General features: G+C 40.0%; 6 protein-coding genes across 7 annotated transcripts in view; 2 read left to right on the top strand and 4 right to left on the bottom strand.

The window, feature by feature from the left end:
* Positions 1-17,966: 17,966 nt before the first annotated feature.
* LOC113064662 (GTPase IMAP family member 8-like) lies at positions 17,967-26,722 on the bottom strand. The gene is made up of 4 exons (XM_026235527.1): positions 26,427-26,722; positions 24,400-25,045; positions 20,950-21,582; positions 17,967-20,845 (listed from the first exon to the last, which is right to left on the bottom strand). Exons 2-4 carry the CDS (start codon positions 24,692-24,694, stop codon positions 19,593-19,595), a joined length of 2,181 nt encoding a protein of 726 aa, XP_026091312.1. The 5' UTR covers positions 24,695-25,045; positions 26,427-26,722; the 3' UTR covers positions 17,967-19,592.
* A 4,234-nt stretch (positions 26,723-30,956) lies between these two features.
* Positions 30,957-54,123, bottom strand: LOC113064656 (trichohyalin-like). Of its 2 annotated transcripts, XM_026235519.1 has the most exons (6): positions 54,024-54,123; positions 49,350-50,051; positions 47,303-47,971; positions 43,229-43,861; positions 41,436-43,103; positions 30,957-33,353 (listed from the first exon to the last, which is right to left on the bottom strand). In XM_026235519.1, exons 1-6 carry the CDS (start codon positions 54,037-54,039, stop codon positions 31,444-31,446), a joined length of 5,598 nt encoding a protein of 1,865 aa, XP_026091304.1. In that variant the 5' UTR covers positions 54,040-54,123; the 3' UTR covers positions 30,957-31,443. The 2 variants fall into 2 exon arrangements, with proteins under 2 accessions (XP_026091304.1, XP_026091303.1); XM_026235518.1 differs by lacking the exon at positions 54,024-54,123 and having other exon boundaries at positions 49,350-51,435.
* Positions 54,124-66,464: 12,341 nt separating this feature from the next.
* On the bottom strand, positions 66,465-137,229 carry LOC113064655 (trichohyalin-like). The gene is made up of 6 exons (XM_026235517.1): positions 136,991-137,229; positions 96,511-97,203; positions 93,430-94,104; positions 72,329-72,961; positions 70,264-72,108; positions 66,465-68,832 (listed from the first exon to the last, which is right to left on the bottom strand). Exons 1-6 carry the CDS (start codon positions 137,004-137,006, stop codon positions 66,893-66,895), a joined length of 5,802 nt encoding a protein of 1,933 aa, XP_026091302.1. The 5' UTR covers positions 137,007-137,229; the 3' UTR covers positions 66,465-66,892.
* On the bottom strand, positions 124,078-128,407 carry LOC113064658 (uncharacterized). Its single transcript, XM_026235521.1, has 2 exons — positions 125,028-128,407; positions 124,078-124,657 (listed from the first exon to the last, which is right to left on the bottom strand). Exon 1 carries the CDS (start codon positions 128,347-128,349, stop codon positions 125,233-125,235), a length of 3,117 nt encoding a protein of 1,038 aa, XP_026091306.1. The 5' UTR covers positions 128,350-128,407; the 3' UTR covers positions 124,078-124,657; positions 125,028-125,232.
* Positions 131,271-135,033, top strand: LOC113064674 (uncharacterized). The gene is made up of 2 exons (XM_026235548.1): positions 131,271-134,472; positions 134,686-135,033. The coding sequence occupies exon 1, from the start codon at positions 132,434-132,436 to the stop codon at positions 133,442-133,444; it is 1,011 nt and encodes a 336-aa protein (XP_026091333.1). The 5' UTR covers positions 131,271-132,433; the 3' UTR covers positions 133,445-134,472; positions 134,686-135,033.
* Positions 137,230-144,012: 6,783 nt separating the features above from the next.
* Positions 144,013-144,179, top strand: part of LOC113064678 (guanylyl cyclase-activating protein 1-like) — a 3,198-nt gene continuing 3,031 nt past the window's right edge. The window contains exon 1 of the mRNA XM_026235554.1: positions 144,013-144,179. This exon is cut by the window's right edge and continues 155 nt beyond it. Coding sequence (XP_026091339.1) covers positions 144,137-144,179 — 43 coding nt within the window. The 5' untranslated portion in view covers positions 144,013-144,136.

Raw genomic sequence — 144,179 nt, 5'->3', positions numbered from 1 at the left:
GGCATCGGCCTCCGCCTCGGCATCGGCCTCCGCATCGGCCTCTGGAACAGCATCGGGCACCGCCTCGGGAACAGCATCGGCCTCGGGAACAGCATCGGTCTCGGCCTCTGGAACAGCATCGGGCTCCGCCTCGGCATCGGGCACCGCATCGGCCTCTGGAACAGCATCGGGCACCGCCTCGGCCACCACTTCGGTCTCGGCCTCTGGAACAGCATCGGGCACCGCCTCGGCATCGGCCTCTGGAACAGCCTCGGGCACCGCCTCGGGAACAGCATCGGCCTCGGGAACAGCATCGGCCTCGGGAACAGCATCGGGCACCGCATCGGCCTCTGGAACAGCATCAGCCTTGGGAACAGCATCAGCCTCGGGCACCGCCTCGGCATCGGGTACCGCATCGGCCTCGGGAACAGCATCGGCCTCGGGAACAGCATCGGCCTCGGGAACAGCATCGGGCTCCGCCTCGGCATCGGGCACCGCATCGGCCTCTGGAACAGCATCGGCAACAGCATCGGCCTCGGGAACAGCATCGGCCTCGGGAACAGCATCGGCCTCCGCCTCGGCATCGGGCACCGCATCGGCCTCTGGAACAGCATCGGCCTCGGGAACAGCATCGGCCTCGGGAACAGCATCGGCCTCGGGCACCGCCTCGGCATCGGGTACCGCCTCGGCATCGGGCACCGCCTCGGCATCGGGCACCCCCTCGGCATCGGGCACCGCCTCGGGAACAGCCTCGGGCACCGCGTCGGCCTCTGGAACAGCATCGGCCTCGGGAACAGCATCGGCCTCGGCCTCTGGAACAGCATCGGGCTCCGCCTCGGCATAGGGCACCGCATCGGCCTCTGGAACAGCATCGGCAACAGCATCGGCCTCGGGAACAGCATCGGCCTCGGGAACAGCATCGGCCTCCGCCTCGGCATCGGGCACCGCATCGGCCTCTGGAACAGCATCGGCAACAGCATCGGCCTCGGGAACAGCATCGGCCTCGGGCACCGCCTCGGCATCGGGCACCGCCTCGGCATCGGGCACCCCCTCGGCATCGGGCACCCCCTCGGCATCGGGCACCCCCTCGGCATCGGGCACCGCCTCGGGAACAGCATCGGGCACCGCCTCTGCATCGGCCTCTGGAACAGCATCGGCAACAGCATCGGCCTCGGGAACAGCATCGGCCTCGGGCACCGCCTCGGCATCGGGCACCGCCTCGGCATCGGGCACCGCCTCGGCATCGGGTACCGCCTCGGCATCGGGCACCGCCTCGGGAACAGCCTCGGGCACCGCGTCGGCCTCTGGAACAGCATCGGGCACCGCCTCTGCATCAGCCTCTGGAACGGCATCGGGCACCGCCTCTGCATCGGCCTCTGGAACAGCATCGGGCACCGCCTCGGCATCGGGCACCCCCTCGGCATCGGGCACAGCATCGAGCACCGCCTCGGCATCGGGCACCGCCTCGGCATCGGGCACCGCCTCGGGAACTGCATCGGGCACCGCCTCGGGAACCGCATCGGGAACAGCCTCGGGCACCGCCTCGGCATCGGGCACCGCCTCGGCATCGGGCACCGCCTCGGGAACTGCATCGGGCACCGCCTCGGCATTGGGCACCACCTCGGGCACCGCCTCGGCATCGGGAACAGCCTCGGGAACTGCATCGGGCACCGCCTCGGGAACTGCATCGGGCACCGCCTCGGGAACTGCATCGGGCACCGCCTCGGCATTGGGCACCACCTCGGGCACCGCCTCGGCATCGGGAACAGCCTCGGGCACCGCCTCGGGAACAGCAACCGCGTCGGCCTCTGGAACAGCATCGGGCACCGCCTCGGCATCGGGCACCGCCTCGGCATCGGGAACAGCATCGGCAACTGCCTCTGGAACAGCATCGGGCACCGCATCGGGAACAGCCTCGGCCTCTGGGACTTTCTCCAGGCCTTGAGGGACGGTCGACGCCCGTCTCCTCCTCCTCCGTCCTCCACGATGGCGAGTCGGCGGCACCTTGTCTGGAGACTCAGGCGTTGAGTCGTCCATCTTAAGCTGTGGCTCTGGGCTGGTGACCATCCTGTGCTGTGGTGCTAGGCTGGTGGCCATCTTGTGCTGTGGCGCTGGGCAGGTGGCAGTCTTGTCTGGAAACTCAGGTGTGGTTGTTGCATCCCACTGAGCACGATGGTGCAGGTATTTGGTAAACCCCCAAAAGTCCAGGATCTCTAACCCCTTCATCTCCCATTGAGGTAAAGGATCATCCAGGCAATTATTAAACAAATCTTTTAGTGCTGCATCATTGTAACCTAACCCGACTGCCAAAGTCCAAAACACTTGCGCCAGGCCACCCACCTCGCTTCCCTTTTGATGAAGGGTGGTTAAGTTCCGGAATCTCCCCCTCCGTTCCTCCATGGTGGCTGGGGAACAGATTCGAAATCTCACACCGCTGGATCTAGGCATGATGGAGTCCTTCTGTGACGGTTGGGTTATGGGAAAAACACAAGGAGAAGGTAGGATCCAATTGCAGGTGAGGTTTATTGCACAAACAGGTAAATACAAAATAAAACTGTCTAGAGAGACAAACCAAACAAAAGGGAACCGGATGAAACGGATAAGAATGCGGATGAACAAGAAGGTAACGAGAAGACTCACAAGACAAGCACAACTCACACATAGGGTAAGGACTCCATAAAGACAACAGAGAAAGACAGCTCTATATAGGGAGACTAATGACTAAGGATAGTCAACACCTGTGCGATTTAATTGGAGTGCAATTACTGTGACGACATGACCAGACAAGCGGAATTAAAGTGCCTATGGTGAAGTGCCTAAGGAGAAGTGCGCTCACTAGGGGACACCCAGGAAACAGAGACTGATAGCGTGACAGGTATTGCCTACATTAGGATGACAAAGATTGCGATATCCAAAATTCCTGTCTTTGTGGGGACATTGTTTGGTCCCCATGAGGTAACAAGCTTATCAATCATACAGAATAGTTTTTTTCTGTGCGGGTTAGGGTTAGGGACTAGGGTTATGTTAAAGAGAGAAAATACAATAGAAAACTGGTTGCACTTTATTTTACAGTATGTGTACTTACATTACATGTACTTACAGTGTATTTATCTGGGAAAGTTCTGGTAATACAAGGTAACGACATTGGGTAGGGTTAGGTTTAGGGGTAGGTTCAGGGTTAGTACCTAGTTATTACATAGTTATTGTAATTACTATAATAAGTACATACAATAAAATGTACATGAGAAACAGGGCTGTAAACTAAAGTGCTACCGAAAAACCATTACATCTATGGAAGGAATCCAAAAAACATGGAAACCAGTGTGTGTGTGTCCTTTGTGCTCTTTTTTCAGTGAGTGATCTGAGGATTGTTCTGCTAGGAAAAAATGGATCAGAAAACAGCCAAGTGGCAAACACTTTACTTGGTACAACATCGTTTAACAGAGAACCTGCAACTTATACACAGCAGCACAGTGTGAGAATCAGTGGAGCTGTGGAGGAGAGACACATCACAGTTATAAACACTCCTCTCCTGCTCCAGCCGAATCTCCCACACCATCGGATAATAGAGAGAGTGAGAGAGTGTGTGTTTCTGTCTGCTCCAGGACCTCATGGGTTCATACTCATACTGCAGTATAAGGACTTCAATAAAGAGGACAGACAGAAAGTGAAAACTGTGCTGAACCTCTTCAGTGAGCAGGCCATGAAACACACTATAGTGCTGACTACTGATGAAGAGACACGTGGATCAATATTTACTTCTAGGAATAATGCCATTCGTAATTTAATAAGAGAGTGTGGAGGAGGACATTTTAGGTTTAATACAATAAACTCAAGATGGTGCTCTGAGATCTTCAGAAGGATAGAGAAGCAGCTCAAGGAAGAACATGAAGAATTTCTCCTCTGTAACATTTCTGATGATGGAGGTGATGATTTTTGTCCTGTAATCGGTACAGTGCTGTTGAAACAGGAAATGATAGATAAACACTATGGATAAAGCACTACTGTGTGAAATGTAAAAAATTTAATAAAAAACAACTTCTTTTTTTAATAGAGAATTAAGACATTGACAAGGTAGCCTTTAGTTAATAAAAAATATTGTAATCTACTCATATTGTACAATATCTGTAATATCTTTTGTTGTTGTTTAAGGAAGTACCAAAGCACCATTTGGTACCAAACCTGAATTAAGTCCGCTGTCTCTAAATCTTGTTTCAGTGACGACTACTGGAAAAGAAAAGCTAAACATTGTGCTGTGTGGAAATAATTCAACACTCAAAAGCTCAGTGTCTAAAATATTTAGAGGGATAATAAATGAACCAATGAATAACCTTTCACCTCAGAAAGAGATGAGCAAACTTTGTCAAAAGAAAGATGGAATGATTCATGGACGGCAGATCAGTGTAATAGAGCTTCCGGTTCTCATTCGTCTCTCAGAAGAGGAAGTGATGCGGGAGACTCACCGCTGTGTGTCTCTCTGTCATCCTGGAGTTCATCATTTCATCCTCGTTACTCCTGTCACTCAACTTACTGATGAAGACAGAGCAGAAATGGAGAAGATTAAAAATATATTTTACTCAAAAGTGCATTCCATGGTGCTTTTCATTACTGAACTCACTGTTGACAAAAATGTAACTGATTTTGTAGCATCCACAGAATCTCAGAAGGCTGTGAGACTCTGTGGGAGTTGGTGTGATGTGATGGGGTTAAAGGACCAGAGAAACTCAGAACAGATCTCAGACCTGTTTGACTGTATAGACTGTATGAAGACTGAACCCTATTCTCTTCGGATGTATATGAGAGCTCCAGAGAGGAGAGTCAGACATGAACTAGAGGAGAAACTGAGAGTGAGAGACAATGAAATCGACGAGTTACAGGAAAAGATAAAGACACTGGGTAAGTGGCAGTTCGTGAAAACATTGTAATAAGCTTACAGTTTGTTTACAGTATAGTACATCTTTACTGGGTCAACCACACATAAAAAAATACTCTTTTTTTTTTTACACATAACTATTTTAAAGAGAGGAAAAAAGGAATCCAAAATATAATCTTAAATCCAGATTTTCACCCAGTGTTTTAAAGTCTGTTTAGATTTAGAAGTTGAGTAGTGTATTCCAGCCTTTAGCAACTTCCCTTGTTTTGATGTTCGGCTACCTCTACTGCCATTTTATTGAACAAGGAATCCAGGACCAGGCAGTTCTAGCAATGTGGTCTGTAAAATTCAGCTGATTATCAATCATAACTGAAAGGTTTCTGGCTGTTCTTGAAGGAATTATGGTTGATGCATCTACCTGGACTGATAAATTGTGATGAAGTGCTGGGTTCGCTGAAACCACAAGCAGTTCTGTCTTAAGGTTAAGGTAAGGTTAAGCTGAAGGTGATGTTTTTTCATTCAGCAAGAAAAGTCTGTAAGACATTCTGAGTTACAAGCAGCTATCATCAGATCATCAGGATGGAATGAGAGGTAGAGTTGAGTATCATCAGCATAGCATTGATATGAAAAGATCTGTTTCTGAATAAGACATCGTAGTGATGCAATGTAGACAGATAAGAGAATTGGTCCAAGAACTGAGCCCTGAAGCACCCCAGTAGCTAGATGTTGTGACTTGGACAACTCACCTCTCCAAGACACCATGAGGGTCGAACCACTGGAATGCAGCTCCTGATATGCCATTTGCAAATAGGGTTGACAGGAGGATTTGGTGGTTAACCATGCCAAAAGCAGTGGACAGTTGGTACCAATAGCTTAATAGGCAGTGTGCCAACATATAGTGCCCAACCCATTGGGTGTTCAGAGTTTGAGTCCCGGCTCGCCAGCCTTTCCCGATCCAGTCCCCCCTCTCTCCCACTTTTCACTTCATGTCTCATCACTGTCCTGTCATAATAAAAGCAAAAACACCCCAAAAAAGACCAGTGGACAGATCCAGCAAGAAAAGTATGAAGTATTGAAGTACCATGTGCCAGGATTCAACCCTTGGGCGACAATAGCTCCTCTTGCACTCAGCTGCAAACAGTTGAGCTGCCAATGGAGTGTGCTGGGCCCCCTACAAAGAGCGTACCAGAAGTATCCCTTGGCGCTTCTCCAGGTGACCGGATGTTGATCACTGCATATGAGGGTGAGCCAGAGCTTTCTGGAGAGGAAGATTCGGCTGCGCAGCTGTCCTCCGGGACGGTAGCAATGCCTGAATCAGATCCGGAAATAACAGTTATGCTTACCCAGGTCACTGTGAGGGTAGGGCTCGAGTGGAGACCTTCACCTCAAGGTTGGATGATTGGTTATTTACGGGGTTCACACTTGTTTTCAGTGCCCCACACTAGTGCCATTCCTCCCAGAGGTGCATGAGGGACTTAACAGGTTGTGGATGGCACCTTTTTATCCCAGAAACCGACCTGCTAACTCCTATATATACGGGGTCTATGGGGGTCCCCCCTGTGGAGCAGTCATTTGTGATGCAGTTGTGTCCTAATACCACCTCCACCTGGCAGGGCGACCATACCTCACCTTCTTGGTCAGTAGGTACTCTCAAGGTCCCTGTGTCCCGGACCGGCTACGTGCCCAAAGGTTCCCACTACTTCCTTCAGGGATCAGGTGGTGGGCCTGCAAGTGCTGCCCGGGAGGAAGCAGACCCAGCCCTAGCCCTTCTCCTCGCCTGCGGATTTCCCTTGCACTCGCACAAAACGGGGGTGTGCACTCAGATATATGCTGCCCTCGCCCAGAGAGAGTGCACGCACTTAAAACGTGTCTCTCCTGTGTTCTGTGCATGCTCAGATCTCTCTGTGCTCATGTGCCATATATATTAATTATTTTCGCACCTGAATTAAAAGTTGTCATAGGTTTTATGCACTTTTTTGAAAAGTAGTCTCAAAACAGATTTGTGCAGGGCTTTTCCTTGATTTTTTTTTATTGTTGTATTTTTGTTTTTACATAAACTGGTTATTGTAGTTACTTTGTTTTACTACATCTCTTTTTTGTTTATATTTAGGTTTTCCTTGGGAAGCATTTCCATGCCTCGCGCATCTGGTTTTGTGCGAGAGCAAAGAAAATCTGTGCTTGAGTGAAGAGATTTGCGCTCGTGCATTGTATTAATGTGTTTTTGCACCACAATAATGTGCTATCGACATTTATCAGTAAAATAACACCATAAGAAATACTTTATCACAGCATGTGAGTACCGCATTGAGATGTCTTAGGCTTAAATTTATTTTAGTGTTTAAACTGACAAGACTCAAAACAAGTGAGAATGAAAAACTTTCTTGAGGAAGCAGCACTGGCCTGATCATTAAGATAGTTTTTGGGGGGTAAGGTGACAGATGGGGGCTGAAACCCACCTAAAAAGGGTTTAGAACTGCCCCTGGTATAGTGTGCGTAATTATACTGAAACATAAATATATAACCAGTTTACCTGATTCAATGTGATGGCTGAGCATGTTTCTGAAATAACAGCAATCCATGGTTGGATTACTGACATGGCTAACCGTAAATCATCTTACACTGTCAATAAGCATGATTTATACTCGAGCCAACTCTGTTCTGTCGAATAGCAGCGGGAGTCAGATTGCCCCCTAGTGGATGGCTAAAAATGGTGTAACTTATATATTTATGAATCCTCAAGGGAATGTCTGAATTAACTGACGCACCCTCCACCCCCAGGTTGAAAACCCTTGCTCTAAGCAGAGAATGGCCCACTGCATAGTTGATGCAATCACCCTGGCTCATGAGCCATGAGGTGTGCCCTGCCTGTTCAGGTTGTGGGCTCACTCTACTAGAATTTATGCATCCTCTTGGGCACTGGCTCTTGGTGCCTCGCTTGCAGATGTTTGTAGAGCTGTGGGCTGGGCGACCCCCAACAAGTTTGCTAGATTCTATAGCCTTCGTGTGGAGCTGGTATCCTCCTGTGTTCTTGCCTCAAATGGGTAGAAGCACTGAGGGGCCCTGGCTTCAGGTAGGCTTGCTAAAACCACTCTATAGAATCCATATCAAAGACCCTATTGAGTAGAGGGCTGGGTTCCATAGTATAGACTCGGAGCCTGTGTTTCCCCAGCAGACTTCCTGCTAGTTTCCAAGAGGGTTACAATCACCTCTAATCTTCCATATGCTTCTTGATGGTTGTTCACATGTGTAAGTGCTTCCAAAACCTCCTTCGGGAAGGATGAGCTTCTGCAATGTTCTTGTTCCTAGTGGAATGACTGGTCTTTTTGTGGTAAGCCCACTGCACTACATTTTCAAAATTCACAGATTCAAAATTGGTCAACAGACAAATCAAAGAAATGTTACTAATTGCGTTCTGTGCTAACACTCACAGTAGCATACAAAAGTTTGGACACACTGCATGGCCAGCTTGTAAACACTTTTTGTAGCCAGACAAGTGTATTTCAGACATGATGTGAATGCAGTATTATTTAAACACGTTTATTCCTTTGCCAAGATCCAGATGGTGTGAAGCTGAATCTGCTTGTGTGTGGGAGTAACAGAGAATTAAAATCCTTCATATCAAACCTGATCCTGAAGCAGAGCGAGAGAAGATCAGAGCTGATCTCAGAGTGTGTGAGGAGAGACGTGGAGCTTGATGGACGTTTGATAAGTCTGGTGGAGCTTCCAGTTCTGTTTAACACTGAGCTCTCAGAGGAGGAAGTGATGCGTCAGACTCACCGCTGTGTGTCTCTCTGTCATCCTGGAGTTCATGTGTTCATCCTCATCATTCCTGATGCTCCACTTAATAATGAAGACAGAGCAGAAATAGAGGAGATCCAGAAGATCTTCAGCTCAAGAGTCAACAAACACATCATGATCCTCATAAAGCAGAATTCAGAGCATCAGACAGAAGAACTCTATGAAGAAACACAGTCTGTCATTGAGAGATTTGGAGGACGACATCATTTCATCGACCTGAACACACAAGTGTCTGAGTTGATGGAGAAACTGGAGCAGATGGTTGAGGAAAATAGTGGTGTTCGTTTCTCCACAGAGACATTGATGGAGACACAGATGGAGAAACTGCAGAAATTAGAAGAAATGAAGAAGAGAGTCCATTCATTAGAGACGTGGTTTCAGTCACAAGGTAATGATCAGAAAACATGCATCGATTAATCACTTTTCATGATTGCTGAAGTCTACACAGACTTGTAAAACAATACATTTATATACTGAGTTCAAAAGAAATAATATAATCAGCACATGATGCTTCAGAATAAAATATATAAAATATTCTCTGACGATCTGGATAATTTAAAATATTCACTTAAATATGTACACTTTTATTTGATCTATCTTTAGATTCAAGTGAAAGAGAAGATGTTCTGAGGATTGTGCTGCTTGGGAAAACTGGAGTTGGGAAAAGTTCAACAGGAAACACAATTTTAGGAAGAAACACATTTATTTCAGATATTTCTCAAACATCTGTTACTAAAGAGTGTCAGAGAGAAACAGCTGAAATCAACGGTAGACACATCACTGTGATCGACACTCCAAAACTATTTGATACTGAACTCAGTAATGAAGGAATCCAGAGAGAAATCAGAAACTGCATCTCCATGATCCTGCCTGGACCACATGTGTTTCTCTTACTGATTCCACTCGGACGATTCACTCAAGAAGAGGAAAAATCATTTAAAATCATCCAAGAGATGTTTGGTGAAAACTCTTTAAAGTACACCATGGTGCTCTTCACCAGAGGAGATTTTCTGAAGAACAAAATCATTGAACAGTTTTTGGGAGAACCTGGATCTGCTTTAAATGAACTGATTGAAGCGTGTGGAAACAGATTCCATGTGTTCAATAATGAGACTAGAGACCGAACACAGGTGACTGATCTACTGCAGAAGATAGACAACATGGTGAAAGAAAACGGAGAGAGTTACTACTCATGTAAGATGTTCAGAGAGATGGAGAGAGAAATACAAGAACAACAGAAGAACATACTGATGGAGAAAGTGGAGCAAGTGAACAGAGAAAAAGAAGAACTGATGACGAAACATGAAGAAGAGATAAAGAGAATGAGGATGAAGATGGAGGAAGAACAACAGAATCATGAGAAAGGGAGAAAGAGAAGAGAAGAATTTATTGAGAGAGAAGAACGTTATAGAAGAGTAATTAAAGATGTTGAGGATCAAGAGAGAAAGATACGAGAGGAGCTAAAGAGAGACCGAGAGGAATTGGAGAAAGAAAAACAACAGGAAAGACTAAGAAGAGAAGAAGAGGATGAGAAATGGAGAAAAAGAGAACAGGCAATGTGGGATTATAATCAGAGACTTAAAGAAGAAATAGAAAGAATGAACATGAAGATGGAGGAAGAAAGGCAGAATCACGATAAAGACAGAAAGAGAAGAGAAGAAGAGGAAGAGAGAAGGAGAAAGAAAGAACAGGAAACATGGGATGAATATTACCAGAATCTTCAACAAGAGATAAAGAGAATGAACATGAAAATGGAGGAAGAAAGAGATAATCATGATCAAGAAAGAAAGAGAACAGGATTTTAGGGAGCATACCGTAATTCCTCAAATAAAAACCGGTAGTCAAATAAACTCCGGGCCTCTTATGGTGGCCGGGGGCGTGGTCAACATGGACAAATAAATTTAGATTTTTTTTTTTTTAAATAGGCGCTGTGTGTTTAGAAATAAACAACAAATTTGAGTTTTAAATAACTACATTCTCGCCTGAAATACTTATAAAATTACATTTCATGACACAATAACAGTAATATTTTGAAAATGATCAGAATAAATGGTGGTTGCACTCAAACAATGCTGCGTGAACTCAACCAATCAGGATGTTTAGCGTCCAAGTCCCGCCCCCGAAAGTTCCGGAACTTTATATATAAGACAAATAGGAGAAGAAATGGAGAAAGAAATGGCAATTTGGGATAAATATACTAAGAGACTTAATGCTGTTAATTAACACAGGCATTTGCACTGTGTTCAATCAAGGGAGTGTTTTTTTTTTTTTTTTTTTTGCACAGCCAGTGAAAGAACATACCTAGGCTAAGTATCTGAAATGGATGTGCACATTCACATACAAATGTAGATGTGTGTGAAAGTTGTGTTTGTTATTACAGCAACAGGTTCTATCTATCAATCTATCTATCTCAGAGCAAATAAAGCAGACAAGTACAGAGTGGGAAAGCTTAATTACAAAATAAATAAATTGCTGTCATATTTTTCACACTCCAAATCTGTTTTTTCATTCTGTAAAAAATAGACCTCAGATCAAAAAGGACACTGACAATGTGATGCCAGACAAAATTCCAGCTTTTAAATGATGTCAATTTTATTATATTCAAACAATAAAAAGCAGTTTTAGTACTGTTTTATGTAGCATTATGGATTGCTGTAGCGACTCAGTTCAAATGGCACTTGAAGTGATCATCTCTTCCTTTTTACTACTAGTTACAGCACTAAATAAGCTTGAATCACCATCAGAAGGTATGTTGAAAAAATACAGTACAATTTATTGAAATCTGTATCTGTCAGACTCTGTCCCATGTTTTGTGTGTTTATTGATCTCTTTCTAGGTGTTCCCAATTTTTATCAATATGATTCCAGTTGTTTTCTATGTTTAATTGATACCAGGTGTGTCTAGTGTGTTATCGCATTTGTCTGTGTATAATTAGTGTTTCCTGTTTTGAGTTCGCTGTCGGCTGTTAAATGTCTTTTTGAGATTCCCCGTTATGATTATATTAAAATTCCATGTTGAAGAAATCTCCAGCGTCTCCTGCATCCCCTCAGCCCCGTTTAGCATGACAGAAAACCCAACTGAAACAGTAAGTGGAACAGCTTTTATTCTGGGTTTTTGTTTTGTTTGAAAAGTCTTTAGTTTTCCTCTTTGTGTCCCATGTCTCATGGATGAACGATTGGCGAGCCGGGACCCTATCAGTTATGCAAGGGCGTTTGTGCCTCTTGCCTTGCCAGCTCCCTTGAGGGGGAACCCTGGTGAAGCTGTTCTGGATCGGACTTACCATCGCCCCGCGGAGCTCCAAGACACCACCAACCTCGGATGGAAGAAGGCATTCATCCGGTGTCTGGAGAGTCTCCGATCCGGGACCCATTCGCCGGCTGTCCTCAAGACAAGTAGTAAGGCTCCAGCCGTAGAGGCCGAGGTGGGGGCTGGGGCTTCCATGGCCTCCTGAGTCCTCAGATGTGCCATAGCCTTGATCCACCATGGCATCCTGAACGAGTTTTGCTCTGGACCTCCAGAGAACCCACCCCCCCTCCCCTTTGGATGCTATGTGGCGTGAGGTCACACCTTCCAGATGGGGGGATTATGTCAGACTCTGTCCCATATTTTTTGTGTTTATTGATTTCTTTCCAGGTGTTTCCCATTTGTATTAATTTGATTCCAGGTATTTTATATGTTTTATCGATCCCAGGTGTGTCGGCTGTTAAACATCTTCTTAAATGTCTTCTAGAGAGCCTGTATTTCCCCATCATGATTATATTTAAATTCCATTCAAATGTTGAAGATTAAATTTAAATTCAAATGTTGAAGAAATCTCCTGCATCTCCTCGTCCCCATGTAGTGTGACAGTATCATGTCTCAGCCCAGTTCCCATTCCTCAATTCTCTACACTCCTTTTTAATATTAAAGGAACACTCCACCGTTTTTTGAAATAGGGCTTATTCACATTATTTCCTACATTTAGATAGGTGGGCAAATGCATTTTTGTGTCAGTGCATGCATTGTTTTAGTTTGACTGGGTCGGCGTTAGCTTAGCTTAGCACAATGAATGGAATCCTTTGTTGCCAGCTAGCATGGCCTGAGTAAAAGTGATCAAAAAATAAAAAAACCCCACCTAATTACTTCTTGTGGCCTGCGTATTCACAACGAGTACAAATAGCGATCCAGATTAACACTAGGCGATTTCCTAAGCAGATATTGGCTTGGGACTATATTATGGGGAAGCACAGAAGAAAGCACTGCTACTTCGGCGCAGAGATATCACGCAACACATGAAAACATCAACTCTATGTGGATACAGGTATAATATGGGTCGATCTATACATGCGTCATGATTAAAATAATCACTTACTCTGTGGACAGCTGTCCATTTGGTCCATTCGGCGTGGGGCGTTTTTTCCAGTTCACTTTGTCACACCAGAAAAAAAAATCGAGTACTGCAGAATGGATCAGCGCCGTGAAATCCTCTGTAGATGTGACACAACTTCGGGCACGCTCATGTTGATCTGACGTGTTGAGCCTGGTCATCAATAGCAAAAACATGTCCCACTCTCTACAGCAAAGACACTCTATTTCCGTCGGCATAGATTGGCATATTCCCCCACATTCACACCACCAGTTCATGTTGGCTCTCATCCTCACGTCCTCAGGCTGTTGAGCGATCGCAACTAATACACGCGCATATAAATTTCACTCGCGGCTGGCTTGACGGTGTTTTTCTGAAGTGCGGCTGGCTTGACCGCAGTCTCCTACTGTCGTTCTATTTCCAAAGCACGCAGCTCGTCTTCTGTAAACTCTGGTTCAAACAGGTATGGTTCTGGTTCTTGACTGTCTGAGAAGTCACCCTCTTCGTCTCTCTCAAAACCAGCCATGTTCATCGCCATTCGTGTACTGTAAGGAAAATAGCCAGGCAGCTGCTATTCACGCCGGTATGTTGACGGAAGTCGTGGGATTCCATGTGTTGCGTGATATCTCTGCGCCGAAGTAGCAGTGCTTCGCCTAAGCAGCAGTGCTTCGCCTGTGCTTCCCCATAATATAGTCCCAAGCCAATATCTGCCTAGGAAATCGCCTAGTGTTAATCTGGATCGCTATTTGTACTCGTTGTGAATACGCAGTCCACAAGAAGTAATTAGGTGGGGTTTTTTTATTTTTTTGATCACTTTTACTCAGGCCATGCTAGCTGGCAACAAAGGATTCCATTCATTGTGCTAAGCTAAGCTAACGCCGACCCAGTCAAACTAAAACAATGCATGCACTGACACAAAAATGCATTTGCCCACCTATCTAAATGTAGGAAATAATGTGAATAAGCCCTATTTCAAAAAACGGTGGAGTGTTCCTTTAAACACATATAACCAATGGTTATTTTTTCTACCCACTTTCAATTAAAGTAGAATGATAAAAATTAAACAGCATTAAAATAAAACATGAAATTGTGTACATGAAGATGTATCTGTAAAGCACATTTCAGAATAAATATATAATTCTGAAGCAACATATTGAAATTAGTCATATAGAACTATAAAGCAGTTAACAGAACTGGAACTACTTCAGCCATACAGTACACTACTTTTAATTTTAGAATCAACTGTATTTATTTGTTTTAAATAAAATGAAGGTAGACACTGATTTTCACCCTCAATCTCCAAAAATGACAAAAAGCCTCTAAAAGTACAAACCAGATTCCAAAACAAATTGTGAATAAAAACAGAATGCAATGATGTGGAAGTTTCAGATTTCAATATTAATACAAAATACAACATAGATGCCATATCATATGTTTAAACTGAGAAAATGTATAATTTTAAGGGAAACATAAGTGATTTTAAATTTCAAGGCATCAACACATCTCAAAAAAGTTTGGGACAAGGCCATGTTTACCACTGTGTGGCATCCCCTCTTCTTTTATAACAGTCTGCAAACGTCTGGGGACTGAGGAGATAAGTTGCTCAAGTTTGGGAATAGGAATGTTGTCCCATTCTTGTCTAATACAGGCTTCTAGTTGCTCAACTGTCTTAGGTCTTCTTTGTCGCATCTTCCTCTTTATGATGCACCAAATGTTTTTATGGGTGAAAGATCTGAACTGCAGGCTGCTCATTTCAGTACACGGATCCTTCTTCTACGCAGCCATGATGTTGTAATTGATGTAGTATGTGGTCTGGCATTGTCTTGTTGGAAAATGCAAGGTCTTCCCTGCTTCTCTTTCTCCACATCATCCTTATGACTGTGCCATATATCTAGTGCCAGGTACTTCTCTGCCTTGGGGCAGGATATATTAACTTTATGTTCCTGAGAGGGAGGCCATGGAGAAATATATTTCTGACTCTTTGTCAGCCGGGCTCATTTGTCCCTCTTCTTTTCCAGCAGGGGCAAGGGGTTTTTTTGTCGCGAAGAAGGATGGTCCCCTGCGAACTTGCATTGATTACTGGGGCTTGAATAACATCACAGTAAAGAATACTTATTCTTTGCTGTTGATGTCTTCAGCTTTCGAGCGGATTCAGGGGACATCCGTTGTCACGCTGTCTGGTCTCTGTTTCCCTGGGTGTCCACTAGTGGTCTCACTTCCCCATAAGCACCTCACCGTAGGCACTACAATTCCCACTAGCCTTGTCCCTTCATCACAGTAATTGCACTCATGTTAATTGCACTCAGGTGTCTTCACTTTAGGTCATTATCCTCCCTATATTAACCAGTCCTTTTCTGTTAGTCGGCATGGAGTCCTTACTTTCCGTTATCTGGTTTCCTAGTGTTCCTAGTTTTCGAGTTCCTGTTTCCTGATCCTGTTTGTTTGTTTGTTTCTGTTTGGACTGATGTTTGGTTACGACCCCGGCTTGTTTTGACTCTGATTTTGGATTGCCCAATAAATCTCACACTGCGATTGGATCTCCTGTCTCCTGTGTACCCAAACGTGACAGAAGGACTCCATCTATCAAGATCCAGCGGTGTGGGATTTCGTATACGTTCCCCAGCCACCATAGAGGAGCGGATGGGGAGACTTTCTAACCTAACCACCTTCCGTCAAAAGGGGAGTGAGATGGGGGGCTTAGCGCAAATGTTCTGGACAATGGCAGTGGGGATGGGGTATAACGATGAGGCCCTGAAGGACCTTTTCAACAACTGCCTGGATGACCATTTGCCTGGGTGGGAGATGAAGGGGCTGGAGATACTGGACTTTGTTACCGATCTCATTGATCTCGGTGGGATGACTCAGCCACACCTGTCTCTCTCGGTGGGATGGCCGACTCTAAACCAACTCTAAACTAGCCCAGCACCACCGCGCAAGATGGCCGCCAGCCCAGCGCCACAGCAAAAGGTGGTCGCCAGCCCAGCGCCATGGCCCAAGATGGCCACCAGCCCAGCGCCACTGCCCAAGATGGCCGCCGGCCCAGCGCCACAGCACAAGGTGGCCGCTGGCCCAGCACCACTTCCCAAGGTAGTCGCCAGCCCAGCGCCACTGCCCAAGATGGCCACCGGTCCAGCGCCACTGCCCAAGATGGCCGCCACAGTTGACCCTCCAAAGTCGAGTTACGTTCCCGTTGACCCTCCAGAGTCGAGTCAGGTTCCCGTTGACCCTCCAGGGTCGAGTCAGGTTCCCGTTGACCCTCCAGGGTCGGGTCAGGTTCCAGTTGACCCTCCAGAGTCAGGTGAAGTCACCATTGACACTCCAGAGGCAGGTCAAGTCACCGTTGACACTCCAGAGTCAGGTCAAGTCACAGTTGACACTCCAGAGTCAGTTCAAGTCACCGTTCACACTCCAGAGTCAGGTCAAGTCACCGTTGACACTCATGAGTTAAGCACTACCACAGTTAGACCTCAGGAGTCAAGTCAAGTCACTGATGATCTTCAAGGACAGAGTCAAGTCACCGGTGTTCTTCATGGTAAGATTCAAGTCACCATTGATCTGCATGTGCAAAGGCAAGTCACCAGTGATCTTCATGAGCAAATACAAGTCACCATTGATCTTCATGAGCAGAGTCAGGTCACCAATGATCCTCATGAGCAGAGTCAGGTCACCAATGATCTGCATTAGCAGAGTCAAGTCACCATTGATCTTCCTGAATCCAGTCTAAACTCTGCAGAACTACCAGAGATTCTCCACGTCTCTGCTGAACTACCAAAGCCTCTTCACGTCTCTGCTGTCTCGACCGCACGGTTGTGGTGGTCCTCTGCGCCGCCCTGGTGGGCTTCGGTCTCTACCACACGGATGTGGTGGTCCTCTGTGCCGCCCTGGTGGGTTTCTGACTCCCCCGGACTTGTGTTTTGTTGTTGTTGTTTTTGTTTTTTGGCACTTCCTGTCCCTGTTACCCTCTAACCGTCACCTGGTTTCCTAGTGTTCCTAGTTTTCGAGTTCCTGTTTCCTGATCCTGTTTGTTTGTTTGTTTGTTTCTGTTTGGACTGATGTTAGGTTACGAACCTGGCTTGTTTTGACTCTGATTTTGGATTGCCCAATAAATCTCACACTGCGATTGGATCTCTTGTCTCCTGTGTACCCGAAACGTGACATCCGTCTTCACCAAATTTGATTTTTGTAACACTTACCATTTGGTCCACATAAGAAAGGGGGATGAGTGGAAGACCGCATTTAATTATGCGCTTCAGGTTATCAAATTTCCCTGCGTTTTTCAAGCACTTGTTAATGATGTGTTGAGCTGATGTAAACTCAAGAGCCACTTCGTTTTGGCTCCCATTCTTTTGGCCCCTGATTCCACATCGTCAGTTGTGTGTGGCTTTCTACCATGACTCCACTCCGTTTGTTATAAGTTGGCTCCCAAATTCATTGGCCCATTTCCTGTCACTACGATTATTAGTCCAGTGGCAGTCCACATTAAACTTTCTCCTGCGTGGAGAATTCACCCTGTGTTTCATGTTTCAAAAATTAAGCCCATCTTTCAATCTCCCCTTAATACGCCTTCCCTTGTTCCTCCACCGCCGTGTCTATGTTGTTCTACACAAAACAATATAAACCTATTAAATGCCATGCTCCACGTGCCCCTTTTATACTTTGAGCACCTGCCCCTTCAAAGGTCTCTGCATGGCCCTGAGTGTAACCATGAGAATGGGAAACGGGGAACTGTCGTCTCCAGGTCCCATAGCAGACATAATGGGACCAGAAGATGGTAGCGTCTCTCAAAGAGGAAGGCCTCTGTCTCTCACTCGACTGTGTTCTCTGTACTCCACAAGCTGGGACAAGTTATATGTGTTTCATATATGGAATTACAAATAAATGATCAAATGTACACTGTGCATGGGAGAGGACTGTAAACGGGTGAAATCACATGTTTTATTATGTCAAATTAAATGAAGAGTGAATCAGCAGTTGATGTTCATCTATTTATTTCACCAACAACACAACACTGATAACAGCAGTTAGACAGCAGGAGAAGAAAGAGCAACACAGAAGAACACACAGAAAAATCAGGATCAGGTTCAGGTGTTGAAGCTTTTAATTGTCAGGATGTTGCTGGCCGTTCCGCTCAACTGGCTTCCCTCTTTCCTTCTGTAATTGTGTGTGTATATGTCGATGTGAATATATTGGCTGTACACTGAAATAAACTTGGTTAAACACACTACAGAGACATTTTAGCTTTGTCAGCATCACTGAGCGGAGATGTATTGCTGTATCAGACAATTCACATTAGATTAAACAACAAAAGCAAGCAAGGAAAATGATGAGTTATATAATAAATTATTAAATACATGAACAAAGATTATACGGTTCAATTATTAGCATTGTTCTTAAAAACACACACACATGCTATAAAGAATCATTATATCCTGCATCAGCATCTCATGTTTCATTCACTGGAGCGATAGATTTTACAGTTCTTGTGTGTAAAAGTGTGTAAAAGTGGGCAAACCCAGCTCAGATTCCCTGACTCTCAGCACTGGAGCACAGCAGGCCTTATATACCAACAACTGCATTTACAAACATGCCTCTGTAAAGCTCCTAAATGTTTCAAATGATTCTGCAGATGTCCCGCATGAGTCTGCACACAGACTGGAGGAGGATCATCTGGTGTCCCGGGGCAGATCTAACAACCTGAAGCTGAAGACTTAAAGACTGAGGACTTCAGGAGATCCTCCACAACACACCGTGCAGAAAGAGTAATCAAAGCAAGTCCAGACACTTTACCTGTCCATTGCATCTTCCAGCAGGAGGGACATTCAGGACTAATCTGAATAAAACTGATCTTCATTCTCTCTCTTCATCTCCTCTCTTTGTTTATATTCATCTCTTTTCTGTTTCTCTTCTTCTGATTGTTTCTGATTCCTCTTGTTCTCTGAACTACTCTCTCCCTTTCCTCATCTATCTTGTGCTTTGTTCTTTTTCCCTCTGTCTCATTCTCATGATTTTATATTCCATTTCATATCCCTTCTCTCTTTTTTTCATAATCGGCTTGTTTTTTTAAAACTTGAGCTTGATTTATTAAAGAAGCAAAAAATGCCAAATCTGCTGCTTTCAGATCATCTGGTGAAGAGAACAATTCTGAAATCTGCGGCATCTGGGCTCAAGATCTTTGTTATCATTTCTAAAGTGTATCTGAATCTGAATCTGACAACGAGTTTACAGACTAACAACAACTGATTAAATTCTGCTTTCAGCTGATCCTAAACTGCTTGAGTAACTGATGATCATAAACCAGTGAAATATTTCCTAAGTAATACAGCAGTCATATAAACTGTTGAAAAGCACAGTGTAGTGCGATAAAAGCTTTGTTCACTCCCAAATACTACATTTTTGTCAAATTAATTTAAAATGAGATGGTTTTTATTCTGACTTGTTTGTCTGCTGAACCTCAGGAGTTCCTGTATGAAGTTGAATAGAGTTGGGTGTTTCTTCTTCTCTTTGTCTTTACTGTTGATTCTGTTTCTCCGATTCCTCTCGTTCTCTATTCAGTGCTTCTAGCCTCTTTTTCTCTTTGTCATTATTCTTTCTTTCTTCCTACATCTTCTTCATCATCATCATTCTCATCTGTGCTTCATAATCGGACTGAAGTTGTTGTCTTTCTCTTTCTCGTTTAAGTTTCTCATAATATTCATCTTCTGTTTCCTGTTGTTTCCTTCTCCATCTTCTCAACTCTTCATCTCTTCTTTCTCTTTCTTGTCGTTCCTGTGACTCCCATTTCTCCCGTTCTTTTTTCATCTCCATTTTATATCGCTGTTCCATCTCATCGAATTCCTCTTCTCTTCTCTTTCTCTCTTTGTTACGCTTCCGTTTTTCTCCCTCCATCATTTCCTGTTCTCTCTTTATCCATTTCTCCTCCTCTTCTTCTCTTCTTTGTCTTTCTTGTTGTGTCTGTTTCATCCATTCCTCTCGTTCTCTCTTCAGTTCCTCTCGTATCTTTCTCTCTTGTTCTTCTCTTTCTTTTATCTCTGTTTTATATTGTTCTTCTCTCTCTCTAAATTCTTCTTCTCTTCTCTTTCTCTCTTTCTCGTGAATCTGTTGTTCTTCCTCCATCTTCATCCTCATTCTCTTTTTCTCTTCTTCATGTTTTGTCATCAGTTCTTCTTTTTCTCTGTTCACTTGCTCCACTTTCTCCATCAGTATGTTCTTCTGTTGTTCTTGTATTTCTCTCTCCATCTCTCTGAACATCTTACATGAGTAGTAACTCTCTCCGTTTTCTTTCACCATGTTGTCTATCTTCTGCAGTAGATCGGTCACTTGTGTTCGGTCTCTAGTCTCATTATTATTGAACACATGGAATCTGTTTCCACACGCTTTAATCAGTTCATTTAAAGCAGATCCAGGTTTTCCCAAACACTGATCAATGGTTTTATCATTCAGATCATCTCCTCTGGTGAAGAGCACCATGGTGTACATTAATGAGTGTTCACCAAACGTCTCTTGGATGATCTTCACTGCTGTTGCTTCTTCTTGAGTGAATCGTTGTCCTAAATTGAGCACGATGATGAACACATGTGGTCCAGGCAGGATCATTGGGATGCAGTTGCTGATTTCTCTCTGGATTTCTTCGTTACTGAGTTCAGTATCAAACAGTCCTGGAGTGTCGATCACAGTGATGTGTCTGTTGTTGATTTCAGCTTTCTCTCGATGACACACTTCAGTAACAGACTCTTGAGATGTTTCAGCTTTAAACATGACTCTTCCTAAGATGGTGTTTCCTGTTGAACTTTTCCCAACTCCAGTTTTTCCCAGCAGCACAATCCTCAGATCATTTTCTCTGTCTCTTGAATCTAAAGATAGATAAAAAAACACAATATATTGAATTTCAAATGAAGACTGTAGACTTCAGCAATCATGAAAAGTGATTAATCAATGCATGTTTTCTGATCATTACCTTGTGACTGAAACCACGTCTCGAATGAATGGACTCTCGTCTTCATTTCTTCTAATTTCTGCAGTTTATCCATCTGTGCCTCCATCAATGTCTCTGTGGAGAAACGAACTCCACTATTTTCCTCAACCATCTGCTCCAGTTTCTCCATCAGCTCAGACACTTGTGTGTTCAGGCCGATGAAATGATGTCGTCCTCCAAATCTCTCAATGACAGACTGTGTTTCTTCATTGAGTTCTTCTGTCTGATGCTCTGATTTCTGCTTTATGAGGACCATGATGTGTTTGTTGACTCTTGAGCTGAAGATCTTCTGGATCTCCTCTATTTCTGCTCTGTCTTCATTATTAAGTGGAGCATCAGGAATGATGAGGATGAACACATGAACTCCAGGATGACAGAGAGACACACAGCGGTGAGTCTGACACATCACTTCCTCCTCTGAGAGCTCAGTGTTGAACAGAACTGGAAGCTCCACCAGACTGATCAGACGTCCATCAAGCTCCACGTCTCTCCTCACACACTCTGAGATCAGCTCTGATCTTCTCTCGCTCTGCTTCAGGATCAGGTTTGATGTGAAGGATTTTAATTCTCTGTTACCCCCACACACAAGCAGATTCAACTTCACATCCTCTGAATCTGTGTCAAAGAAATAAACTAGTTTAACAATGTGATTTGAACTTAAGTTAAATGAATGTTTCATTCACATAATGTCAGAATTACTGTAATCATGACTGCACTGTAGTTGAAAACTTTACCACTAGTAAACAACCATTGATGTCCTGAACACATACTAATTTGGAAACAACAAAGATAAAACTCTGATTCTACATCACTGCAAATTTAGCCCTGTCCAATGATTCTGTATCACTGCCTGTTAATCCCCATCCAACGATTCTGCCACATTTTCGGTTTAGCCTTACCAACCATTTCTAACTCACTGCCTGTTTAGCTCCGCCTACTAATTCTGCATCACTCCCCATTTAGACCCACTGACTACATCGTTCCCTTTTTAGCCCCTCCCACGATTATGCATCACTCCATGTTTAGCACTGCCCAACAATTCTACATCACTGCCTGTTTAGCCCTGCTGGCCATTTGTACATCACACCCTGTTTAGCTCCACCTACCGATTGTACTTCAGTCCCTGTTTACCTTTGCACACCCATTCTGCATACCTACAGATTCTGCATCACTCCCCGTTTAGCCCTGCTGACTACATCGTTCCCTGTTTAGCCCCGCCCACGATTCTGCATCACTCCCTGTTTAGTCCTGCCCAACGATTCTACATCACTGCCTGTTTAGCCCCGCCCACCGATTCTGCATCACTTCCTGTTTAGCACTGCCCAATAATTCTGCTCCATCAGGAGTGGCTACAGCTGCGGCAGTAGGGAAAGACAGAAAGGGCTCCTGCGGGAGCGGTTAATGCTGCGGCATTAGGAAAGACAGAAAGGGCTCCTGCAGGAGCAGAGACTGCAGCGGCAGTGGAGAAAATAGAGAAAAGCTCCTGTGGTAGTAGATACTGCTGTGGCTGTGGAGAGATATAGATAGAAGCTCCCGCGAAAGCGAGAACTGCTGCGGCAGTAGGGAAACACAGAAAAGGCCCCTGCGAGAGCAGACACTGCTGTGGCAGTGGAGAAATATAGATAGAGGTTCCTCTGGGAGCAGCCACCGCTGCGGCAGTTGGGAAAGACAGAAATGGCTCCTACTGCTACTGCTTCAGCAGTGGGAGAGGGATATAAAGGCTCCTGTGGGAGAAGACACTGCTGCGGCAGTGTGGGAATTAAGATAATGCTCCAGGGGGAGCTGGATGCTGCTGGTATGGCTGGAGTGAGGATGGGCCGTTATAGATGGATAAGTGGATGTTATAAGGGGAGGGTTAGCTATGGTGGGTCAGGAGTTTGAGTGAACAGGGATGGACTGGCATTAAAGGGGTTGGCTGATGAGGGTTCGGTGAGCTTCTGTGATATGGAATCGGTCTGACCGCTAATATGTCTTGGAGCACTCTGCCTTGACAAAATCTGATGGTTCTGAGATGGTTCCAATGTGAGAGTGTTTGGAGGGATGGTTAGGGTGTGGCAGAACAGAGAAGGATGGGGGAGCATGAGAGGAGGAGGAAAGATAGCTGCTGGAACTGCCTGCGGAGACGTGCTCACGCTTGCGGAGGTGTGCTCATGCTTGGTACGGCTCTGGAAGTGGAAGAAAGAGAGGGAAATAGAGGGTGAATGGCGGGAATCGGGACCTGCACCATTAGCCGAGGCAGCCTCACACTGGGGTTAGACTGTGGGGCAGCAGGCCATAAGTAGGGAAGGGGGTTGTATGAAAAGGGGTATGGATGGATCTGCAACGCTATCGGAGACATGTTCATGCTAGCATCTGCTACGGAAAATGGAGGTCACTGAAAAGGAAAAAGGGGTAAGTCTGAGATGTGAGGGTCTGTGTTGCAAGCAGAAGCAGCTTTGCACTTGTTTCACATGCTGTAGGCCACAGGAAGACCCTGAAGACCCTGTGTGCAGCCTGCACTGCTAGAGGAGGCAGCCTCACGCTAGCGTTTACTACGGGAGCTGGAGGCCACTGAACAGAAACAAATTGTTATTAGTAGCATGAGGGAGTGGAAGAGTTGTGGGCATGTTTACAAATGGAGGCAGCCTCACGTTTGCTTCAGCTGCTGTAGCTGTAGGCCGTGGGAAGGGGATGGGGTGTGTGATGTCCTGAAGAACCTGTGTAGCCACACTGTTTCTAAAGATATTTACCGTGCATGCTTTTCATATCACAGTCCTAAAAAGACAACAGAAAATTTACTCACAATTGCCTTCCTGCGGCATAACAGGTAGGGCAGTTGCATTTTAGATAAATCCTGAGTAAGCGTGGCAGTAAATGGTGAGGTGAGGTTTATACATGCACAGTAAGGCAAATGTAATGCCTTTAGACATTTCAGAGTGGATGACAACTCTGGAAAAAATGCCTTGTTGGTTTCATGGTTAAAAATGGCATCAACATCCGACATAATTATGTCATAACGTTGTTTAACAAACTTTAGCCACGAAACCTTGAGCGGGACTATGGTATTGTGAAGCGAGGCGAGCTCGGGGCTTTGTACGGTCTATTGGCCACAGCGTGTGCTGGTCAAGAAGAGCAGCAGCCGTGACAATGCCTGGTGCTCAGTGGCCTTGTTTGGCAGGGTAGTAGTGATCATGAGGCCGGCAAATTGCAGCAGATCTGAAAAAGTCCCCGGTATAGATCTCTTCGTTGGATGGAAAATTGGGTCTGTGATAAGATGGCAAACAGAGAGAACCGAATGCTGAAAGACTACAATAATGAAGGTAGGACTGCTTTGATTAATTATAGGGGTTCTCTCTTGCGCTGATTTTGCACTTCACAACCTCTTTAAAGAAGACAAAAACATTCAACTCATATTCTTAGAAGGAAAATAATGAAAAAAAAACTTTGACAAACCTCCTCCATCACGATCAGAATCCTCCTCTTCATCTTCTGCTCTGACTGAAGCTCCAGATCTGCTCAGATCTACATCCACTGATGCTCCATCACCTCCATCCTCATACATGTTACAGAGGAGAAATTCTTCTTGATCTTTCTTGAGTATCTCTTCTGTTCTTCTGATCAGCTCAGAGCGCCATCTTGTGTTTACTGTATCAAACTGTAGATGTCCTCCTCCACACTCCTTTATTAAATCATGAATAGCATTATTTGTGCTCTCTTCATCAGTAGTCAGCACTATAGTGTGTTTCATGGCATGCTCACTGAAGAGGCTCAGCAGATATTTCACTCTGTGTCTGTTGTTCTCATTGAAGTCATTATACTGCAGTACGAGTATGATCACATGAGGTCCTGGAGCAGACAGAGACACACACTCTCTCACTCTCTCTGTTATCTGATGGTGTGAGCGATTCTTCTGGAGGCAGGAGAGGAGTGTTTATAACTGTGATGTGTCTCTCCTCCACAGCTCCACTGATTCTCACACTGTGCTGCTGTGAATAAGACCCAGCTCCACTGTGAAACACTTCTGATCCCAGTAAAGTGTTCCCCACTCGGCTGTTTTCTGATCCATTCTTTCCTATCAGCACAATCCTCAGATCACTCACTGAAAAAGAGCACACACACACACACAAACACATGTTGGGTTTATACTGTATAAACTGTACATACCCCTAAACACAACTCTCACAGAAAATTTTCTCCAATGTACAAATGAACACACACGCACACACACACACACACACACACACACACACACACACACACACACACACACACACACACACACACACACACACACACACTCCAAATAGATTTCTCCCTTCACTTAGCCTGTATATACTGTATATCCCTCATTCAGTTGTTTCCAGGTGTGTTCTTGCTGTTTAGTGTTCTTTTGTGAATGTATTTGTTGTTATTGTTATGTTCCCCATTCTTGTTTTTTCTGGACTCTTATTCTGAAGTTTCCTTGCTCCTCATTGTTTCTGTGTTCCCTTGTACAGTTCTACAGCATCAGGTGTTGCTGGGTTGTGAGTTATATATCAGTTGTGTTGTGTTGCTGAGTGAGATCACTACTCTGCTGCTTTGGTGGGGATGGGGATTTTTTTTTCTTCTTTCAACTCACTTTCATTTGAGTAGGTTTCATTTCTATATAATGATGCATTATGCATGTGAGGACAGCTGAGAGAGAGGCTGAGAGCAGTTTAATGGTTATGAGGAATAAGAGATGATACAGCATTTAAATGCAGAACCCAGGTTTGTGCCAGGGATCTGTGTTTAACCACCAAATACTGAAGAGGTTTAACTAAAATAAGTGAGGTGAAAAGATGCTGAGGCTCTGCGGTTATTAATACGTTTCGTTAGTTACAGTTGTCACACGAAGAGACTCAGTACGACTGAGTTTATATTTAATGAGAATTTAACATTGAAAGTTAATGTGAATAAAAACATTATAAATTAGGCTACTGATCATAACACTATTATTGTACAGAAAGAGAGAAAATAATATTTACATGATCAAAGAACATTTTCAATGACAGTCTAGAGTTCAACCACTCTCTAAAACTCCCATTAAATCACTGAAGATGTTTACATTGTAAAATTAATATCTTACTCACAGTTTCATACACACATCTGCACTAAAGAATTCGCCAGAAAGAGGTATTCAGTCAGTGATTGTGAAGAAAACAGCGCACTTCAGCGATGACTCATCTGGACACCTCTGATTGGTCATTACAGTCATAAGCGCAACAGGATCGTGTGTGATTGGTTAATGCGCGTCTCTGGCTCAGCGTCATTCAAAGAGAACACAGATCTGAATTTAGCAGCTGATGCTAGATGCACTGAACGATTTAATCACGCGGGGATTATTGTATCAAATATAGAACATATTATTCGACGATTATCTGTCTTTCTCCTCCTCACTTTGAATGGGCATGATGCTCTGTATACAGATATAATATATTTGCATACAGTTAGATTCTTACCTGAATTTGAAGCCATTTCAACGCCAACACTGAAATTAATAGAAAAAGAAAAACGCTGAAAGACAAGAACTATCCTGCACACGTCCGTGGAGGTTTAAAAAATAATTGAGAATGAAACCGTTTTCGTCTAATCACGTTTTTTTTTTTTTTAATAAACAGAAATATGGAAATATTGAAGAAGCGTCTCTTCTGTGATGGTTCTGTTGAGATGAATAAGCAGATGCTCGTAAATGCAGCAGCAGCTTCTCTGAACATGAGTTTAGGTGCGATAGACTCTGAGTGCAGGGCTTTTATAGTTCTATGGTGTGTGTGTGTGTGTGTGTGTGTGTGTGTGTGTGGTGGTGGTGGTGGTGGTGGGGGGGGGGGTGGCTTTAACTTTCGTTCTCGTTTTCGCTGAAGTTCAGCAGGGAGGGGAGGGTGGGATTCACTTCAATATGCACAATTTTGGGATATTGATGAAAGTTGCTCATTTTGTTCAGATCAGCCAGAAAAAATATATATATTTATTTTACTAAATTATTTTTCCGACTACTGTGCTGTTTTTCCTAATGTATATTTTATATCCCATTTTTTATGTTTTTATGCAATCTATTTGGATGTCCTGATTTATCTGTAAATGTGTTTGTGAAGCATTAAAAAAAATAAATCCATGTGAATGAATGTTTTAAAATCAGTTTTATCTGAACTCTTGACTAAGGACATCAACGAGGACATATATATATATATATATATATATATATATATATATATATATATATATATATATATATATAATTTTTTTTTTTTTTTTTTTTTTTTTTTGTGATATTATGCCAACATTTCAGATAGCCATGCTTGCCCTTAAGATCCTTCAGAGCCTCTTCCATCCGGAGTGAAGCTATGTCCTCTCTTTATACAAAACAACATGTCCTTTAAATAGGAAATTAAAATAATAAGAAACAAACCTGAAACATTTTATCCAGACAGCTACTGGTTTCCAGAACAATCGTGTAGTGACTCTCTTCACCAGCAGAGGGCACTGCAGCTGCACTGATCAACGAGCGCTGTTCCTTCACACACGAAGAACTGAATAGGCCTGAAGGAGAGGGTGAGTATAATTATCATCATAACTCATCAGTTATCAAGACAGACACCGCTGATGGTTGCAGTGTAATGCTGTGTTCACACCAGATGCGAATAGAGCGTCTGGTGCGAGTGATTTCAATGTTAATGCAATGCAAAGACGCGAACAGACAACCTGGAAATGACGCGTCGCGAATTGAGCGTTTTCGAGTGTTTTGACGCGCGAAACGCACGAGTTGAAAAATCTGAACTTTGGCTAAATTTCGCGCCGCGTTAATCAATCAGGAGCTTGTTCTAGTAGTGACGTGATTATGACGTAGCGAGCGGAGGGAAAATCCGATACAACAATGGAGGACAAACTTATCATCGCTGTATATGGATAACCAGTGCTGTATGATACTTCTTCATACTTCTACAGAAACAGGAATAAAAATGATCTTGCTGGTATATAATTAAGATTAATTAATTGAATAAAGACCAAAGATTAGATTTACCCCAAACGAGTTATATTTTATCTTGAACCACTAAAGAGACATCAGAGCCAGCGGCTCATGTCAGAAGGTCTAGCCGAGGTAAGGCTACTCTCGGCGGATACATGATTACTGAGCTCCCGCTGATTGCATGGAGCTCGTCTCCAACATCGACGAAAATAGAAATAGACGCTGTCTTTATAAATAAGCCCCATGTTTCAGTTTAAAACAACTACATCCTCTCATGAAATACTTTTAAAACTACATTTCGTGACACGATAACAGTAATATTTTGAAAATTATCCGAATAAAAATGGCGGTTGAAAATGAAGAAGCCCCACTGACACTGGAGAAGAAATGTGAGTTTATGTAGTGTGTGATTGTACCTTTTCTTTGTTAGTTTTAGATTGTTCTGGTATATTACACACACATGTCAGAGATGGATTATATTTCTTCTGGTGAAAAAATCCATCATATCAGCTCTGTATTTTCATGCATAGTTTTAATATTTCACATTATGCAGTGACAAGCACATCACAAACACTTAAAGAGATAGTTCACCCAAAAAAGAAACTTTTGTTATTTACTCTCCCTCATGTTGTTCCAAACCTGTACGAGTTTGTTTTCTTCTGCTGAACACAAACGATGTTTTACTTTCATAGAATTAAAACAGAAGGAATAAAATATAAAAAATACTAAGCAAGTCAATGGCTACCAGCAACATTCTTCAAAATATCTTTGTGTTAAACAGAAGAATTTAACTCGGATTGTTTCAGTCTCTTAGTATGTATTTACTAATTGGTTAAACATTAAAATGGCTTAACATTTATGAATTATGCACTTATATCCATTCTGTCACAGGCTTACAGAGAGGCTCCGCCCACACACTGTTCTGATTGGCTGTAGTTTTTGACTGATTTTCTTGTGTTGTGTAGCAATGTCACATCTGGAGTGGACAGACAATTCACTTTACACTCAAATCTTATCGTGTGTTGTCTGGTTAAGATGTGTTGAAGTGTTTTGACTTAAAGTCTGGAGCAACATTAATTTGTTTAAATTAAATTTTATTTTAAAAAATCCTATGAAAGGATCAACACATGCATTAATCTTCCAGCTGGCACAGCGTCCTTCTGTGTAAATGTCACAATGAAAACTCTCAAGCTTTTTTGTGAAGGTTAATTTGTAGAATTCAGCAGTTTCATTTATGCTAAAAATGACTTTCTGAACAGTCAGTATAATTACTATGTAGAAAGTGTTAAATGTAGTATTTGTGATGGGTTCTCATGCAGGAGCAGCTTGTTTAGTGAGGAACACATTTAATGGTGAACAATATCTCTTTACAAACAGAGCAATAACTAAAAAAATCTGTTTATATTGTTAAATGGTTTGTAAAATGTATTGGTTACTGTTCAGAACCTCAGTGATAAAGAACTGACAGCATCACACAATCTGTTAATGAAGAATTTTATTAATTTTTTGTGTTAATAGACACCATAAAATAACTGAATATGTGAAAATACAGCATGATTTCAGAATAATGTTCAGATGATCATGTTACAAATAATAATTAAGTGAAAAAGAACTCCCTGTATAACTCTCTCTAAACTGTTAGTTATGATTTATAAGTATGATTGTGATCAGTGTTCGATCGAATCCCAAATCAGAAATATTAGAACCATCCCCAGATGTTGGATAATGTGAGAAAATATATTTTCTGTTTTGTCTGATACTCAAAATGTGTTAATCTGTTAGCTGAAGCTCTTATTAATCTCTTTTACATAGCAGAAAGAAAGAGTGCTTAGTTGCATGTTTCAGTGCTCAGTCTGACTTCATCCCTACTTTATATTTAATTCGTCTGACCAGCAACAAATGGTTTAATACCAAAACAATAGAAATGGTAAATTGTCATTTAAACATTGAATGCTTTGCAGTTGTCATAAATGTTCAATATTGCGGTTTGGATGCCTTTATTATGATTAGGCCTATATCTTAACTTTCCTCTTTCCAGCTGTAATCATGAATATTTGATGATTATATTGGCTGTGCACTGAAATAACTCTCATTAAAACTTGTTTAGGGAAGTTTTGTTTCTGTTTTTTACTATCGCCGTTAGATTATACAATAATATCAAGCACTGCAAAAGCACGGAAAATAAGTAAAATAGTAAATGATTAAAATGTATAATAACTGATTATATGATTCAGTGATTATAAATGAATAAAAGTCTGGTTGCTCTCTTGAAGCTACACGCAGTTTGGAAGTAAGAATCGTTGGATCCTGCAGAAACCTCTCAGCTTTTATCTACTGAATGAGAGATTTTACAGTTCATGAACGGCTCACATCAGTTTTCATTGAGGGCCTAATCTGTTGTGAATTTGGGATGCTGTTAACAAGGGTTTTCACTACAGTATATCTAACAGCAGCTGGACTGGACTCGTAATCATATTCTGTATTTATATCAGATGTCAGGATCCTGTCTCTAGACATTAGCTCTGCTTTTAATACAATCAATCCTGAACTCTCAGCTCTACTTTGACAGCATTTACTGTCATTATGAACTGATCACTGAATAAATAGAGAAAATAAAGGGTTAACATCCATTTTAACCCCTTAACTGTCACTCATATTTTTGAACATTGACTTTGTAGTGCACAATCCAAACTTAAATTTTTATTATTCATGAATGAAAACATTTTGTTGCATGATATTGATGTACCATTTACATGGTAATGCAATGTCTGATTTTAAAATGAGTTTTAAAGGATGAATTTTGAGATTTTAAGTTTTCAGTTGATATATAATTTCTCATGATTTCTAAAATGTGATAGAGAAAAAGGCAACAAAGAAGTCTCAAAATTCCTGTTATAATGTAGATTTTTGAGGGTGTCATAAATTAATCTATTACTTTTCCTACATAATTTTTAACAAAAAACATTGATAAAATATATATTTGGGAGTCTTAGACCTTTCCAACAATATATAGATTGTCAAGATTAGATTTGATTGTAATATAGTGAAGTAAATGTATGCGTCCCACAGAGCGGACGGGTGACAGTTAATAGGTTAAAACATCATATTGGATTAAGAAATGTCAGATTATAGATTAAACAATAACTGAATCCATGACATACTCAGTTTCTTAGTTCAGTTCTTAGTTCAATTCGTTCTAGGTTTGTTTTTGTCTGTCATTTATTTATTAATTTATATTTACTTTTAAGGTCTGGTATAATTCTTGTTGTGTTCATATCTATCAAGAGAAAGTGAATGTTGTATAACTGCTTTAGTTCATGTCTCCAGCTCTAATCAAACACTTCAGGATCTCTGAATGAGCGACAACTGTGTAACTGCAGGAACGTGACTAAACTCTTGTTCTTCAGGAGCAGGTTTGAAAACAGAGTGAATACAGATTCAGTAACTCATGCTTGAGAGAAACAGAGATACAGAACTAGTTATTTGCCTCATCATGCATAGTATTTAAAAATATTTCACATGACAAGACAACTGTTTTCCCTTTTTAATTTTTCCTCATCATAGGTTTCGGTTATCTTCTTCTTGAGCTCCTGAACCTGCTGCTCTTTTCTCTTTCTGAAATCATTCAGTTCTTCTCTCTGTTTTCTGGATTCATCTTCATGTTTCTTCTTCATCTTCTCTATTTCTTCTTCATGTTTCTGTTTCATTTCATCACACTCTTTTTCTTCTCTGTCTGTTCTTTCTCTCTCCTCTCTCTCTCTTCTCTTGATCTCCTCTTCTTGCTCTTGTTTCAGATATTCCATCATATTCTCCCATCTATTTCTTTTCTCCACTCTTCTTTCTTCATCCTCTTGTTTTCTTCTCTTCCACTCTTCTTTTCTCTCTTGCTCCAGCTGCTCATAATGTCTTTCCATTTCATTTATCTTCTCTTTATATTCTTTCTCTTTCTGTTCTCTCTCTTTTATCTGTTGTTGTTTCTCCTCATCTCTGTTCTGTTTTTCTTCTTCTCTCTCTCTTTCAGATTTCTCTCTCTTGTTCTCCAGTTCTTCTTGTTTTTCTCTCAACTGTTCCTTGTGTCTCTCTTTTCTCTCTCTTTCCTCTTCCTCTCGTTCTTTCTTCTGTCGTTTCTTCTCTTCCTCCCATTTTCTCATCTGTCGTTTAATTGCCTCTTGAGTCTCTTTGTCATTATCAGCCTCTTTTATTCTTCTCATCCATTCTTCTCTCTCTTTCTCTTCTTGTTTCTTCATCGTTCGTTCCTCTGAATCTCTCTTTTTTATTTCTTCTTCCTGTTCTTTTCTTAACTCTGTCATGATTTGTTCATGATCAGTTTTCATCTTATCTTGATCTCGTTTATATTCTTCCTCTCTCTTTCTCTCTTCTTCTTCTTTTTCTTTTAGTTGTTCTTCATACTGTATTATCTGTTCTTCATTCTCTCTCTTCATCTCCTCTATTCTTTGTTTGTATTCATCTCTTGTCTGTTTCTCTTCTTCCGATCGTCTCTGATCTTCTGTCTCTTGTTTCTTCTGATCTGATTCTTCTTTCTCCTCAAATTCTCTTCTGAGTGTTTCCTCTTGTTCTGTGAACTTTTTCCTCAGTCTCTCTCTTTCCTCATCTATCTTTTGTTTCTTCTTCTCCAGTCTTGTTCTCATGGTTTTAAATTGCACATCATATATGGCTTTTAATTCTTCAACTTGAGCCTGATTTTTCCTTTCTTTCTCTTCTATCTTTTTCATCCTCTGTTCAATGGAGATCGCTGCCTCCTCAAACATCTCATTAGTGAAATATCGGCCCTGATTAGATTTCTTCATCTTGTCTATCATATTGAACAGATGAGTGACTTGTGTCTGATCTTGTGTTTCTGTGTTGTTGAAAGCCAGGAATCTGTTTCCACAATCATTGATCAGTTTCTTGAGTTCAGCATCTTTACTTTTCTCTACATATTGTTCTATTGACTGATCATCCAGTTGGACTCTAAATATGATGTTAAATATGTTGAAATCTGTTTTCAGATCATCTCCTCTAGTGAAGAGAACAATGCAGAAATCTGCTGCTTTTGGGCCAAAGGCCATCTTGATCATGTCTAAAGTATCTTTCTCCTCTGGAGTGATTTTTCCCAAACGCAACACAATAATAAACACATGAGGTCCAGGAGCTGACAGTGAAACACACTTCGTTATTTCTTTCTGCACTTGTTCTTTTGTCAGTGATGGGTCAAGGAGTCCTGGAGTATCAACAACAGCTACTGATCGACCATCAATTTCACCAACTTCCTTCTGACAAGTACTGGTCACCAAGCGTAAACTCTTTTTACTGTGAAACTCATTTTTCCCGAGAATAGTGTTTCCTGTGGCAGACTTTCCACTTCCTGTTCTCCCAAACAGCAAGATTCTCAAACATCCTGAATCTGATGATGAATCTTTATCATCTGAAAATGACAAATAATAGAGATTACAGATTAACAACAATTGATTACATTTGATGACCTGAGCAACAAGTGCGAAACTCAAACCTAAAATGTAAACTGTTTACTTTAGTCTTTGCATGGTTCTCAATGATTTTTGGGAACAGTCCACCCCCTATCCAACAAACGACAATGAGTAGAAACGCTCATTAATACGATAAAAAAAGAAGAAAATTATAACAATAGGACAAATACAATAGAAAAAAATAGCAATTAAATAATTTAGCCTACTATAAATTCTATTACTGTATATAGAAACTGAATAATCAAATGTAAAAATAAAACACTGCATAACTCATAATAATTTAAGTTTATTATAAAAACTGAATGAATTAAAGAGTGTTAAAATATTAAATTAACCAGAAATAATACTAATATAATAGTGTAAGAAATTATAAAATAAAAGTGAAATGTATGTTAGTGTGTTGATTGAAATTTTAATGACTGTCCTATTACGTGAGGTTTATGTTGAAGTCCTGCCCCACCATGTTTTCTTTTCTCTATGAGACTAATGATATAAACAGCGGCATAACTTTAAGCAAGAGCTAAAAAAAGGAGTCAAAGAAGATAAAATACATCTAGTATGTGGTATCTAATCATTTTCCTGTGAATCTACTCTGAAGTAAGATTTCTGAATCGAACCAATTTTTTATGAGTTGAAAGAAGTCTTCTGAATTGAATGTATTGATTCAAACCTTTTTGAATTTTATTTACCAAATTGAATGTACTATACAGAGTTATTGAACGGAATCTACTGAATAAAAATTTTCTGAATTGTTCTCGTAACATTTTGAATTTCAAAGATTTTCTTTTCCTGTTTTGAGTTAACTGAGGTTGTCAAAAGTTATAATTGCAAACTTTTTATATGATTGCAGTCTAACTAAACTCTACAGTTATTGGGTGCACCCAGATTAGTCCATGCATATTTAAAGGGGGGGTGAAATGCTATTTCATGCATACTGAGTTTTTTACACTGTTAAAGAGTTGGATTCCCATGCTAAACATGGACAAAGTTTCAAAAATTAAGTTGCACGTTTGAAGGAGTATTTCTGTTCCAAAAATACTCCTTCAGGTTTGTCACAAGTTTCGGAAAGTTTTTTTTCGAGTATGGCTCTGTGTGACGTTAGATGGAGCGGAATTTCCTTGTATGGGTCCTGAGGCACTTCTGCCGGAAGAGCGCGCGCTCCCGTATAGCAGAGCAGAGAGAGGCTGTGCACAGACAATCACTGATCAGAGCGAGAGCGTCGCCAAATGTCACAAAAAAGGAGAGTGATTTGGTTGCCAGGGCAAGACAACCCTGCACAGATTACCAAAGAAAAAACAGCATTAAGGGACCAGTGGATGGAGTTTATTTTTACAGAGCATCAACGGAGTTGTGCAAGTGTTTGTGTTTGTTCCCTGCATTTCTTAAATGCTTGTTTTACAAACAAAGCCCAGTTTGACGACGGATTTGCATATCGTTTATCATCTTAAGGATGATGCAATCCCAACGAAAAAGGGTCACGATTGTGTGTTGGAACCACAGGCGGTGAGTAAAACTGCTTAAAATATCTCTGCCTCCTTGTTAGTGCGTCCGCCTCCCATCGGAGAGGGGTGGAATTTGGTCGTTTACTATTGTAAAAATATGCTATTTATAGCCTTTTGCATCACTGCACAAGTTAGCATTTCAGATGTACATTTTCGATTTTTTTTTAAAAAATAAAAACGCCCCAGATCTCAAGAAAAACTCATACCAAGCTTTAGTATCGTAATCGTGGGTTTGTTATTTGGATATTTTGTGTGTACAGAGGTGTATCACTGTTGTTTTGGCCAGATAACTACCAAGAAGTGTACAGGAAGCATGTGACACGATGTGGCAGCGTCCGGTTATGACACTCTAAAGATTGAGAAGGCAAAGGACTGAGTCTGTCTGACACGCAGCATGAGCACTGAGGAGCAAACACACAGAGACAGCGCTGGGAGAAACTGTTTATCATCAGATTGCGTAAATCAGTGGAAAATGAATAGAAATTACGATTCTGTCTGAAGAAATGGTAAATGGACTGCATTTACATAGCACTTTTAACAGACCCCATGGCCATCCAAAGCTCTTTACAAGTTGCCTCACATTCACCCATTCACTCACTCATTCACACACCTACAGCGATGTCAGCCATGCAAGGCGCCATCCAGCTGACATGACTGAATATGAATGAGTGGTGAATTTCTATTCAAAATCTGGCATAATACGGATTTATTATTTTGCACTCCTGACATAAATTACTAAATAACTGTCACTGCAGCAATGTTTTAACAAAACATTGGTCAAATATCGAAGCTAGAGTCTTTAAACTTTTTAAATGATGCACAGTTTGTCCAGATCAAGTAAGAGAGTGATGTTTAACATGCTGTAAAAGTGAAACAATAATAAACTGGGGCTGTCGGTGATGCTTGCAAGCAAAGGGTTTAAGCCTTGCCTACCGTCAAATGGAAAGGTAGGTTGCATGGCCAGGAGACTCTTACCGACGTCCGAAGGGAGCACACTCACCAAACGGGTAAGTCTCGCCAACCATAGAATGGAAAGGTAAAGGTTGTCTCACCAGGAGGCTCTCGGCGGCGTCCGAAGGGAGCACACACATCGAATGGGTAAGCCTCGCTGACCATAGAAAAGGAAACTGTAAGGTTGTCTAACCGGGAGGCTCTTGCCGGCGTCCGAATGGAGCATGCGCATTGAACGGGTAAGCCTCTCCGGATGTGAGACAGAACAGGTAAGATTAAGTGGCCAGGAGGCTATCGCCAGCATCCAACGGGGACCAACTGGGGCTCTTGCTGATGTACGATGGGAGGCATACGCATCGAACAGGTAAGCCTCACTGGCCGAAGGATGGAAAAGGTAAGGTTGTCTAGCCAGGAGGCTCTTACCGACGTCCAATAGGAGCTTAGCTCACAGCATCAAACGGGTAAGCCTCTCTGGCTGAAGGATGGAAAAGGTTGTCTAGCCGGGAGGCTCTCACCACCATCTGATAGGAGCTTAGCTCCCGGCATTGAACGGGTAAGCCTCGCTGCCCAAACACGGAAAAGGTAAGGTTGTCTAGCCGGGAGGATCTCACCTTCATCCAATGGGAGCTCCAACTCCATGCATTGAATGGGTAAACCTCTCCGGATATAAGACGGAACAGCAAAGAAGGGTAGCCGGGCGGCTCTCACCTACATCCGAAGGGAGCGCAAGCTCCTGGCAACGAACGGGTAAGCCTTGTTGGCCACAGAATAGATAAGGTAAGGATGGCTAACCGGGAGGCTTTCATCGGCATCCGATGGACATCGAAGAGGGAAGCCTCGCTGACCATAGGATAGAAAAGGTAAGGCATTTGATGGTGCAGTCATTGTATTCGAAAATTAAGCGTACAAAAAATAAAAAGAATTTCCTGTGCCAGTGTACCCCAAATAAGTGCCATGAATCAACGATATGGTCATTGTCAAATCGTCATATTGTCAGCGCGTGAGATCGACGATACATGGGTGGAGTAAGAGAGACTCTTTATTCTTGTCATAGCATAACTATTTGCTGTTTTAAACCATGCAGGTGCATGAAAGAGAGCCTATGGAATCGCCGATAACCTAAAAAAATAAATACTTTTAGACGTATTATTAAATCTAAAAATGCTATATTTAAAACAGCTAGTTCATGTAGTCGGGCACTATTGTCATCTCGCTTTTCCTGTAACAAATTTCCTCTAACATCTGCGCACGGCAGTTATCAGTCTAAATGTTCTGCAAAATCAGTCAATGGTGAAAAACAATAGTAGATTTCATTTAAAGTCCAACAATTTAACCCTTATATGGACATAATCAAATGCGTTAAATATAAGGTATTCAAAAGAGGTAAGTTCATATATTTGGATTAAAGTTCAGTTGAACTGGTGCATTGATCTATTGCGCTCTGGACCACGTGCCTCATGATGAGTAGTAGGTAGTGGGCCGCCTAATAATGATAATAAAATAAGTTAGTAGGAGAATGAGCCTAATATAGTCTTGACTATCGTTGATACGTAATACTATCAACAAAACCTAGGATGCATGGCATAACTTTGAAGCGGAGGTGATGGTCAACCTTTGCTAGGAGAGTACCGAGACCCATGGAATGATGTAAAAGTATTTTTTTTTTTTTTTTTTTTTTTTTTTTTACAATTGTGACTATGTGATTATGTTTGAAAGCGGCGAGTTATGCAGATCTGAAAGATCAGTTAGAAGTTTCTGTCCCCAAAATCAACCAAGCAGCCGCTCCAATAGCTAAAGCAAAACTGAGAATGTGGGACATCGAAAACGGATCATGAACCCTTGTTCCAATTCACGTCGCCTGATGGGGAAAACTGAACAGCTTATTTCAGTGAAATGGCTTAACGTAATGAAAATCCGAAAAGTGGCAACTTTTGATGTCCACATTCAAGGATTTTTTTCTTATTTTTATAATATAATGAGCATGAATATTAGTTTGTTCTATGGAACAGTATAATTAATTGCTTTCAGAGTGTAATGTCACAGTACTGCTTCGGCGGTGGAGAGTTACAGAAAAGGCTCCTGCGGGAGCAGACACTGCTGCGGCAGTGGAGAAATATAGATAGAGGCTCATGCGGGAGCAGACACTGCTTCGGCGGTGGAGAGTTACAGAAAAGGCTCCTGCAGGAACAGACACTGCTGCGGCAGTGAGGAGACACAGAAAAGGCTCCTGTAGGAGCAGACCCTGCTGCGGCAGTGGAGAAATATAGTTAGAGGCTCCTGCGGGAGCAGAGGGTAGTGGTGTTTTAGATAAATTCTAAGTGCTCACGCCAGTAAATGGTGAAATATGTCCCTAAATAAATTGGTCCTGCCAGAATAATTGCATGGAACTTATGTCTGTATAATCTCAGTGAGGTTCAACCTGTTAGCCAGCACCCCCCATTATGGGACTCACAGCGAAAAGTGCTCTACCTAACTTATAATTGTAACAGTTTCCTACTTCAGTGTGTTACAAACATAATTTTGGTGTCTTTGGAAAGAAGACCCTTTGGGCTTTACTTTTCATCAACCAGATTTGATAATGCTCAAAAATATGGAAAGTTTTAGACACTGAAGGGCCTTGAATTTTTTTTTACCACACTTAAATATTTTTTTATTTGATATAAAAATACATTAAATGAGTCTTGGAGCAATCTAGAAAAGTAATGGGTTGAAAGCCACATGTCCCATGAGTTTCTATTTCAAATCTGAATAAGATATCATGAAAAATTAGACTCCTGCAAATATTTTTATGAGACTATGTCTACACCCCCCACCCCCCAAATATAAGAAAATATATTTCCCAATAGTATTGAAGGCTTCTACAAACTATTTAGTCAGTAATAAGTGCTGATGTGAACTGGCTGGTTGAATGCCTGCTGCTGCTGCAATCCAGCGCTCGAGGAGAGCCCGGTCTTCAGCGGAACGATCGTGGTGTCGAGTGAGGCAAGCTATGGGCTTTGCACGGTCTATTGGCCATGACTTGTGGCTTGGCGAGAAGAGCAGCTGTCGAGATGACGCTTGATGGTGCTCAGCGACCGTGTTTGGCTGGGTAGGAATGATCATGGGTATAGGCAAAAGCAGCAGATCTGAAAAATCCCCAGTATGGATCTCCTCGTTGAAAGGAAATTTGGGTCTGTGATAAAATGACAGACAGAGCGAACCAGGATGCTGATAAACACTCAATGGATAGAGGTAAGTTAGCAATATTTATACTATGGTATTGATTACTTGATTGTGGTCCACCTGTGTTGATTAAGCTAAGTATCTGACGCGCTCCTCCCGAATCTTGTTAATAAAACATAATTTTGTAAGTTGTATAAATATATATCTGGGTAACAAAGATACATTAACAAAATAAACTTTTTGAAGTGCCTCATCTAATAATTTTGCACATCATCTTACAAATATTATTTAGTGAGCTGCACGATTCATGTCAAATCCAATATAGACGCACAGCTTTGCTTTTTAATCTCAGGCCCTGTCTACACAAACACGGCTGTCTTTAAACCGCAGCTTTTTTATGCCATTTGGCTGTTCGTCCACATACAAATGCAGCACCAGGTCACTGAAACCGAACATTTTTAAAAACGCCTGCCAGGGTGAAGATTTTCAAAAACTCTGGTGGCAGTGTTATCATATAGACAGCTAAACCAGAGTTTTTAGCTAGTGACATTGGAACCAGTGCTGTTCTCTTTCAAGCATACATTTCGGTCATCTCACTATGGGATACGCCCTTTCCGCGTATTCCTCAGAAGCCCAATTCCATTATGCCAGCCCCAATTGGCTGGCAGACATGATGTTGTGGCATTTAAAAACCTCATTAAAAAAATCTCTTCTCGCTTCACACCAGAAGCCTACCCAACTCTGATATCTATCAAGTAGTCGCCACACTGGTTGCAGGTTTATCATTCTGGTACAGTGCTCATAGTCAATCTGTTGGCCACCAGACTGCTTTCGATTACGCTACAATCAGCATTACAGCTCTTTGTTAGGGTCATTCAGTACCACAATTATGGCTGCAACAATGCAGACTACTGTAGCTAGCGAAGGAGATCCGCGGCTTTGCTCATGCGGGAACAAGATCTCATGCAATGACACAATCCAAGTTTGCTCTACATATCTTGTGCATAAACATGCTCAAAGGCGGTCCATAGTCCTGGATCCTTTGAGCACTGCGTGTGTTTAACCATGAAGGTTAAACCGTCACAGGTTAGCACGCCAAGCTAGCTTGTTTGGTCATGATCCCCTCAGGTCAACTAGTCCTCCTCCTGTTTCTGACCCCTCAGGTACCCATTCCTGTAGAGCTGCCCACCATGGCAACTCATTCATGGGATAACAATAAGATGTATGCACCCCTCTGGTTGGTGTCCTCAGCACAGACGAGGAGGAAGAGGAAGCATTTGAATTTGAGGAAGAGGTGCAATGAGATTTCTTTCTCTCTGAAGAGGAGGAAGATTTAGAGGATTCCCCTTTTCTCCCCCCTACGCAACTGGCACAACCCCTCATTATGACGGGATCCACGGAGGAGGCGGGTGGGCACCTTCCACTCTGCTTCTTAGTGTGGATCTGCAAGATGTGTGCAAACGCGCTGTGGAGAAACTCAATATTCCGTGGCCAACCATAGTAGCTGAGACTGCAAAATCATGCTATGAAGGGAAAAGAGAGCAAAACAGGCTGCAAGACAACTCCTTCCAATCTTTCCAGAGCTTCCTGAAGACGTTTCTGTCACCTGGAAGGACAACCCACTTACTGGTAAAATGCCCTTGCAAGGGCCTTCTTTGCATGCCCCCCATGGAGCCTTTAGTCGCAGCACATCTGCATCCAAAGCATACGGCGGCTACAAACCCAACATTGTCATCAAAAGCGGACTGCTTTCAGTCAAGCATGACGGAGTGCACTTACAAAGCAGCTGCTCTCTCAGACCGGGCCATGAACGCCATCTCTCTGCTCACCGGATACCAGGTGGAGCTACAAGACGAGATCTTTCGCTCCGTCTTCAGAGATGTGCCATTCAGGCTGCAGGCAAGGCCATGGCCACAATGGTCATTCAGGAGAGAGGACTCTGGCAGGACAGTGAATGGGAGATGGGGTCCCCATCAGAGCCACTGTCACATAAACTACTTGGAAATGCTGGCCGTTTAAATAAGTGATATTGTAACAAAAATTTATTGATTTGTGACCGAAAACTGCATCAAAAGAATTCAAAAGAGTTTGGGTGTCACCCAGTGGTTATTTTTGGTATTGTGCCCAAACAAAATCTTTCATACGCAGACATGATTGTCCTCCAATTATTCAATACTGACTTCAGTATTAAGGCGATGAGTCAAAGTTAGCTGAAGTATCTTTGGTAAAAGCATTTATAAATTATTTATCAGTTTTTCAGCTGGTGGATCCTCTGATGATTCTGAACCAGTGAAATATTTCCTCAACAACAAATCCAACCCCATAAACAGCTGAAAGCTTTTTATTTATTTATTTATGTATTTGATATATAAATTTCACAATTAGCTAGTTATTGTTTTGACTTACTGTTTGTGTGCTGAACTTCAGTAGTTCTGTTATAAAGTTGATTGGAATTATGTCTTTCTTTCTCCTCTTCTTCTCTTCGTCTTTCCTGTTGTTTCTGTTTCTCCCATTCCTCTCGTTCTCTCTTCTGCTCCGCTCGTATCTTTCTCACTTGTTCCTCAATGTCTTTAATCTTTATTTTATGTTGTTCTTCTCTCTCTCTAATTTCCTCTTCTCTTCTCTTTTTCTCTTTGTCACACCTCTGTCTTTCTTCCTCCATCATCTTCTTCTTGATTCTTTCTGTCTCTTCTCCATGTTTTGACTGGAGTTCTTCCTTCTCTCGCAGTCTTCTTTCTTTCTCTTGTTTAATTTTCTGATAATATTCATCCCATGTTTCCTTATCTATCTTTTTTCTTCTGTCATCCTCTTCTTCTCTTCTTTGTCTTTCCTGTTGATTCTGTTTCTCCCTTTCCTCTCGTTCTTTTTTCATCTCCTCTCTTATCTTTCTCTTGTGTTCCTCTATTTCTTTGATGTCTATTTTATATCGCTCTTCTTTCTCTCTAAATTCTTCTTCTCTTCTCTTTCTCTCTTTGTCATGCTTCTGTCTTTCTTCCTCCATCAATAACTTTATTCTCTTCATCTCTTCATCATGTTTGAACTGAAGATCTTCTCTCTCTTTCTGACTTCTCTCTTTCTCTTTTTTAAGTCTCTGATCATATTCATCTGTCACTTCCTGTTCTCTTTTTCTCCATTTTTTCTCCTCTTCTTCTCTTCTTTGTCTTTCCTGTTGATTCTGTTTCTTCCATTCCTCTCGTTCTTTCTTCAGTTCCTCTCGTATCTTTCTCTCTTGTTCTTCTCTTTCTTTAATGTCTTTTTTATATCGTTCTTCTCTCTCAATAAATTCTTCTTCTCTTCTCTTTCTCTCTTTTTCGTGATTCTTTTGTTCTTCCTCCATCTTCAGCTTCATCTTCTTTTTCTCTTCTTCGTGTTTGTTCATCAGTTCTTCTTTTTTTCTTTTCACTTGCTCCACTTCCTCCATCAGTATGTTCTTCTGTTGTTCTTGTATTTCTCTCTCCATCTCTCTGAACATCTTACATGAGTAGTAACTCTCTCCGTTTTCTTTCACCATGTTGTCAATCTTCTGCAGTAGATCAGTCACTTGTGTTCGGTCTCTCGTCTCTTTATTATTGAACACATGGAATCTGTTTCCACACGCTTTAATCAGTTCATTTAAAGCAGATCCAGGTTTTCCCAAACACTGATCAATGGTTTTATCGTTCAGATCATCTCCTCTGGTGAAGAGCACCATGGTGTACATTAATGAGTGTTCACCAAACGTCTCTTGGATGATCTTCACTGCTGTTGCTTCTTCTTGAGTGAATCGTTGTCCTAAATTGAGCACGATGATGAACACATGTGGTCCAGGCAGGATCATGGAGATGCAGTTGCTGATTTCTCTCTGGATTTCTTCGTTACTGAGTTCAGTATCAAACAGTCCTGGAGTGTCGATCACAGTGATGTGTCTGCCGTTGATTTCAGCTTTCTCTCGATGACACACTTCAGTAACAGACTCTTGAGATGTTTCAGCTTTAAACATGACTCTTCCTAAGATGGTGTTTCCTGTTGAACTCTTCCCAACTCCAGTTTTTCCCAGCAGCACAATCCTCAGATCATTTTCTCTGTCTCTTGAATCTAAATATAAATCAAAGAAAAATTAGGAACCATATATTGTGTATAATTTATACTGAAGCATCGTGTTTTGATCATATTATTTATTCTTAACACTTTATATAATGTTATTATTTTCTGATCATTACCTTGTGACTGAAACCACGTCTCTAATGAATGGACTCTCTTCTTCATTTCTTCTAATTTCTGCAGTTTCTCCATCTGTGTCTCCATCAATGTCTCTGTGGAGAAACGAACACCACTATTTTCCTCAACCATCTGCTCCAGTTTCTCCATCAACTCAGACACTTGTGTGTTCAGGCCGATGAAATGATGTCGTCCTCCAAATCTCTCAATGACAGACTGTGTTTCTTCATTGAGTTCTTCTGTCTGATGCTCTGATTTCTGCTTTATGAGGATCATGATGTGTTTGTTGACTCTAGAGCTGAAGATCCTCTGGATCTCCTCTATTTCTGCTCTGTCTTCATTATTAAGTGGAGCATCAGGAATGATGAGGATGAACACATGAACTCCAGGATGACAGAGAGACACACAGCGGTGAGTCTGACGCATCACTTCCTCCTCTGAGAGCTGAGTGTTGAACAGAGCTGGAAGCTCCACCAGACTGATCAGACGTCCATCAAGCTCCACGTCTCTCCTCACACACTCTGAGATCAGCTCTGATCTTCTCTCGCTCTGCTTCAGGATCAGGTTTGATATGAAGGATTTTAATTCTCTGTTACTCCCACACACAAGCAGATTCAGCTTCACACACTCTGGATCTGTGTCAAAGAAATAAACTAGATTAACAATGTGATTTTAACTTAAGTTAGATTAATGCTGCAACCTAATCATGTTAGAATTACTATTATAATGACTGCATTGTAATTTACTAGTTTTCCACTAAAATCCATTCACATCTTTGCTGAATGCATCATGTGGAAACACTGACAAGAAAGATGTAATATATAACCTATGATTATAAAATAAGTAAAACTACTGGATACAACTACATACTATTATCATTTTAAGTAGTCATTTCGTTAAGGCCAAATTCTCTGTGGATTTAATCTGAAGATTACTTTATTCATTCCAGACAAATTGTGATCCCAATGCTTTATTGATCATAGTCATACATCTTAATAAAAATGAAGTGACAAAAAAGCCAAGTATAGTGACCCATACTCAGAATTAGTGTTCTGCATTTAAACCATCCAAAGCGCACCCCCCCCCCCCACCCCAAACACACACACAGCAGTAGTCGTCATTTATGCTGCGGCGCCCTGGGAGCAGTTGGGGGGTCGGTGCCTTGCTCAAGGGCACCTCAGTCTTGGTATTGCTAACCCTAGGGTTAGTCAAACTTTCAGCTGTTAATATCTTTTATCTGTTAATATTTTTAAAGGTCCCATTTTTCGTGCTTTTTTGAAGCTTTGATTGTGTTTACAGTGTGCAATATAACATGTGTTCATGTTTCACATGTAAAAAAACAGTATTTTTCACACAATTCACCTCTGTATATCACTGTTTTCACTGTCATAAAAATGGGCTGATGACTTCCTTGTTCTATAAAGTCCCTCCTTCAGAAATACGTAATGAGTCCTGATTGTGTCAGCGGTTCCTGTGTTGTGATTGGACAGCAGCTGAGCGCAGACTGCTCTCTTGGAAACGCGATTGGGCTAGTTTTGAGAAGCAAGTGGGCAGGAGCATGTGCTGGAGATGTACTTATAATCACAGGAGCGTTTTTACTGATGAGATGCGCATGAAAATCGCATTCGATTTTTTTTCACAGCCCTAACATCTAGTTAACAAAGCTAAACAGCGTTGCCCTTTGTGTAATAAGTTACAGAAACTGTTAAACGCACCAACTTAAATAATAAAATACACTTACCAGTTGTGGTCCATAAACAACGCCTTCTCTAGACAAAGAGCGAACTGCTCCATCTTTCAAGAATAATCTTTGTGCGAATCCGACATTAAACTGATTGAGATTGAGAAAGCTGTCCTCAGAAAGCTGTCCTCAGCAAAATGTGCTGCACATAGTTTTACATGTGGACTCTAAATTTCTGGAACCGAGTTAAACATAAATTGTAACCATTAATCTCAAAGTACAGTGTTCCTGGGAAGCCCAAACAAAGATGATTGGACTCCGAGATGAAAATAACAGCGTTTCGACGACATGGCGACAAACACAAATGCAGCTCTTCCTCTTCTCCGTCGGAGCGCAACAAGGCCACGCCCCTGTTTGTGAATTCATGTGGTCGGAGGTTAGTCAAAAAACTGTTTTAGTGACGTCATTACTGCAGGAACTAGAGGGCTGTAGTCCAAACGGGTCATTAGATGTAGGCGAATTCTTTTAAATAAAATATCTCGCTTGGCATTGAACTTTGAGCTTTAGAATTTTACAGATATTATTTATACTCTAACAACAACATTACACACTAACTAAAGTTTAAAACATGGGATCACGAAGAACGGCACCTTTAATCTAAAAAAGTTAATAAAAAAAAAGGATGTCACCAGGGGCGTCGCACCCGTGGGGGAACACCCACACTTTTCACGGTGAGAGGTTTCAACACCCACACGTTTTCTGCAGTTTTTCCGCAGTTTTGCACAAACGCCTTACTACAGTCTCTCCTCCGTTTCTCTGACCGCTCTGTGTCTGCGCTCGCCGCGGCTGACTTCCTCCCCCTCCCTCTCAAACATGACACCGGCTTTGAGTGTGACCGGCTGATGATTGGCTGTTCTGCCTTAAATCCCGTTTCTCTTGGGGTGTTATTGGTGAGGAGGCGGGAACTTAGGCGGGAAGTGTTTGGGACAGTGTTGCAACTTAGCGACTTTTCAGACCCCCATAGCGACTTTTTTTCCAAAAAAGCGACTAGCGACAAATCTAGCGACTTTTTTTTGACAGACCTTATTTAGTCTCTGAGACTCTCCGGTACTGCCGCACGAGCTTTCTCTCTCTCTCTCTCCCAGCGTACACACGCCTATCTCTGCATCTGCTATGTTCAACAAGCAGAGAGGAGCAGCACTTTCAGTTAAAAAAATATATTCTGTTGCTTCTAACTCTATTTTACATACAAGTATAGCCGAAATCACAGTACAATCATTATCTTAATCTTATGTGTATGTGATTTCATTAGAAAATGTCGTAAATAGGATTTTAGTGCAGAGATTAACATCTTTGAGAGCTGGTTATGTATTCTTAATAGACGCGTTTCAGTCATTATAATATTAATTCCGTTGTCGGACAACAGAAACATTCAAATATAATAATAAAAAAACTTTTATTGCGAATTTTGACTGCCTTAAAATGCAGTACATGTGCACATAAAGGGCAAGATAATATGAGGCACTTATGTCATGAATATGCTGATTAGCATATGACGTCATCTAACGACATTTAGCGACTTTTCAGGCAGGGTTTAGCTACTTTCCATTGAAAGAAGTTGGCAACACTGGTTTGGGAAGATGTTCTTTTATCGTTTTGTTGACATGTCGAGTGTTTTCGGTATTATATTTCGTTTTTTAGACTAATGCTAATTGCTATTATTGGGATATTGTTCAGCAGCTAGCTTAATTCGGTTATGTAACGTTATGTGGCCATGCAATGTATAACATAACTGTGATGATGAAGGCAGGGAATTGACGAGGAGGGGGACAAACTGTCATTGTTAAGCAGTGTATTTATGGGTTCATTGCCAGTGCAACAGATTTTGATATTTTGAGCATTGTTGTTGATTAGCTGAATACTTTTGTGGATACTTACCTGTTGTGTTTGATTGTAACGTTACCTGATGAGGAGAATAAAGTGAGAAATGATTGTTTGCGTACCTGATGAAGAACTATGAAAGAAAAGTGTATATTATTTTAATGTTTAAAAACAGTAAATTGTTACCCTACATTATTTATACCACCAGAGAAAAAGCTTTGTGTGGGCGTTTTTTTTTTTCTCCCCTTTTCTGATTTTTTTTTTGTAGGATAATTTTTTTCCCCAGCCAAACGCTGCAAGCCGGAAATCCGGCACGGTGCCGGAGAACTTTAAGCCCTGCATTTTGTACCCCTCTGTCACTGTATTCATTGTTTTTTTACGGTTTATAAACAAACCACATCCATCCCCCACACTTTTGAAAAGCTTGCTACGCCCCTGGATGTCACATCACATCGTTTTTTTTAATTAGTCGCATTTTGATTTCAGATGAGATCCAAAAAGTGATTGCACTCACCCAGTGTCCTGATCTTCTGTAACTCTCTGATTTCACTGTCTCTCACTCTCAGTTTCTCCTCTAGTTCATGTCTAACTCTCCTCTCTGGAGCTCTCATATACATCCGAAGAGAATAGGGTTCAGTCTTCATACAGTCTATAACGTCTAGAATCTTTAAGATCTGTTCTGAGTTTCTCTGGTCCTTTAACCCCATCACGCTGTACCAGCTCCCATAGACTTTCACAACACTCTGAGATTCTGTGGATGCTACAGAATCAGTCACACTTTTCTCCACAGTGAGTTCAGTAAAGAAAATCACCATGAAATGCTCTTGTGAGTTAAATATATTTTTGATCTTCTCCATTTCTGCTCTGTCTTCATCAGTAAGTGGACTGACAGGAGTAACGAGGATGAAATGATGAACTCCAGGATCACAGAGAGACACACAGCGGTGAGTCTCCCGCATCACTTCCTCCTCTGAGAGACGAGTGAGGGCTGGAAGCTTTATTACACTGATCAGCCGTCCATGAATCTTCCCCTCTTTCTTCACACACACATTGCTCATCTCTTTCTGATGTGGACGTTTATTTGGTTTATTTATTGTCCCTCTAAATATTCTAGACACTGAGTTCTTAAGTGTGGAATTATTTCCACACAGCACAATGTTCAGCTTTGTTTTTCCAGTCATCACTGAAACAAGATTACAGACAGGAGACTCAGTTCAGTTTTGATACCAAATCACTTCTTTAGACAACAACAAAAATATATTGTAAAATATAATTATATTGCAATACATTATTTTACATTTACATTTGGTCATTTAGCAGACACTTTTAATCCAAAGTGACCTACAAATGAGGACAATGGAAGCAATCAAATCATCAAGTGATGTATAAGTGCTATAACTAGTCTAAGTTAGCTTAAACGCAGTACAAAGCTTTTAAATAATATAATAAAAAGAAAACAGATACAATAGAAAAAGAATAGAGAAAGCTAGTGTTAGAGGTCTTTTTTTGCTTTTGTTAATTGTATAGTGAATGAAAAGAAAACAGCATCAAGTGTGTCAAGGGATATCCCGAAATCAGTAACAATACCAGGCAGAGGTCGGGAATGCTCGGAAATGCCAGACAGAACTAAACAAGACTTCGCACTATTAGAGAGTCCAAACACAGTTTATATAGGGGAATGGTAATGGGGAACACCTGGTGGTTATTAACCTTAAGCACAGAATTATGGGAAATGGAGTTGGGACTGGATATATATATATATACAGTACAGACCAAAAGTTTGGACACACCTTCTCATTCAAAGAGTTTTCTTTATTTTCATGACTATGATAATTGTAGATTCACACTGAAGGCATCAAAACTATGAATTAACACATGTGGAATTATATATGGAGTTATATACATAACAAAAAAGTGTGAAGCTGAAGATATGTCATATTGTAGGTTCTTCAAAGTAGCCACCTTTTGCTTTGATTACTGCTTTGCACACTCTTGACATTCTCTTGATGAGCTTCAAGAGGTAGTCACCTGAAATGGTCTTCCAACAGTCTTGAAGGAGTTCCCCGAGAGATGCTTAGCACTTGTTGGCCCTTTTGCCTTCTGTCTGCGCTCCAGCTCACCCCTAAACCATCTGGATTGGGTTCAGGTCCGGTGACTGTGGAGGCCAGGTCATCTGGAGCAGCACCCCATCACTCTCCTTCTTGCTCAAATAGCCCTCGATGCCTTCAGTGTGACTCTACAATTTCCATAGTCATGAAAATAAAGAAAACTCTTTGAATGAGAAGGTGTGTCCAAACTTTTGGTCTGTACTGTATATATATATATATATATATATATATATATATATATATATATATATATATATACACATAAATGCTTTTTAAACAAAAGATGATTATTACATGGAATAAATAGTATTCAAGTCATTCAATAGTGCTGCAGGAGACTCAGTTTCCTCATTTTCCTGTCTCTACTACACTGTAACTATTAAATGACAAAAAAATATTTTATGATCCTTGATCCATTGAGGCATTATCCTGAAAAAATAGACTTTGGCAAACCTCCTCCATAACTTGCTGTTTCGGTGCTCTCTTTGAGATCAGAAACCTTCTTCTCCTTCTCGTCGTCTCTGTCTGAAGCTCCAGATCTGCTCAGATCTCCATCCACTGATGATCCATCACCTCCATCTTCATTCATGTTACAGTGGAGAAATTCTTCTTGTTCTTTCTTGAGTATCTCTTCCGTTCTTCTGATCAGCTCAGAGCGCCATCTTGTGTTTACTGTATCAAACTTTAGATGTCCTCCTCCACACTCCTTTATTAAATCATGAATAGCATTATTTGTGCTCTTATAAGACAAAGACATGAATCCGCGTGTCTGTTCATCAGTTGTCAGCACTATAGTGTGTTTCATGGCCTGTTTACTGAAGAGGCTCAGCAGATTTTTCACTCTGTGTCTGTTGTTCTCATTGAAGTCATTATACTGTAGTATGAGTATGATCACATGAGGTCCTGGAGCAGACAGAGACACACACTCTCTCACTCTCTGTGTGATCTGATGGTGTGGGAAATTCTTCTGGAGCAGGAGAGGAGTGTTTATAACTCTGATGTGTCTCTCCTCCACAGCTCCACTGATTCTCACACTGTGCTGCTGTGAATAAGACCCAGCTCCACTGTGAAACGCTTCTGTTCCCAGTAAAGTGTTCCCCACTCGGCTGTTTTCTGATCCATTCTTTCCTATCAGCACAATCCTCAGATCACTCACTGAAAAAGAGCACACACACAAACAAACAAGCACAAACATTGAGTTTCCATGTTTTATGGAGATTAGACAGATTGATAGATTACAATCATTCTACAATCATCACTGAAGAATCTCATATTAAAAGTTATATGAGTAATGATAAAATCAGCAGAATTCACATGACACATTAGTAATGTTAAAATATTCAGATGCTTTACAAACATCTATAAAAGACTACAAAATAATTTTTCTCAGAGACAAATCTCTAGTATACGACTCAGTTGGTCTATTTCTCCTAGAAACCTAAACTAAAACTAAAAAATTTTACAAAACAATTAAATAAAAAACACAATAGGGAAAAAACAGGCAGGCAGACTTGGAGCAACAATACTGATAGACACAATACACTCCAAGAGCACAACTGACATAAAACAACTGATCAGGGGTGCGTTTTCCAAAAGCATTGTTAGCTAACTATGGTTGCAAGTTCCATCGTTAACAACAAAGTCCAACGATTCTGTGTTTCCCGAACCATATTTCAAATGAACATTCACAAACAGTGTTGCAAACTTATGTGGTTGGAACTACAGCTCTCGACCTGTGGTTAGAGGCATAGTTTCATGTTAGCAAGGGATATGGGCATAAATATAAAAAATATGCTCTTGGGCACAACAACCAAGCTAACATGCAGTGCATATATAATCCATTATATAAATATAAATGCATCCTAAATATAAATGCATTTTAATCTATGTATGTTTGCGCATCCTCTAAAAGCACAAAGAGTGCGCAGATGCACAAATACCGAAGGGAACCCCGGAGTATGATGTAAGAGGGAACCCATGGTGAATCAAACATCAAATGAAGCAAAAAGACAAGAAAAAAAAAATTGTCATCAGGTGCAATTTTCCATACAGCACCATCTTAGATATGTTTGTTTGGATTAAATAGCAGAAGTTATTCCTCCACATGCGTGTGACATCATTAACAATGGCCCTATGTTGTTGAACTAATGTGGTTCAAATGACTGAGACGTGACCATGTTCGGGAAACAGTGGTAACTAGCTAGTTCATTTCAACAGTAATGCAGCATACTATGGTGGTTAATCAGCAACTTGCGTCATTGTACAGGAAACACACCCCAGTACAGGACTGCAGACACCAGGAGAATAAATAGGGAAACAAACGAGGAGGGTACAGAGGGAGACACATGTGGAGCAACTTAAACAATAATGACCTAACACGATGGGCGGGGTCAGACAAGAAAGCACATGACATCAAGCCAACACAACACAAGCCATGTACTCATACGCTCATACGAGTCCCAATTCGCCCGCTTATACTACGACCTAAAAGTATCTACTTTTTTTGTGAGGAAAAAGTACATACTTTTGAGTGTGTAGCAAAAGAGTATGCACGTTCTGGGACATACTTCGATGACGTCATGCAGCGTGAACGACAACGTGGTTGCCTAGTTACACACACCACAACTGTTAACATTCATTCTTTATGTCCAATAAAATTGTATTTACTATTCCCATCTTTTTTTCTCATTGTTTTTTTTCACAATACATTTTACAATGTGTTCTTCTACCAAGTTGAGGAGTGAAGAAGCAGGGCGTCGTCGTCGTAGAACCAAACGCAGGTCGTTTGTGAGGCGGCTGGTTCTGACGTTCATGTGCAATGTGTGTAACGAAATAAAATATAACATTAATTAGGGTTTAACATTTGAATTCTTACACTTAAAAGCTGAGGGCGCATCTCCGCTGCTGCACCCGGCTGCCATGTTTACATCACCGCAAAGCTCCTCCCTCCCATACGCAATGGGTTGTGGGCAATATTAGCACTTAGAGTTTGCATTGAGCTGCACTGCGAATTCTAACCGGAAATAGTAGACCATCCGGGTATCTTTGGAATACTCTTTTCAACATACTACGATTTGGGACGTACTAATTCTAGTTTCGCATACTATTTAGGACGGATAGTATGCGAATTGGGACTCAGCAATAGAAAAACATAGTGTCATCTGGTGGCCATCCTGGGCACACCAGCTGAAGACATTTTTGCAATATGAAAAGCAGCAATTTTGTGTGTTCCACAAAAGAAAAAGTCATATACTAGAACCATCATAATTGATTACAGCATTTTCATTTGTTCACTGAAAGCTGCGACTTCATAATGTTTGCAGTTACTATTAGAAATAATTATTGAGTACATAACAGTGTGCTGATGACACAGATCAACACAAATTTTATTGCTGTGATTTTTCATATCTTTTTTACACTTCAACTAATATGTAATGATCTATAGCAGTGGATCTCAATTCCAGTCCTGGCTCCCCCCTGCTTTCCACATTTTGTATGTTTCTTTTATTGCTTCAGACATTTGTTCTATTCGAACATAAGTGCCCTGTGATGTGGATATCAAAGGAAATTCCACCACAATTCCAGTTCCAAGTCAATGTATATGTTCCATTCAAAGTTCATTGAAGTGTGCTAGATGTGAATTTAAATTGTATTTATTTACACAGGTATATGATTTCACACTTGTCCGTGTGTGAAGATGTTGCATAGCACAAATATGTGAATGAATGTTCTGAAGTGAGGTAAACTTCAACAGAGTAGGAAGCAAGGAACACTGTGTAGGGACCATGTTAATGGGAACACAGATCATGCAAGCAGCTCAGTTCTTACGGGCTGATTATCTGAATCAGGTGTGTTAACAAAGAGAGACATGCAAAATATGCAGAGCTGGGGGTGGAGGACTGGAATTGAGAACTGCTGATCTATAGTAGGGTGTCAAACTCCTTCCTGGAGGGTCACAATACTGCAGAGATGAGCTCCATCCAGCTCCAACAGACCTACTTTAGTATTCAAGTAATCAGGAAGACCTTGTTTAGCTGGTTTATGCTGTTCTGTTAGAGTTGGAGAGTGAAAGTAAAAGAGTAAAAGAGTGAACCTGAATCAATGTTATTTTTGAAAAGCGAACAAAGGTGAAAAACAGTTGATCAAAAACTGAAATTAAAAATGTCAAATGAAAAACTAAATTGAAAGGAAAAGGCAATTATTGAAAAACTAACTGAAATAAAATGATAATTATGATCTTGGCAGATATGAGCTGTGTGGCTGTTACGAGGAAGTAAATGGTGCATCATGGCACCTGACGTTAGCGAAGGAAGAAGCTAAAAGCAGTTTTTCAGGATAATCAGGAATAAGAGATGATCAACACATCACTCACTGGACGACGAGAGGGAAGTTTACCCATCTGTAATGTGTATCACCACATACTGTAAGAAGTTTGACTAAAATAAACACGGTGAAAAGACACTGAGACTATGCCGTTTTTAGTTCACTGTTGATGTAAACGCTGTTGTTCGTGGGTAAAATGAACAAGACACTACACTCACAATGTCATGATTATGATTAAATGTGATAAAAGACACATCTATTATAATTACATTTCTTTTTATATTAAATATCACAACATACATTTAGCAATCAGTCTAGCACTTTCAAAAAACAGTTTATATTAAATTCATAATAAATATTATAGCTAAATATACATCAATGAATTATATGTGCATGTATATTTGTGTAATTAAGTTGTCTGTCTGATGTAGTTGTAGAATTATTATTAATTAAAATTAAAGTGATCAATAAAAAAATATATCAAACTAATAAAAACGTATAGACAAAGCATATTTAAAAAATGATATAAAAAAAGTACAACTAGATAATAATCTTGCCTATAACAGATTGTATGTGTATTGAAAAGTTTTATAGGCCTGTGTATAAAATGTACATATGTAACCTTTAACATAGCCTAGGTTATTATTTTCTTCCTGGAGTTCACTTTTAAACAAATGTACGAGTGCAGTTGAATATCATTTAATAAACTAAATGATTGCCTACTGTTAGCTAATATTTCATAAATACTTTATAAATCACTGAGGAAACGTTGCTCTGTATATTTATATCTAAATTGATTCTTACCTGAACCTGACGCCATTTCAACACCAACACCTTGAAATCAAAATGAAAAGTTAAACACTGAAAGTTGAGAACTAACTTGTGCCCCACCTGCGGAGGCTGAAACCCAAGGCAAATGGTTTCAAAAGTCTTGAAATACTTCACATAGTTGTATGTACAAGTTCTGAAAAATAATAAACAAATATTTGAACTGTAACAACACTGAATATTGTGTAAAATGCGTTTCCCGATAACGACTAATCTTAGCACTTAAGAGCGTTTTCTACGAGTCATTTTTGATAGTTCGTTATTGTTTCACATGTGTTTCCCAAAAATGCATTTAACGCAATCGCACATAGCTGTGCTTTAAGTGCTAGGGAGTCGCTATCCGTTTGTCAAGTGCTGAAATGTCACCTTATAGAATGATTCATAATTGTAGTACACAATCATCTATTGAAATGTTAACATAATGCTGTGTTTCAGACAACTGTGATATAATAACAATTATTATATTATATTATATTATATTATATTATATTATATTATATTATATTATACATGTAATAATATTATACTTTACATAATATTATAATAAAATAATATATTAGGCTATAGTATAGGCCTATATTTATATAGAGACATTATTTCCGGGTCCAATATACTGACTTTCATGCACGTCAGAAAGACATTGACAGATTTTTTTTCCTCCCAATCTTTGAAGCATATTTTCTAAATTACTTTTATTCTTTGTTTTTTTTTTTTGGTTAAGTAATTCAATTTATGCATGTATTTCCGTTTTTTTTTTTCTGCCCTTTTAATTATTTTAAAATAAATATTAAAAAAATATTTTAGTGAGAACAATGATCAATGATGTGCACTTACTTCGAAATTATGGGGGACACTGCTGGATTCAGACATCAGAAATACTACAGAGAACTTTTCGAACTGCCGAAAGGATTATTGGTGCTCCCCTGCCCACCCTTCAAGAACTCTATACATCCAGACTGAGGAGAAAAACTCAGAAAATCACTCTGGATCCCTCACATCCAAGTCACCCCATCTTTGAACTTTTGCCATCTGGCCGTCGCCTCAGAGCCGCAAACACCAGAACAGCAAGGCACAAAAACAGTTTCTTCCCCCAGGCAATCTACCTCATGAACAGTTAAATGTTCCCCACTTAAGCAATAAAAATGTTCAATATCCTTTTATTTATTTGTTACCCCTCCATCCTAGTACATCACTGCATCTTATTCAATCATATTCCATTATCATTTATATGTAACCGGAATGAGTATGTTGTGCTGTTAGGTGGTAGGTGGCGTATAAAGTCTCGCGGGCGTCAAGGAAACAGTGTTTTGCTCTCGTTCTACGCTTGGTGAGCGAGTTTGTGTTTCTTCCTCTGCTGGTGCATTGAAAGAACAGCTTGACCCATTGTGTCCGATAATTCGGATAAATGTGTTTTAGGATTGTTCCGGTTTTAATAATCGAGGTGAGAGCAGAGTGCGCTTGTCATTTTGCGCTTTGTTACGGCCACTGGACGATGTCAAAACCTTCTTTGGCAAGTGGCCATCGTTTTTTTTTCCACCGAACTTGGGATTTGGTTGTTTTGTTTTTTTGATTTGTGGCATTCATTTTGCGGGATCTGCCTGTCTTATTTAAATGTTATAGTGTTGTATTGGGAGGTCTTGTTTGATTGTGTGTTTTACGTATAATGGTTTGATTCTGTTTGATTTTTCTTTGGGTTTGATTTTTTATTTTATTTTTTATTTTTTTGATTGGGTTTGACTTTTGTTTTTTGTTTTTTTTTCTTCTTCCTCCCATGTGGTATATTTCCCATTTTATGATTCTAGGTTGATTTGGCGTTATTTTGAGTTTTCTTTTGGTTTAAAGTATGATTTCTCTGTTTAATTAATGTGAATGTTAGTTTAATGATTGGTTTCTCTAATTGTATTATGTTAGATTTCGATTTGTTTGGAGTGTTATTTCTTTTGGAAATTTATTTAGTTTACTTTAAATCCATTCAGAGTGGTGTTTAATTATTGTAATTAGTCTATTTTTATATTGGTTTCTTTTGTGTTATGGATGGTTTTACCAAGCCCTTCTAGTCTTAAGAGAAGATACAATCTTGCTCATTCTAGAAAATAAAGCAACCCTTTTTGTACTCTGGCTTCTAGTTCATTTATTTGAACCACCTGTGTGATTCAAAGAAAAACAAACAAAAAGAGATTAGATCATTGTTAGGGTCCCACGTCCCAGAATTTGTGGGTGGCGTAGTCAATTTGGTCGACTATTTAATAACAACCACCAAGCCTAGGTCACATTTGCCGTAGTCAGCAGGGTCTCATACATTAAAGAAGCCTTAGTGCAAATGGTTGTATTGTTCTAGAGTGTGTATTTTGTGGGGTCAGAGGGGGGTTCTTCTGGCTCTAAAGGGGTAAGATTGGGTCCAACTTATTGGGCAGTGCCCTATAGTGGAAGTTTGTTTTGGGGGGGTGAAAACTCCCTGCTTACTGGACACGGGGTCTATGGTGTCAATGGTCACAGAAAGCTTCTTTTAGTCTGAATTTCCACTGCATATAATGGGAATGTTTGAAACCTTGTAGCTGGTTGCAGATAAAGGCTGCAAATGGGCTGGACATTCCCTATTGTGGCTACTTGGAGCTGGAAGTCGAGGTTTTGGGTAGAATTCTTCCTAAAATGGGGATACTAATTATGAGAGATCCACTAGATCCTCTTATACGGCAACAAAAGCTTGAAGTCCCAGGTCTCTTGGGCATGAATGTTTTGAATTGTTGTTATCAAGAGCTTTTTTGTCAACACAAAGAGCGTTTATTTTCCTCCCCCGCAGTTAAGCAAGCCGGGAAGGAGTGGAAGCAGACCCTTTTGGAGTGCCAAAGTTTAGCTCTTACTGCTGAGTCTGGGTTCTTAGGGAAGGCAGTTGTAAGGGCAGGATCGGCTATACGTGTGCCAGCGGGTTCCCTACAATGGGTTCCTATAAGTGGCTGTCAAGGTATGGCACGTGTTATTACTTCTGTATTCTTGGAGCCTCCAATGGGGGAGGACGGTATACTACCTGCGAATATCCTTATCTCAAAGTGTTTATTACCAGTAGAGCAGGGCGTAGTTCATGTTCCGGTGGTAAACTTGGGAGAAAAGGACCAATGGCTTAGGCCAAAAATTCCTTTTGACCCGGTTTAGTTCTGTCTTTAGTAAAGAAGGGGGTGACTTGGGGTGTACTCACCTAGTCCAACATGAGATTCCAATGCTAGACAATGCTCCTGTTCGGCAGCGTTATCGCCGGTTGCCCCCCTCTCAGTATGAGCAAGTCAAAACTCATATTAGTGAGCTGCTTGAGCAGGGTGTAGTTCGGCCTAGTTCTAGTCCCTACTCATCACCTATTGTGAAGTGCAAAAAAAAGGATGGGAGTATCCGTCTTTGTGTTGATTACCGCCAACTCAATGCAAAAACACGGAAGGATGCTTACCCACTTCCAAGGATTGAGGAATCACTTGATGCGCTAACTGGTGCTAAGTGGTTCTCTAGTCTTGACTTGACGAGTGAGTACAACTAAGTCCCAGTGATCGAACGGGACAAGGAGAAGACTGCTTTCTGCACTCCTTTTGGCCTTTTTGAATACAACAGAATGCATTTTGGTTTGTGCAATGCACCCAGTACTTTCCAAAGGCTTATGCAAAGGATTTTTGGTGATCAACGGTTCCACCCTTACGCAAATTAACCATGGTTTTACTACAAATAAAACCAAAAAACCATAGTTACTGTAGTTAAACCATGGTAACCACAAATTAACCATGGTTTTGCTATATTAACCATAGTTTAACCATGGTATTTGTAGTAAATCTGTGGTTTTACAAATGGCAGTCAATACGCCAAAAAACCATGGGTTACTACAGTTTTACTATAATAAAACCATGGTTATTTTTCATAAGGGCAGTCCCTTTTGTTATATTTGGATGACATAGTCATTTTTTCTGGTTCCTTTGAACAACATCTTCAACGGTTGGAGATGGTTTTGGGGTGTCTTCAACAAAATAACCTGAAATTGAAGTTCCAAAAATGTTAATTTTTTCAAGAAAGGGTTAAGTATCTTGGTCACATAATTTCCTCCCAGGGAGTGTCCACTGACCCAGAGAAAATCAGCGCTGTAGTTAACTGGAAGCGACCCAGTAATCTTTTGGAGTTGCGTTCCTTTTTGGGTTTTGCATCATACTACAGAAGGTTTGTAGAGGGTTTTGCTCAATTAACATCACCTCTTTGGGGTTTGTTTGTTTTTTCTTCTTCCTCCCATGTGGTATATTTCCCATTTTATGATTCTAGGTTGATTTGGCATTATTTTGAGTGCCATTCTTTTGTTTTCTTTTGGTTTAAAGTATGATTTCTCTGTTTAATTAATGTGAATATTAGTTTAATGATTGGTTTTTCTTATTGTATTATGTTAAATTTCAATTAGTTTGGAGTGTTATTTCTTTTGAAAATTAATTTAGTTTACTTTGAATCCATTCAGAGTGGTGTTTAATTGTTGTAATTAGTTTATTTTTTTATTGGTTTCTTTTGTGTTATGGATGGTTTTACCAAGCCCTTCTAGTCTTAAGAGAAGATACAATCTTGCTCATTCTAGAAAATAAAGCAACCCTTTTTGTACTCTGGCTTCTAGTTCATTTATTTGAACCACCTGTGTGATTCAAAGAAAAACAAAAAAAGAGATTAGATCATTGTTAGGGTCCCACGTCCCAGAATTTGTGGGTGGCGTAGTCAATTTGGTCGACTATTTAATAACAACCACCAAGCCTAGGTCACATATAGAACATTGTTTATACACTTTTTGCATTATTGACACACTGTTTTCCAAATGAATGTTGTTCAGTGCTTTGACGCAATGTATTTTGTTTAAAGCACTATATAAATAAAGGTGATTGATTGATTGATTTACTTATTTGCAATTTTTCTTTTAGTTTTTTTGTCTGTTTTTGTCTGGAAGCTTATGTCACTAAAACAAATTCCTAGTCTGTGCAAGCATACTTGGCAATAAAGGTCTTCTCTTTCTGATTCTGATTCTGAGTGTTAACCACCTAGCTCCACCCCTATAGAGTGATGACAGCTGTTGAGCAAATTAACGCAGGACCCTTTCACAGACTGTTGTGATAACAGTTTCAATGGTCAAGTTTTTAACATTTTCATTTTATTTAATGTATGTACTTGTATAACAGTAAAATTTGTATTGTATTACCTTTCCAGCAAATTACAAAAATATAAAAATAAATAAAAATGTTTATAATACAGTGTTTATGGGAGTGATTTTGACATCGTAAATTTGACATGAAGTTTCAATAACAATATACACTATATAATTCATTGCTTGATGTAAATAATATAAATGTAACAAATAAATGTAACTTTGAAAAATGTAAAAAACAATGCTGTTCTTTTAATTTATCCCCAAAAAACTGAAAAAAATATTCTCAGCTGTTTTCAACATTAATGATAATAATGATAATAATAACAATAAATGTTTTTTTTTTTTTTTTTGTAGAAAATCAGATTAAAAGGATTTCTGAAGGATTGTGTGACTGGAGTTATGATTAAAAAAATTCAGCTTTGAAAGTCAGCTTTGATTGTTCCTAATAAATTGTTTAACTGCACTTGCAAGTGAATATTAAATTATTTTGTGGAATAATTAAATATATTCTAAATAAACTACAAACATAAAATTATATACATTTATTTTGTCCTCAAATTCTTTCTTGTAACTCTTCCCTCTCAGTGAATCTGTCAGGGTTTGGGGCTAATCACCTGACTTTTGGGGTTGAGAAGGTGTGTTTGGATGGTTTGACAACTCACTGCGTCTACCTGTTTGATTTGAGTTTTCCCCGCCCTCCTTGTTTCTCTGTTGTTAACCTTAATTGTTTGCCACCTGTTCTCAATGTTCTTCTATTTTTTCCCTTTATAATTCCCTGTGTTTCTCTGTTTGTTGCCAGACTGTTGTAACTCTTACCAATAACTCGAGCTGGTCTGTGTACTCACCTTGTCTTGTCTTGTTTTGTCTTCAGGCTCCAGTGTCTTTTGCTGTTTTGCTCTGTCTATTGTTCTCACGAATGCAGTACTCCAAGAAGATTCCAGCTCTCATATATCTGGTATTCGGCTGTCGAACGAGCTAAACTGTGGAACGATACTCATCTGCCTTGTTCATCTGCTTTCAATAAAGCTCAGGGTAAACCCGCAACTGAATCCAGCCCGTTTCATCTTGATAGACACAGATGACTGAGTGGCTCATTATGCAGCTCATTATGCAGGCCTTTGTCTTCTCAGGTGTAAATCACAATGATATTCATGATAGTTGACGCCTACTCACATATGACTTTTACAAACAAAAAGTATTTTAGCACATTTAAATCAATATATTGTTTTCTGTGCATGAGTAAACAAGATGATTTTCACATCATTCAGAAAGAAAACCAACGTTCTTTATGTGTTTTATTGCCTTATTCAAGTGATTTAAATTTGTAGTTTATTTACTAACCATGCATAAACATTGTTTTCTCAAAAACACAATCACGTAAATACATGCTGCACACATATTATTATAGCCCAGCTTATGCTGATTACAGTGAGATTAGACTTTAGCCATTTAGATGTTTATAAGAAACTGAAAAAAACACAAATGTCAGGGCATGACAAAACTTCTCCAGGCCCCAAAAATAACCTTAGACCTCAGAGGGTTACATTTTTATTTTCTAGATTTATTTTTTTTAAACGAGGGGTTTCCCTGACAAAAACAACAGAGATGGGAAAAAAAAAACGCTTACCTTTTGCCTAATTTTTGGGGGGAATTAACTCCTCCTGGCTGACTAGCCAATGTAAGAAAAGGTGATTAGGAAGTTGAAGATGTTGATGAAGATGTTTATTGCAGCACAGCATTGACAAAGTGCATGTAGTACCTTGGATTCAACGGCATCAGAATGAACCCAAAACATCCTAAGTTCAAACCTTTTATAAATTTTCAGTTTACTACCCTTCTGACACCCCTTCGTCTGAGGTGGTTCTCAGTGTCCCACACCTGTCCCATTCTACAACTGGTCACCATTCAGTCGCTCTGAAATGCATCACAACCATGAAAGTCTCCTTAGGCTTCACAGTCTCTGTTCCCTTTGGAAATTGGTCCATCAGGGGATTGATCGGAAAATCGAGTATCTATATTATCACCTGGATATTCAACAATTTCAATTATTTTCCACAAGCCATGTGTGTACAAATTATGATTAAGTTGCTTGTAGATCAACTTTTAGCATCAATAACTGGAAGTAATAATTTTCAAGAAATTGACTTTAGCAATCTCTCTCATTGTTCTAGAGGAATTTTGGCACACTCTTCTTCACAGCGTTGCTCAGGTTTATTGAAGTTTGTGGGCATTTGTTTCTGCACAACTCTCAACACAGCATTTCAGTCAGGATGAGGTCGGGAGTCCTCTGGAGGACTTTGACTGGACTGATGCAGCATCATGATTTTGTTCTTTCAGCCATTGTGTTTTAGATTTGCGTCTGTGTTTGGGATCACTGTCCTGCTCCATGACCCAGTTTTGGCCAAGCTTTAGCTGTCGGACAGATGTCCTCACATTTGACTCTAGAATACTTTGGTACACAGAGGAGTTCATGGTGGACTCAGTGACTGTGAGGTGCCCAGGTCCTGTGGCTTCAAAACAAGCCCCAAATCATCAGCCCTGCAGCAGCATGTGTGACTTCTGCTATGAGGTGTGTGCTGATGTGCTCTTTAGGTTTTCATCAAATGTGCTGCTTTGCATTATGACTAAACATCTTCACTCTGGTCTCATCTGTTCAAAGTCTCATGGTTTGTTCAGATGCAACTTTGCAAACCTAAACCTTTCTGCCATTATATATTCAGATAGAAGAGGCTTTCTTCTGGCAAGCCTTCTAAACATGCCATCCTTATCTCATTTTTGTTTCCTAATTGTACTGTCATGAACCTTATTATGTACAATTTTAACTGAGGGCTGAGGAGTCTGACATACAGTCTGATCTTGCTGGGACGTCTACTACTGGGAGGATTGGTGTCTGTCTTGAATGTCTTCCACTTGTAAATAATCATCCTCACTGTAGAATGATGGACTTCAGATTGTTTGAAATGGCTGTATTACTCTTCCCAGACTGATGGCAGCAACGATTGCTTCTCTAAGATCATTGCTGATGTCTTGTGTTAACACACACTCGAAGGCCCCAGACCAGCAAACTGCCAAAACATCTGCTTTTATAGAGTTGCACACACTTACTGATGATCAGTTAATCAAAGGTGTGATCAGCAGTGCCTGACCACTTACTCTCTTAATTCCTATGATAACAGTAAGGGTGTCCTAACTTTCACACATGGCTTTTCCACTTTGGCTGTATTTTTACTAAATTAATAATGACAAGGTGTGATATGTAATGTGCTGTTGTTGTTTATCTGGGGTTTTATATTCCCAATTTTAGGACCTGCCAAGGATCAGATAATGTTTTATTATGTCCTGATAAGGAAAATCATGGCATTTAATAGGGTGTCCTAACTTTTTTCACATGACTGTATTATGAATTAAGTAAACCGTGAGGAAAAATAAAGAGACCATTTTTTCAAGTCAAACTTTTGATTTATTTTTAAAGTAGCCTATCGGTAGCCTTGTTTGTAAAACTTTAGTTATGGGATTAGTAGAGTTTCATTTATGTTAAAAATGACTTTCTACATAGTTTAATTTTTCTAATATGTAGAAAGTATATAGTGTTAAATGTAGTATTTGTGATGGTGGTGCTCATTGTCACGGAACGCTCGACAACGCCTCTCTCCTGCGTATTATGACTGCTTTGCCTATTACTCACCTGCTCATTATCTCCTGATTAATCTCCTTAGCATTGCATTATTATCACCTGTGTATCCTCAGCTCCCCTTTATCTGGACTGCTCTGCTGATAGTTCATTTGGGAAGTCTTGATTTACCCTAACTCTGCCTCTAGCTTGTTTCTCGTGTTTGTTCTTGTGATTTTGACTTGGACTCTAATCTCGTTTGTGAACCTAAGCTGCCAGCCCTTTGACCCACGCCTGTTTAAGTTACGATTCTTGGATTGCCCTTACCTGTGTTAATAAAATACTGCAAATGGATCCGACCGCTTCAGCCTCTTCGTCACACTCATGTAGGAGCAGCTTGTTTTGTAATGAACACTTTTAGTGGTGAATATTTCTTTACAAACAAAATGATAACTGTTTAGAATATATTGTTAAATGGTGTGTAAAATGTTGAGAATCTCATCAATGAAGGACTGACAGCAGAACAAGATCTGTGTTAATGAGAAACTTTATTGAATATAACTGAATATGTGAAAATACAGAATAATTTCAGAATAATGTTCAAATGATCAGGTTACAATGAAAACAACATCCAAAGTAAATAAAACCATCCTTTATAACTCTCTCTAAACTATTAGTTATGATTTATCATTATAGAAAGTATCATTGTGATCAGTGTTAGATTGAGACTCCACATCAGAAATACTGGAAAATGAATGCTTCAAATCTTCCTGTCAACATTGTTCTAGATTAAAAACCTTGAAATGGAGACATTCTCAAATATCAATTGAAATGACACAATCACAAGACTAAACATCAATAACAAGGAATATACGTAATTTGATAATAAATGATCACATGGTTAAAATGTATAATAAATGAATCAAATATTGACAAAATTAAATTGTGAAATGTCAGATTACACATAAAATGAATCCCAGAATCAGGCATATTCAGTTTCTTACTTTAGTTCTTTCTTCTTGCATTCATTGAGTTTGCTTCTTTATGTATTTTTGTAGTTTAATGTCTGCTATAATTCATGTTGTTTCGTCATGTTGTTCCAACTCTAATCAAACACTTTGTCAAGGTCTTCACTTTTTTTTTTAATTATCAGTTTTACAGTTAATCTGATGGCACAGTGATGTTTAATGAGGCCAGTGGCTTCTATTTTTCTTCTTTATGAAAGGGAATTACACTCACTAAACTGTAGGAGCTCTACAAACACACAAGACTAGTTCACTGCTGGTTCCTCCAGATTTTCCTCTGGGGTTTTATAATAGAACAACATATGTTCCAATCCAGACGTCGTCTCTTTCAGGGAAGACCTTGCATTTTCCAACAAGACAATGCCAGACCATATACTGCATCAATAACAACATCATGGCTGTGTAGGAGGAGGATCTGGGTACTGAAATGACCAGCCTGCAGTCCAGATCTTTCACCCATAAAACATTTGGTGCATCATAAAGAGGAAGACAAAGAAGACCTAAGACAGTTGAGCAACTAGAAGCCTGTATTAGACAAGAATGGGACAACATTCCTATTCCTAAACTTGAGACACTTGTCTCCTCAGTCCCCAGACGTTTGAAGACTGTTATAAAAAGAAGACGGGATGCACACAGCGGTAAACATGGCCTCGTCCCAACTTTTTTGAGATGTGTTGATGCCATGAAATTTAAAATCAACCTATTTTTCCCTTACATTTTTTCTCAGTTTAACCCTTTAACTGCCTGCTCAACCAAATGGTTGATTTGTCACTTTATGGTAAACGTAGAAAAGCTAAGCTAATGTTTTCAGATAATCCTTTCTGCTGTCAGAATGTACTATTTGCTGAGAAATATAACTTTCTGATCATTCATTATAGTTCATATTTTCTGATTTCCATAGTATGTGTATGAATTCCGGTACTTTTGCCATAAAGTGACATATCAACCATTTGGTAGAGGCCGATATTTTAAAAATTATGGGACGTGTTGAAAAAAAATATATTGAGTGTGGTAACTAATGGCATAAGGAGATAAGAAATGCAAACAAAAAATTTTTCAAATGCTTTTTTCTTGGTGGGGCAGTTAAAGGGTTTAAACATTTGATATATCATCTATGTTGTATGCTGAATAAAATATTGAAATTGGAAACTTCCACATCATTGCATTCTGTTTTTATTCACAATTTGTACAGTGTCCCAACTTTTTTGTAATCCTGTTTGTATGTTTTGAATAAAAACTTATCATGTATGCGGTGTGTGCAGTTAATTTTGTAAAGGCAAAATGATCTTTTATGTTTACAACAGACCTTATTTCACTCACAAATCGAAAATCCTAATATAAAAGCTGGGAAGTCGTGGCCTAATGGTTAGAGGGTTGGACTCCCAATCGAAGGGTTGTGAGTTCTAGTCTCGGGCCGGACGGAATTGTGGGTGGGGGGAGTGCATGAACAGCTCTCTCTCCACCTCCAATACCATGAGCAATGCATCGAACCCCCAACTGCTCCCCGGGCGCTGCAGCATAAATGGCTGCCCACTGCTCCGGGTGTGTGTTCACTGCTCTGTGTGTGTGCATTTTCGGATGGGTTAAATGCAGAGCACAAATTCTGAGTATATATCACTTCACTCACTCACTTAAAAGCCCATATAAAATCTAGAGGGAACCAGCAGTGAAATAGTTTTCTGGGTTTTGACGCTGTGTTTGCAGCACTGTATGACCGACAGATGTTTAAAGGTGTTTACACACTAGCACTTTCTGTTCACTTTCAGTGTTCTTTAGAGCATTTGCTGTACATTTGTAAGACAGACACAAGTGCTGTTATGTACAGAATGTTTGTAAACAAACGTTAATATTAGGGCTGTCAAAAATAGCGCGTTAACGACGTTAATTAGTTGTTTGTCATATATTACGTCAAAATTTTTCACGCATGCGCAGTATGACAAATTATTCAGGTCAGGAAAGTCTCGTCGATCTCTGAATTCTCAAGATAGTAAAAAACAGCGCCGAGCGCCGCGATGAAAACACAGAAGAAGCTTAAGGTTTTACCCCAGTTACTCTCAAATACATTCATGCCAAGCTCGATAAACAGAGACGGTTTTGGTGGTTGATACGCTGGAGCTTCTTCCTGTTATAGCGTCCTGTGTTTCACACTGCGCATGCGCAGAAATCCTACATGCAATGCAGAGTAAAATTACAGCTGTTTGGGAAACCATATGCATTTTTACTTGGTTTTACTGGCACTTGAAGCCTTCAGAACGTGAAAATATTGATCCTAAAGTATTGTGTCAGAGCAAATGAACACCTCCCAAAAACAAGAGTGCCCAGAGTGCAGAGGGCGCATGTTTGTGTTTCTGAGTTCATTCTTTCGAGTTTCTCTATCCATAATTTCATAGATATGTGGCTATATTTAATCACTGGTTCACCTAAAACTCTTACACTATCTGTAGTTAAATGGCATGGTTTGATATACTGCTCAGGTAAATTTGATCTAAGTAAATGTTAAACCTTTGAAATTCAGAAATTCAGATGAATCAATACATGAAAATTATGTATCTGTGTCCTGTTATTTATCTTTTGGTATGCATTTCAGAAAAAAAATGGTTAGGATTCAGGTAGTGATTCAAATAGTGATTAATCCTGATTAATCCACTGAAAATTCTGATTAATTTGATTAAATTTTTTAATCATTTGACAGCCCTAGTTAATATATAAAAGTGCAGAGAGTAATGTTATGCATTAGCCGCCTTCTCCTTCTCCGTCGTTACTAAGCAAAAGGGTAAACAGCTGCTGGCTTGATGAAGCAAGTGAACTGAGGTTCAGCCTAAATTATTATAATATGAACACAGTCCAGCGGGGGCAGGGGGAGAGGGAGCAATCAAACTCGGGTTCGAACCAGGCAAGTGAACCAAGTGTGAAAGCACCCTAAGTGTAAGGAGCAGATGTGAACAGATACAGATACAGTAGCGCACTTACACTAGAGAGAAAGAGAAATAAAGTGGGACCCTTCACATTTACAACTGAAGACCAGCGTTGGTTATTTGGCTCATCAGTAATGTTTAGAAATACTTCACATGACATGACATGACCGTTTATCTTTCAGCTCCTTTTCTAACCTTTTCACTTTATTGGCTTTATCTTCTAGCTCCTCTCTTAACCTTTTCGCTTCATTTAGTTGTTTTTGAAACTCTTCAAGTCTCTCCTTGAGCTCCTGAACCTGCTGCTCTTTTCTCTCTCTGAAATCATTCAGTTCTTCTTTTTGTTTTCTGGATTCATCTTGATGTTTCTTCTTCATCTTCTCTATTTCTTCTTCATGTTTCTGTTTCATTTCATCACACTCTTTTTCTTCTCTGTCTGTTCTTTCTCTCTCCTCTCTCTCTCTTCTCTTGATCTCCTCTTCTTGCTCTTGTTTCAGATCTTCCATCATATTCTCCCATCTATTTCTCTTCTCTACTCGTCTTTCTTCATCCTTTTGTTTTCTTCTCTTCCACTCTTCTTTTCTCTCTTGCTCCAGCTGCTCATAATGTCTTTCCATTTCATTTATCATTTCATCATATTCTCTCTTCCTTTTTTCTCTCTCTGTTTTCTGTCTCTCTCTCTCCTTTTCTATCATCTGTTTTTCTTCTTCTCTCTCTCTTTCAGATTTCTCTCTCTTGTTCTCCAGTTCTTCTTGTTTTTCTCTCAGCTGTTCCTTGTGTCTCTCTTTTCTCTCTCTTTCCTCTTCCTCTCGTTCTCTCATCTGTTGTTTCTTCTCTTCCTCCCATTTTCTCATCTGTCGTTTAATTTCCTCTTGAGTCTCTTTGTCATTATCAGCCTCTTTTATTCTTGTCATCCATTCTTCTCTCTCTTTCTCTTCTTGTTTCTTCATCATTTGTTCCTCTGAATCTCTCTCTTTTATTTCCTTTTCCTGTTCTTTTCTTAACTCTGTCATGATTTGTTCATGATCAGTTTTCATATTTTCTTGATCTCGTTTATATTCTTCCTCTATCTTTCTCTCTTCTTCTTCTTTTTCTTTTATCTCTTCTTCATACTGTATTATCTGTTCTTCGTTCTCTCTCTTCATCTCCTCTATTCTTTGTTTATATTCATCTCTTGTCTGTTTCTCTTCTTCCGATCGTCTCTGATCCTCGGTCTCTTGTTTCTTCTGATCTGATTCTTCTTTCTCCTCAAATTCTCTTCTGAGTGTTTCCTCTTGTTCTGTGAACTTTTTCCTCAGTCTCTCTCTTTCCTCATCTATCTTTTGTTTCTTCTTCTCCAGTCTTGTTCTCATGGTTTTAAATTGCACATCATATTTGGCTTTTAATTCTTCAACTTGAGTCTGATTTTTCCTTTCTTTCTCTTCTATCTTTTTCATCCTCTGTTCAATGGAGATCGCTGCCTCCTTAAACATCTCATTAGTGAAATATCGGCCCTGATTAGATTTCTTCATCTCTTCTATCATATTGAACAGATGAGTGACTTGTGTCTGATCTTGTGTTTCTGTGTTGTTGAAAGCCAGGAATCTGTTTCCACAATCATTGATCAGTTTCTTGAGTTCAGCATCTTTACTTTTCTCTACATATTGTTCTATTGATTGACCTGCCAGATTATCTCCTCTAGTGAAGAGAACAATGCAGAAATCTGCTGCTTTTGGACCAAAGATCATCTTGATCATGTCTAAAGTGTGTATCTCCTCTCGAGTGATTGTTAACCACCTTCCGTATTTCAACACAATAATAAACACATGAGGTCCAGGAGCTGACAGTGAAATACAGTTCATTATTTCTTTCTGCACTTGTTCTTTTGTCAGTGAGGGGTCAAAGAGTCCTGGAGTATCAATAACAGCTACTGATCGACCATCAACTTCACCAGTTACCTTTGTGCAAGTAGTGGTCACCAAATGTGAACTGGCTTCACTGTGAAACACATTGTTTCCAAGGATAGTGTTTCCTGTGGCAAATTTTCCACTTCCTGTCCTCCCAAACAGCAAGATTCTCAAACATCCTGCATCTGATGATGAATGTTCATGATCTAAAAATGACAATAATAGAGTTTATCGATTAACAACTGACCCTAAAGAAAAAGTGTTAAACTCAAACACCCCAAAATGATAATTTTGTCATTAATGTCTGACCACCATGTAGTTCCAAACCCGTAAAAGCTTTGTTTATCTTCGGAACACAATTTAAGATAGTTTGGATGAAAACCTGGATGCCTGTGACTGTCCCATAAACGGCCAAGTAAATAACAGTGTCAAGGTCCATAAAAGCATGGCTGTACCCAGCTATGAGCTCACCGAGGTCCGGACCTTGTTAAATTTTTCATGTTCAAAAATAAAATTTGTTATCTGATAAACTCCTCATAAAATAAAATGCTTTTCTGATGAGATTTGAAAATGGAGGGGGAAAAAAGCAGATTCGAACCCCGGTCGATCACTTCAAAATGTGTACGACACATGTATGTTTGTCAATATGTATGTTTGCATGAATAATAAACAACTGATAAAATTATCCGCACCAAAAATATAGTATTAACAAAATTTGATTCAATTAATAGGATATGATTTAAAAATGAACATCCCTCCAAAAACACCTACATTTCTGTCTCTTTTCAAGTGTTAGAGTATATAATTAGTTGTATTTATAGGGGTTATTATAGCATAATTCTATAATAAGGGGGTTATTATGGAAACCCCCTGGACCTCACTAATTTGCAAAGCCTGGCTACGGCCATGCATAAACGGTGTTAAAGTTGTCATCAGAATACTCCATCTGCTATCAGACCTGCAAATCAGGGTTATCTGAAGCAACAGGAACACTTTTTGTAAGCAAAGAAAACAAAAATAACAACTTTATTCAACAATTCCTTTATCATGGGTCTCCTCTGTGTCTCTCCATATCACCATATCCTGTTCTTTTCTTTATCATCTGTATCATCATAGTTATTTTTGTTTTATTTGCTTACAAAAAGTGTTCCCATCGCTTCATATAACCCAGATAAATGACAAAATTTTCATTTTGGGCTGGAGTAACCCTTTAAATAACTGTTTACCCTGAATATTCCCTGGGATGAAAGATCAAAAGGATAATCTACACAGACATTTACAGATTTATCTTCACAGCCTTCCTTGCTCATATTTACTAGTGAGGTTCATAATTCTGACCTCAACTCTATATCATAAGTGTTTAGTTTGTTTTTAACCACATTGCAACATTTAACCAGAACACAAGACTTGAGACTTGAATACAAAGCCTAGAGACTTACTTGTGACTTACAAAACTTCAACTTAAACCAGAGTCAACTTAAGTCTCTGGTTAAAGTGTAAAGTGTAAAGTTATTTATCTGTCGTTTCTAGACTCCTAAATGCTGCTTGTGTGACTGATGATTATATATTCAGTCATTCTATATTGATGTTTTTGCAAATTTATATTTTAAAATTAACTGGTAATTGTTTTGACTTACTGTTTGTGTGCTGAGCCTCCGGAGTTCCTGTATGAAGTTCATTAAATCTAAAACTTTCTTTCTCCTCTTCTTCTTTTTGTCGTTTCTGTTTCTCCCATTCCTCTCGTTCTTTCTTCAGTTCCTCTCGTATCTTTCTCTCTTGTTCTTCTGTTTCTTTGATGTCTCTTTTATATTGTTCTTCTCTCTCTATATATTCTTCTTCTCTTCTCTTTCTGTCTTTGTTACGCCTTTGTGTTTCTTCCTCCATTGTCTTCTGGATTCTTTCTCTCTCTTTGTCACGCTTCTGTTTTTCTTCCTCCATCATCTTCTTCATTCTCTCTCTCTCTTTTACATGTTTGAACTGAAGTTCTTCTCTCTCTCTCAGTCTTCTTTCTTTCTCTCGTTTTAGTTTCTCGTAATATTCATCCCATGTTTCCTTTTCTATCTTTCTCCTTCTCTCATCCTCTTCTTCTCTTCTCTTTCTCAGTTGATCGTGATTCTGTCTTTCTTCCTCCATCATCATCTTCATTCTCTCTTTCTCTTTTTTAAGTTTCTTATTATATTCATCTGTCATTTCCTTTTCACTATTTCTCCATTTCTCCTCCTCTTTTTCTCTTCTTTGTCTTTCCTGTTGTGTCTGTTTCTCCCTTTCCTCTCGTTCTTTCTTCAGTTCCTCTCGTATCTTTCTCTCTTGTTCTTCTCTTTCTTTAATGTCTCTTTTATATTGCTTTTCTCTCTCAATAAAATCTTCTTCTCTTCTCTTTTCTTCTTTGTCACGCCTCTGTTTTTCTTCCTCCATCAATAACTTTATTCTCTTCATCTCTTCATCATGTTTGAACTGAAGATCTTCTCTCTCTCTCTGACTTCTCTCTTTCTCTTTTTTAAGTCTCTGATCATATTCATCTGTCATTTCCTGTTCTCTCTTTCTCCGTTTCTCCTCCTCTTCTTCTCTTCTTTGACTTTCCTGTTGTTTCTGTTTCTCCCATTCCTCTCGTTCTTTCTTCAGTTCCTCTCGTATCTTTCTCTCTTGTTCTTCTCTTTCTTTAATGTCTTTTTTATATCGTTCTTCTCTCTCAATAAATTCTTCTTCTCTTCTCTTTCTCTCTTTTTCGTGATTCTGTTGTTCTTCCTCCATCTTCAGCTTCATCTTCTTTTTCTCTTCTTTATGTTTGTTCATCACTTCTTCCTTTTCTCTGTTCACTTTCTCCACTTCCTCCATCAGTATGTTCTTCTGTTGTTCTTGTATTTCTCTCTCCATCTCTCTGAACATCTTACATGAGTAGTAACTCTCTCCGTTTGTTTTCACCATGTTGTCTATCTTCTGCAGTAGATCAGTCACCTGTGTTCTGTCTCTAGTCTCATTATTGAACACATGGAATCTGTTTCCACACGCTTCAATCAGTTCATTTAAAGCAGATCCAGCTTTTCCCAGAAACTGTTTGATGGTTTTGTTCTTCAGTTTGTCTCCATTGGTAAACAGCACAATGGTGTACTTTAAAGAGTTTTCTCCAAACATCTTTTGGATGATCTTCACTGCTGTTTTCTCTTCTTCAGTGAATCGTCCGAGTGGAATCAGTAAGAGAAACACATGTGGTCCAGGCAGGATCATGGAGATGCAGTTGCTGATTTCTCTCTGGGATTCTTCATTACTGAGTTCAGTATCAAACAGTCCTGGAGTGTCGATCACAGTGATGTGTCTGTCATTGATTTCAGCTTTTTCTTTCTGACACACTTTAGTTACAGACTCTTCAGACAAGTCTGATGTAAAAGCTCCTCTGTCTAAGATGGTGTTTCCAGTTGAACTTTTCCCAGCTCCAGTTTTTCCAAGCAGCACAATCCTCAGTTCATCTTCTCTTTCTCTTGAATCTAAAGATAGTCAAATAAAAGAGAATATTCAAGTGAATATTGTAAATTATACAGATCATCAGAGAATATTGTTGATTATCAGAATATTGAATATTTGTAAGCGTCATGTGCTGATCACATTATTTCTTTGGAACTCAGAATATAATATTATTTTACAAGTCTGTGTAGACTTCAGCAATCATGAAAAGTGATTAATCAATGCATGTTGTCTGATCATTACCTTGTGACTGAAACCACGTCTCTAATGAATGGACTCTCTTCTTCATTTCTTCTAATTTCTGCAGTTTCTCCATCTGTGTCTCCATCAATGTCTCTGTGGAGAAACACACACCACTATTTTCCTCAACCATCTGCTCCAGTTTCTCCATCAACTCAGACACTTGTGTGTTCAGGTCGATGAAATGATGTCGTCCTCCAAATCTCTCAATGACAGACTGTGTTTCTTCATTGAGTTCTTCTGTCTGATGCTCTGATTTCTGCTTTATGAGGATCATGATGTGTTTGTTGACTCTTGAGCTGAAGATCTTCTGGATCTCCTCTATTTCTGCTCTGTCTTCATTATTAAGTGGAGCATCAGGAATGATGAGGATGAACACATGAACTCCAGGATGACAGAGAGACACACAGCGGTGAGTCTGACGCATCACTTCCTCCTCTGAGAGCTCAGTGTTGAACAGAGCTGGAAGCTCCACCAGACTGATCAGACGTCCATCAAGCTCCACGTCTCTCCTCACACACTCTGAGCTCAGCTCTGATCTTCTCTCGCTCTGCTTCAGGATCAGGTTTGATATGAAGGATTTTAATTCTCTGTTACTCCCACACACAAGCAGATTCAGCTTCACACCCTCTGGATCTGTTTCAAAGAAATAAACTAGTTTAACAATGTGATTTGAAATTAGATTAAGGCTGCATTCACAATATGGAATTACTTTAATCACAACTGCACTCATGCAAAACATGACTAAAGTTTCAAAAAATGAGCTGGAGGTATGATGGAGTATGCCAAATATAATCTGAAAGATCATTTGTGACTCTGCCTCAGATATAATCAGCAGAAGCTGTGCCTGTAAAGGCCCAGATATACTTCAGAGAAGTTTGTTTTTGTTCTTCATTTGGGGGCAAAAAGAAGTTCAAAAAGGCTAAGCGAGTGTAAACTTTTTTCAAACATTCCGACACCCCCACGCTGCTGGAGGATAGAAGTAGATCCTAGATGCCCTAAACACAAGAACTATGAAATGATGAAGTGTAGGCAATCTAGGTGTGAGACAGGCACCAATTGTTAGAATATTATAAACAAAAGAATAATGATTAGCAGCAGTTCAGAGTCAAGTACCTCAGAATGCTGTTGGTAGACTTCAGTTCACTATTCAACACAATCAACCCTCAACAGCTCATTCACAAATTGGTCCAGATGGGGCTCAACACTTCGCTGTGCAACTGGCTTTTAGACATTCTGACTGGAAGACCTCAGGCAGTACTGGTCGGCAGCAACACATCCAGCACCATCACACTGAACACTGGGGCCCCCCAAGGATGTGTGTTGATCCCCCTCCTCTTCACTCTGCTGACCCATGATTGACACAAGTTTGGAGATGACACTACTGTGGTGGGTCTCATTAGCAACAGAGATGAGACAAACTACAGGAGCGAAGTGAGCCACCTGACTGGGTGGTGCTGTGACAACAATCTCTCTCTGAATGTGGAGAAGATGAAGGAGATTGTTGTTGACTTTAGTGCACACTCAGCATGCTCCTCTGACCATCAACGGTGCGACTGTAGAGAGGGTGAGCAGCACCAATATCCTGGGTGTTAACATCACAGGGGTCATTTCCTGGAATGACAACACTGCAGCAATGGCCAAGAAAGCATAGCAGCAACTTCTTCCACTAACTCAGAAGATCCAGAGCCCCTGCCCCCATCATATGCACCATCTACAGAGGCATCAACGAGAGCATCCTGACTAGCTGCATCACTGTGTGATATCACGCCTGCAACGCGTCCTGCTGCTAGTCACTTCAGGGCATAGCGAGAACAGCTGAAAAGATCTCTCCCCTCCCCTCTCTCCAGGACATTTATGGAACCCGTCTCATCTGTAAAGCCCTCTGCATCACAGGTGATCCCACCCACCCAAAACACAGCTTTTTTAGTCTGCTGCAATCAGGAAGGAGACAGCGGAGTCTCTAGGCCAGGACCAGCAGACTGAAGGACAGCTTCTTCCATCAGGCTGTCAGGAAGCTGAACTCCCTCCCGATCTTGCCCCTCCCCTCATTTTCCCCATGCACCATTTAACTCTGAACCTCAGTGCACCACCAGTTCCCACTAACACACTATGATCGGCACCAGACACTTTGTGCAGCATTGGTCAGACTGAATAAGCTATTTTGCACTACGATCATTATATTTGCACTGTTGGTTTACTTCAATAGTTTGCACTCTATCAGCCATGTGCCTTGTGATGCTTTACTTATCTTTCTTTGTTCATTTACTTATTTGTGTATTTGAATAGTTGTATTTTATGTATTGTCTGTATTTAATGTTCTACTGGTAGTGTTTTCTGTATGTGTTACGGCTGGCTCGTTGACCGCAACATAAAAGAGGCAGACAACAAATTCTTTAACAATAAAGCAATTTATTATCAAACCAAATAAACAACAAAAAAACTGACGTCTAGGGGAAAAATAGGACACACGTGTGTGGTTATTAAATAAACAAATATAGCAAAAGTCACCGGTCTTTATACTCTGGTGAATTAGTCGAGGATTTAATACACCTGTTGCCCAATTAACATCTGCACTGTGTAGCAGAGCCAGCAGGGGCAAACCGGCAGGCGTAACACCTCCCCCACAAAAGTATTCCTCTAAGGAATGCAAAAAAAGAAAAAAACAAATTGGAATTTCGCCATTAATCCCACTCTACTTGGTCCTGATTCCTGCTTCCTGGGCCCTAGGAGACAGGATAGAAAAAGGAGAAGGAAAAAAAAGCAAGACATATTTACAAACTCACGCTCGGGATAGGGCATGAGCAATGACATTTTCACTGCCCCGAATGTGTTTAATGTCAAGAGAGAAGGGCTGTAAGAAAAGACTCCACCGCATTATCCTCTGATTACGATCCTTCATCCGATGTAAAAACACCAAAGGATTATGGTCAGTATAAACCACAATTGGACTTGCAGATGATCCCAGATAGACTTCGAAATGCTGGATAGCTAAAACAAGAGCAAGCGCCTCCTTCTCGACAACAGAATAAACACGCTGATGGACATTGAATTTTTTTGAGTAATAACAAACTGGATGTTCTACTCCATCCGGACGTTTCTGTAGGAGGACAGCTCCGGCTCCAGTGTCGCTAGCATCGACAGCTAAACAAAACGGTTGAGAAAAATCTGGTGCAACAAGCACAGGAGCACTAGCCAACAGTGCTTTGGCTCCATCAAATGCCTGTTGGGAAACATTGGTCCAGTTAAAAGATACCTTAGTACTTACAAGGTCAGTCAAGGGTGCTACAAGGGATGCAAAGTTAGGGCAAAACCCACGATAATACCCGGTCATTCCCAGAAACCTACGCAATTCCTTGCGATTTGTTGGCACTGGAAAAGCACAAATTGACTAAATCTTAGCTTCAATGGGGCGGACATGTCCATTTCCTACTATTTTACCCAAATAGGTAACTGTAGCTTTCCCAAACTCACATTTTGACAAATTTAAAGTTAGAGAGGCCGCAGTCAAACGAACAAATAACTCCCTTATTTGGGCTAGGTGATCTGACCAAGATGAACTGTACAAAACCACGTCATCCAAATAAGCCTCACAGTTAGACAATCCAGACAACACCTTGTTTATAAGGCGTTGGAAAGTAGCTGGAGCATTTCGTACCCCAAACGGCATAACACGATATTGGAGAAAGTCATCAGGTGTCACAAAAGCAGACAGTTCCCTTGCTCTGGCAGTCAATGGAACCTGCCAGTACCCTTTTAGGAGATCAAATTTACTCACAAATTTCGCAGACCCCACCCTATCCACACAATCATCTATGCGGGGTAAAGGATAGCAATCAGGCTTAGTGATGGAATTAAGCTTGCGATAGTCGGTGCAAAATCTGTAAGATCCCTCGGGCTTATTTACAAGGAGACAAGGTGCACTCCAGGCACTAAAGCTGGGCTCAGCTAAGTTGTTGTCTAACAAGTAAGTCACCTCTTTTTTCAACAAGTCCCGTTTCATAGGGTTTACCCTATACGCATGCTGTTTAATTGGTAGAGCGGACCCCACATCAATATCGTGTTCAATAACGGTAGTGCAACTAGGCACATCAGAAAACAAGTGAGGAAAAGACTCCACCAACCTAAGAATGTCAGTTTTCTCAGACTGAGATAGATGCGGTAAATGATTAACCAATTTTGGATACATTTCAGAATTATTCAATCGTCCTTCAATAACCCCTCGAGAAGGACCGTGAACACAATCATCCCCCATACAATTCAAGGAGGAACTCTCTGAAGAGGAAATCCCCTCCTCACTCAAATGTGAAGAAACGTCTGGCACAGCTGTTACTAAGCCCACAGAAGATGCAGGAGAAAAATAAGGTTTTAAAAGGTTAATATGGCAAACCTGTACTCCTTTGCGTCGTTCTGGGGTTTTCAAAAGATAATTCTGTCCAGAAAGGCATTTGAGGACCAGATAAGGACCTGCAAAACGGGCTTGAAAAGGGTTACTTACAAGTGGCAACAAAGCTAACACTTGGTCTCCAACCTTAAATTTCCGATCCACTGCTCGTTTGTTAAACAACCTCTTCATCTTACACTGTGACTTCCCCAGTTTTCTCTGAGCAATTGCTCGAGCCTCATACAGCCGATATCGAAAACCACTCACAAAATCCAACACATTTTGGGAGGGTTCAGAAGCAATCCAGTTGTCAGCTAAAACTGCAGTAGGACCACGAACTTCATGACCAAATACCAAGTCATTTGGACTAAATCCAATGCTCTCTTGAGTAACCTCTCTAACTCCCATAAGCAACCAAGGCAGCCCCTCCTCCCAATCAGACCCAAGCTCCACACAGTATGACCGTAACAAGGACTTCAGGGTCTGATGAAATCTCTCGAGGGCCCCTTGACTCTGAGGATGGTATGCACTGGAAATATTATGACTGATTTTCAGTTGTCGCAAAGCCTTCGCAAACTGACGGCTCATAAAATTAGAGCCCTGGTCAGACTGGATGACTCTAGGAATGCCAAATGTTGACATAAAGGCAGTTAAAGCTTTGAGAATGGATTTTGTATTGATGGACCTAACGGGATATACAGCTGGATACCTGGTAGATAGACACATAACTGTGAGTAGATATAAATGACCAGATTTTGATCTAGGTAAAGGACCCACGCAATCAATTTGCAAATACTCAAATGGTTTTGATATAGCTGGAATCGGTTGGAGAAGAGCCACAGGAATTTTCTGGTTTGGCTTACCAGTGAGTTGGCACACATGACAAGTTCTAATATATTTTGCCACGTCTCTCTTTAAGCCAGGCCAAAAGAACCTGCGTTGCAATCGATCATATGTTTTCCTCACCCCCATATGTCCAGCCACTCCATCATGAGCTAACCCGACCACAGACTGTCTGAATTTAAGAGGAACTACCACCTGAACATAAACCTTAGTAATGGGTTCAGATTCACTGACCCAACGTCTCAGCAACATCCCATCTTTTAGGAAGTAGCAAGAAGGTAACGGAGTCTCAATATCTTCCTCAATACGAACCATTGAGAACAAAGGTTTAAGTGTTATATCAGCTAACTGTTCTTGGATCAGGTTCTCTCTAGAGACATGAAAAATAGAGGATAAAAGATCCGCTGATACTTCTTTCTCCCGAGAGAAAAAATACTCAGAAAATAAATCTGATGATTCAGAAATTGTGTTATCTTCCAAAGTCATACCAAGTGGTTCTTTAACTGTCCCTCCATCAATCGGATTTGATGGAACAAAACTACCTCTATCTACAGCATCCTCAGAATGAACAAGTAACGACTTCTCCACGGTTACCTCACTGTCAGGATGTAGATCAAGTTCACCTTCACACGGTCGGTCAGCTTTAAGTTGTTTTCCTCTGGCTCGGGTGACAGCACAGGAAGGAAACACATGGGGAAATCTCTTCCCACATTCATCAGGAACGTCTGCAGACATGGGTGTGGAAACAACAACAGCACATGGTACAGATTTTGATGTGCCCCAGACATTTCCTCGAGCAAGATCGTTCCCGAGGATAAAAGAAACCCCTGGCACAGGAAGGGAAGACCGTACTCCAACAATTACATCACCAGTCACAAGATCAGAGGTAAGATGTACTTTGTGTAAGGGAACTTTTAAGAAAGTCATTTCTATCCCCCTAATTAACACATCCTTCCCGCTCGCAGTCTGAGCGGAAAGTGAAAGAACTCCCTCTAGCAGAAATGATTGAGAAGCTCCAGTGTCTCTCAGAATCTTCAGAGAAACTTTCTGTCCTAGCAAAGACACACTACCGTTAGTAATAAATGGAGCATACTCCGTATAATTATCTCCAACATCTACCTGATGGGAGAGCCCGTTCCTAATCTCAAAATTCTGTTGGTGATCATGAACCTCCAGCGGTTCAAGTCCAACCAGTCCAACTGGCTTAGCAGACTTCTTTAAAGCGTTACATTCGGAGATTTTATGTCCTACCTTGTGACAATAAAAGCAGATCACTTTACCTTTCTTCTCTGATAAATTCGGACTTGCCACAGGGGGCACACCTGACACCATATTTGATGTACTCACTGTAGGCGTCCACCGATTTCGAGATAACCTTCTACTCGGATCACCTAAACCTCTATGAAAAAAAAGAAACTCTGTGAGTCAGAACAAATTCATCAGCCAACACCGCTGCATCAGCTAATGTAAGAGCCTTCTGCTCATTCAAATAAGTAGACACAGACCCTGGTACACAGTTTTTAAATTCTTCTACAAGAATTAACTCCCTTAACTGGTTAAAGGTTTCTACTTTCTGAGACTGACACCACCTTGTAAACGTAATCTCTTTTTCCCGAGCAAATTCAACATAGGTTTGTCTTTCAGGTTTCTTATAACCACGAAATCGTTGGCGATAAGCCTCCGGTACTAACTCATAGGCTCTCAAAATGGCTATTTTGACCTGTTTAAAATCTACACTCTCTTCTTCAGAAAGAGAAGAAAACACCTCCTGAGCCTTCCCTGTCAAAACACACTGCAGAAGCATAGTCCAGTTCTCTTCTGGCCACTTTAGAGAAGAAGCAACCCTTTCAAAATGAGCAAAATACTTGTCCACATCACGTTCACAAAATGGAGGAACCATCTTAATGTTTCGACCAACGTCAAAAGAAGAATGCACAACCTGAACGGATTTTGAAGCTTCAGCTTTTTTTACTTCCAGTTCAAGTTCAAGCTTCCTCATCTCATGCTGCCGATATTCACGTTCACTTTCACGTGCATACTCTAACTTTTTCAGCTCAAATTGTGTACGCTCACGCTCCTGTTCAAGCTCTAATTTTTTTAACTGAAGACGTTTTTCCCATTCCCTATCTTCTAATGTTTTAGTACCTTCAAACGATACTCTCTCAGTTTCAAACTGTTTGTTTCTCTATAGACATTAAATCTCTCTCAAGTGGATGCACAACCCCACCAAAACTAGCTTCATCTCCTGCTACCAGAATTCCTTTGGCTATCAACTGGCTTTTAACAGCCTTTAACAAATCCTCCTTGCGCTTCTTATCATTGCTAGACAAAATGATCGCTTGACTCTCTGCGATTTCTAGAAGTTGTTCTTTGGTGCACCTATCTAGAAACTTCTCAGAAAGTTCTACATTCAATCCCTGAATGGAAGCCATCTTGAACTAGTTTAATACCAAATAAAGATTAGTTAATAAGTTGACCACAATAAAACCAAATAATTCTGATAACACACTTCCAAAACCAATGTCAGAAAACAGCCTAAACAAATAATTATTCAATTACCTAGCTCAATCCACTATAACACTAGAACCCTCATAAAGATTAAGTGAATTAATAAGCCCAAGACATAAATCCTGGTTTTATTCTTCAAATTAATCACACAGTCACTGCAACAATTTCAGTGTTATAAGGAGGACGATAAATGCACAATTTTAATAGGAATATAAGCTCTGTATAACCACTCAATGCAGTGCTAATTTACTTCAGTAGACAATCGGTCATACTCATTAGGTTACAACAGCTGTTTCAAATGTATCTGCTTCATCGATCAGCTCTATTGTCCCCAACAGAAGACTGTCGTGTAAACTAATTAAATTTTATATTTTAACCGGTCTACACAATCATCTAATTCCTATATAAATGGGCAACTTAAACCACACGCGAAAACATGCTCTTTGTAATAAGATTAAACAAATCAGGGAGAAATATAAAGTATTTACATCTCCGATATACCTGCCTGTTGAAACTATATCCTAGCTAGTCTTCAAAGGACTGCCGGGCTCGAGGCAACTTGAAACGCTGAACCTTGTAACAACCATACTCCAAATGAGTTTAGCTGCGCGAGAAGCGTACCCCCACCCAGGATTTCCTTCAGAAAACTCCAAATAAAATACAAAACAAAATCAACAAAACAACAAACAGTGTTCCGATGGAAGGACCGCTCACACACAGCCCAGCTGAAACACTAACTAACCGGAGTGAAAACTGACTCTTTCAGAAATCCTGAAGAGACAATAAAAATACTCCCTCAGAAAAAGCTCAAAAAAAATCTCGAACGAGGCCCCATTTTTATGTTACGGCTGGCTCGTTGACCGCAACATAAAAGAGGCAGACAACAAATTCTTTAACAATAAAGCAATTTATTATCAAACCAAATAAACAAAAAAAAAACTGACGTCTAGGGGAAAAATAGGACACACGCGTGTGGTTATTAAATAAACAAATATAGCAAAGGGAATGATTAATGAGAAAATAAAAATGTACAGATGACAAAGTTGGGAGAAGTGAGGGCGAAGCTAGCCTCGTCGCATTACAAGTCACCGGTCTTTATACTCTGGTGAATTAGTCGAGGATTTAATACACCTGTTGCCCAATTAACTTCTGCACTGTGTAGCAGAGCCAGCAGGGGCAAACCGGCAGGCGTAACAGTATGCACCAAGGTTCTGAAAGTAACACAATTTCAATTCTCTGTATGTATGTATGTACCGTACATGTGGAAAAATTGACAATAAAGCAGACTTGACATGACTTGAAGTATCATGTCTGCAAAACAAAGGAACCATTCTATTTCCACATCAGTCCTTTATGGGTAGTGTGAATGTCTCATAGTCTGAACATTTTAGCATGATGTGGAAAAACATATTGGAGTCAGTCTGTTACTTTATTTTATGAATTTTCATTTATTTTATTAAACTGGATAAATTGTTATACCTTTTTATATTTTATGTGCTTTCATGGTTTACTTTTGATAATTATTTGATAGATATTTGTTTGGCATTTCATTTATTTTATACCCTTTAAATTCGCTTATAGCAATGGGTTGATGGTCATCATCAGCATATCAATGATGCACTAGGCCTACAACTCAGCATGTTATATCAGCGCAAAAGACTGAGCAGCTCTCTATGTGGTTCTCCCGAGACCACCACTGCTGCACACTGCCAGCCGTAAGTCCCTCGAGAGGGGAAGGAGGAGATGGAGAAGGAGAATATGGAGGAGAAGATGGAGATGGAGAAAAATGAGGAGAATGAGATGGAGAATAGCCGCATTTTCTCTGTTGAGCTTGAAGTGGGCGTGCTAGTGTGTGCCAGGGCCAGTCGCGTTTCCACTGTCACTTCCGGGGCTTGATCGTGCCTTGTCGGGGCTTCTTCGGGGCCAACGGCCAGGGTTTTTTGGCCCGACAAAAACCTTGGGCCACAGCGGGCCAGCTGGGGCTAGAGGAGGAGTTATGAACAAAGGTGGAGTTTCTCCGCGTCTGGAGAGCTCCGATCATTTCAGAAAGGTTTAACGCCAGTATTAAAGACTTTTTAAAATAAGTTGAGCTCAAAACTCACTCTTAGTCAGCAACGAGTGTTTGAAATAACTTGATACAATGTGGATTATGATCACCAAACAAGGCAGAAATGTTTCTAAGCGATGTAAAAGACTTTGTGCTCTAAACATAAACATTACCACTGTAAACATTGTAAATGTGACCGTTTGAAGAAAACAGACATCAGCTTCTTAACTCTCTATCATTTATTTTAGTGGTGGGCCGTTATCGGCTTTAACGTGCTGCATTAACGCGAGACTCTTATCGGGCGATAAAAAAAATATCGCCGTTAATCTTTTCTCAAAGTTGGGTTGGGAGCTGGGTCTATACTAAGCAAGCTATGATGAAAATCACACACTGCTCTTGACTGAATTACTTTGTAGTTTTAACAGTCAAACCAAAAATTATTCAGACACCAGATATAATTTTTGATATATAGCAAAACTGTAATAATGTGAGAAGGTGTCTGAATAAATGTAGGTTTGATTGTATATTTAATTTTTACATTGAAGACTATCCAGTGCTGTTCCCAATGTCAATCATAACCGGACACCGCCACTTCGTGTCACATGCTTCCTGCACACTTCCTTGTAGTTATCTGGCCAAAACAACACTGAAACACCTCTGTACACATGAAATATCCAAATAATAAACCCGCGATTACGATAGTAAAGCTTGGTATGAGATTTTCTTGAGATCTGGTGCGTTTTTATAAAAAAAAATCGAAAATGTACATCGGAAATGCTAACTTGTGCAGCGATGAAAAAGGCTACAAATAACATATTTTTACAACAGTAAACGACCAAATTCCACGCCTGATCGCTAAAGGAAGTTATTATAAACACTCGATCGGGATTTAAAGTGAGTTTTGAGTAAAAGTGTACTAATAATTTCATAAATTGTCTGATGTAGCTTGATGCTAACATTAGCTCCAATGCTACTAATAGCAGGTGCATTTCTTCTTCATAATGCATTTTTGTCTAAATAATTCACGAAGGTCGTAAGAAAATGTTTTGTTGTATTTTTATAGTAAGACTTTTGATAAATAAGGGCTAAATGCAAACAGACTGAAGTGAGATCGCTGCTTTGTGTCTTTGTAAAGCCTGAAAAACCACAATAAAGGCTAATAAAGGTGGAATAAAAACAAAAGAATAATGATAAAAGAATAATGCGGATAATGTGTCGTACCTGGCGGAGGTGTGAAAGACTCGTTTGGTGAGAACAATAGAACAATGAATCGGGGAGTTTTGCAAAGCAAACACATACAAAATACACAGGAGAGTTAACATGTGAGATCTTATAGAGATGACAAGTGCCATAAATCAATCTGATTAGCCTTCTCTAAAAACACACATGACATGGCCTTAGAATTTTTTTTTACGGTTTTACAGATTTGATTATGAAATTTTTTATGAAGTTTTGGAAGACTTGTGGCCTTAAATACACTGTGTTTTCAAACTCATATCCTACATCAAAATTTTTTTAAATACATTTCAAAAATATTTTTAAAATATTTTTATTTTTGTTTTATGTTTGAGCTTATATATCTCTATTATCATAACAGTCTGAGTGATTCTGATTTCTGAACAGTAAACTTTAAAGTGTCAGCTTTGTGAACAAAGGTTGATTATGTATCTAGTCAGAAAGAATCATGAGCAGAAACCTTTTTATTTTGGGTATGTCATTTCTGTCTCCATGCCAAAAAAGGGGGGTTACTAGTAAGGGGTTATATAAATAAAAATACCTATTAAATTTTACCTGCATACTTAATGATTACATTTTTTTATTATTATTCAGCCATCTTCTAAGATGTTTCTTAAATGAAACAAAATTGGGGCTCTCTCTAATTACCGTTGGTATACTATTCCAATTTGTGCAGCATTTAATAGAGAGGACATTTTGTGCAAACAAAGATTTTCTAAATAGTATTTCACAATCCCCCCGGGTAAATGATCTAGTCTTCAACTCACTATTTCTCTTTTTGATAAAATCACCCAGGGGTGGTGGGGGATTCCATTCATAGATTTATAAATAAGACAGCTATTTTTAAAAAATTAAGATTTTCAAAATTTAGTAGTTGATACTTCTCAAGAATTAGACAAAGGTGAAACGACTGTGGCTTCCTATCAAATATATTAACTGCTTTTTTATATAGTTGAACAATGGGTTTTAATGCAATAACTCCAGCAAAAAACAAACTGTGAAGCAGTATTCAATATGGGAAAAAAATCATACAATGGAGATATGATTTAGCAGCCTCGGTTGTAATGTAAGATCTGATTTGTAATTTTGTAGATTAAATTTTATGGTATTTTGTATGTGTTTTTTGAAAGTGAGGTTTGAATCTAGTATAACACCAAGATACTTGAACTGGGCTACCAACTCCAATTCTTCCCCTCCCAAAAACACGTAAGATCTTCTTCTTGTTGGTAGTTGTTCAATGAGTGTATTACAGTTTTTTATATATATATATATATATATATATATATATATATATATATTTGGCTTCACAGGTTTTTTTTTTTTTTTTTGTAAACATCATCACGACAGTCTTTTTAGTATTAAGAGTGAGACAAATTTGATCTAGCCAGTTTTGAACTTTAGTTAGTGAATTTGTAAGATTTGTAGTTATTATCTTTTCCTCTTTGCCATGTATAAAGATCACAGCGCCATCCGCATACATCTGCACATTACAGTCAGGACAAGCAGCTGGAAGATCATTAATATACATTGAGAACAATAGAGGTCATAGAATTGAGCCCTGCAGAACTCCAACATGATTGCTAATGGAAGGAGATTTAACCCCATCTATATTAACACATTGTGTTCTGTTTGATAAATATGATTGAAACCATGATATAGCATCTGTAGAAAAGTTAAAATGTGTGAGTTTAGTCAGCAGTACTTGATGGCTGACTGTATCAAAAGCCTTTTTAAGGTCTAAAAATACAGCTCCTATACATGGACTCGTATCCAATAAATACTTGATCTGTTCAATCAGAAAGCAATTCGTTGACTCAGTGAAATGATTGGGCCGGGAAACCAAACTGCATATGATGCAGTGGGGTAAAACCTTTATCCAGATGTTCAATAAGTTGTTTTACTATCCACTTTTCAGCCACTTTAGAAATAATTGGCAGGATGCTAATTGGCCGGTAGTTGGGGACCTGTGTTTTTGATCCTGATTTAAAGATGGGTGTAATAATGGCCTCTTTCCAAGTTGTCAGAACTGCCCTTTGATTGATTGATTGATTAACCATAAGAGTAATAGGTTGTATCAAGGCATCGTTATGAGTTTTTAAAAAGTTATTGTCAATACCATGGACATCCATAGCTTTGGAGTTCTTGAGCACAGCAATGATCTTTATTACCTCTGCCTCTGTTATGTTTTGTATCTAAAAGATGGCCAGATCTTCATTTAATAGTAGAGGTAAAATATTAGAAGGAACAATGGACCTTGGTATTTCAGATATACTGTCTATAAAATAATTATTAAAAGTGTTTGCCACGATCGTAGGATCTCTAATCAGGGCATTATCCACTGTTAACTCAATGGCTTTAATTTCCTTTTTATTATGTTTACCTAATAATTTATTTAAAATTTGCCATGTTTTTTCCCATTACTTCTTGTATTTTCTATAATGGAGACAAAAAAGTCTGCTTTAGCTTTTCTTAAAGTTTGTGTAACTTTATTACGTGCATGTGTGAATTTTTCCCTGTCAGTGGACAAACCAGATTTCAGATATTGTAAATTATTTCAGATATCAGTAAATTATTTCTCTTCTTAGCCCCTGCACTCCCCCTACAGGTGAAGATCTTAGTGCTGCGTTCGACACCATAGATCATGACATACTCATAGATCGATTACAAAACTATACAGGTATTCAAGGGCAGGCTTTAAATTGTTTTAGATCCTACCCGTCCGATCGCTGCCATTTTGTTTACTTAAATGGGGAGTCATCTCATTTATCATCAGTAAAATATGGAGTGCCACAAGGATCCGTCCTAGGTCCCCTTCTATTTTCAATATACATGTTGCCCCTTGGTAATATTATTAGAAAATAGGGAATTAGCTTCCACTGTTATGCTGATGATACTCAACTATATATCTCAACGAGACCAAATGAAATTTCTAAATTATCTAAGCTAACAGAGTGTGTTAAAAATGTAAAAGATTGGATGACAAATAATTTTCTCCAATTAAACTCGGATAAGACAGAGATATTAATTATTGGACCAAAAAACACTACACAGAATGTTGTAGATTACAATTTGCAACTAGACGGATGTACTGTTACTTCCTCTACAGTCAAAAATCTGGGTGTTATATTAGACAGCAATTTGTCTTTTGAAAATCATATTTCCCATGTTACAAAAACTGCATTCTTCCATCTTAGAAACATTGGCAAGCTACGAAACATGTTACCTGTTTCTGATGCAGAAAAGCTAGTTCATGCATTTATGACCTCTAGACTGGACTATTGTAATGCACTTCTAGGTGGTTGTCCTGCTTCGTCAATAAACAAGCTACAGGTCATCCAAAATGCAGCAGCTAGAGTCCTTACCAGGTCAAGAAAATATGATCATATTACCCCAATTTTACAGTCTCTGCTAGGGCTGTACTAGAATAATCGAATATTCGAATATTCGTTCAGTGGGGTGGCATTCGATTTTCAGTTTTGAGATTCCAATATTCTTTTTTTTTTTTTTCAACACGTGACTTCCGTCGCGGATTCATTCTCACTCATGCTTGAACCACCCGTTGGCGAACGTAGTGATTTATTTCATCTCATACTGAATAGGTACAAATTGCCCAAGACCTCAGCTGTTTGGGAGCACTTTAAATTAAGTGAGGATGACAAGACAAAGGCAGTGTGTCAAATATGCCATTTGAAACTGGCCTACCACAACAGCACCACAAGTTTGAAAAATCAGTTTTCAAATCAGAGTTCTGTAAGTAGCACGCGGCAAAAAAAACAACTGCTTTTATGCGCTTAATTTGCTATGATAAATAGGCTAATTGCAACATGCTTTCAATAAAAGCATCGCGCATTTTAAAGATTTAAATTAACAAAAAGTCAGAATAAGACAAAATAAATCCCTTATATAGAATAAAACTAATTGTAATAGATATTACATTTTGTGTCATTTTAAAAACAATTAATTTATTCTTATTCAACTGTTTATAAGCATGCTACCGTGTTCTTTATTTATTACAGTTAGTTGAAATCACTGTGTGTTACTAATTTAATTTCTGTTTTGGGATTCGTTTTAAAGAAATGTTCGTTATTAATACCTTATTAAAGTTCTTGCTCTCAACAGACTTTGTGTTTTGTATCACTTGTGCACTGTCCGTTTTCGGAGCATAAACCTACCCATGTAATGCGTACCGGAAACTGTTCTAATTAAAAGATTATTAAATGTTTATTAATATTTAAAGAATGTGTGCCACCTGATCATATTGCACCAAATGCAACACTGCACTCCACTGGGTCTGCCGCAACACATTTACGATGCCGAAGAGTGAAACATGAAGTCGTGAAAGATGATACAAATGCAAACCGACACTATTATTATATATTTAGCCCCACACACCGAAGCTTCGAATATTCGATATTGATTGCTACCTAAGCTTCGAAGCTCAAAAAATGGCATTCGAAACAGCCCTAGTCTCTGCACTGGCTACCTATTAAGTTCCGTATCAGTTACAAATTATCATTACTTACCTATAAGGCCCTAAATGGTTTAGCTCCAGCGTACCTAACTAGCGTACCTTCTACCACGCTACAACCCATCATGCACCCTAAGGTCACAAAACGCTGGACTTTTGGTAGTTCCTAGGATAGCAAAGTCCACTAAAGGAGGTAGAGCTTTCTCACATTTGGCTCCCAAACTCTGGAATAGCCTTCCTGATAATGTTCAGGGTTCAGACACACTCTCTCTGTTTAAATCTAGATTAAAAACACATCTCTTTCGCCAAGCATTCGAATGATGTATCTTAAATTGTGAGTGTAGTTGCATCTGATCAAATGTGCATTTTTATTCATTAGCTTGGGTTAAACTAATTTTAGTTTGTTGGATCAGCAGCTATGCTAATGATGTCTCTATTTTGTTTCTATGTTTCGCCACGGGATTTACATCCCGTGGTAACTAGGATTTACACAAGCTCCAGTCTGGATCCAGAACACCTGAGAAGAGATGATGCTGACCCTCAGAGGACCTCAGATGATGCTAACCTTGAATCAACAAACAGAACTAACAATTATTGCTAAATGTGTGACTGAATCATATAATAATTATTAATTATTAATAATATTAATAATGTTCGTCTGGCTGACTACGTCTTGTATTAATTTTCTACAAATACTGTTATACGTGCACAAACTGAGTCACCACTTATAAGCTATTACTAAATATTGTAGAAACATAATTTTCTGTAAAGTTGCCTTGTAACGATTTGTATTGTAAAAATCGCTATACAAATAAATTTGAATTCAAAACTTGAATTAAAATCCTGGCTGGGACGTGTCTCGTATGAATGGCGCATATGGCCACCCTAGTTTATTATTATTATAATTATTATTATTATTACTTATCCCGACTGAAGGCAAAGCGGCTCACCTGGGACTCATGTCATAGGCTGAAACCAACACTAGACTGTGGTCAAGGGCTGAAATGTGCCCTGGACACTGGTCGGAAGCTGAAGTCTGCTTTGGGCTAAACTTGGCAAAAGAAGCCCTCTCTGTTCCTGACTGAGGATCAGGAGCCCTCACTGAGCGGAACTGGGGAGTAGAAGCCCATCTTGGGCTTAACTCAGGAACAGGAGCATATCCTGGGCTTGACTGGGAATCAGGAGCCCTTCCTGGGCTAAACTCAGGAACCCACTGGGGATCAGGATCCCTTCCTAGGCTATGCTCTGGGACTGGGATAAAACTGGAGTGAACTCTGGGGCTGGTCTGACACCCTTCTCCACACCCCTATATTTCTCTTCTGGATCCGGGGAAAAAAGCATGGTCTGGGTAAACACTGGAGCCAACTCTTGAAAACACTTTCGAGGAGCAAGCACTGGAGGGCACTTTGGAAATGGAGCCAGCACGGGGGCGGGCTCTGGGGCTGGAGCAAGTTCATTTCTGGATTCTGGGACTGAAATAACTCATGGGTTGGAGTGAACACTGAGAAAGGCTATGGGATGATGGCCATGACAGGTGATAACTTGGGATCAGCAGACTTGATGGGCAAGGATGTAGGACCAGCGGCAATGGGTGGTGATGACTTAGTAATAGTGGCCATGATGGGTGACGACTTTAAGGTCATTCGCCACTTAGCCTACAGTGGATGTTGATTCAAATATCCAGAGGGCTAAGTTCATATACATAGGACTCCTACGTCCAACATGAATCAACCATGGACATAACGAACCAGATCCCATCATCAAGCCCGACCCAAAGCCCTCCATTAAATTGAGGTCATCCCTAGCTGCCCAGGGGATGCAGTTGATAAACTCTTGGAGCACTTGAACTCATAGTTTAAAAATTTTCATTCTGTGCGTTTTGGGGAAAATATCTTATTGAGATTTTGAAGAAGATGTGGAGACTTGTGGTGCGGAGACGAACATTACGAGACAGGCTGCGTGTGGGCGGCAAGTGTCAGGAAAAATGGTTCCTCCGTGAGATGCAGCAGAGAGGAGCGAGTATGAGAAGGATTCAGAGACAAAGTCTGTGTGTGCGGTCTTCTGAATTGGGAATAGTTAACATTAATTAAAAACTTCTTGCAAATTAGAATTTGTTGGGGAGATAAAATGTGCAATATAACCTTCATGTACTTATAAAAACATCTAAAGAATGCAACTTTTATTCTCCAGTTGTGGATCAGAAATGTATTATTTTAATATTATTTATATTCATAAATGGATGTATTATGTATTTGTGAAGTTAAATGCTTGAAAAAGTTATATATATATAATGCTGAAGTCTGCATGAACATATTAGTATAATTTTGCAGACACAGAGAGAAGAGATAATTTTTGCCACACAAGAATGCAGGAATGTGTGTACATGTAACGTGTTTCCACCAATGCATACTGTGGCTTGTTTTTACACTGATCTATAAGTATACATTCTATTTTAAACCAACCAAGAAGTCTCTTTACCTTGTAAGGAATAGCAAATCCTTTAGTCAGTGGAATATAATGCTATGCTCACTGTTAATGCCCCAGAGAAACAAATATAGCTGGCGTGAAGACAACAAGTTTCTCTCCCATGCCTGATACATATGACATTAAAGAGTTTTTGACAAGGCAACTGGTATCTGGTGCTGTGATTCAACTATGATGGGGACAAAGCTTAATTTCAAATCAACATCAGTACTGAAAGCAGAACCAATAAGGGAGCTCTTTATGTTGTGACACAGCTCTTGCAAATTAACATTACCTTTTTTGCTTGGCATCTATCATTTCGAAGCTGAAGTAATCTCATATTACATACCTTTTTCTTTAGTATTAATTTTTATAAATCGATCTGACCCTGTAGACGCCATAATCACATACTCTCTCTCTCCTGCGTTCTGATATTTTTTATTTTTTTTCGTTTATGCAGTTGGCTAGAGCAGTGCTCATTGGGGAAAATAGAGGTGCAATCACTCTATTGGTTAGTAAGACTGCCACTCAAGGCTAGCAGTCATGCATATGCTCTGGAACAGAGTAATATCACATCCATGTTGCAGGCTTTGCGATTTAGCAAACCGCAAAGTCTCAAAATCATGATTCGAATTTGATTAATTGCACAGCCCTTCTAGAGATGGGCATAAATACATGGAAATGTATTTAAAATACAAATACAAAATCCTGTGTAGAAAAATTTATTTAAATACAAATACAGTATTTTGTATTTTGAAAACACACAAAATACATGTGAAATTGAAGATTTAGTGCAGGTATACCTATTAGGCTGAAATCTATCTGGGCCTATTCTGAATGCCAAAAAGAATTTAGATGTGTGCAACTGCTTAGAAACTTTAGTTTTAATTTTATATACCTCTTTCCTTCCCCTGCAGTGTAAGAAATAAAAAACTACAAAAAACTAACTTTTATTATGTTTTATCATCATCATTAAAAGCCAATGTGTCAGACTGGCATTCCAATGTGGCCCAGTTCTGTTTGTTTCACAATCTTAAAGTATCTGCCATCCAATATTGCTGACCTATCCCGCCCAGTTGAACTAGCTGATGGAATTTCGATGGGTGATATGACCAAAATCTTAATTTTACTTTACAGTAACAATATATGGCATGGTTTCACAATTATCAATATCAGTTTTGATACCACAGCAAAAACTGGATTTCAAACTCTTTTGATGCTTTTTTTTTTACGTAAGTAGTATAGTAACTTTTATATTTGTTTAATGTCAAGTTTATTTGTTTATATACATAATTAGAAAATATAAAGTTTATCTAAAATATTTTTTTTTAAATTAGAAATCATTTGGCACAATTTTTTTGGTGAACAATAAAACAAAAAGTGTGGTATATCTTTCATCATTGTCCTCACAAATGCACACAATCACTACACTAAACTGATGTAGACAGACAATGATTAACCTAATTATTTCATCTCTACATAAACAAACATTTGCATAGATGGGTAAACACAATAACAATTTGGAAATGTGTCCAGTTACATTTTCATAAAGCACCATGTTTGTAAAATTTAAAATGATTACATTTACAAAATTAGCCTGCATAGCAGAAATAGTGAATAAAGTAATGGTAGGTGTTTAATACAATCGTTAATTGAAATAAAATAATTAATGAATTAAAAAACATATATAACACAGTATTGCTCAATTTAGTGTTATACATATGTTATCATATTAATATGTTTTGTTCTAATGTCACAAGTCACAATTTCAAGTTTACTGGTTTTAACTTGATTATTTGGTTAGGGTTTAAGAAGTGTGCTAAAAAACTTTTTCACATGTGTCCTCAAAATGACCCACAACCTAATCAGTTTACATGTGAAGAAATCCATTTATTCACAAACTTCTCACGAGACGAGTGTTTGACATAGACAGTATAAGAGATGTTTGACAAATTATTCGGCAAACTACTTCCTCTCATCGCTGCTTTTTTGCGGTTTGGAGAACAATTACTCAGAGTCGCCTTCTGTCATTTCACAGAATTATACAACGGAGAGCACGTCAAGCATAAAAGCCTTGTAGGTTTACTGAGGAGCGCACGCAGTGAGCAGGTTCATGCCGTAGAGCCGTGCGAATTGCGAAATTATAAACTATATGAAATTGTATGAAAATACAAAAATACTCATCTTAAATGTATTTAAATACAAATTACATTTTATTTTTTCCAAAGGCTTTAAAATACAAAATACAAAATAGTATTTTGTATTTCAAATACGTATTTTAAATACATGTATCTGAAATACTGCCCATCCCTGAGCCCTACTTCATATTATATTCTTTCATAATGAGGACTGTCTCTGGGCATGTGACCATGCTTATATTAAGGAATAACCCCGTGACCAATCTTTTAATACTTACTCATTCACAGTTTACTACTACACTTGGAGTGAAGCCAATTTTTTTTGTTATAAAATCTACATATTGTGAAACTGCATGGACTTCGAACACCCCTGAACAAAATACATAAAATCACTCACTACCTGTGACTGAGTGACTTTTGTGATGATAATTAGGGTTAAGCTATATTTAATCTATAGAGTTTAGACTATGCAGTATCATTTGATTATTTTAAGGCCCTGATTTAATACTAGACATACCTGAAAACTTTAAACACTGTTTATTTAATTTGTATCTTCGTTCAATTGTATTTATTTGTGCCATTCATAATTAGTTTATTTATTATTTTTTAATATTGAAATGTTTTTAATAATGTTTGGAATTTATATTAAGCAATATATTTTCCTTTGCTTTAAGAGTTTGTAAGTAACACATGGAAATCAAAGTTGTGTTTTTATTGCTATATTGTATTTTCTCAATAGATCTCTGATTTGATTTAGTGGTTTTTGACAATTAATTAAATAGCACAGGCAAAAAAGTATCTACTACTTTGAGTAGTTTTTGAGAACATTACTTTGTACTTTTACTTTATTACTAGTACGTTTACTTGTAACTGAGTATTATTTCAGTAATGCAACAGTACTTGTACTTGACTACAAATTTTCAGTACTGTTTCCCCCACTGCTCAAAATAACTTGTGAGACTATTATTGTATTCTCACAAAGATGCTTTATTCTGAGAAAATAAATGAATCACTTACCCAGTGTCTTGATCTTTTCCTGTAACTCTCTGATTTCATTGTCTCTCACTCTCAGTTTCTCCTCTAGTTCATGTCTGACTCTCCTCTCTGGAGCTCTCATATACATCCGAAGAGAATAGGGTTTGGTCTTCATCTCGACGATAACGTCTAGCATCTTTAAGATCTGTTCTGGGTTTCTCTGGTCCTTTAACCCCATCACACTGTGCCAGCTCCCATAGAGACTCACAACACTCTGAGATTCTGTGGACGCTACAAAATCAGTCACACTTTTCTCCACAGTGAATTCAGTAAAGAAAAGCACCATGAAGTGCTCCTGTGAGTTAAATATCTTTTTGATCTTCTCCATTTCTGCTCTGTCTTCATCAGTAAGTGGAGTGACAGGAGTAACGAGGATGAAATGATGAACTCCAGGATCACAGAGAGACACACAGCTCTGAGTCTCCCGCATCACTTCCTCTTCTGAGAGACGAGTGAGAACTGGAAGCTTTATTACACTGATCAGCCGTCCATGAATCTTCCCCTCTTTCTTCACACACACATTTCTCATCTCTTTCTGATGGAGAAGTTTATTCATTGGTTTATTAATTGTCCCTCTAAATATTCTAGACACTGAGTTCTTGAGTGTTGAATTATTTCCACACAGCACGATGTTCAGCTTTGTTTTTCCAGTCGTCACTGAAACAAGATCAGAGACAGTAGACTCGGTTCAGTTTTGATACCAAAATACACTTCCTTGAACAACAACAAACATATTATATTGCAAAATATATAACATCGCAATGCATTAATCTATCAATCGAATACATTCTTCTATCAACTGAAGGCTACCTTGGTATAGTTTCCTTATTTAGGCCTTGGAATCCAATCAGATATAGCAACCCTTACAAAAAAAGAAGTCTATACAAGTGTGCTATTAGTATACTTCTTTTAAACAAAAAAAATACAAAAGTATACTTTCAGTCTATTTTTTACTGTATGTACTTCTCTGAAATGTGCTTTATGTAATTCTTAAAAATATACTCAAATGACATTCTCAATATTAAAGAATAGCCACACCACAGCTATAACAATAAAGGCACAGGGAAACAATATCGTTGGAATCACTTTCAGAATTATTTTTTTTCCAGCTGATGAACAATAAAATATTGACAACCTATCACAATCAATCTTGCTATAAACAGCTTAGAATAAACAGACAGTATTGTCCACTGGTGTGGATGCTAATATAGTTATCTTTATAGTTCTCATTATAATTATAGATCTTAGTATGAATGGGCCTATAGTCTGAACAAGGTTGGGTGAATGCAACTAGAGACCAATTAGACGTCACGGTTAATTCACTTGCAGTTGCGTGCGCATTGTGGGGACAGAAAAACACTGGTAACAAGTCGACGAAAACAAATAAAATCCATGGAACAAGACAAACTTTTTTTATTGTTGTGCCTTTGGGTGTCAGAATCAGAATGCAAATAATTTTTATATAATACTGTCATCAAAAACGCCATTTGAAGACGTTTAAACGGAAAGACTATGGATGAAATCTGCTATGATTATCCTACTTTTAAAGCAAAAATTTGATTTAAACAATAGGCCTACATAATATTCACATATGCAGTTCGTAGGGGACATATTGTATTAGACCTACAGTTACAGCATCAAATACTAATCAAACTTTATAACTAAATTTAAATCAATAATTGCAAATTTGTCAATTCTGAGAGAAAAAAGCAAGAAGTTTTGGATATAAACTCATGATTCTGAGCCGAGGGGAAAAGAGAAAATGACGAGTTAATGTTTTTTTTAATAATAATTGTAAAATCCAAACTCAGAATAATTGTTTTTAATCTTTCATTCCATGGCTTACATTGACTGCTATTTTAAAACTGTAATTTTGTGCCACCAGATAGACAAAAAAAAAATTCATCACTGTTTGCAAACACCAAATTGGTCTATAAAAAGAAAGTATGTATTCATGGCAAAATGCAAACAGATGGTGTGCACTCACACTACATTATTAAGAGGAAGAGGAAAGGTTGAAAATTCGATCATTACATGACTGACGTGTTGATAAATGCACATATGATTATGCGTGTGTGTGTGTGTGTTTTTTTTTCACTGAATACAAAAGGGGCTTTTTAGTACAATGTCAATGCTGCTTTTTTTACTACACAAAATATGGTGATTTTACTATCAAGCTCCAAAAACGACAATAAAAATGCCCCCATAAATGTTCAATAAAAGTGATTTATTGCACGTTTTCTTAAACCATAATAACTTTTTATAAAAAACTAGTAATAGTATAACAACAACAATAATAAAACAGACTAAGAAAGAACAAAATATTTCCTTATGCCTAAATTCTCAAATCATTTATTCTTTCGTACATTGAAACCCCAGGTCATGATACACATAAGAACCAGTTAGTTTGTGCTCAGTTTCTTATTTTTCTTCTGCTCTTTCTATGTGTCAGTGTCCTGTCACTTTAATTGGTCTTGTTCTTAGCTTGCTGACAGAATCTTGACACTCATACTGTATGTTGTCTTATCTTTGTGTGAGCGTGTGACTTGTGTGAGATGTTCTCATGCTGTGCTCTCTCCTGTCAGTGTTTTGTATTGTATGTTTGAGAATCCAGGTGCTCAAGCTCCATGTTATTTTTTTTTGTCCCAGTTCCATGTATTGTCATTTTATGTCCAAAGCTTTTTTTTCAGCTGCATCTTTCTGTTCAAATTTATATATATATATATGTTATGTTTTAGAAGCTTTTCAACTTAAAACAGTCTCTACTGCTCTATAACTAAAGGACAGCATTCTTGATCATATTCTTGGAGGTGCTATCCAGAAGAGAGAAAGAAAATGGTGGTGGGGTGGTGTTGGCGCAGTGGATAGGATGCATGCCATTGGTCGGAGAGACCTGGGTTCGAATCCACTGGTTGACACCAATGTGTCCCTGAGCAACACACTTAACCTCTAGTTGCTCCAGAGGCATGCGACCTCTGACATATATAGCAATTGTAAGTCGCTTTGGATAAAGGCGTCAGCTAAATGAATAAATGTAAATGTAAAATAAAAACTTTGACGCACCTCTTCCATCACATGCTGTTTTTGTGCTCTCTTTAAGATCAGAATCCTTCTTCTCTTCATCTTCTCTGTCTGAAGCTCCAGATCTGCTCAGATCTCCATCCACTGAAGATCCATCACCTCCATCTTCATACATGTTACAGAGGAGAAATTCTTCTTGTTCTTTCTTGAGTATCTCTTCTGTTCTTCTGATCAGCTCAGAGCGCCATCTTGTGTTTACTGTATCAAACTGTAGATGTCCTCCTCCACACTCCTTTATTAAATCATGAAAAGCATTATTTGTGATCACATAAGACATGAATCCGCGTGGCTCTTCATCAGTTGTCAGAACTATAGTGTGTTTCATGGCCTGTTTACTGAAGAGGTTCAGCAGATATTTCACTCTGTGTCTGTTGTTCTCATTGAAGTCATTATACTGCAGTACGAGTATGATCACATGAGGTCCTGGAGCAGACATAGACACACACTCCCTCACTGCCTCTGTTATCTGATGGTGTGAGAGATTCTTCTGGAGCAGGAGAGGAGTGTTTATAACTGTGATGTGTCTCTCCTCCACCTCTCCACTGATTCTCACACTGTGCTGCTGTGAATAAGACCCAGCTCCACTGTGAAACGCTTCTGTTCCCAGTAAAGTGTTCCCCACTCGGCTGTTTTTTGATCCATTCTTTCCTATCAGCACAATCCTCAGATCACACACTGAAAAAGAGCACACACACACATGCACAAACGTTAATGTCATATTTTATGGGGACTTTCCACAGACATAATAGTTTTTATACTGTAAAAACTGTATATTAGTATAAAAAATAAAAAAATAGATATTTATATCTCGTAAACCCAAGGAGAACACTTACAGAAAAATTTCAGATTTTTACATTCTGCAGAAAACAACATTAAGTACGATTTAAAAGCTGTTTGTGTTGTTCTTGAAAGCCTTCTTTGTAAAAGATTGTGTCAGGTAAACTGGAACCGGGAACACTTCCCATAACACCCGATGTACTTGCTACATCAGTGTATCCCTGTACAAAATTTCTATAAGTTACAGAGTATAAAAGATCATTAACAGTGTAATTCACACACACACACAAAGAAAAAAGAAAAGTTCATAACTAGAGTTCATGTTAGTTAAAATTGGGTAAACGGTGTGCTGGTTAAAAGTATAAATATAATATGTTGAGTTTAATAAATAAGATTATTTACAGTTAAAGTTAAATTCATATAAGGTTTTACGTTTCATCTGAGAGAAAAGTAGAGAAGAAGAAGCTGTGTTTATCTGTGTAACTAAACCTGTTACCTGTCACCTGTCAATCATTCAATTCCTGTTTTGCTATTGGTTGTGTTAGTACTTGAGCCAATCAGAGTAACATCACCTGTGTAAGGGGCGGGAGTAGTGGGACAGGTTTGTGTGAGGAGTAATGAGCACGCATGAGAAAATGGAGGACAGACGCTATAATGAGAGCGCTAATGAAGGAGGCATCGTGGTGTGGGAAGCATTAATGTATTGTTATGAAGGTCGACTACTCGTTGTCCTTACAACAAAAAACTTTGGTGTGACCTGCAAGAGGAGACGGACGTTGGTGAGAGAGAGAAAGAGAGAGAGACTGGTTTCCAACCGAAGGCCCTGCTGTTTCTGCTTTGCTGTTTTTGTGTGCCCTGCCGTGATCATCTGTGCTGTGCTTCTTCCTTTGCCATTACCTTTGCCATTACCTTTGCCATTACCATTGCCTTTGCTGTACTGACTTAACCTGGATTCATGAGTACTAACATTCACATGCACGTGCTTTTTTGTTTATGCTCAGTTTCTGAGTGAAGCGGCCATTCCAGTTTTTAGGCCTCACTGCACACAAAGTGTCATCGAACAGGCCTGCAACAGGGTTGGATATTTTTCAGAGGGAATGAATAATTGTTTAATTTAATATAACCACAGAAAGTTTTTTTTTTCCTTTTGGGAAAGTGAAGTTTTCTTTTTTGTCTTAGTTTTTTTTCCTTCCATCTCTTTTCACGCCTATGTGATTTGTTTTATTTTATTTAAAGATACATTTATCTTTTATTTAATGTTGTAAATAAATACTTGTGAATATTTTTGCAATCAAAATACAGTTGTGGTGGTCTTTATAAGAATAGCTAAGAGTATTACAAATATACATTTATTAAGTAACATACAAAACAAGTTGTATTTCCCTACAACAAGCCCAGGCCCAGTCTCATTGTATTAACCACTCCAGCTTTATTTTCTAACTAAATGGGACCTGGGTTACATAAATTGGAGGCACCGCAGGGATTTTATTTAACATAAACCGGAATTTATAAACATAAAGTACAAGCCACTAGACCCCACAACTTTAGAGCAGTAGTATGGAGCATTAGTATAAAAATAACGTGCTAACAGTAACTAAAGGCAATTTAAGTAAAGTACAACATGGCAAGCCAAACAAGTAGTTCATTACAACGTGAGCTAATTAACTGGTGCAAAGGAGAATCATTAGATTTAAAGCATGCCCTCCTTTTACACGAAGTGCCAGAAGGTGTTTCAAGAGAAGAGATTGAAGAAACAGCAGGGACCATCAAAGCATTGGGAAAAGTTAGAGTGAGAGGCAAAATGTTTCACCCTCAACAACAATCAGTAATGGTGTTATGTGAGTGTCGTGAAGAGATTGACCCCACCAAAATCCCACCTGAGATAATGCCTATAAGTGAAGAAAGTGGTTGGAAAACTGTCTATTACACAGAGCCTCAGTTTGATAACTTTGAAGAGAAGCTACTTACCTTTTTGCAGAGCGAAGGGAGAACCTTAGATGACTTACCAGGTATATGTTCACTCACCAAAGAGGGTAACAGCAACCCTGAAGACATTATCCGTGCGGTTGGTGATGTTATGAGCAGGACAAACAAACAACATGACAGTCACCCATACAGATGTCTGCGGACATTCTCCGGGGTCAGTCCCACCCCAACTGGAGAAGAGACCTTAGATAACTGTCTGGAACAAGCAACACTCTTAGTAGAGGAAGGTGAGTGCTCCGACAAAGAAAAATGGCGTCGGATACTGGAGAGTCTCACAGGGCCCGCCTTTGAAATCATTCAAGCTGTGCGCCTGACTCAACCTGATGCTAGGTACATAAGGCTATAGAGAGCATTTTTGGTACAGTAGAGTCCCCAGAAGAACTATACTTGTCGTTTAGAGCCCTCCACCAACAGTCTGGTGAGCGTCTGTCTGAGTTCCTACGAAGAGTAGAAAAGTCTCTTGTCAAAGTAGTACAGGGAGGTGGTTTACCTGTTAGCGCTGCCAATAGCGCTCGTTTAGAGCAGCTTCTTAGAGGGTCTATCTCTGAACTCATGTTGCTTCAGTTGAAAATTAGGGAGCGGAGTAGTAATCCCCCTACATTCTTGAACCTGTTAAGAGAAGTGATGGAAGAGGAGGTTCGCCAGTTAGCCAAACAAAGCCATTTGTCACACATGCATGCTCAGCGTGTACGCACTGTCCAAGCTGAAAAGGAGAAAGAATCTGAATCAGTCTCTAGGAGTGAACTGCAAGCTCAGATTCGAGAATTGAGAGCACAGCTAGAGCAGAGAAGCAACCTACAACCTCAGCCAATCTCTGATGAATCTTTTACAGGTCTGAAAGAGAAACAAAAACAGAAAAATGAGTCCCAGAGTGAATTGCAATCGTTACGGAAACAAGTGAAAGCCCTAGAAAATAAAATGAGTGTAATGGCAGTGAAATACACATCAGACCCCCCACGAGAACACACACCCCAGCCTCACCGATACAAAGCAGCTCCAGTTCACAAGCCCGCTCATTACAAAGTTTTTCCTCCCCGACAAGACAAGGATGAGTTTTTCTGTTATCGGTGTGGGGAAAATGGCCACATAGCCACCAGATGTACTGCCCCTGAGAATCTCCAGAAAGTTATTAGAAAGCTTATATGCTTGGTGCGAGTTTCCCCTTTACCAAACAAAGAGAACCCAAATCCTGCAGCTGAAGAGCAGCATGTAGCTAGAACCAATACGGTTGAAGTCCCAGAACCTAACACTGACTTGCCTGAAGGTCTCGTAGGTCCATCATTTATTCACACCATCAAAGTTAATGATGTGGTCTGCAATGCTCTTATCGACAGTGGGTCCAACGTGACTATTATTTTTGAAAGCTGGTATAACAAACACTTACCTGATGTCCCGATAAAACCCCTCTCTGGTCTTGGACTCTGGGGCCTTTCAGACACTGAGTTTCCTTACAAAGGATATGTTGTAGTTGAGATGGAGTTCACTGAAGAGATCACTGGTGTTTCGGGACGAGTAGAAGTGCTTGCTTTAATCTGCCCTGAGCCAAGAAATCAGCAACAAACCCCTGTATTGGTTGGCACCAATACATCTCTGTTTCGCCGCTTATGGGAGCTGGTGAAGACAAAAGGTGATGAGAACATTGTGCACTCAATGAGGATTCAGTCTGTTTACGACCCTGTCAAAGCACAAGAGCAGTTTGCAAAAGATGAAGTCTTGGGACAGATAAAGTGGAAAGGACCTGGTTTATTCTTCATTGCTCCAGGTGTAAAGTACTATGCAACATGCAAAGTGGAACGACAGAGTGCCCCGTCCAAAGACCTTGTACTGATTCATGCACCCACTGAACAGTTGCTCCCCGCCGGTCTGCTGGTACAGCTTGGTGTGCTCTCAGACGCCAACATAGACAATAACAGTTTCACTGTCCTCATTCAGAATGAGTCAAAAAGGGCAACTTCCATCCCAGTCGGGACCATCGTTGCTGAGATGTATGCTGTGGACACAGTTACCCCAGTTCAGCTTTCCAACCTCCCACCTGAAACTCTAGACCCAAGTCTTTTCAATTTCGGGGACTCTCCCATTCCTGAAGAGTGGAAAAGTCGGTTTCAGCAGAAGTTGGCTGAGAGGCAGAATGTTTTCTCACTGCATGAGTGGGATGTTGGTCGCGCCAAGGGTGTTGAACACCACATACGCCTGCATGACCCCAGACCCTCCAGGGAGAAGTCAAGGAGAATAGCCCCTGCCGACATAGACGATGTGCGGTGACACATAAAACAACTACTGGCCACTGGCATTATCACTGAGTCCCGTAGCCCGTACGCCTCACCAATCGTGGTAGTCCGCAAAAAGAATGGGAAGATAAGAATCTGTATTGATTACAGAACACTGAACAACTGCACCACACCAGATCATTACACAATGCCACGCATTGACGACGCCTTGGATTCTCTATCAGGCAGCCAATGGTTTTCAGTTCTGGACTTGCGCAGTGGTTACTTACAGATAGAGATGGCTCCCGAGGACAAAGAGAAGACAGCGTTCATTTGCCCTCTCGGTTTCTATCAATTTGAGCGCATGCCACAAGGAATCACAGGAGCACCAGCAACATTTCAGCGCTTAATGGAAAAGGCTGTAGGCGATATGCATCTTCTGGAAGCTCTCGTGTACTTAGATGATATAATCATTTTCAGCAAGACACTTGAGGAGCACGAGCAACGTCTTCTCAAGGTGTTGGACAGACTAGAGGAGGTCTGATTGAAGGTTTCTATTGACAAATGCCAATTCTGTCACCCCGCGGTAAAGTATGTGGGTCACATTGTTTCTGCTAACGGAATAGCTACGGATCCAGACAAAATGGAGGTAGTAAAGCATTGGAAAGAGCCCACTCACCTGACACCGCTGAAGTCCTTCCTCGGATTTTGCAGTTATTATCGGAGGTTCATTGCAAACTACTCTGCCATTGTCCATCCCCTCTCTGAGCTCACCAAGGGTTACGCCCCCACTTGGCAAGACCCCAAGACTAAAAAAAGTGTTGACCCAAGCAAAGTCTATTTCGTATTCGTGACTGTTTGATCAATGCCTCAGTGCTAGCTTTCGCTGACCCCACAAAACCGTACATCTTACATGTGGATGCCAGTACGAATGGTTTAGGCGCTGTCCTGAACCAGGAATATCCTGAGGGCCTCAGGCCAGTAGCTTTTGCCAGTCGTAAGCTTAAAGACTCAGAACACAACTATCCAGTCCATCAATTGGAATTTCTGGCATTAAAATGGGCTGTCGTGGACAAGTTTCACAATTACTTGTATGGAGCAGAGTTTATAGTAAGAATTGACAATAACCCATTAACATATGTATTGACCTCCGCCAAACTCAGTGCAGTCGGACATCGTTGGCTCGCCGCCCTCGCCACCTACGATTTCACCATCCAGTATCGACCTGGGAGACACAATATTGATGCTGACTTGTTGTCCAGACAGTACTCTTCAGAGGAGACAAAGAGTGGACTAGTGTCCCACCTGCTGGCATCAAAGCCCTCTGCAAAAGAGCCTGTGTCAGTGAAGAGGCTGATGTGCCAGACAGATTAGTTGATCAGTTGGGAGCTCCTGCCACCGCAGTACCTGAAGCTTATGTGTTTCCCGTGAACCTTAGCATGAATACACTTGACCAATTGAGCTCAAAAGACATTCAAGCATCACAAGATATGCACCCAATAATTGGACCATTAAAGAAAGCTCTGAAGAAGAATAAAGACCTGACACGCTCAGAGAACGACTCACCTGAAACTGTGCTGCTCCTTCGTGAAAGCCGCAAGTTGGAGTTAAGAGATGGAATACTCTACAGAGTAAAAGAAAAGATCAAACAGATCTGTGGAAAACAGATCAAACAACTTGTCTTTCCACAAGATACCGCCCAATGGTGTTAAGGTCTCTACATGATGTGTGTGGACACTTGGGAGTCGAACGCATCACTGAACTGATCAAGGACAGATTTTATTTCTTTTTTTTTTTTTTATTAATTTTGTTTTCAAAATCTCCTATTGCCAGTATTGTTTTCCCTTACGCTCCATTTTCCCTTCTCTCTTCATTTTGAACGTTTCTTTTGGCGCTTCAGACATTTGTTCTATTCGAACATAAGTGCCCTGCGAAGTGGACATCACAGGATATTCAGCCAAGATTCCAGTTCGAAGCAAATTAGCTATATATTCCAATCAAGACATGCAAGACATGAATTTAAATTGTATTGATTTACAGAGATATATGATGTCACTGTTGTCCATGTTTAAATACGCTGCACAGCACAAATCAGTGAATTAATGTTTCGATGAGAGGTAAACTTCAACAGATTTCCTCTGCTCAGGGAGTAGGGAGCAATGAACAATTTGAACACAGTTCATGCACGGAGTTCATTTCTAACGAGCTGATTATCTAATTCAGGTGTGTTAACAAAGAGAAACGTGCAAAATATGCAGAGCAGTGGGGCGCGAGGACTGGAATTGAGAACTGCTGGTCTAAGCCAATAAAACTGATAAGAGGAACAATAAACTACTACCGCTCACTTAACACATTCCAAAAATAAAAATAAAAAAGCGCACGTAACGTGTATGGTTTCGATCCTATAAGGAGCATGATTATTGTCATTAACACTTTCTTTCTACCAGGAGGAAATTATAACAACAATAATACACGGAATTAAGAGATTCCAGGTACCTTTCAATTTGATCTTCATTGAAATATCTCTATTGAATTATTTACAAAAAAAATCTTCCCTTCCTTGAGAATATTACTATTATTTTATTTGTAGTTCTTTGTTTCACATCTCTGATTGCTATCTGCTATCTTTGAGTATCACCTTGCTTTGTCTGGTCTTTGCTCACTCTCCCTCTTCTTAGCTGTATCCTCCAAGTTGTATGCACTATGTTCTCCCACAGAGACTACGAGTAGCAGTAAACGTCAACGGAGGCCAACAGTTCCAGCAAACCACACTTAACTACCCATCACATACTTAGCTCACACACACTTCCACAGATCTGTGCCATTCTCTTTTCCAGGTTTCCCTACCGTGTGCCAAAATGTCTCTCACTGATAATCCCATAACCCACTGGGAAGACTTAGAGAGCTGGTTAAGTGTTGTGACATGCAGCCTCGTGCCCAAAGCTGCCGACAACCTAAGATGGCACATGCAAGAACAACTGGATGCCAACATCTCTGACATCATGACACAGGATCCAACCCGCAGCTACAACCACAAAGAGATTGCAAAGATCACTGGCTCCCTGAGTCACACGCTGATAGCCTCACTCAAACTGAGCGATGAGCAAGAAGCTCACCTCCAGGAGGAGCTGACTCCCGCAAAACAATGCATCAACCAGTTAGAACTGAAAGCACGGGACCAACAGGAAGGGTCCTATGAGGTGGAGCCAGGCGCCAAAGAAGAAATCAAAAGGCTTCAAGAAACATTGACAACCACCAGCCGAGAATTAGAACAAGCTAAGGCTGCCCAAGATGATCTGGCCAAGAAGTTACAGTATGCAGAGCAGCTACTGGAAAAAGCCAAGGCTGACTTCGGAGACAAGAACAGTGAATAAAGGCCTTTGAAAACAATCTTGAAAGGTCATGAAATCAGATCAGTGGCTTGAATCAACAGCTCGACTATGTAAAAGAAGAATCCGACTCAATCAGAGAGGAACTCAAGCATGCTTATGAGCTGCACCCTGAGCCAACCAGGACAAGGTGTCCTCTGGGTCTTACCCCTGCCCAGCAGAGCTGCGTCCCCTATCCTGGGATTGCCACATCAAAGAGAAAGTGTAGAATCACCACCAAAGCCATATTCAGCTGTCATGGAGTAGCGCTACCCTGCTGACAAGAGAAGGGGGCCTCTCCGAACCTACTATGAAGCTGCACATGGCCTGGAACTCAAAGACCTTGACAAACTGGCCAGAAACATCAACAAATTCACCCCAAATGTGGCAGGAAGTCGAGATATCCAGGCCTACCTGCAAGATATCGACTTCCACTTGGAAATGAGATCCAACCTGACAGACAGACTCTATTTGCTTCGAAAAACATCCAGTCCTCGAGAACGAGTCAGTCTTTTGTTCGTTTTCTGGCTCGGCTCGTTGTTCATCTTCAGTTCTCTCTTCACAGCAGTTCAGTCAGTGTACTGTTTGAGTAAATGAATTACTCCGGGATATTGGTTAGTTTGAACTCAGAGGGAGTGTCAGCCACATTAAAAAAGTTAACAGTTTAAGTCATTTGTGGATTAATGCGTATTGGAGACGCGAACCGTTTAAAACGATTCAGTTCGATTTGGTGAACTGGTTCAAAAAGATCAGGTTACATCGAATGATTAGTTCGCGAACAGGATATCACAAACTGCTATGTTTTAAACTCTTTCACAACAGACACGGAAGAAGACAATGCTGAATAAAGTCGTAGTTTTTGCTATTTTTGGACCAAAATGTATTTTTGATGCATCAAAAAATTCTAACTGACCCTCTGATGTCACATGGACCACTTTGATGATGTTTTTCTTACCTTTCTGGACATGGACAGTAGACCGTACACACAGTTTCAATGGAGGGACTGAGAATTCTCGGACTAAATCTAAAATATCTTAAACTGTGTTCCAAAGATAAACAGAGGTCTCACTGGTTTGGAATGACATGAGGGTGAGTTATTACATTATTTTGATTATTGGGTGAACAAACCCTTTAATCACCTCTCTGACCCACAATCAAACCCCATAACCACCTCTGACCTTGTTGCTTCCTCTGACCTCTGGCATCTTAATGCACTCCTGCACATGCTTCATCTAAAACATGGCATACCGGTTTATGCCCCAGATGAACTCACTACACCCAAGCCAGTTTTGTTCCTCAGTGCCAAAGGGGGGTGACGCTCACACGCTGTAAAAGGGTGCCTGGTGTGTTGCCAATTCCAACCTGCGTACCCGAACCACGGAGCACCACGGAGCACCACTACAGCGAAAAGGAATGTCCTTCCCATGGTTGGACCTTCAAATGGACTGGGTCGGACCCCTACCAAGGTCAACAACAGGTAACAAATATTTCCTCACCATCGTCTGTGAAATCACCAAACGGGTAGAGTGCCTTCGCGCTCCCAATGATACAGCTCAAACCACGGCCTACCTCATAATGAACCATATCGTTTCAAGATTTGGACTGCTGCTGAAAATCAACTCTGACCCGCGGAACACATTTCACTGCTGAAATCAAGTGGGCAAGTAGAGCATTCCAACTGAACCGTGGTTAGCATGCTAAAGTAGTATGTGTCAGCGAACCAAAAGGATTGTGAAATCAAGCTCCTGTTAGTCCTAATGGCTATCAGAGCAACTCCTAACAAGTCCACCGGGGTGCCAACCTTTGAGCTAATGACGGGACGGCAAATGACAATGCCGCTCCACCTGCTCTACCAGCCAGGTGATATGAGCCTTGTCACGGCATATACCACCCACCAGTGTTAGAACTCCTGACTCAAACCAAATATTAAACTCAAGAAAATGTTTATTTACCACTAAATTAAAGTAATATTAAATAATAAAATGAAAACAATGAAAGGAAATCACAATGTGTCTGTATTCGTCATTAATGTCAGTGTGTAAAGCAGAGTGCATGGTTGGAAGTGTAATACAATGTTGAGGCATAAAATGCAACAAAACAAGTCAAACAAAGCAAAGTCCAAACCAAACTAAGACCAAAGTTCCAAAATCCCCAAAGTTCATCCTTGGCTCAAGTGGAGATCTCTTTTTAAAGGAGCGCCTGAAGAGTAGCTTGAAGAGTTGCATCGCCATCTAAGAACAGCCTTTGCCTTTACGCAACAAAAACTACAGAAAAGTGCAGAAGGATGCAAAATCTATTGTGACCAGAAGGCCTCTCACCAAGAACTCAACATCGGAGACAAAGTGTGGTACTGCTTTTTACAGGACCCCATGAAATCGTGGAAAAGCTCTCACTTGTTGCATACCGAATTAAGATGAGTCAAATGCGCTATGAGCCAGTCCTACGTTGGGTCCACCGAAACCAGATAAAAGGGCACTTGGGCTCCAACAGACAAGAAAAGGGGGAAACCAAAAGTGACTGACAGAGATCAATTTCACCACACACTACACCCCATTTAATGAAACACTCAATTGTCTTCAGAAACACCTTATTCAGAGTCGTTCAAATTAAATGCACCCACTCTTTTGAGATTGCCCCACTAACAAGAAGTAATTAGTATCCCACCAGTGTCATTACTAATGCTCACTTTCTTTATTCCCTTCCTTCTCTTCCACTCTCCACTCCTCTCACCTAAACAATCTTAAACATACAGAAACTAGGTATATGGCCTGACCATAGGATTGAATCACTACATCCACTGTGCAAAAACGTGGATTGCAGTGTCCCGTGAGCTACCCGTCATGGCACTCTTGCAAACGAACAAATAACTATAACCATGCAGTTGTACTTAGATCCTCCATAATGATGATTTAGCTTTCGATCACCTATCAGGTGACGAATCTCAAAAGGAATGCGAAAATCTAGAAAATATTCCAAACAACACTCCGTTACCCTTGATCCCGAGTCGAAACAAAGGATCAAGGAGGATGGAACTCAGCTGATTAATTTGACCCCCATCAACACGGCCTTAAAGGCAAACGCTTGTTTTCCGCCATGCAGTTCTCCCGTAATTTGGGCCTGGTGAGCCGTGGACAACGCTCTGTGCGCCTCTACTGTCGTTAGCTACATCATAATGCTTATGGTCATTCCTCCTCTACCAAAGGATTAATGCAGAACAAGACTCAATGAGCAAAAAAACACTGGCAACCAAGAGCGAGCAGAACCAGATCCCGAATCTGAGAACTTGACCAATTTGAGATTATGCCTCTAACTGTGCATCGCACCACCAAAACTAGGGTAAACAAGAAAGCCACCATCATCATCATAATTGTTAAAACCCCTTCAACTCGGCGGACCTGGTGCCGGGTCCAAAAATGGCATGCAAAATGTCCGTGTTTCATTTGCAAAGCCTTCCTTATATGGTATCAGCCCATATATGGGTTCATTTGGAAGCGTAGAATGTTTTCTTTACAAAGAATACCATTAATTGGGGTTTTATGATTCATAAAGTAGTAAAATTAAGCTAAGAAATATATTTTCCCCCCACACAAATTTCCATCTAATGATTGCGAATAATTTTTCATAAGAATGTGTTTTTAAAATATTTTTCACAAAACAGTCAAGTCATATATCACAAGGAAACTCTCATTCTCAGGAATCTGACGATGTAGATAATTTTATTGTGTGACAATCACAGATCGAATGATCTTCAACAGAATCATGATGTAAAATTTCTCACCTCATTGCAAATTACTATTCATCCATTTTAGCACCGCTTCAGTCAGCCGCAAACAGCCACACATACCTATATATTCGATAAAATCTTATAGATTAGAATCTTTTCTTTCAAACAAGACCATTTTTACGTTTCTGCGTGCTTCCATTGGTGAGATATAAAGTGTTTTGTACAAGTGCGCACCTACAGAAACAAAGGGCTGCTGAGAGAGACGCGCTCTCTAACTCATATGATGTGCCTAAGCGGCTGTGTAATGATATATCGATCGGATCTCATTTGTGAAACACTATTTGTCCCTTCAGCTGTCAGTCTGAGCTGTGTGCTCCACTCAGGGGTGCTGAATTTGACACCTCTGGGTCAACAGCGGGGGGAGGGAGTGGACAGTGAGTGCCCACTTCCACATCCGCCGGCGAAGCTCTGGCTGATGGGATAATGTGTTCTCAGCCGTTTGTAAACAAAGATCACACGAGGAAACTACGAGGAGACGCGTCGCGGTGATTATCAAATGTATAATAATCATACTACAAGTTATGGATGACCACCGCCGCCGTGGAGAGGACAGGACGCGCATCTGGTGAGGCTATACGCGTGTTAGTTACTTTTATATATTTGATTCTTTATTTTGAAGCGTGGAAGCTCCGCTAACAATAGGGTAAACTGTTTATTGACAGAAAAGTACAGTATATCATGCATCTCAGTGAAAGTACAGTAAATACACATGGATTATTACAGTACTGTGTGGATGAACATATATTTGTTTGTTGACGTTCCGAAGGTCGTGTACAAGCTTCGGGGAGCGGATTAGCGCTGATAATGCATCAAAACAAACAAAGAGATGTGAGTAAATCAATTTCAACAGTGTTTTATGTAATCTCAAAGGGTTTCCTTTAAAATGATACCAAACTTCGGTATTTACACTTCTGGATTGTAGGAATGGGAAGCTTTCTAAATTAGGTAGGAAAATGCAAAACGGAAATCCCCAAAATAGCATTTGAGCTTAACAGTTAACTTGTCGCGCCATAGGCCCACAATATTCTCAAAAGCGAAATCTTGCACCAGAACTCAGCTAAGTGATGGAGTGTTGTGTTGTGTTTGTATCTGTGCTTGTCTCTCTCTCTTTGCCTATTTTCTTCAGCGCTCGCCAATGTCCTCACCTGGAACATTACCGATCGAAAGGGGGAATATGTAGGATTATCCTTGAACAGTCCATTTCATTAAATGAACCCAACACCACATTCCACAGTTCGGAACGATTCACCATCGAACCATTAGTGCGTCATAAAACACAGTCATGGTACCGAGATGGCTAAAGGAGATGTCACCCCCCCCCCCCCTCCCCTTTTAGTGCCTTTCTAATTTCATACCAGCGATGCCAGGACAGCAGGAAAAGATTTCTCTTTGTTCCCCAAACTTAAGACCAAAATCCACAGCCTTATCAGGAAACGAAGGATGCTAAGGCATTCCTATGGCCCAGATCACCACAAACCTTAAACCAGGGAACAACTCCTTTCTGCAGCTGTAAATTCCAGAGACTTTTGTCTTCAAAACCAATAGACATGTGGTTTAATACAAACAACGGTCTCAAAATAGCTTCCAATAAGCTGAATTGATTACCAGTAATTATCTCACATATATCTTAAGTATCATGTATGTTTTATAGAATTTGTGGAATTCTTTCTGTGTGGTTAACTTTCATTACAGCCTATTCGTAGGGTTTTCTACCTCAGTTATAGGAACTAATCACCAGAAGTTGCTTCATACATGTGTATTCTCTGTATTATGCATGCTTTATATTACTCACGCTAATTTTGTGTGTTAAACACTTATCACGGCTAAATCCTTATTTACTTCCACCTCAACTATGGGAAGCATATGTATTTTGGTACCTAGTTGATGGGTAAATGATTTCTAGAGTTTTTATATAAAATAGAGGTGTGTAGGATGCACCATATTTAAACTAATAAGTTTGCTTATTAAAGCATTTAACTAAACTCTCAGTAGTTTGGACACAGGTGATCACATGGACATTACGCTAATTACATGCAAGAACCGGAGAACGGGGCGTAGGTCCCGCCCAAGACAATATCTGATTGGCTGTCGCACTAGGAAGGACGGGTCAGATGGACACGCTTATAACCCAATGACAAGTAGCTTTTTGCCTTGCTTTTTGCTTGCTTTTGCAGTGACTTTTGCCTATGTTTTGTGCTGACCTTTCCATCATCCAGCGTGTTATGCTTACGTACTCTTGAAAAAGTGTCTAACGCTAGACCAGGGGTGTCAAACATACGGCCCGCTGGCCAAACACGGCCCACAGAGCTGTCCGATCCAGCCCGCAGGAGGATTTCAGCAATAATATAAAATAATAAATTAAACATCAGTTTGAAAATTTAATAAAGTGTGTTCGCTACAACATTTTCTTTTTAATTCAAAGAGGAACAAATTACTAATTAATTAACATGCGCATTTTAAAGCGGCGCCAGAATCTCGAGCAGCATGAGGATATGATGATAGCTGCGTTGTAACCGAGCGCCAACCTCCCGCTCTCTCTCGAGGCCAATAAGAAAGTGACTAAAACTGCAATTCATCGACTGGTCGCTTGAGGCTGGCTGCAAAAGGGAGTCAGTCCCATAGACTCCTCATGTTAAAATGCCCAACTTTACAGTAGGAAAAAACATGTTTACAGCCTGGTTCAAAAAATTATTTTGGTCTAAATAGCTAATTTTGCCCTTTATGACAATTTTTTTATAACTCATCCGTTTAAATTATATTAAGACTTAAAGTTCTGCATAATTAAGGGCGTAGCCACTTGAGTGACAGGTGGATTGCCGCTGCTGACACTGCCGTCGCGCTAGGTGGGTGTGGCTTCAGCAACTAGCTCCCGCCTTTTTGCCCATTTTTGATTGTCCGGGAGAGTCGCGCAGTGACGCGCTGCCAAGATGGCGACGGGCCGCTATACACACTTTAGGCTTCAAAAACAGACTTCAGGAGTCTACGGGTGACGTCACGGACACTACGTCCATGTTTTTATACAGTCTATGGTTGTAACTGATGTTTGTGTGGCAACTTTCTTGTGATTTTAAACATGTCCAAAAGAATACATTTGGCCTGGAACGACGGACAGGCTATTTAAGGAGAAATGGAAAAAAAGGTATTATTATCTCAACGCCAACATGTAAGTTTAATCACAACTCGTGGCTAATATTAAATTACACTGTGACGCACTGGACAGCTTCGTATGGAAAAAGTAAATGAGCAAGGAGTGTGCAATATTTATCGTGTACTAATATCCTAACTGTTGTTTTAATGATGTGCGAACTGACATATTGTAACAAAAAAAAAGAGAGAGTAAGAGTTTTTAAGTGTCGGATGAAGACTATCATCTAATATTTATGTCATGATTGTTAAGTAATGTCTAACTATATCAAGAGTTTTGCTTTCCCAAATGTCAGCGCAATCGATTTTATACAATAGCTCAACGAAAAAGATGCTAGTATTAAGTGTGATATAGTAGTCACAATGCTGTCTATCTCTGTTTCGGCAAGGAAAAGTTTTTAACAAGGCCAAAGTAAGACCAATTGTGTGTCTCCGTGCAGCACTGAGTATTTTGTTACTGAATTAGTCTTTGTTTTTGAACAAAGCATTTGAATCTATGATTCAGTGGCCCATTCATAAAGAAAATCTCTAAATGAATTCCGCCGTTTTGAATGAGTCCGTTGATCACTCATAAATACAGAGATTTTCTGCCACCTATTGGTGGCTTTAGTGTCATATTTATTCATCCATGTCAGGCTTAAACCATCTCAAAAACACACTGCAAAATATGGCAATATACATATTTATGTGTGTGTGTGTGTGTGTCATTTTGTATCAATATTGCACACCCCTAAAATAACCTAGCATCATCTTCAAAAAAAGGTTTCCTATATGTGTGAATGTGTATCCGTGTGTGTGTATATATATATATATATATATATATATATATATATATATATATATATATATATATATATATATATATACATACATACATATACATATACACACATATATATAATTTTTTGTAAATTATATTGTAGTTTGTATGGTAAATTTTAATGTAATTAAGCAAACTAGAGTTTAACAAAAAGGTCATTCGTCCACGCACAAGGGGACATTTTCTCCGATCCGGCTCTCAACCTTAAATGAGTTTGACACCCCTGCGCTAGACACATGGGACTCCATTCACCCTCCGTTAATAACATCACTTTTCTCTGTCAATGTTTAAATGAATGTTTGTGTGTTTTCGTTAGTTTAGTTTATGTGTATTAGAGTAGTTCAATAAAGCCTTGGTTGATTTTACATACCAGTGTCTTGTGCTGTGTACTTACAAGTTACTGCCTTAAACTGTAGATTCTGTTACCTTGCTCATAATCAGTGATCATAATTTTATTATATTATTACCATAGGCCACGGGATAATAATTTCTCCAGAATTTATAAAATACCCGAATCTCAATTTATTGGTGGACGAATAGTTGATAAAGAGTTAAATATTAATTCTGAATAACTTGCATACTAATTCGGTTCTTATTCACTGTAATTCGATCCCCTTTGAGTTATATTGATCTTAATTCCCTTATTTATCTTACATCTTCAACTGGTTTATTGAATCGAACTGTCCGAAAGAACCAATTCGCGGAAAAGAACCGAACTTCCCATCACTACTGGTGATCCGACAACCGATGCAACCGGATCTTGACTCGAGAATGACCGAGTCAATCGTTCGTTCGTTATCTGGCTCGGCTCATTGTTCATCTTCAGTTCTCTTTTCACAGCAGTTCAGTCAGTGTACTCTTCACGCTTTTCATGTTACCCTTGGGAGATATCATCAGGAAACATGGTGTTAGCTTTCACTGTTATGCTGATGATACTCTTTATATTTCTTCGAAAAACTAATAGAATGCATAGTCGATATAAAAAATTGGATGACGAGTAATTTCTTACTGCTAAATTCAGAAAAAACAGAGGTGTTAATCATAGGGCCTAAAAACTCTGCTTGTAATAACCTAGAACACTGTCTAGGACTTGATGGTTGCTCTGTCAATTTTTCGTCATCAGTTAGGAACCTAGGTGTGCTACTTGATCGCAATCTTTCCTTAGAAAGCCACGTTTCTAGCATTTGTAGAACTGCATTTTTCCATCTCAAAAATATATCTAAATTACGGCCTATGCTCTTGATGTCAAATGCAGAAATGTTAATCCATGCATTTATGACCTCAAGGTTAGATTATTGTAATGCTTTATTGGGTGGTTGTTCTGCACGCTTAGTAAACAAACTACAGCTAGTCCAAAATGCAGCAGCTAGAGTTCTTACTAGAACCAGGAAGTATGACCATATTAGCCCGGTCCTGTCCACACTGCACTGGCTCCCTATCAAACATCGTATAGATTTTAAAATCTTGCTTATTACTTATAAAGCCCTGAATAGTTTAGCACCTCAGTATTTGAATGAGCTCCTTTTACATTATACTCCTCTACATCCGCTACGTTCTCAAAACTCAGGCAATTTGATAATACCTAGAATATCAAAATCAACTGCGGGCGGCAGATCCTTTTCATATTTGGCGCCTAAACTCTGGAATAACCAGAGGCGGACAGAGTACACAGCTTTATTACTTGAGTAAAAGTACAGATACCCCTTGCTAAATTGTACTCAAGTACAAGTAAAAGTACTACAGTCAGTTGTGTACTTGAATAAAAGTACTGAAGTACTTGTTTTTAAAAGTACTTGATTATCAAGTGTACAAGAGTAAATTCTCTTAATATTGCATACTACTTGCATACTACTTCCACAGTGATTACATTTATGTACAGAAACGTCCTACATAGAGTTATGAAAAATGTTAATGTTAATACCTTGGAGAATGTAAAAGGAATTGAAAGTAAAATCAAGTCATTTTCATCTTTTTACTATGTTTCTTTATGTAACATTTGTGCAATAGCACAATGGCAATGCTCTGACAAACCTCTGTTAGAGTTTTAATGGATTTTTTTGTACCTACATTTGAACCTGACTGTGTTAAACACACCGCATACTCAAGAACATCAAAGCAAATGCTCAACTTACATTAATGTGTAATATTACACATTAATTATTACACAGAAAATTCATCTAACAATTGTGTGTACATGTGAGTTTCTATGTTTTTTCATCAATCAAATCAATAAACTTAAACCAGCAAAAAAGGCAATATAGCAATGTTCTGACACACCTCTGAACCTGACCGTGTTATACACGCAGCATAGAAGAGAAAATAATAATGATTAAAGAAAATCAGCTAATCAGCTGTGTTTAGGTCAGCATACAAAGAAGGAAAAAAATTATTCAGCTCATTTGAGTGACAGTATTAAGCCCCTTCCTCTCACATTGACATACAGGCAAAGGCAGGAGAAAATACTTTCAGCTTGAATAACACCATTCTCACACACACAATCTATGTGTGACAACTCTTTGTGTGTGTGAGTGTGGGCATGTGTGTGTGTGTGTGTGTGTACGTACTGTCATGAAGTCTTTGGCGGAAAGCTGAATGTGATTGCTGATAGACTGTCCCAATCAGTGGCGCCTGCACAATCCAATCACATTTGAGAGGGCAACAACAAATTGAGGGTTTCTGATATTTTTTCTTTTTTCTTTTTTTTCCATCCACACGGAGACACGTTTCGGTGAATATGCTCAAATGTTTTATCGGATAGTCATTTCGTCCACACGGATCCTGCGTTTTGCGTTTTCGTCTGGACGGCGAATCCGTATTGAGATTGAGGAGTCACGTGCCGATTTGGGTTGATTTGGGAGGGGTCTGAGCCGGTCGTCCCTGATGGCAGGATACGCTATCGGTTGCCAGGGGCAATGCCTTCAGAACTACACAGAGGCAGCGACTAAACATTTCAGAGATCTTTCATTTTTGCGCATTTATTTTGTCGGCGGAACAGATCGAGACGGATCTACGATTACGAGAAAGAAAAGGAAGAAAGTAAAGCAATGCAAAAACATAAGGCGAAAGAAAGGGGACCTTACAGGAACAAGCTCACACCAAGCGCAAAACAGCGGTGTTTGGAGAAGCTCTCAGGCATCTAAAATATCGACCCATACGAGCTCCCTGCAGCGGCTGGTTTGTCCACTTTGCAGCCACAAACAAAAAAAACCTGGTACAGTATGTGTCATCGGGTTAGAATCAAATAACATCTAAACATACACATCTTTAGCATACATCAAAACATGTTAGAAACGTTAATATACATTGAACATCTCATTACAATCTAGTGTTTACGAAACAGTCGCAGTTAATTACTTTGTCATTTTGGTCAAGAAGTGCATTCTAAATGCAATGTAATTACAATACACTAAAACGCATGTGAATAAACTTACTTTGGCCAGTACAACACTGTTTTCATCACCCGCTGTAGATGGACCCAGCCACAGCAGAAAGCCTCGTAACTTTCCAAAGACTTGTGGCTTTTAAACTCCTGCATTGTGTAGTAACTTACATCAAAAAATATATAATTCCCAATGTCCATATGTGTGCATGGAGGTAAATGGTCCAGGTCTCTGTGCCCTTGAGAGCTTCTCCAAATACCGCTGTTTTGCGCTTGGTGTAACCTAAAAAAAACTGTATTCCATTGTTCCTATGTTTTCCATATGTATCGTGAGAGGTACTGGAGCCGTTTTTAACACAGCAGTAACTTCCAGGCATGGTAAAACAGTGCAGAATTGCGAGAACCTCCTCTTAACAACACATGTAAACAATCCTGTTTCGCCACCGATATCCTTCGAACATGGCGGAGACCGTGATATCGAGGGAGGGGCTTTGTGCTATGATGACAACTTCTCATTCTCAATATTTTCTGAAACAATGATGTCATCAGCCCATGCCTCGCCCCTAGTCAGACACCGCTACGTCACGTAACAGCAACAAAAACATGAACAAACACTGAACGATTGTCTTTTTATTAACTAACATTAACACGGATTAATAAATGTATTGTTCCATGTTCGTTTGTGTACCACACGCAAGCATAGCAAGTATACCATGAGCATAGTACATGTCTTCTTCTCCGTTTTAAGTGTATCTCTGTGTGGCAGAATTACAGCACCACATACTGGTCTGGCATGTATACTACATCGATTTGTGGTTTCGTGTGGACGCGGATATTTCTTGAGATGAAGAAAAAAAAGATGGGATTGGGGTAAGCTCCATCTCCGTGTGGACGGGGCCGAAGAAGTAACGGGTTCTTACAGTTATGGATAGAAAAGTCATGAGTACTCCCCAAAAATGATACTCGAGTAAAGTACAGATCCCTCAAAATTGTACTTAAGTAAATATACTCCGTTACTGTTCGGCTCTGGGAATAACCTACCTAACATTGTTTGGGAGGCAGACACACTCTTGCAGTTTAAATCTAGATTAAAGACCCATCTCTTTAACCTGGTTTACACATAACATACTAATATCCAAGTCCGTTAGAATTGTTTTTCTTGCCTTTCTGGACATGGACAGTAGACCGTACACACAGCTTCAATGGAGGGACTGAGAGCTCTCGGACTAAATCTAAAATATCTTAAACTGTGTTCTGAAGATGAACGGAGGTCTCATGGGTTTTGAATGACATGAGGGTGAGTCATAAATGACATAATTTTTGGCTGAACTATCTCTTAAATATTCTTAATCACATTTTAGTAATTTGTGTAGGGGTGTGAATCTTTGGGTAGGCAGCGATTCGATTCATGATTCGTAGGTTTTCGATTCGATTCAAGAACAATTTTTGCAAATTTAGAATGATTCAATTTGATTCGATTCACAATTAAATCCTATTTGATTCAATTATTGCGATTCACAGGCTTATTTAAATGCTTCCCTTAAATTCTTTAAATGCTTAGTCAGGGGGCAAATTAGACAGCAGCCTTTATGGTTAGAGAACCATAGGTTAGAAAAAACTGAAATAAAATACCTTTTGTCCATTGTTAGATGCTAGTTTAATAATGCTATGGCATGACATGGCATACGTAAAAATGTATGTAAGCCAAGATTTTTAAAAAGAGCTTTAAGAGTATTATGTATAAGCTAACATTTTGTCACACCAGGGGTGTAGCCTTCATTTTAGTATTGACAGAACTTTCAAATACAATCATTTTATGTATATAGCCTATGTATTATCATAATTATTATTATCTATTTTTTTATTAGTTTTAATTTGCTTTAGGAAATCAAATACACTGCTGGACAATAATCAATTATTTGTTATCGATCATTTTTTCCTAATGGTTATTTTATGATTGTTTTATATAGCCTACTACATTTAATTAGCAATTATGAAAATTTTTTGCACGGACTAGGGTAGAAAATATACTTTATAGTTTTTGTGTAATAATGATACATCAATTAGTACTGCATCTTTCATAAATTGTATTTATTAATAGTGTTTTTTTATGTTTCAACAGTTTCTTTTATTCAGTTTAGCTGCAGATAAAGCCTGACATGTCTATAGTCATGTCTATAGCCCCTTTCACATTGTGATTCCAGAAAATACACGGGTAATGTGTCCCGGCAATTGTTCCCAGGATTCTAGATTTGGCACTTTTACACTGCCAGTGATAATATGTGCGCGCGTTCACACACAATCCATAAAGGTCCTGTAAAGACACGTTACATCAGGGCGTGATGAGTAATGTACGAGTCGAAAACGCTAGGCACATTAACTTACACTGAAGCTGGCAAACGATCCCCGACCCGGGATCAATCCCGGGAATCAATCCTGGGATGTGTTTGCGTTCACACAGAAGGAGACCTGGCAATGTTCCGGCAATTTTCTGGGTCCAACGTGCAGTGTGAAAGGGGCTTATGAGAGAGATCACTTCTCTTTCAGTGTGAAAACGTAATCTCATTTTCACAAAATAAAATGCTATAGTAGCTATTAAAGTTTTCCTCTCCATCAGCGAATTATGATTCTGAGATAAAACGCGCCTGATGTCTGTTTGCTAAAACAATGAACGCTACTTTCTTGCATCTGATTATCAGATAAACCTTGCGCTCTTATTTCAGTGTTGTTGTTAATGCTGTGGTTATTTTAACAGTTTCCTTCATACAGTTAGTTCATCAGCAACAAACACATGTATCATTCAATAGAACTGTGCATATGATTTAGACACTTACATTTCTGCTTCGTCCATGCGCAGCTTTCGACTGCTACTTTAAGTTAATGCCATCGGTATGCATAGAGCCATTGACAAACTACAGAAAAGTAAAGCTACTTCACTGTAGTATTCCTGGCCACGAGTCCTGAGGAGAGATCGCATGTCATCAGCTGCGTCAGAGACGAACGGAGCGCGCAATCCTGTGACAGTCTCGGGCAGTAAACAGTGGAGCACGTGAAGAACAGATAAGAGGCACGATTCACACACACACTGTTCAAGGTCTCCATTCATTCATGCGAGTAGTAATTTAATGTGTATATATTTTGAAAGCATTGAATCGCTATTCATTGTGCAATTAATTAGATTCTTAGCATTTTAAATCGATTACTATCCAAGATCGGCGATTCAAAATTAAAAAATGTTTCAAGATCGAGAAAACGAGTGAATCGTTACACCCCTACATTTGAGTCTTTCATAGTTTTAGTCTATTTAGTCATTGCATTTTTGTCAACTTTTTGGCATTATCCGATTGCAATCCAATGACAAAATGTACATTTTGAAGGACAATAGCCTGATGCATTTTGAATGTCCGGTAGTCCTCAAATAACATTATAGTCCAGTCTCGTCTAGTTAACGAAGACATGGCATAAATTTCGTAATAATTTCGTCATCAGATATTATTTTTAGCTCATGAAAGTTTCATCTTAGTCACTGAAAAATTTTTCGTTAATGAATATTTTTCGTCATCATCTTCGTAAACTAAATTAACACTGGTTACAAGCAAGTTTTTTTTTATCAAGCCAAGTCCGAAGGGACAGTCTACAAAGTGTGACTGTCACGGCACGGTAGAGACGGCGCAGTGGAAAGAGCAAGGTCTGGGTGCAGGTGTAACAGGTCAAATATGTGCTTCCACTTGCTACATTGATTTTCATGTATGGCCCCTTTAATTGCACTCTCCGCCCAGATCTGGTAGGATGATTAAGTGGTTCCGGTAGAGTCATTAGACTCGCGCCAGTCAAGAGTGTGAATGGCCGCAGTGTGTGAGTGCTCCATGTCTTAAATATTTTTTCAGTAATTCTATAATCATTTTATAGTTTAATACTGAATTATATCTGTGTTTAGAAGTATGTTATATGATTTGGATTTATGTCACTGTTATATGTATTGTAATATCGAGTTTAATGTTCACCTTCAGTATAATATCCACAAGGGTGATGACTGAAGCTGATCACCGCTGTTCTATGTAATCAACAGAATAAACATCCATCTTAAAATTACGATTTGGTGTCCTAGTTAAACACAACACAACGCAGAGACAACACTGTTACAATGGTGCCGTGACCGTGACTCTGAAAGGAACGTGGTGAATCGACTGATCGGAGCTTTCCGGAGAAGTTCGTGCTGTGGGTGATGAGAGTTTTCGCGCCGGACCTGTTTGGTGCAATATCGCTTTTGTCCACAAGGTGGAGTAAAGGAACACGTTTCACTGCTGAGAGGAACACATTTCTGGTATTGTGGTATCCATTTAAAAGCAACATTGACTTATTTCTCAATAATAACCATTGAAGCTTGAACTTTGAAGGTATACATTTTTTTTCTCTAATGACTGAGGTATAATAAAGAACTGTTTTTGGGGAAATAGAACCTGAGAAAATTAATTCTGAGTGAACATTGATCTCTGGACTTTATTATTATTTTTTTCTCTTTTTCTGAAAGTGCTTTTATGAAGTTTTGAAACGACTGAATTACATTAAAAAAGGGGTAGATTTGTTTTTTTGTTTTGTTTTTTGAGTAATATATATTTTGTTCTTTGTTGCTACTGTCAATATAGGATATGGCTTCAGAAAACAGTTTTGGTAGAGGTAGAGGTCTATTTATGTTTTCTCCTATGCCATCAGTTGGGAGAGGCAGGCTTAATTATACTCCTCTCACATCTACTCCAATGTCTGCCTTCGAGGCTGTACAAGATGTAAATGACAATTCAAGTCTCCCACCTCCCCAGTTCAGTGAAAGTAGACTGAAACAACCCAGTTTGAGAGGGGATGAGTCGATGGAACTACTAGTGGGGATGGTAGAACGAATGGGACGCTCTATTGGGGAGAGCATTGCTTCCCAAAGGCCGAGTCCTATTTTTGATTTGTTAAAACAACATTTCATTGACACAGCTTTTTCTAGCATGCCACTGGCTGATTTTTATGGCACACTTCCACGCGCTGGTGAGGATCCCTTTGATTATTGGCTGAGGCTGAATAGGGCCATGGATATGGCTGAGGACTGTCTGAGAAGACAGGACAAGAAAATTGACAATCTATCCCATGAGCTCACTGTAATGTTCATTAGACATTGTCCTGACCCTGAGCTTTCCCTTATATTCAAATGCAGACCTTTGGAACAATGGACGGCAGCTGATGTGCTTGCACGTTTGGAGGAGTATTGTAGAGAGAGACGATGTGGCTCTGTTTCTAGAGTGTCCCCAGCCATTTCTCTTTTGAAACAGGAAGTTTCTGTCCAACCTCCTGAAACAAAGGTTAACAAAGCTGTTAAACCTGAGTCTGTTTTATGTCAAACTCTGCCTACAGAATCTGTTGAACCCATGGAATGAATCTTAGCAATGTTGGAACGTGTCTTGGAGCATGGGCAATTAAGTCGTCAGACTGGCACAGAGCGACATGCGTTTAAGTCACAGAGAAACAGGATGAGGCCTTCTCTACCATGTGAGGTGTGCGGAGATGTTGGACACACCACTTATTTTCACCGCAGAGCAAATCATCTGGGTTTTCTTTGTTACAAATCAGGATATGCACGTGCAGAGTGTCCTAAAGCCAAAGTTTGCACTGCTAATGTGATGCCTGAGACAGATGCTGTTCCACATACGGGAAAGACTAGGCCTGCATGTGGAGGGGGTGAGTGCGAGGCCTAATGATGACCCCCGATCATTGTTGGATTACGATCTGGAATCTGTATATAAAAGCGTATGTGAAGAGTATAGTTCTCAATGTACAGTTGTTATGCAAAATACTCAAAAACTTCAGCCATACGATGACCTCTTCTACACAAAAGTAGAGGCAAAAACAATGCTTGACACTGGCTCTATGGCTTGCACCATGAGCTCCAAGACCTACCTCAATTGCTGATCAATTGATTGATCAAAAAGGCAGTGTCACTCGAACCCATGACTGAGAACTTAGTTTGGGGCAAGCTGCAAAGCACTCATGACATCTCAGCTGGCAGCGCTGTCATTTTGGAGCCCAGTAGAGTTAAATCAAGGCCAAGGACCGTGCTGGTCGGGAAAACCGTAGCGTTAATGCGTGAAGATGGATGGGTTCCGCTTAAAGTGATAAACCCCTCAGAGAAAGCGGTGACTTTGAAAAGGAATTCTACACTTGCTGATGCTTTTCCTTCCATGGCTTTGCAGGATTTTGACTGCTATGAATTTTCTGATGGTTCCTCATTAGATTTAGAGCAAAAAGTTCAGAGAACAGCTGATGTTTTAACTGACAGACAGGATGAGATGAGTGTAATGGATGCTCCGAGTTTACCAGTCAAATCAGGACCTACCGACTCACGTTCTGCTGATGACATGGCAGTCTTACATGACTTGGGCTTAGCTGATTTGGATGTCGAGTCGTGTGATGTGTCTGCAGACTGCAAAACAAAACTGGTGCAGCTTGTCTCTCTGTATAATTCTATCTTTTCCAGACACAAGTTGGACTGTGGAAATGCAACCGGCTTTGTTCACCGTATCCGCCTGAGTGACGACAAGCCCTTCCGGTTGCCATATCGACGCCTTGCTCCGAATCAATATGACAAACTTCGGCGAGTTTTGAATGAGATGGAAGAACGCGAGATCATACGAAAATCTAGTAGCGAGTTTGCATCTCCTCTCGTACTAGTCTGGAAAAAGTCAGGGGATTTGAGAATATGCACAGACTTTCGTTGGATTAATGCTCGCACAATCAAAGACGCGCACCCCCTTCCCCATCAAGCAGATGCTCTTGCTGCCTTGGGTGGAAATGCCTATTTTTCAACCATGGACCTCACATCTGGCTACTATAATGTAGAAGTTCATGAGGATGACTGGAAATACACAGCGTTTACATCACCTTTCGGGTTATATGAATATAATCGTTTACCACAGGGCCTGTGTAACAGTCCGGCCACTTTCATGAGGATGATGTTGACTATATTCGGGGATCAGAATTTCAACAGCCTATTATGTTATCTGGATGACGTCCTGGTATTTGCACCCACGGAAGAGCTGTCGTTGGCAAGATTAGAAATGGTGTTTAAGCGTCTCAAGACTCACAATCTCAAGCTTGCTCCAAAGAAATGTCACTTCTTGCGGAGTTATGTAAAAATTTTGGGTCACATCATCAGTGCGGACGGTATTGCTACCGATCCGGAAAAAGTCACAGCCATTGCTTCTGTCACTGAGGAAGATCTCATGGTTGAGGGTACCAAAGTCCCCTGCCAGCAGAAAATTAGGTCTTTTCTGGGTATGGTAGTGTTTTACCAGCAGTTTATTGAAGACTGTTCGGCCATTGCCAAACCATTGTTCAGTCTTACAGCTGGAAGAAAGGCTCCTCGTGGAAAATGGAAGCGTCGAATGTGTCAGAGAGAGTTGTCTGCTTCAGATTGGACTGAGGAATGCAGTTGAGCATTTCACAAATTGAAGCAGGCTTTGCTTGACCAAGTCCTGTTGGCTCATCCAAATTTCAATGAAACCTTCCTACTCTCAGTGGATGCTTCTAGTAATGGGCTTGGAGCCGTATTGTCACCGGTTCCTAGCAATGGGACGACGGCCAGGCCAATTGATTTTGCGAGCAAGTTGCTTACCTATGCTCAGTCAAGATATCCTGCACATAGGTTAGAATTTTATGCCATGAAATGGGCAATTTGTGACAAATTCCATCACTGGCTCATGGGTCAGAAATTTACGGTTTGGACAGACAACAACCCTTTAACGTATATTCTGTCCAAAGCAAATTTGGATGCTTGTGAACACAGGTGGGTTGCTAAACTAGCACCATACCAGTTTGATATTAAGTACATTCCTGGTCCAAAAAACGTAGTTGCTGACGCCCTGAGTGGAGAGCCCTTTGTCCACCCTAGTGTACTCCATCGTCTGACTAGAGTCCCTTATGATAAATTGCTGGCAGAAGCTGCAGCTGTGCACACAGGCTGTGTCCAAGATGTCTTTCGTTGGTCAACTCACCCCCTTGACAGTTCTTCTGAAACTGGAGGAATGGCCATTGCATGTCATACAGCTAAAGTTTCCTTATCCGGTACAATGTCAAAGCAGGAAGTAGAAGCTGTTCTGCACTCGTGTAGGCATAGTGATAACTCCATGTCACATGCTTTGCTGCTGCCTCATCTTCCACAAATGATAATGCCATCGGAATCATCGGACGTTGATGTGCTGTCCCATGAATATCTACTGAAAAGGCAACAGGACGATAATGTTGTAAAAAGGGTGATTTGCTTCGTTGAGAGAGGACGGAGACCTAATAGGAGGGAACGGATGAACGAACCAACAGCTGTCTTGAAAATGATGAAACACTGGGGAAAACTGTTGATGAGGAATGGTGTTTGAGAGAAAGGACCACAGGTGCTTAGGAGGTTATAGTTCTCGCCTTGGAGCGTCTGTCAGAACGCAGGACAGGAGGCAGGAATCAGTTTGAACAGTTTACTGAACTTTCTTCAGCAGCACAGACATACATTCGACAGCAACATTGCCACACTTTACAATATAGGTACAAAGTTGGATGCAGCAGTTGGCACTCAGCCTATGTTTATGGAGATGGTAGATTTAGATCATAATCATAAGCATGTTGGTTGTGTGTGTGTGGCTGCAAATAAACAAAACAGTAATCAATGTTACATAAAGCATAATTATTGATGTTGATTAGCTAAGCATCATGTCTAGCACAATACAACAGCTTAACCAGGCTGAATCATAACTTAGAAGTCACAATTTCTTCACTTATTAAATTGTACATAACAAATAATAAGGTATGTGTTTCAATAATCCAAGAGCAACACTTCAATCTCTAACAAACAACGTGCATGAACATTTTACAATGACGTTCATCCTATACTAACGATATGGCATGACTCATCAATTCTATCGAGTGGATGTATTACCCAAATACTCGATTATTTCTAGATATTCACATATATAATAAATCTTAAACAAATGATGAAAAATTAGAGACTCACTTTTCTCAAATGGACGCACACAGTTATTAATAATTAACCCCAACACTGCATCGCGACTTCAGGAACAGTTTTCCTGTGGCGTAGCTGTTATTCTCATGTACAATCACTTCCAGCACATCTACTAAAAGCCACTAGATGGCGCTTTTGCGCTACCTTTGTAACAGCCGCCCCCACATTTGCAGTGTAAATGTGTTCCAATTGAATTTTAATCATCATTAGGCAGTTCAGGCAGCTTAATTAACCTTACCACAGGTCTGGTAAAACTCTTGTTATCGACCTTCACCTCAGCTGCTCTTACATGTCCATCAGCACTAGGAAACACCCTCACCACTTTGCCAACTAACCATAGAGCCCTTGGCAATTGGGGATCAACCATCATCACGACAGACCCCTCTGTAAGATCCGCAGTAGTTCCTTGCCATTTCTGCCTCAGCTGCAGACCAGGTAAGTAGTAACTTATAAACTTGGCCCAGAAGTGATCCACCAGTATCTGACTTTGTCTCCACCGTCTGCGGCTTAGGCGTTCAGAATCTTGGTAGACAACTTGCGGAAATGAACTACTGGGCCGCCCCATCAGAAGATGATTTGGTGTTATTGGGTCAACATCTGAGATGTTGGATGACACATACCCCAACGGTTTAGAATTCAAGATCGCTTCCACCTCAATTAAAACTGTTCTGAGTACTTCCTCGGGAACATTCTGTGCTCCAATTGTGGTGCTAAGTGCTGCTTTCACAGAACGAATCTCTCGCTCCCACACTCCTCCAAAGTGTGGAGCTGTTGGAGGATTGAAGTGAAAGTTGATCTGATGTTTCGCCAGCAAACCTTGCAGGTCAGTACTCATAACAGAGAAAGCCTCTCTCAACTCTTTCTCTCCTCCTCTGAAATTTGTCCCTTGGTCTGAGTAAAGCTCAGCAGGGGTACCACGGCGTGCGGTAAACCTCCGTACAGCCATCAAGAAGGCATCTGTATCAATGGAGGTGAGTACGTCCAGATGCACTGCTCGAGTGGTAAGGCATTTAAATATAATACCCCACCGTTTTTCTGTACGCCTGCCAATCTTCACCTGGAATGGCCCAAAGCAGTCCATCCCAGTGGAATAAAATGCTGGCTTGAACAAACGGAGTCGAGCAGGAGGCAAGTCAGCCATCTTTGGTACAACAGGTTTAGATCTCAACTTTCGGCACTCCAGACAGGCATACTGGTGCTTCCGGACAGCCTCGCGCCCTCTCAATATCCAGTAAGACCGCCGAAGTTCAGCGAAGACACGCTCTGGTCCAGGGTGGCATAATCTCTGGTCCCAATCCTGGATTAATAATTTGGTGATGTAATGGCTCGGATCTAGCACAATAGGGTGTTTGAAGTTTGGATCCAAATCCTCTGCTCTACGAAGGCGGCCGCCAACTCGGATGATCTCATCTGTTGCATCAAATTCAGGAGCCAGAACAAGAAGGCGACTACTGGAAGGGACTGATTTGTTGGCCTTGAGAAGGTGGTATTCCTCCGGGAAACTTTCGAGCTGGGACTGTTTAATGAGGAAAAGGACTGCCTGCTGATAAGCCCTGGAAGGAGGTGAAACGTCTTGCTCTGCTTTATCATGCTGAAGTGTGCGTGCTGTGGCCTCCACTAGTTCACTCCATGTAGCATACTGACTTGAATCAGGGACAGACTTATCCGAGCTGGTTGAGATGAAATGACAGAACAAGGACCGTCGCAACTCCGAAGGGTCTTCTTCATATGTCCAAGCTGGAGCTTCAGGCCACTCATGAGGTGGTTGCAAGAGAAAGGAGGGGCCTTGACACCACCTATTTGTTTGTGCTAGTTCCACCAAGGATTTGCCCCTGGTCAGGTCATCTGCTGGGTTAAGGGTGGAGCTCACATACCTCCATGACTGCTGATCTGTGAGCTCTTGGATTTCAGCAATCCTGGTTCCCACAAAGACCTTGAATCGACACGAGTCTGACCGGAGCCATGTCAGGACGGTGGTCGAGTCGGACCACAGGATTGTTCTCTTGATGGGTAAGGTGAGCTCACTGACTATCAGCTTTGCAAGTTGAGCTCCAGTGACTGCTGCACATAGCTCCAGTCTTGGCATGGATTGTTGTCTTTTTGGTGCAACTCGAGATCTGGCCAGCAGGAAAGCCAGGTGAACTCCACCATAGGCATCTTCAGAGCGTAGGTAGGCCACTGATCCATATGCTCTGTCAGATGCATCACAGAACACATGGACCTCTCTTGTCACATCTGGTTGGTCCATTGTTGTGGGAACATAGCAGCGAGGTAAGGTAATACGAGATAATTCAGGCAGTTCTGATACCCATGCATTCCAGGCTTGCAGCAGCTCCTCAGGTAGTAATGGGTCATCCCACTCCCTTTGTTTATCCCAGAGTCGCTGTACAATCACCTTGGCTCGAGTTGTATATGGCAATATTAGCCCCAAAGGGTCATACTGTTTGGCCAAAGTACGGTACACAGTACGCATTGTTGTTGGGCCGTAGTCATCCAGTCTATGCTTATAGCCGATGGTATCTGTAGGGCAGTGCCATCTTAGTCCTAATGTAGACTCTTGAATATCAGCAGAGTTTTGGGTGAGCCACAGTTCAGCATTATTTGAGCGAGCTTCTTGAGGAAGATGGCTGAGAATTTCAGGGGCATTACTAGCCCACTGGCGGATCTCAAAGCCCCCTGATGCCAACAGGACTCGCAATTTGTCAAGTAATTCTTTGGCTTCAGCTTTTGACGGTAGACTCTGTAGACAGTTGTCTACATAGAAACACCTATCTACCGAATTCCTGACATCTTCTTCCTCATTGCTGTGATCGTGCACATGTTTTTGGAGGGCAAAGGTGGCACAACAAGGAGAACATGTGGTGCCAAATGGCAGGACCTGCCACTCATACACCACAGGAGGCACATCACGGCAGAGGTTTCGCCACACAAACCGAAGAAGGGACTTGTCCTCAGGCAGGAGGCAGACCTGGTGGAACATGGCCTTTATGTCTCCACTTATCGCGATGGCATGCTCGCGAAAACGAAGCAGCACCCCCAGGAGTGACGGACCGAGGGTTGGCCCAGGAAGAAGAGATTCGTTGAGGTTGCGGCCATGGAATTGGTAAGAACAATTGAATACTAGGCGGTTCTTCCCATTATGATGTACTAAATGATGAGGAATGAACCATGATTCCTCACTCTGTGCAACCTCTTCCTCGGTCAGCTTGCGTACTGAGCCTGCCAGTTCAAGTTTACTGATTTCTGTTATGTATGCTGAGGCTTTGTCTTCATCTTTAGCGAGTCGTTTCTCTGTACCTCGGAGACTTGGCATGACAGCATCTCTAGTTGCGTGAAAAGGGGAAGTATTTCTCTTCCGTAGCAAAGGGGTTGCATAGTGCTGGACCTTGTTATGCTCAACACGGATGGTTTTACTTTCCAGCAGTGAGAGTGCCTCTTGATCCTCTCGTGATCGAGTTACCTGTTTCTCTGATTTGAATGGTAGCGTGTCCACCTGCCACAACTTCTCCACATTTCTCAGAAGTTCAGCTGTTTCAGGGTTTACTGAGGTCAGGTAACAGTTCTGGGATCTAGGATGGTGTGGTAGACCTCTGGCTGGGCCTTGTAGTGTCCACCCTAATCTGGTCCGTATAGCAACAGGTCCTCCTGGTGGTCCCAGACGCACTTGTTCTGTTGGAGTTATCAGATGAGGTTGATCGGCTCCAATGAGAAGGAGAGGAGATACTCGATCGAATGGCTCAAGTGGCAAGCCTCTGAGGTGCCGGTACCTTTTCTGTAAGGTGGCTAGTGGGTAGGAATGATCAGCCAGTCCCAGATTCTGAGCAGTGAATGCACCACTAATGTGGTAATTCCGTTTAGGCTGTGAGGCAGAGGAAACACTGAAAGAGACAGAGGCTCCTTGAAGTACTTGGGTTTCTTGTCTGATTGTTCTCAATGCCAGTTCCTCAGGGATTCCACGCAAGCCAAGCTTATCTGCTGCTTCACATAGAAGAATAGTCCTCTCAGAGCCATCGTCAAGGACAGCATAAGTCTCCAGAACTCGTTCACGATACTGCAGACAAACTTTCACCACTTTCAGTAATACCCGGCTGCAGTCTGTTGGACGATTCAAGTAAGCAGTGCCAATTGCAGAGCTCAACATGCATATGCCCTCTTTACCTGCCTTGGAATTGACTTCATGCAGTATCTGAAGGTGTTGGTTTTGACAAATGCTGCATGGTTTCTTAAGAGTGCAATGTGTAACAGCATGAGATCTACCACATTGTATGCACCTCTTGTTATCAGTAATCCATGTACGGATCTGCTCAGCAGTGAAAGTCTGGAAAGTAGCGCACTGACTTAAGAAATGTTCAGAGCTTTCACAATATGGACAATAAGGTAGCACTTTACCCCTTTTCCTACTTGAGGTGGATGTTTTAGTTCCTGGATCTGGGCCCTTTATCTGTGAGGCAGCTTTGGCACCATGGAGGACCGTGGCTGGTCTGGTTAGGCGGGCTGGCTTGGTTCGGCACTCAGGATTTGCTTTGGTGAATGGTTCGGTATGGCCCTGACACCATGCTTCGTACTGGAGCCACTTAGAGAATTCAGGTAATGTATAAACTGAATCGGACTGATAATACAGGTGTCGCCGGAAGTCTGCACGCAACTCTGGAGGTAGTTTGCCAAGCAGTCTGGCAACATGGGAACCACATTTCAACTCCACTTCTCCCTCTACACCAAGGGTTTCCAACATCCCCACAAGAGCTCTGATCTGTAGTGCAAACCTCTGAAATGCCTCATGATCCCCTCGCTTGATGTCAGGAGCATCCATGACTTGGGCAATTCTTTTGAGGGCTAACTGATGCGGTTGACCAAACCTCTCGTTTAAGGCTTTCATTGTGTCAGAGTATGGGGTGGCAGAGTTCAGATAAGAGTCAGCAATAAGGGAGGCTTCCTCTAATTTGAGATGGTCAACCAATATCTGGTACTTAAAGAGCTCGGTGGTATCAGCTGGCAGTAGATTCTCCAATGACATCTTCAACCTGGCGAATTCTGCAGGATCTCGATGAACCAGCATGGGGATTCGTGGTTTAGGGCCTAGATAGACTTTCTCCTGTGCTAGCAGTGATGTGGGAAAGGTTTCGTAAGGCGATGGCTGTGGCTGGCTGTATGGCATTTCTGAGTGTTTAAGCCATGGTTCAGTCTGTTGCACTGATCGTGGAGCATACATAGATTGTTGCTGAGCTGGTGGAGCAACATTCGGCCAGGGTGTAGAATAGGGCCTTGAATACGGAGCTTGAGTTGGAGGGCGTGCGAGGGAAGGATACAATGAACTGCTCTGACCCTGTGTATCTTGTGAAATGGGGTTAGTTCTTATATCCCCTCGGTCAGGTCTGAGTGACGGATTCTGGAATGAGTTTACACAGGCTGGAACATAATGTGCATAGTAGGGCTGTGCTACTGCTCTCTCCACAGCTAATTCCACTGGGTTTGAATAACTGATAGAAGTAGCATAACTGACTGGGAATTCACGCTCTTCCCTAGCTCTGTATGGTGCATCATCACATACAGAAGGTGGTGGTTCAGGCCATGACTCGTCCTCCTGAGGAGGTGGATTTACTTCCAATGTTGTTCTGAGTCTCTGTGGTGTTAGGTGGGTAACTGAATGGGACTCGCCTGAGGACACAGCTGATACTTGGGTCTGGAGTGATGAGACTTGGGATGAGGCTGAGAAGGAGGCTGGTGAGGATGATAAGTGAGCAAGGTTTGAAAGGGGCTGCCTGGTTGCAGGCGAAGAAACTCTGTCATCTCTCAGTAATGGGCGTGTATCTGCATGTGGGATTTCCTCCCCACAGCATTTGGATAATACATGCTGGCGCACTCTATCTCGTAAACTCCGTATGAGCTGGGTGTCCTGGCCAAGCTGAGCTTGAATGTCCTCTAATTCAGCATAAAAGGTTCCCCACTCATCTCTTGTCGAATACTGACTTCCAGGTCTGGCCGATGCTGAACCAGCTGAAGGCACTTTCCTAGCAGTTCCATCACTCTCTGCACTGCACTCCTCTTCTCGTCTAAATGTAGTCTGTGCTGCAGTATCTGCTGTATAAGAGGAAGCCAGTTCTCTGTGGCTGGATACATTTACTTGGTAGTCTGACAAATAGGCTGGCAGTCGGACTTGACGTCTTGGCCGCACAGATTCTGGAAGGACTTCACTCTTGTCTTTAGACGTAGCCATCTTTAACCAAGGTAAGCACTGATATCCGGCTCGAAGGACCAAATTGTTTGAGAGAAAGGACCACAGGTGCTTAGGAGGTTATAGTTCTCGCCTTGGAGCGTCTGTCAGAACGCAGGACAGGAGGCAGGAATCAGTTTGAACAGTTTACTGAACTTTCTTCAGCAGCACAGACATACATTCGACAGCAACATTGCCACACTTTACAATATAGGTACAAAGTTGGATGCAGCAGTTGGCACTCAGCTTATGTTTATGGAGATGGTAGATTTAGATCATAATCATAAGCATGTTGGTTGTGTGTGTGTGGCTGCAAATAAACAAAACAGTAATCAATGTTACATAAAGCATAATTATTGATGTTGATTAGCTAAGCATCATGTCTAGCACAATACAACAGCTTAACCAGGCTGAATCATAACTTAGAAGTCACAATTTCTTCACTTATTAAATTGTACATAACAAATAATAAGGTATGTGTTTCAATAATCCAAGAGCAACACTTCAATCTCTAACAAACAACGTGCATGAACATTTTACAATGACGTTCATCCTATACTAACGATATGGCATGACTCATCAATTCTATCGAGTGGATGTATTACCCAAATACTCGATTATTTCTAGATATTCACATATATAATAAATCTTAAACAAATGATGAAAAATTAGAGACTCACTTTTCTCAAATGGACGCACACAGTTATTAATAATTAACCCCAACACTGCATCGCGACTTCAGGAACAGTTTTCCTGTGGCGTAGCTGTTATTCTCATGTACAATCACTTCCAGCACATCTACTAAAAGCCACTAGATGGCGCTTTTGCGCTACCTTTGTAACAAATGGTGTGTTGTACAGGGTTTCAAAGAATAGTGTCACCAAGAGAAAAACTTACCTGTATGTTGTGCCGGATGCAGTGAAAACCATGGTGTTGAAAGGCATTCACGATCAAGCAGGACATCAAGGTCAGCAGCGGACTCTATATCTTGCGGGGCAAAGGTTCTTTTGGCTTGGCCTAGAGAAGGATGTGCGGGAGTATGTGAGGTGCTGTCGTCGATGTGTGATCAGCAAGACGCCCGAACCGGAGGGTTGTGCACCGTTGGAGAACATCATTACAACCGAGCCCCTTGAACTCGTTTGCATAGACTATTGGTCAGCGGAGGACTCTGCCAACCGGTCCCTGGATGTTCTTGTTGTTACAGATCACTTCACAAAAATGGCTAATGCCATTTTTGTGTCCAAATCAGTCTGCCAAAGCAGTGGCACATCAACTGTGGCATAACTATTTCTGTGTTTATGGCTTCCCAAGCCGAATTCACTCTGATCAAGGAACCAACTTTGAGAGTGGCCTGATCGCTGAACTATTGAATATCGCTGGAGTCCAGAAATCGAGGACAACTCCATATCATCCTATGGGGAATGGCGCTTGTGAGAGGATGAACAGAACCCTGGGCAATATGATACGTGCTCTGCCAGCAAAGACCAAGCACAAATGGCCGCAGGTACTCAAATCGCTCACTTTTGCGTATAATTGCACCATCCACGAGACCACAGGGTATGCTCCTTTCCTGTTGATGTTTGGGAGGATTCCAAGGCTGCCCATTGACCTGGTGTTTGGATCTGTTCTAGACAATCCTGATGTTTTGTCTTATGACAAGTACGTCCTGGCTCTTCGGAGAGATATGAAGGAAGCAATGTGTGTCGCTCAAGCATCTGCCAAGGAACAGCTTAAGAGACATGCTGATTTGTACAATAGGAGAGTTAAGGTCGGACCAATTGATGTTGGTGATAGAGTTTTGCTTGCCAACAAAGGAGCACGTGGAAAACGGAAGCTTGCTAACCTTTGGGAGGATACTGTGTACACTGTTGTTGGACTTAATGCAGACAGTCATACCTACAGAATTCAGCACAGCGGTACTGGTGTTGTGAAGACTGTACATCGTAACCTTATAATGCCAGTTAACTTTCTTCCTCTTCCTGATGATGATTTGGAAGGTGAGCCATCCGAAGACCACCTGAGTGGCTCAGAGAGCGTTGATTCTGTGGTTGCTGACGTGTCTGTGGATGCTACCAATTACAGAACACGAGAGTGGGTATCGCAGCTACCTTCTGATGATGCAGACTTGGACAATGTGGAGGAAGCTACAGATGATTTTGAAACAACACAGGCTGTGGATCCGACTCAGGCAAATTAATTAGACCATAATGTGATTGACAGCTCTAACAATGCCCAGCTGGGACCAGAGGGTAATGAGGATGTTAAGAGTATGGACAAGAGTGTACATGAATCTGCTGTAGAGCAAGTTGATAATGCTTCTGTTTCTTTGATTGTTTCAACACCTATTGGTGGTCGTTTTGAGGAAAACAATTCAGAGTCAAATACCAGTGTTCATAACTTCCCTGCTGGAAGTTCACTAAGTCGTGTGAGATCCAGGGCTGGTAGATTGTTTAAACCAGTGACTAGATTCATTGAGATAATGAACCAGCAAAAAGTTCTGGGGTGAACATAAATATGTTGCTTGAGCGATTTTTTTTTATTATAATTTTTTTTGTTTTTTTTTAATGGTAACTGATCTTTTGCTTTTCTTCCTGGTATACATTCTGCGGGTATTAGTTAATGTCAATTTAAATGTTACAGTGATGTTTTATTCATGTAATTTGGTTATTTTGAGAGAATGTGATATATTAATAATTTGAGACTGGAGTGAAGTCTCGCTGCTGAGCAACTTGTGCGTCCAAATGTATGAATTGTCATTGGTTAGCTAACATGTAACGGGCATGTTTTTCAAAGAGTGTCTAGGGGATTGGCCACCCCTCTTTTCACTTTAATTCCTGTGGGGAATAGTGTCTACACTGAATTGAACTGACAATTTCATGAAATTTTGAACACTTTGGAACACTTTTTATTTTATTTTTATTTTATTTTTTGATCCTCTCTTCTTAATGTAAATGGTTATTGAGGTTATGTATCTGATGTAGTTCGGTAGTCTGTAATGTGTATGTATTTTTTTTTTTGGTCACTATTTTGGAGCTATTTGTGCAGAAGCAAGTGGAATTCAACAGGGGGGAGTGTAACAGGTCAAATATGTGCTTCCACTTGCTACATTGATTTTCATGTATGGCCCCTTTAATTGCACTCTCCGCCCAGATCTGGTAGGATGATTAAGGGTTCAGGTAGAGTCATTGGACTCGCGCCAGTCAAGAGTGTGAATGGCCGCAGTGTGTGAGTGCTCCATGTCTTAAATATTTTTCAGTAATTCTATAATCATTTTATAGTTTAATACTGAATTATGTCTGTGTTTAGAAGTATGTTATATGATTTGGATTTATGTCACTGTTATATGTATTGTAATATCGAGTTTAATGTTCACCTTCAGTATAATATCCACGAGGGTGATGACTGAAGCTGATCACCGCTGTTCTATGTAATCAACAGAATAAACATCCATCTTAAAATTACGATTTGGTGTCCGAGTTCAACACAACACAACGCAGAGACAACACTGTTACAATGGCAAGAGACACTTTATTAAAAAATGAGAACTAAAAGGCCAACACGGCAAAAACAAAACCGAAACAACCAGAGGGAACAAGCCGAAATAACACAAGCACTAGAAACATACAGTACGTAATACAACTAACATACAATAATCCAGGCAGGCAGATCACTGCTCTCCTGCTAGTTATACTACAACAGTTATGTTTTCAATCCATTTACACAAGCTCCAGTCTGGATCCAGAACACCTGAGAAGAGATGATGCTGACCCTCAGAGGACCTCAGATGATGCTAACCCTGAATCAACAACAGAACTAACAATTATTGCTACATGTGTGACTGCATCATAATTATTGCTGTTAATAGTGTTCATCATCTGATTGACTATTTCTTGTATTAATTTTTTCTGAAAATTCCTGTCATATGCGCATAAATTGACAGTCACCACTTATAATCTCCTACTAAATATTGTAGAAACTTAATTTTCTTTAAAGTTGCTTTGGAATGATTTGTATCGTAAAAAGCACTATACCAATAAACTTGAATTGAATTGAACTGAGTTTGCAGGAAGTTTAATTCCCTTCCTAAAGAATACAAGTGTATAAAAGCATGAATGAAAAAATAAAAAAATAAAATAAATTATAAAACATTAAATTCAGATATATGTGAAGCACTACCTGACCCTCTGATGTCACATAGACTACTTTGAAGATGTTTTTCTTAACTTTCTGGACATGGACAGTAGACCGTACACACAGCTTCAATGGAGGGACTGAGAGCTCTCGGACTAAATCTAAAATATCTTAAACTGTGTTCTGAAGATAAACGGAGGTCTCACGGGTTTGCAACGACATGAGGGTGAGTTATTAATTACATCATTTTGATTACTGGGTGAACTAACCTTTTAAGATCAGTTTTACGATTGTTTTTATGAACTTCTTAGGCTTATGAAGCTTTTGGGAAACTCAAAGCTTGTTTTGAGGAAACTCGCTTGTAGTTCGTTTTCAACATCAATACAAAATAAAAGATTGTGTAGTAAAAAGTTTATTATTATGATTATTATTATTATTATTACAATTATTATTAATTATTTTTATTTTATTTTTTGCTCGTTTATTGATCCGGAAAAGTCTAATATTCTTGCCAACTTTACAAAACGTCTTAAAAGGTAGAAGGCTATCACAAATATTTTAAATTAAAACCACTGAGAGAAACAGCCGACCATCGTACATTTTCTTTAGCATTTAAGACTTTGTTACAAGCATGCCTGAGGGGCATTTGAATTTTGCTTTTATACCTCCAGGAGTGTCATCTGTTGTGTTGCCTTCAGCTTAAAGTGCACTTTTCCTATCCAAAAAGCCACATAGCCTATTGACTGGAAATCGCAGACTTTATTATAATTAAATATGCATTTATGGTGTTATTAATACATTTGCCTGTCAATCCATTTTCTTTCTTTTATTTTTTTTACCGCGAACAATGCGCTGTCAGCTTGTGCAGCACAGCAAAAATAGATTCGGCGCGGAAACAGTTGCTTCCGTGCTGCATCTGCACCAACACAAACCGCATCCGCCTGCAGAGTGAGAGCTCTGATCTGATAACGTGCGCGGAAAAAAGTGCACTGCGAACCTTTTTTTCCACTCGGTAAAAGCGAAAAACTATAATAATATTTTATATCTATAAAAATGTATGTGAGATGTAGCCTTTTGCAGGTTATTAGCTTCTTTCTCCTAGAGAGTACTGCTAAATATAACTTAATAAACTAAACGTTTTGCCTATGTTGGATAATACTTTATAAATACTCCATAAATCATTAAGGAAACGTTGCTGCATATACGTATATCTGATTTCTGATCTTGATGCCGTTTAAACAACGCTTTGAAATCAAAATAAAAAAAAACAATGACATACGATAACTATCGACTCTTTTCATGAAAAATACAAAAACGTTTTCAGTATAATTTATTAACGTTGTAGCCTAGCTTGGTTTAAGCAGCATTTTTGCTCATATTGAAAAAAAAAAAAAAAGCCATTTGCACATGGTCACCAAGAACTAAAAGACCTTTGCAGTTAGTTTCTTCCTGGTGTTCAATGTCACTTTAAACATAAATGTAAAGTCGCAGTGAAAAAATCATTTAGCCTAATAAACGAAGTAAACCATTGACTACTGTAGTGTTTCATAAATACTTTATAAATCATTGAGGAAACGTTCCTGCATATTTTTGTATCTAACTTGATTCTTACCTGAATCTGACGCCATTTCAACATCTATACGCCTTGAAATCAAAATCGAAAGAAAAACATTCAAAGATGAGAGACCCTCATCTGTGCCCCGCCTGCAGAGGCTGAAAAAAATGAATAATTAACATTATTAATTGTGTGTGTGAAAAATATATTTCTTTCTTTGAGTAAATTGAGAAGGAAACTTGAAATTATGCATTCCAGTTCGGTCCATTCAATTAAATTTAAGTAGAAACAAACGCATTTTCATTATTCAATGCACACACACACACACACACACACACACATATATATATATATACCAAGATCCAAGTTAAATCATTACCGTCTCCAGCCGCGAGAGGGCACTTGGGCCAGTGTCCAGGGGCACCAACCATTCACAACAACTAGGGGGACACCACATGACACAAGCTTTAAAAATATTTTTAGTAAATTGTTTTATTATTAACTTGAATTTCTTAAAAGACCATGCATAACTCATTTATGAACACTAACTTAACAACAACAACAATAACAATAAATTATTAATAAATAAATATTACATGACTACTATCAGCCCCCCCTTCCGTACCCACCCAGTCTGTCAGAGTTGAGTTGGTCCACAACAAGTACGCACAAATGTGTCTTTTTTTTTTTTTTTTACAGCTACAGAAAATGAATCAAAATGGACAGACGTCAACTGAGTGGTTTTGCAAACAGAAAGTTAAAGGAAGACAAGGACGCTAGACCGTTTAGCTACAATTCAAAATGTTCCAGGGATCGAAAGTTCGATCGAAACGAGTGAAGAATGATCTCAGGACGACAATGACACAGAAGCGATTGACTGCACTCTTGCTTGCTCTCCCTGTTTACCAGAGGGGTTACCAGGATGTCATGTTTGGGGGGGCATTTGGCTTTTTTGGGGGGGCAACATAAACAACTGAAAAAATCGGCGCAAAATTAAGCTATACTACACACAGTCTGTTTTAGTGCATATCTTTTTCTAAGCCAGGAACCCAGAGATAGGTACAGGGCCCCTATTAGACTATAGGGCTGTCACATAAAAGTTGGTTAAACCCGGTCAACATTAATAATATGATGATGATATTATTATTATTATTCACAGATTCATATATAGAACAGATCACGGTGATTGCCTGATGATGAGTGACAGGTGTTTGCTTGTGAGAAGACTTGCTACACGAGTAGGCTTTTTTAAAATTAATCTGAAGTCACGTTTGTATAGACAAGAGGTAAATCAATTTGTTTCTTCTAAGCTGTTCCAGACGTAGGTGCTACCATAAATTCACCAGTTAGCCTCTTATAAGTTTCTTTGTGAATGCGGCCCCAGGTAAAAAAATAATAAAAATGCATATGCTCATTTGAACAGTATGAGAACAGTATTTGAATGGTATTCTCTGGTTGTAAGTGGCTTTGGATAAAAGTGTCTGCTAAATGAATAAATGTAAACATGTAGGCGGCCTAGATAAAAGAGAACATATTAGGCTACAGGGGGTAAGGAGACTTGGAGACTTGAAATAAAAGATATTTTTGTGAAACTATAAGAATTGAATTTATGATCTCATTAGCAGAGGCAACATAACTATTTTTAAATATGGTTTTATTTTATTTTATTTGTTTATTTAATTTTATTTATTATTAGTGGTGCTTGACATAGGCAAATGTTATTATTATTTTACAGGGGTGTGGAGTCTGTATGGGTTTGTTCTCCCTCAGGGGTTGAGTGATATAATAAAAATCTAATAAGTCTGTTTTTATTTGATTTTTTAGAAATCATGATTTTATCCTGATTATTTGTCATGTAGAACCGAACGTCAGAAAAGCACACGAATGAAACTTTTAAATAAGCAGTAAGGATTTAAAGCAGATGCAAAATAATAATAATTATTATTATTATTATTATTATTTTGTGAATAAGTGCAGTATCCTGTTTGAGTAACTCTACCGTTGAGATAACACTTATGTTAATGTATTATAATAATTCCGTGGCGCCAGAACTGCAGCTGATAGAATGTGCGCTGCGGCAAGATCGTGGAGACATTTTTATCGTCCACAACCAAAAATATTAATATACTACCCCCGGCAGAAATTGAGGACAGGGGGCAGACCGGACCGCGAGGCACTTTAGCGTTGGACCTCAAAGTCGTAGTCGCAGAATTCTCTGACTTTCAAAAAAACCCTGTCTCAGTCAAAATCACGATGTTCCGCTCTCAATGCACTTCGATCCCATACGCTGTTTTGGGGTGGCAACTGGAGTGGCTAAGCTCATTTGTGCCACCCTTGTGGACACGCCACTGCTCTAAGGCTCTGCCAGGTAAACATTTCATTGGCGTTCTATTCTCACATGATGCACTTTTTCTGAGCCCGTAAGTCTGAAGCACGCGAGCACTGTCAAACAGCGCCAAACTGGATTTTTGTTGGGTCAGACTCATCTGCTACTGATGGAAAAATATGCACAAAACAATCAACTTTTAAATGTTTATTTATCATCAGAGGGACAGTCCGTTTCTCGGGGAGGCAGGGCTTATCCTAGGGGAGGCACTGCCTCCCCCAGCCTCCCCCTAGACACGCCCCTGCTGTTTACCATTGAAGTTAAAACCCTTTCGAGTCGATTAACGCATATATGCGTTTTGAGTCATTTTCTCCTGATAACCCCGAAAAGAACTTAAATTACACTCTCAGTTTTAATCGTACAGATAAGAGCAATACATCAATCGAATCTGTAAAGGGTCTAGTTTTTTTTGGATACAGACATAATAACAAAAAACCTTTGTGCACTTATAAAATAAAGATAACAAACAAGGTGCGCTGTCTACAGTCTTTGTCTCCGCTGATCGTCATGTACAAACATTTCATTAAAATGAACCGTAACTCCGTGAATACTTAACGAAGAGACATGAGAGAGATATCTATAGAAAGCCTGGAATGTCTACTTTTAAACTAAACAAGTGCCGAAAACAAATATTCTGAGATAAAGTAATCCATATGAAAACAACGCGATGTCTATTTTTCATATCTCCGCTCATTATATCTAATGTGACCACGCCCCCGCGCTGAACGCGCTATTCAGATTCAAACTGAAGCGCGTGGCTTGAATACGCCCACACAGAAGAAAAAGCAGCCAGACTATTCTTCAAGTTTTTATTTTATTTTACTGTTTGCTTCGCGATGAGAGGACTAAGACATAATTCACCCCAAAAAGATGTGATGTGGTTGAGGATTTGAGAAATGGATTTCCTCAGAAAAAAGAATGAAGCACTTTATTCTGCAGAGATCATAAACATGAGTAAGTCTCTTTTTATTTATTTGTACTAGTTTTCACATAACGTGTAAACATTTTACTAGTTAGACTTTTTCCAAATACTTTTTCCAAACTATAATTCCTGACTAAACGTATAATCAAGTGAAACATTATGAAGTTTCAATAACAATATACAATACTATACCATTCAAAAGCTTGATGTAAATAATATAAATGTGACAAATAAAGATAACTCTAACAAATGTAAAAACAATGCAGTTCTTTCGATTTATTCCCCCTAAAAAAACTGAAAAATATTATCAGCTCTTTTCAACATTAATAATAATAATAATAATAATAATGATGATAATAAATGGGGTTTATTTGGTAGAAAATAAGATTGTTAAAAGGATTTCTGAAGGATTGTGTGACTAGAGAAAGGATGCCAAAAAATTTGAAAGTCAGCTTTGATTGTTCCTAATAAACTGTTTAACTGCTCCCCCAAGTGGATATTAAATTATGTTGTGGGATAATTAAATATATTCTTAATAAACTACAAACATAAAATTATATACTTTTATTTTGTTCTCTTTCTTGTAAGTCCTCCCTCACAGTGGCACAGTTGAATGAGAGGCTCATTATGCAGCTCATTATGCAGGCCTTTGTCTTCTCAGGTGTAAATCACAATGATATTCATGATAGTTGACGCCTACTCGCATATGACTTTTACCAACAAAAAGTGTTTTAGAAAATTTAAATCAATATATTGTTTTCTGTGAGTGAGTAAACAAGATGATTTTCACATCATTCAGAAAGAAAAATTCTAGGCTACAAGCTCCAGTTCTCAACTTTTCCGGCAACCAATTTTATGTATGTGTTTTATTGCCTTATTCAAGTGATTTAACATTTTTAGTTTTTCACTAACCATGCATAACATTTTTTTTCTCAAAAATACAATCATGTACATGCATGGGTTTCACATATTATTATAGCCCAGTTTGTGCTGATTACAGTGATATTAGACTTTACCCATTTAGATATTTATAAGAAACTGAAAAAAGCACAAATGTCAGGGCATGACAAAACTTCTCAAGGCCCCAAAAATACCCTTAGACTCCAGAGGGTTAAAGTTAAAACATTACCGTCTACAGCCGCCAGAGGGCGCTCTATACTGCTCAGTGCTCCTGTAGTCTACACTGAGCAGCATAGAGCGCCCTCTCGCGGCTGGAGACGGTAATGATTTAACTTGGATCTTGGTTCTAAATAAATGCGACTTATAGTCCAGTGTGACTTATTTATGTTTTTTCCTCATCATGACGTATTTTTGGACTGATGCGACTTAAACCTACGTGCGATTAATAGTCCAAAAAATACGGTATTTGGACAAGTTAATAAAATAAATTTGATTTGAGAAATCACCTTAATTATGTCCGGAGGGGGGGATTTTGAGGTATAGTGTTAATATGGCCCTGAATGTAATAGAAGAATAATCTACACATATTAATATCACCATCCATCACATGCACAATGCTAAACTCTCCTGTCGATTCTGTTTTTACGAGAGGGGCATGGAGCAGTGGTGACGTTGCAAAATTGAAACCGAAACTAAAATATTGAAAAACTAAAAAGAAACGTGTTTACAGAATAAAAACTGAATTTAAAACAACTAGTGAAAATGAAAAGGAAATATAAAGCAAAACTGAAAATTATATTAAAACAAAAACGATTATAAAACCGTAAAACAACTCTACAGTAAAACTGGTCTAGATTACGCCCTTTTGGAAAACGTTGCTGATTCCTGAACTCGACAAAATACAGTTTAGTTTAGTCAGCATTTTTTGCTAGTGAAATAAAAAGCCATTTACACGACATTATTCCTCAACGCAATTTCACATCTATGTATAAATATTTAGCTTTTTATGTCCGTTTATTTCTGGTGTTAAATGTCACTTTTAAACATAAATATAAAAGCGAAATTAACCATTGCCTTATATTGTCTAATGTTTCATAAATACTTCATAAATCATTGAGGAAACGTTGCTTTATATTTCTGTACATAAGTTGATTCTTACCTGAACCTGAAGCCATTTCAACACCAGTGCTTTAAAATCAGTCCAAAAATGCTGAAAAACGATAAATATCCTAAATATAGCATATTAAACTAATTTTAAAAAAATTAATTTGGACCCAGGGGTGTTTTGCCTCACAGGTGGAGTAAAATATCAGAAAAGCAATTTAAAAAATATAAAGTAGTCGATAATTTTGAATTAGAAAATTATTTTAGTGTATTTGAAAAATATTGCTACCTGATCCTAACTTGAAGTTATTTATAAATATAAATTCCAAATATTTTAATTCAACATATTTGATGGAAAAACTTTCCTTAACTTTTTTGCGTTCAAAATGTACAGCATTTCTATAATAAGCGAAAAGCCTGCATCATGAATCAAATTTCCAGTGTTTTTGGCTTGACCTGAATCACTGCGGTACACCTATAATAAGTGTTTATATTCGGACTATTTAGACTGGGTCGGGTAGGTACCGCTGCGGAGGTACCTGCGTGATTCGTCATAGATATAAACACAGAGAAGTAGATCCGACCACAATGTACTTCCGCAAGACGCACGCAGCCAAAAGTGAGCATTAAAGGGATAGTTTACCCAAAACATTTTTATTTCTGTCATTAATTATTAATTCCAGACCCAATAAGATATTTTTGATGAAATCTGAGAGCTTCAGCAACGCAACTGAAACATTCAGGCCCAGAAAGATAGTTAGAACATCAGTTAATATTAATATTATATTATAATATATTTTAAATACTTTTATCGATATAGCCTACTTTATTTTTTAACAATAGCCTATCTATAATTTTTATTGTCACCACCCCTTTGTTCATAATAATTATTATTGGTTATTCTGAGGTTTAAAAAGTTATTTCACTGTAAGATATGGTTCTGTCAATAATAATTATTTTTTTTAGTTTGGAAATACTGTAGCAACCTGATTCCTTAATGTACAAAGTCTGTCAAATGTTATTATATTAACTACTTGAAATAAAATACGGAAAAAACTGAAATAATATCAAATATAAAAAACATGTATATTAAATTTCAGCTAGTTCCCAAGTCAGCTTTTCTCATTTTCATTTGATGTCATCAGTAATCAGTAATCAGACATCAGTTAAACAGTCCATGTGACATCAATGGCTCAATAGAACATAAAATAAATAAATAAATAAAAAATAAAAAACATCCTGGCATCGTGACACATTTAGATGCAATGAAATCAAACCTATTTCAAAATGTTTCCCTTGATTTCATTTATTTAGTCAGGATTTACAGTCTTAGAATTTAAGAAGAATATTATTTCATGTTTTCAGCTCTTTATTATGTACATGTTTGTGTAAACCGGTTTCAGTTTGACTTATTTGCATGTGTATAAATACATACACTCAAAGTTATTCATTTTCAATTTGAAGAGTATTCTATTCAAAGTTAATTATTAATAATAACATGTTAAGTGTATTGCTTTACACATTTTTATTTTAAAATTAATTTATAATAAATAGGCCTTAATCGAGTTAATAATACTACAAATAAGCTCAGTTGATAGATAGATAGATAGATAGATAGATAGATAGATAGATAGATAGATAGATAGATAGATAGATAGATAGATAGATAGATAGATAGATAGATAGATAGATAGATAGATAGATAGATAGATAGATAAGTGTGTTTTGCTGACACATTCAGCATGTGAGCGTTAATTCATTGAAAACACGTGACGTCAGCGGTGATCCCGGACTAACGGAGCCTGTCTCGCGCGCTGAGCTCGTGATTCAGAGCGGGTTCGTGTCGTGTGGCATCTCTCCCGGACGTGCTCCGGTAGTACGGTGACAGAACATGGGGAACACGCCCGGTACGACTCTGGAGGAGCTGAGCGCCT

This window comes from Carassius auratus, chromosome 47, assembly GCF_003368295.1.
Source record: "Carassius auratus strain Wakin chromosome 47, ASM336829v1, whole genome shotgun sequence".
Classification (NCBI taxonomy): Eukaryota; Metazoa; Chordata; class Actinopteri; order Cypriniformes; family Cyprinidae; genus Carassius; species Carassius auratus.
Note: the sequence above shows the minus strand (reverse complement) of the source record. Positions and strands in the feature narration are given on the sequence as shown.

Bases quoted from the DNA above. Each gene is read 5' to 3' on its own strand.
- LOC113064662 (XM_026235527.1), bottom strand. From the start codon at position 24,694: ATGAAACACACTATAGTGCTGACTACTGATGAAGAGAGCACAAATAAT. The intron at 21,583-24,399 runs GTTTGTCAAAGT...TCTTTGACACAG, and splicing joins TTCTGATCGTGATGGAGGAG to ATTCAGAGGATGTGAAGTTG. The intron at 20,846-20,949 runs GTAATGATCAGA...ATCTATCTTTAG, and splicing joins GACGTGGTTTCAGTCACAAG to ATTCAAGAGACAGAGAAAAT.
- LOC113064674 (XM_026235548.1), top strand. From the start codon at position 132,434: ATGTTCTTGTTGTTACAGATCACTTCACAAAAATGGCTAATGCCATTT.
- LOC113064655 (XM_026235517.1), bottom strand. The intron at 72,962-93,429 runs GTAAGTGATTCA...TCTTTGAAACAG, and splicing joins GGAAAAGATCAAGACACTGG to ATCCAGAGGGTGTGAAGCTG. The intron at 72,109-72,328 runs GTAATGATCAGA...GACTATCTTTAG, and splicing joins GACGTGGTTTCAGTCACAAG to ATTCAAGAGAAAGAGAAGAT.
- LOC113064658 (XM_026235521.1), bottom strand. From the start codon at position 128,349: ATGCCAAGTCTCCGAGGTACAGAGAAACGACTCGCTAAAGATGAAGAC.
- LOC113064656 (XM_026235518.1), bottom strand. From the start codon at position 50,091: ATGTTTGTGCTTGTTTGTTTGTGTGTGTGCTCTTTTTCAGTGAGTGAT. The intron at 47,972-49,349 runs GTTTGCCAAAGT...ATCTTGTTTCAG, and splicing joins AACAGCAAGTTATGGAGGAG to TGATGACTGGAAAAACAAAG. The intron at 43,104-43,228 runs GTAATGATCAGA...ATTTATATTTAG, and splicing joins GACGTGGTTTCAGTCACAAG to ATTCAAGAGACAGAGAAAAT.